Raw genomic sequence first — 138202 nt, forward strand, 5'->3', positions numbered from 1 at the left:
GGCCTAATGTTTCCGTGTCCCTCCATACTGCAGCAGCACCCCGACTTACCCCCTCCTGGCTGAGCAGCAGGACCGTGTCCCTCCGTTCTGACTGCAGCAGCACCTTGACTGTACCCGCTCCTGGCTGAGCAGCAGGGCCTCGTAGCTATGCACTGCTTTTGTTTCTCTCCCCTATGGATGGACACGGAGGCCAAGTTCTTCGTTCTTGAAGCCCGTCCAAGGTGGCTCCTCAGCATCTGCAGGGAAAGTTCGGGGTGTTAGCAGATGGCACTGTGGCTGCCCTTGGAAGGGGTTCCCAGGCTCTGGTTCTGGTGTCTCTGTTGGTACTGGTTACCCGGGTGTGCTGGTTTGTAAAACACCCCTGAGCTCACACTGATGCCCTTGACCAATGTTCACCTGGGACGACAGAGCAGCAGCCATGGGAGGATGGACAGGGAGGTGGGAGAGGCTTTGGGAGCCTTGGGAGCCTAGAGAAAACCTTATTAAGGGAATGACCTGGCCAGGTGATTGTGGGAAGGCAAGCGGTTCCTGGTCTTCAACTTGCAAAAGGATGAGCAACTGCAGGGTGACCGTGGCACGTGACCATGGCCTTTTGTGGCCCCAGGGAGTGAATCCAAGAGACTGGCCTGGTGGGGGTTGCGGGAGGGCGAGCCCAAAGCCAGCAGTGTCCAAGGAGGACTGGAGACCTTTCTGGAACTCCCAGTAGCAACAGAGCCCCTCTGAGACCCCTCCGAGTCAGCAGGGCCTGGCAGTCTCTCCTGGGCACAGGTGGGAGACGCCACACCTACTCATTTACAGGAATTGCAGGCCCTGGGGGAGGTCTTGTAGGGATGGCAGCTGGACGGGCTGTGGGACTTGGGTCTGGCCGAGGACAGGGATGGTGGTGGCTTGGCCTCGTCCCTCTCTCAGGAAGGCAGGGTGAAGGCAATTGGGACACTTCCAGGCAGGCCGCTTGGCTGAGGACAGATGGGGCCTAGGAGCAATGGTCAGGGTGGGGTTCCTAGTGCTTTCATGGGTGCTTAGGGAACCCAGCATGCTCTTTCTCCTTCTGGTAGGGAGGTGCTTCTGCCCCCCAACTGTGTGTGTACTCCTGCTGGAGCCCGGGGTGAAGCTCCACTTGGCCCCCAGGCCCCCTCCAGAGTTGGGTGGGATGTGCATGCCTCCTGAGAGGGAAACAAGCAAGAAGTGCATGACCCCAGAAAACCAGGGACCCGAAGCAAGCACGCCAGCTCTGCCCCAACTCCCAGAACCTCCATGATCCCCATGATGTTTCCCATCATGGGTGCAGGGGTTGATGGGGTAGGTGAGCCCTGGGCCTGAGGGCCCTGGGCCTCTAGAGCCGCTGGGGTCTGCAGCCTATTACAAGTTACCTTTGAATCTCACGAGAGACACCTTGGAGGGGTGTCAGCCCCACTTGGGAGAGGCCCTGGCGGGAAGGGTGCTACATGATTGTCCCAAGGATGGTATGCCAGGACATGACACAAATCCTGGGCCACAGACTCCTGGGGAGACTTGCACCTATCACAGCCTCTCGGCACCTCATCTTCTTCATCTGCAAAGTGGGATCAGGGAAGCAGACTCCCAAAGAGATGGAGAACTAACTCCAGGATGGAATGTGACCCCGGGCCTGTCCTGAGCCCTGGCTGGCACTGGGAGCACCACTGCCTGGCAGGGGCTTCTATCAGGGCCCAGGAGAATGGTGCTGGATGGGGCCTGCTGAGCCTCAATAGGGCATCTATGCCAGGAGGCCACGCCTCACAGTCCTGGGGCCCACGGGTGTCTTCCGGAAGAAAGCACCCACCACATGTCACTGCGGGAAGTCGTCCAGCGTGGATGCTGTGATTGTGGTTTTGCCAGAGAGGAAACAGATGCCCAGGGAGAAGTCGGCACCTCCCCGATGACCACACAGCTGTTTCCTGGCCATCACCAGCCTCTGCCGCCCAGATGGCACGGATCTTACTCACAGCACTGTAACCCCTTCATCCACCCTCAGTCAAGCTCATTGTCAGATCCACTGGCCAGGTGGACCAACGTTTGCTAAATGCCAGGTGACTGATTCGAACGGGAGAATGCAGGCAGAGCGAAGCCCTAGGAGACAAGGTTCCCAGCCCTCTCCCCAATTGGCATCCAACCCTAGAGCTTGGCCCAGCCCCCACTCTGCTCGAGGAGGCCCCAGCTCTGGGAGAACATGTTCTCTCTCTAGAGAGAGGACCTGGCTCCTTCCAGCACCGGTGTCCTTTGGTGGGCTTCATGTATGTAGGCATCAATCTTCCCCTGGTCTAGGAGTTTCTCTGCACAGGGATCTCCCAAGCCAAAGGATGAACTGTGGCCCGGCTCTTCTTTCTGGGTGGTGGTGGGTCCCCCCTCTCCACTTGCTTTTCCTTTTATCTCACTAGAGGCAGACTACATCTCAGGAAAGCTCCCCTTCCATAGGGAGGGTCCTCGCTAATCCCACCCTAATCCCCATACCGTGTTTCCTGTCCGATCCCATCTTATGTAACTTTGAAATCACATCATGCCATAACTGCCAAACCACTGAAAATCATGGCCCAGCCAAAGGAACACACTTTTATTTTTTTCCCAAAGCTATTTTTCATTTTTATTTATCTCAATATAGCAAGTATTTTTAAAAATCATTTTATTGGGGCCTCTTATCACAATCCATCCATTGTGTCAAGCACATCTGTACATATGTTGCCATCATCCTTTTCAAAACATTTTCTTTCTACTTGAGCCCTTGGTATCAGCTCACTTTCCTCCTACCCTCCCCCTTCCCTCATGAACCCTGATAATTTATAAAACTTTTTTTCATGTCTTACACTGACTGCTGTCTCCCTTCACCCACTTTTCTGTTGTCCATCCCCCTTGGAGGGGGTGATTTATAGATCCTTGTGATCATCGTGAACACACTTTTCTTGGGGACACATTCAACTCTTGACATCAGTTATTGTATCATAAAGAACTGCATGTCATTCTGACTCGTAGTAAATCAGAACACTGGAGCTTCTTTTTGTGAATCTGCGTGCTCCGGAACGTCTCTCAGCGGAAGCCAGCACCGTTGGTCAGATCTGGGATGTTGGGGCCGCAGACATGGAGCCACATGAATGCAGAACTGGGAAGGCGTTCCAGGTCCAAGCAACAGGAGCACTGAAGGAGGGAACGTGGAGTAAGGTCATAGGAAGCCAGCCGACTCCTGATGCGTACGTCATCCGCGGACCCTGAGTGCTCCTCTCGGTGGGAACTCCAACATGGAGCTTGTGCTGAAGGCAATCAATGAAACCAATCCACTGAGAGACACTTTAACTCTGACTTGAAAAAAAATCGATGGTGTCACGTGTATTATTCCTTCCCGATAGTTCTGAACGAGAAGACACACTCTCTACAACACGCTACCTGAAGATGCCGGCCTCTGATCTTATTTCATCTTTGCAGGATGGTTTCTACAAGGATGTGTTTTAAATCACGGAGGCAGCTTTGCATGGAGTATCTTCCTCACAGAGCAGCACCGCAGGAACATTTGGGGTTGAGAGAAGTGCCTGGAACCTATGTTCAGCAGCCTTTGCATCTGGAAGCGGAGGCAGACATGGGGACTGAGGGGCTGCATCATGCCTCATTAGCCCAGAAGCACTCTCCGAATCCATGCCCACACCCAGGGTCTGGCTGCTGGGCTCTTGTGGCAGAGAGCATGGCGAATGGGAGCACATCGCAGCTAGAGCCACATTTGAGAACTCTTTTCCAACTTCAGCCTTAGGACATTCTCAGTCCAGCCCCTTGGAGAATGTCCTTATTTCAAAATAAAGGAAAAGCTATTTCGTAAAGGAACAAACCCACTGCAGCCAGGCTAGGCTGTGGGTCGGAGACTTGCCAGCTCCCGAGTGGGCGAGCCTCTGGGTGGCTGATGGGTACGGTGGGGAGATAGACACTGAAGTGTGAGGTGGGTGCCTTCCTTCTTGTGCAGTGAACAACAGTTTGTGTGCTTTTCATAATTTTTTGGTTTTTTGGAGAACACTCGTACATTGGAAAAGAAGTCATTTAAAAGCAGGGCAAATCACATAGCACACGGTTTGGAAAAGCGCAATGGTTAACAGTGACACACACATTTTGGTCCATATTTCATATTGACATAGGCTACTGCCGTAGGGCTGGCCTCTGATTTTGCTAAGACGAACAAGATTTATCTTCTGTGGGTGGGTGCGTCAGGGAAGGAATTTAATGTAGGGCATTGGTTACGCAGACATTTAAAAGTCAAAAAGGCAAATCCTAGGCAAGCAGCCGGTCCCACAAAGCAGCTCACACAACTAGAGCTGGAGGAACCAGCAAAGAGGTGGGAATTCGCATCACTTTCCAGCAGGAGGGCTCTAGCTCATGGTGTCGCCTGCGGAGCCTGGAGGAGGGACCTCAAGGTGCCAGGGCCCAGGCCTCTGCTCCTCAGCCATTGCCAAGGCTCTACCTTCCTCAAAGTTCTCCACCTTCCTCACGCCGCGCCCCTTTCATACTGTGTCTCATGTGGTGGGGACACCCCCAACCAGAAAATTATTTCCGTTGCAACTTCATCACTGTTGTTTTGCTACTGTGACAAACTGGGCAACCCCTGTGAAGGAGTCGTTGGACACCCCCCCCCAAAGGGGTCGCGACCCACAGGTTGAGAACCTCTGATCCAGGGGTGCGGGGTGAGGCTGGTCCCAGGGTGTGGAGCAAGGTGCTGGCAGGGCACCAAGCCGGTCTCCCTCCTCCTGCCTTCCAGTCACTTTCTGGTACTTCCTGTTCTCAGAGCAAACAAGGCGATGGGCCGGCCAAAGAAAGCATGGTTTGCAAAAGAGAAGGGTGGGTCTGAGGGGAAAACAAGAGGGTCATAACTGGCAGCGCCCCCACCCCCCTCCTTAGCTACTGTTCACCATCCAGACACACCCAGCTGTACTCTGCCAGCCTCCATCTCACAGCAAGTTTCAGGCTTTGACTCAAGACATGCGCCCTTCCTGCTCCTGCCCTTCCTGCCCTTCAACGAGGGGAGAGAGAGAGAGAGAATGAAGTCCCCAGGTCGCGTGTTCCTCTCTGGATGAGATGACTCTTCAGACTCCACCACAATTCCATCACGACGTTCGTTCTGCCGTCTGAAACAAATGGACCAAATGGACGAGTTGGCCGTGAATGCTACATAACTGAGTGAATGTTCAGATGAGATATGAAGGGGGAAGAAGGATAGACCTATGTGATGAGCTGGTCGAATATTTTCATGGAAATGGACGTGACCCAGAGTTGTCCAGTCTCGATAAGGAAGAGGAAGGAAGACCCACACTTCCTGGTTTCAAGTGGCATGCTAGAGCTGCCACTTTCTTTAAGCGCGGGGACACTTCCCCGACTTTGAACAGCAGCAGGGTGACCTTGGGGGACTGAGATAGGGATCGTTGTGGGGAACCCGCCTCCACAACAGAATGGGTACAAGGGGCGGCTGTGTCCATGAGGCGTCACTTAAAGAGACATCAGACAAGATAAAGCATGCAGGAGGCCCCCTCAACCAGGTCCCAGCAGAGAGAGAGAGAAGCCCTCAATGTAATCTCAAGAGTTTGTATCATCTTGGGCATGCAAGCCCCGGTGAGGAATACGCACCAGGAGCCTGGTGCAGAAGGCACACCTGTAACGTGAGCTAGGGGTGTGCAGCCATAAGAAGGGGTTGGACTGGGGCAGCCGTGTGGCAGGAAGGCACATACATACCAGATGGGCGGGCTCTAGAGACAAGGTGACAGCCCACACTGGGTAGTCTGAGTTAGCTTAACCTGGGGTGTCTTTGAACTCTTCCCCAGGGGAGTCACCTATGATCCTAATCAGAAGGGAGTGGGCCCTCCTTAGGATGGGACAAACCATGGAGTCTCATTGTCTTTGATGGCCGATAACCTTAGGCGGGTAGTCTTCAAGCCGTTGACCTTCAAGTGTATACTAAGAGACTGTGTTGGCAAACAGCACCTTAAATTTGGCATTACTATGGGGGGACATTGAGGGGAATGACTTTGACTTAGGAGAAAGTCAGTGGGAGGCATCTCCAACCCACGAATGGGAAGGGTCCCTCCACGGGACGCCGTATGAAAGCTGAACATGCTTATACACTCTCTTCCCGGCTCTGTTTCCCACAGAGACACACAGGTCGACAGAAACAGAACTGAAAGTCCACGGCCTCAACTTTCTCCCAGGAAGAGGCGGGTGGGTTGGAACTGCCAACTTTGTGGTCCACAGTGCAGCCTCCTATGACACCAGGCTCTCGTTTCTCTCTTCTTAAACAATCAAGGGCAACAGAATAATTAGAGAGCGAGTAATTCTGAGCAGGTATCATCTAAGGCTTGATATTGGAAATGCAGAGGTAAAGACCTGATATGTGCCAATTTTCTGATTATTTATATTGGTTTGACTTAAGAGGTTTCTTGGCTATAAGCCATCGTTTGTGCTTCTATCACTGCAGTTTTAACATTTTTGAGTAAAAAACCAGCCTTTTATCATTAAGTTGGGTGAAGATTTAACAGAGAAGATCATCATCCAAGTTTCTGGACACATTTTGTTTCAGCTCGTTCGTCGTAATCCCTTCAGCATGACCTCATTCACCCCATTTCCATACTGGGTTTTTCCAGCTTTCTTTCCTTCTTTTCTTCGCTCTTTAAAGCTTCATCCTTAGGTCAACGCGGCCATTTTGATCTCAAATGATTGATCATTATAAGGAGTGCATATTTCCCCAGAACTAATATTCCCCTTACCTGTTGTTTGGCCAATAGGTGTGTGTGTGTGTGTGTGTGTGTGCCCTGAGGGTGGGTTCCATTCAGACTAAGGGTCCTATTCTTGGGGTTTCACGGGTCTCTACATGACGAGGAAGACTGGTCTTTTATTCTTTTTCATGATTGATTTTGATTTTTTCCCACATTTTCCTCCCACTCTATCCAGAACCTTCTAACGTGATCCCTTTCAGAGTGCAGGGTCCATTAGTCCATTGGACTAATTGCTTCCTAGAGTCTTTGACTTTCACCGTGTTCTCTCCTCACCAATGTTGGATCTCAGATGACAGCTCACAAGCTCTTTTTTTTTCTTCTATTTCCTTTTTTCTTTTCTTTCTTTTGTGTTTTGCTTCCCCTTGTTCTGTTGCCATCATCATTCTCAAAACACGTTCTTTCTCCTTGAGCCCTTGGCATCAGTTCCTCATTTTCCCCTCCCTCCCCCATGAACCCTTGATAATTTATATATATTTTTTCATGTCTCCTGTCACCCACTTTATGTTGTCTGTCCCCCTGGGAGGGGGCCATACATTGAGCATTGTGTTTAGCTCCGTTTACACCTCCCCTCCCCCCTTCCCTTACCCTCCTATTTTTGCTACTCCCATTATTGGTCCTGAGGGGCTTATCTGTCCTGGATTCCCTGTGTTGCTCGAGTCTAGCCAGATTTGTAAGGTGGAATTGGGGTCATGATAATGGTGGGGAGGAAGCATGAAAGAACTAGAGGAGTGTTGTGTGTTTCACCGGTGCTATACTGCACCCTGACTGGCTAGTCTCTTACATGTGACCCTTCTGACAGGAGATGTCCAACTGACCACTGATAGTCTTTGGGTCTCTACTCTTTACTCCCCCTCATTCACATCAATAAGATTTTGTTTTGCTTTGTTTTGAGTCTTTGATGTCTGATATCTGATCCCATCAACACCTCATGATCACACAGGCTGGAGTGCTTCTCCCATGTGGGCTTTGTTGTTTCTGAGCTAGATGGCCACTTGTTTATCTTTAAGCCTTTAAGACCCCAGACACTATATCTTTTGATAGCCGGGCACCATCAGCTTTCTTCCCCACATTTGCTTATGCACCCACTTTGTCTTTAACAATCACGTAAGGAAGGTGAGCATCATAAAATGCCAGGTTATTAGAACAAAAGGTTCGTGCATTGAGGGAGTACTTGAGTTGAGACTCAATGTCCATCTGCTACCTTAATACTAAGCCTATAAATATATGCACATAGATCTATTTCCCCATTGTCATATATAAATATATTTCCATATGTACATCCCTGTATTTAGACCTCTATAAATGTCCTTTACCTCCCAGTTCTTTCCTCTACTTCCTTTCACTTTCCTCTTGCCCCACTATCATTTTGGGCCTTTGTTCAGATTTCGGTAGTTCCTCTCGGCTTCATTGTCCTTGATCAAGCCCCCCAAGCATCCTATGCCCTCCTCGCCCTCAATTTTAGATCACTTATTCTTCCCTTGTCCCTGGGTTTGTTGGCACCCCTTACCTTTCCCCCACCTCCCCCTCTTTCGTGTCCCCCCAGAACCATCAGTCCCATTGTTCTCTCCTCCAAATTGTTCATCCCACCTATCTTGTGCAGATAGACATATAGAGACAATAATACATGCAAAAACAAAGCAAAGTGAGACTTAACAAGAGAAAACAAAACAACAACAACTGAAAAAAACAAAAAGAAAAGCCCTCAGACAGTTCCAGGTCCCTCTGTTGACCTTTGTAAGTGTTTTCTAGTCGAGTCCACTGGTGCCAGGCCCTGGCCCCAAAGGCCACCTTTGGCCTTCCTCCAGGACTTCAATGCTTTCCTCCCCCTGCTGCTTCGCTGCACGCCCTTGGTGTTTCACCCCTGTGAGGTGGAGTTGGATCAGGCACATAACCCGCACCGTGTCCCCAATGCTGTCCCCCTTAGTGCTATGGGTCAGTCAGGGATGTGGTCCTGTCTCGTGATGGGGCTGGCCCTCTGGTCCTCTCTGTGCATTGGCTGCTCTGAGCCGGAATATTGTCCTCAGGGCTTGGTGGGCCAGGATGTGTTTCACTGTCTCCCCTTCCCTCTTCTGCTCCTGTTCAGAAGTGACCCTCCTCCTGAGCTGCAGCTTCAGTGCTGTCCTCTGAGGTGCATTTGTCTGGGGAGGGGCAGCAGGCAGGGGTGTCCACATAGTTGGGATTGGGGACCAGCCACACAGGCCTCTATTTGCTTGCGTTCATGTCTTAGCGCATCAGGTTGAAGTCTGGTCCCTCTCTCCCGCTTCTGTGGAGATATAAACAATACCTCCCCTTGGGTGGGTTAGTGCCCTGTGCCCCTGCTACCTCTCTCTCTCTCTCTCTCTCTCTCTCTCTCTCTCACTCTTTTTTCTTTTCCCCTCCTTTTTAGCTGACTGCCATATGTATCCCAGGGCTGGGTTTGGCCCCTGCCATAGTGCCAGGAATGTATGTATACAGTAGCTTTCCCCCTATGCCCCTTTTGCATTTCTTTTTTAAGTTTACCTCAGCAGATTCATGTCGTACTTGTCCTTTTGTGCTTGGCTTACTTCGCTTAGCATGATTTCCTCCAGTTCTTCCCACGTGGCAATGTGCTTACAGGCTCTTGGATCCCAGTCACAACTCACAGAAGTACGATGTAGAGCAGTGGTTCTCAAACTGTGGGTCGCGACCCCTTTGGGGGTCGAATGACCCTTTCATAGGGGTTTCACGGTTCGTCACAGTGCAAAATGACAGTGATGAAGAAGTGACAAAAATAATGTTATGGGTGGGGGTCCCCACCGCCGGAGGAGCTGTGTGACAGGTCGCGGCGTGAGGGAGGTAGAGGACCAGTGCTGTAGGACAGCACCTCCGAGGACGACGCTGTGTACGGGGCGCCTTCGGTCCCGCAGGATGGCTGTCCACGACACACCCAACAAGGGTTGGCAAGGATGTGGAGAAACCGGGAGCCTCTGAACCGCTGTAGGGCGTGTGAGCGATGCCTCCACTTTGAAAAAGAAGCGTCAGTTCCTTGAAAAGGACACCGAGTTAACGTCGGATCCAGTAAGTTCACTCCCAGGCTTCTGCCCAGGAGGAAGGACACCACGGGTCCGCGCACAGACGCGCCCACGAATGTCCGTAGGGGCGACACTCATCATGCTCATCAGCTGGTGGTGGAGAAGCAAAGGGGTTGTTGTGGCTGCTGTCATGGTTGTTGTTGTTGTGTGGTGCCATGGAGTCAGTCCACAGGCAGGGCGACCCCCGTGCAGAACAGAACGTACCCCCCAGCCCTGCGCCGTCCTCACAATGGTTGTTCTGCTTGGTCCCGTTGCAGCAGCCTCTGTGTCCATCCACCTCCTTGGGGGCCTGCCTCTTGCTCACTGCCCCTCCGCTTCCCCAAGTGCGATGGGTGTCCTCCAGGGATGTTATGAAGCCGTGGGAAACGAGGCACCGCTACACGCTAGACCCGAAAACACGCCAGTGAGAAGCCAGGTGCAATAGCCCCATCGCGAATGACTCTGCTTCCATGAACTATGCACGGGCAGGTCCAGAGGCTGGCAGACATGAGTGGTGGTCAGGGAGAGGAAGAGTGGGGATGGACTGCTAATGGGTGTGGCTTATTGAGGGGGGGTGATGAAAATGTTCTAAAAGTAGTGGTGTGGGGTGTACAATTAGTGGTGCGTATACTAAAAACTGTTGGTGGATTCCATGCGCGTGAATGAAAGCCGTTATTCAGAAGAAGGCGTGGAACAAGGGTGTCATCGCCAAATGAATCGGCTGACAGCAGAGAAGGCCAGAGTGATGTTTACCTGTGTTTGACTTACGGCACCAAGGTGCGGGCTGGGAGGACCGTAACCAACTGTGAGCAGCCGTGAGAAGAAAGGGGATCCCAGGACACTTCACTGAGTTCATGCAGAACCTGCACACGGGCCGCGAGGCAGTTGTGTGCACAGAACAAGGGCATACCGCAACGTCCCAACTCAGGAGAGGTGTGTATGTGACGGGGTTGTATCCTCTCCCCGTCTTGTTCGATCTGTCTGCAAATCATCAGAGAAGCTGGATTCTAGGAAGAAGCATGAGACATCAAGATTGGAGGAAGGCTCGTTAATAACCTGAGGTCGGCGGATGGCACAACCTTGCTTGCTGAAAGCGAGCACTTGAAGCCCTTGCGGATGAAGATTCAGGACTGCAGCCCTCAGTAGGGATTATGACTCATCGTGAAGAAGACAGCAGCCCTCACCACTGACTGGACCAGTAAGTAGGTCACCTCATGATAGATGGAGAAAGGGCAGATGTTGTCAAGGGTTTTTGCCGTGTTTGGATTCACAAGCAATGCTCGTGGGAGCGGGGTCAAGCAATCAATGGGTGCACGGATCACGCCAACCTGCTGCCCCAGACTTCTTTGAAGTGTTGCCAGGCAAGGCTGGTACTTTGAGGACTAAGGTACACTTGACCCAAGCCAGGGTATTTTCAATTGCCTCATATGCATGTCAGAATTGGGCACTGAACAAGGATGTCCGGAGAAGGGATTCATCTGAATGACGGTGCTGGCCAAGAATCCTGAGAGTACCATGGATTGCCCACAGAACCAACAGATCCATCTTGGAAGAAGCGCGGCAGAACACTCGGTAGAGGCAAGGATGGTGTGTGAGTCCAGTGGACTAGAGAAACAAATTCAGAGACACTCCTATGTGTGTAAGAAACAGCTTTATATAAAAGAGTAATTGTATATTGAGAAAACCCCAGCCCAGTCCAGATCAAGTCCACAAGCCTGATATTAGCCCATTTGTTCGATATCCATCTATAAAGTCCTCTTCAGACTCACGCAACACATGCAATGACACCAAATGCAGGAAGATCACAGGCCAGTGGGTGGAAAGTCTTGTGGATCCAGTGGTGGTGGAAGCATCTCAACGTTGGCGTGGATCTCCACGTGGCTCCTCCAGCTCCAGGGCTCTAGTGTCACTCCAAGTGTCTTATCAGCAGAAAGACGAAGCAGAGAGTCTGTGTGTATCTGGCCACCAGTGAGCTATTTATCTCCGTGACACCTCCACATGAGGTCATCAAGCTGAGACCCGATTGACAGACTAGACTCCACCCCTTCGCAAGTTGACTTGTGAGATTATGTAACTACCACAGATGGCGAGACTTCTTCTCCTACTTTGGACCCGTTGTCAGGAGAGGCTAGTCCTTGGAGAGGGCCCGCATGCTCGGTAACGTGGACGGGCAGCAGACAAGAGGAAGGCCCTCAATGAGGTGGTTTGACACGGCGGCTGTGACAGTGGCTGGACCATAAGAACAACTTTGAGTGGTCCGATAGATGTCTTGCTCTGCTGTGCATAGGGTCGCTATGAGTCGGCACTGGCCCGAGGGCACTACCCACCACCACAAAGCAGCTATGACAAATTAACACAGGTGGCCATTAAGTGTGGGGGAGTCCCCTGTGACTCACAGCACCTCACAGGTCACAGAAGAAAGCACTGCTTGGTCCACCGTCACCTTCATGGTGTGGGCATATTTGCGTCCATTGTTGGGGCCATTGTGTCCGTCCAGCTCGTTGGGCCTCCCCTTGCTTTAGCTGACCCTCTAGTCTACCAACCCCGATGCCCTTTGCCGGCGGTTGGTCTTCCCTGAAGACATGGCTACAGCAAGCAAGCTGAAGTCCTCCCAGCCTCACTTCTAAGAAATATGTCGGTTGTATTTCTTCTGAGGCTGAATTGTTCATTCTGGCAGTCTATGTCTGCTCACTACTCCTCCCCAGCATCATAGTTCAAAAGCATCCGTTCTTTCTGTCTTCCTACGTCATCGTCCAGCCTCCCCTCGCATACAAGGGGACGGTCTGAGTCAGCCACACCCTAGTTTTCAAAGGCATATCCTTGCTTTTTGACACTGCAATAAGCTCTTTTGCAGCAGGTTGGCCTAATGCAATGCATCTGTGGATTTCTTGGCTGCTGCTCCCGGCAGGGCTGATTATTGATCCAGGTAGAAGGAATTTGTTGAGACTTTCCGTTTCTTCTCCATGGATCATTGTACCGTGTGTCAGCCAAGGTGTGAGAATGTCCGAACGGAAGACTTTAACCGGCATCAGTCAGAGCTTCGTTTTCCACAAGCAAAGTTATATCACCTGCATCACACTGGGGGCGTAGGCACCCTGTAATAGGAACACCCCATCCAAAAGCAGTCCTGGGACCCTGGGCATGAGAGCAGTGTCCACGGAACCCGCCACCTGGCTGCCCTGCTCTCACCTCTGTCCTGGACTGGTTCCGCCCTCTCTTCCTCTCCCCTTCCTCCCTCTACCTGAGCATCTCCATTATCGGGGCTCACAGCCCCCTCCCCACCCATCTCAGTTCTGCTTCTGTCTCCCCTCAGCCCCTGGGCCTCCCCACCCTGATCCCTGCCTCACGAAAGTCCACATCTGTCCAACAGGACCTTGCAGGTGCCAAAAAAAATTTTTTTTTAATCCTGGGTATTTCTTCTTCAGGAAACGTCACTCCCCAGCCACCAAATGATTCCACCACCCCACCCACCCCCACCCATGAAGCTAAAGGCATAGACAGTCTAGCCAAAGGACTTGGACCAGAAGTGATGATTGTGACAGTCCTCCTTCCTCTGTCATCTTTTTTTTCCCCCTCTTTCCATGAAAGTCAATTAAACCCGCAAATAACTGCAGACCGTATTTCACCAAATGGATTTTCTGTCCATTGCAAAATGGCCAGAGACAATCGCAAGCTCCCAGGGACTTGAGAGGCAAGTTCATTGCCAAACAGCTCCTGGCTATGCTTTTGAGTTTTAAGTGTAGCTCCCGCCCCTGCTTCCCTCACAGAAGGTCAGAACTGACGTGGAGGGCAAAGCGCTCCTTGGCAGAAGGGAAGGAGAGAAGAGGTCAGCAAAGCTAAGATGCTGCTAAGGGCCCTCAGCCCAGCCCCACCCGAACACCACCGGAGTTCAAGGCTGGACGGGATCACAGACCCACTGGTGCAGGCGTCACATAAGTTATGATGCACTTGCAGACGCAGAAAGACCCACAATGAAAGAGATGGATACATCATGTCTCCCTCGAGGAATAGCCCAGCCGTGAGTCCTTCGGTTCGAAGCCTGCCTTGCTCCTCCAAAGTTCTCCAGACTCCAAGCCCCTCCCACCCCGCTCTCTGCCACAGCCAGCAGCTGCCTCAGCCACTCCGCCAGCAGGCCCGCCAGCGCTGCTCTTACCCCATTGGCTAGAATCTCACTTTCACTTAGTCAAAAGAAAGGAGCCCCAGTGGAGTTTTAATTATGAATTGGCCTGCAATCCACAAGGTCGACAGTTCAAAGCCACCAGCAGCAGCATGGTGCTTTCTACTCCTGTAGACAGGTATAGCCTTGCAAACTCACAGGGGCAGTTCTACCCTGTAAGTCAACTACAAGTCAGTACTGACTTGATGGCAGTAAGTTTGTTTTGTTTTTGTTAGAAAGTAAACGGGGGGTGGGGAGGGGTGGAGGGCCATCATTCAGTGAGAGACCAGGTGCCCTGCTAAAAAGTTGATCAGTGTCTAAGACAGCAGAGTGGCTCTGGGAAAAAACCAGCTGCGTCTGCCACAGAAGGTCCCTAAGAGAGAGTGCACACAACTCCCAGAGTGCGCTCTGCTGAAGCATGAAAAAGGTCACACTGTGCATGCTGTGAACTGGCCAGCGTCTCCTCGTCAATGCCAAAGCCACATCCCAGGATGAAAAATGTCACAGTCTTTGGGGTTTGCTGCTGGTGCAGAAGGGGGGGGGCTCTGAACCTCGATGGATCAGGCTGGACTCTTGCTATAAACTTTGTGGTTATAGCAAATTACTCATTTGTGGGCTGATACTGTAAATTGTATGCTGATATGTAAATTGGGCAAAGGATTGCTTGTGTCTCCACAGGGTCGTTGGTGACTTGGCGGCCCACAGTGAGGCATTCAGTCTCCACGAAGGCCCAATAGTGGACAAAAGCTATTTTCTAAAAGACTAGTCTCTACAGCAGTGGTTCTCAACCTTCCTCATGTTGCGACCCTTTCATACAGTTCCCCATGTGGTGGGGACCACCCCCCAACCACAAAATTATTTTCGTTGCTACTTCATCACTGTCATTTTACTACTGTGGTGAATCAGGCGACCCCTGGGAAAGGGTCCTTCAGCCCCCAAAAGGGTCACGACCCACATGCTGAGAACCGTTGCTCTAGAGGATGGCAGCACTTTACTCCAAACCCCTAAGGGTCTGTGCTGTGGTGAGGCCTGCCAGGCCTGTCTCTAGCCACTAACACCTCAGGCACCGTTGGGTCAGCGGGATCATGGGGTCCCCAGGGAATCCTGAACCTGCTGCAGAGCCTTCTTGTACTCCGGGCCCCACTCAAAACTGTCAGCATTTTGAGTCACTCAACACATGGGCCAGAGCAGCCACGATATGAGAGGCAGGTTGCCTCCAAAATCCAAAGAGGCCCCTCAGGATTGTGTGCCTTTTTAGCTAAGTTATTTCAGATGCAAGAACTTATCTTCCACCCCAGTAGGGATATCTTAACATGCCCCACACCACTGGAGCCCTAGAAATTTCACTGAGGTGGAAAACGCTTGAAATTTTGTTAGATGAAGTTCACACCCACTAGTGTACAGGAGCCCTGGTGGCATAGTGGTGATGCATTGGGCTGCCCACCACGAGGGCAGCAGGTGGTGACCACCAGCGGTTCTTCGGGAGAAGGATGAGCCTTTCTACTCTCATAAAGATGAATAGTTCCCCCAAACCCACGGGGCTACTGCTACCCTGCCCCATGGGGCCCCTGTGAGTCAGAAACAATTCAATAGCAGTGAGCGAATGAGCATACAGCTATTTTACCAATAAGTCGAAAGTCATTGGTACTTCTTGTCTACCAGGTCTGATCAACGTAACATCATCAACGTCATGGACCAGTGTGACATTTTGTGGGAGGGAAAGGCAATCAAGGTCTAAATCATGGCACTATCCCAGAGAGTTGACATAACCCTGAGGAAGAGTTGTACGTGTGTACTGTTGCCCTGCCGGCTGAAGGCAAACTGTTGCTGGTGGTCCTTCTAGGCTAGAGCTGAGGATAAGGCATCGGCCACATCCATAGCTGTATACCAGGTTCCAGGAGAAGCAAAGAAACCACATCTGGAACAGCAGCTGCAATTGGAGTCACCACCCGGTAAAGTTTATGGTTTGCCAAGATCCGTGTGATGTTTGCACAGGCCAAATCGGGATGTGGTGGGAACCACCACACCTGTGTCCTCCAAGTCCTTGATGGTGGCACTAGTCTCTGCAATCCCTCCAGGAATGCGGTGGCGACTGGCTTGTCTCTTGTGGAACCCTTTTTAAGAGGCCCAGCCCCCCATTCATTCAAAGGGTGGTGGATCTGTAAACGGCCTCAAGTCTGGAACTTGAATGAGAGGGTGCAACTCTAATCAGGTGATCCAAGTTAGGCTCTTGTGAACCTGATCCAGAAAGTTTCCACTTGTATAGATACGTAAATATTTAGTAGCTCTCCAATCTATCTCACTCCTAAAGGCACCGTGCCTACATGGCCACCACCATAAGTCCATATAAATCAGGCTATTCCAGTTACTGCTCTGACTCTGCTGTCCATTATGGTAACCCCCCTTGTCTCCGTTGATTGAGTGCTGACACTTGGCTCCTGCCCTCACGGGGCCCCATGAGCCCCACTGCAGGCGAGCGTCTTCCTTTCATGCAGAAGTTCCCAAGGTCCAGCCTGGCTGACCTAAAAGAGTCATCACGGGAGTCTGCAGAGATCTTGGACCCTCCCTCCACAAATGTGTTTACTGTTTGGGTAAAAGGTGTGTCCTCAGAGCACTCCCTTTGTGGGACTCTGTGTTTAGCCTGATAAATCCAGTCTAACAGGCCCATTTCCCTAAGCTTCTGGATACCTTCTCTAGTATCCAAGGTAGACCTGGTATTTCAACTCTCCTTCGTGTAGGCCATCATCCCCAAACCCATGGTTCAGCGAGCCCACCAAATAAACTATTAGATCCTCTCCTAACCTCTCAAGCTGAGACATTGAATGAAGAATCTGAGCTTAGTGGGCCCATATCGATCAGCTCAGACTGCCCCAAGCTTATGATCCTCGCACCATCATCCCTCCCCCTGAATAACCATTCACACACATCTCCCAGGTTTCTGTCTGCAAATATAAGAACACTCTAGCAGTTCTACAGAAATATAGTGCACTTCGTCGAGTCTAGTTAGAGGTCTAGAGACAGTAACGGGTGGGGAGGGTTTCCTGGGAACATTTAGCAGTATCTTGTAAGATATCTGTCTCAGGCAGTGTCCCAGAGGGAGTCCCAGGTGCCAGGTCAGCATGCATACATAGTCGGGCAAATCTCAAGTGTGAGTCGGGCAGATTACAGTTTGATGGAGAGTGAGTTAATCTCTTTGATGGGAAGGTTGGTGTTGGTGGCTGGAGTGACTCGATGGAGTTCCAGCCATGGCAGTGGATCAATCACCCAGCCCAGTGGAGATGACAGCCCAGGGAGCACAGCCACCACCCTGCTGAGCCCTGCTGTCCAACTTGTGACATTCTGAGCAAAGATATGATTGGCGTCTGAAGGTACTGCATCTCAGAGTAGTTTGTCACTCGGTGATAGGTGAGCTGAGGACACTTTGGATGAAGTAGGATGCTGTCGAGACGGAATTCTAGGACACGTGGGACCAGCTTGTGGGACTCAGAAGCACCTCAAGGGAATGCTTTTTAATTTTAATAAATCAGTTTATTGGGGGCTCTCACAGCTCTTATAACAATCCATACATCCAGTTCAAGGGGATTCTTAAAGGACAGAGAGGAGATTGGCAGCTGGAGACAATGGGGCCCCAAGTTAGGGAACTGATGGGATACTTAGCAAGTCTGTTGCCTGGGCAGCGTGCAACGTACAAGACAAGTCTAGTGAACATGGGGGTCTGGCTAAAGTGACCCACAGGCAGGATGTCTGTGGTAGTCACATGATCTGGTGTCAATTTGGGACATGAGAGGATTAAGGATGGAGGGGTGGTGTCTAGTCTGTCAATCAAGTTATAGCCAATGAGGCCTCTGTGTGAGCATGGCTTTCCCCTGAGAATTCTGGGAATGCCTGAATTTTCCTCCTTGGAGGTGGGAGACACACTCTCTCTGCTCACTCCCTGGGAGACCGCTCTACTGACAACACACGTGGCTCTACGCCCTGGGAGCCGAAGAAGCCACAAGGACTTTCCCTGGTGGAGCCAGACCTCTGGAGCCGGAGAAACCACATGGAGACCCCTGCCAGTACTGAGATGTTTACAACCCCACTGGATCCACAAGACTTCCCACCCACTGGCCTGTGATCTTCCTGCATTTAGTGTCACTGCATGTGTTTCATGAGTCTGAAGAGGACTTTATAGCTTGATATCGGACATATGGGCTAATATTGGATTATGGACTGGGCTGGGATGTTTTCTCAATATTCAATTGCCCTTCCATATAACCCTTTTTTATATGCATGTTCATGAATTTGTTTCTCTAGTCTACCCAGACTAGCACTATGTCGATAATACCAGCTGTCTACTTTCAGCTGCCTGTGATACGATATGGGAGTAGAAAGGTCGGTGGTTCGAGCCCGCCCAGTGTTCCCCTAAAGATGACAGCTGAGACACCCCTGGGGTAGTCACATGAGGTCTCGAGGAGCTAAAACAGACTGGGCACCCGAGGGCAACCATCGTGAGGAGCCTAAAAGGAAGAGCTTGGCTTGTCAGTAGACTTCAGAGGAAACACCCGTCCGCCAGGACTTGCTGGGTTTAAACACAGAAACGATCTTGCTTTAAAAAAAAAAAAGAAGAAGTTACATATCTTTTATAATAAAATTAAGCTCACAATAATAAAAATCCCTAATACTCTTTCCATCTTAGTGTCCAGCACAGAGCCTGGCTCCGCGTGTATCCGCATCAGCATGTCATCGCGTGCCCTACAGGGCCTCTGCCCTTCCTCCCTCCAGCCTCAGTGTGGGCACTTCCTCTGACTGCAAACGGCCCAGACCGGCTGTCTCCACAAGGACATTAGTGGAGCCGAGCAAGGCCCCCAGCAGTGAGCAGGAGCTCTGAGGACAGAGAAGGGAGAGAGGCAGCACCGAGAGGGTGCTTTCTCGGCAGAGCTCATGGTTCCCGTTTTATCTTTTTCTTCCTGGTGCTGCCTCATTGGCCACCACATTGCTCCCCAGGGCAAACTGCCTGTGACGTCAGTGTATGATGGGCGCTCGGGGGGCTGGGGGCTGCGACGGCCGGCGAAGGTGCCAGTACACACACAGGAAACAAGACACCCCCCCATCACCCAACCCACAGCATCACATGGACCCTGTCTCATAGCAACAGCCTCACCTTTCTCTCCCAGAAGGGCTGGTGGGTTTGAACCACTGACCTTGTGGTGAGCTGCTCAGCGCTCCATCTGCTGTGCTGCCACAGCTCCTTCCCTAAGCTGCCATCAGCATTCCCATCTTAGAGATGAGGACATTGGGGCTCAAGGATACCATCGCACCATGAGGAAGTAACAGTACAACTGAGATTCGAACCCAGGCCTCTTGAAGGAGAAAACCAATGGTCTTTCTGTAGCATCACAGGATCCAAGGTTCTTCCCAGGAATCCTGCCTCTGCGACTACTCCAGGGCTTCCCAAAAGTCCTGGGATCCCAGGTGGGGGAGAGGCTCTGATGGTAAAGGCCGCCCGTGTAGATGACCGTGGGACAGACTGCCCCATGGGAGAAAGGTGGAGTGTGGACGCCCCCAGACCCTGGTCTGCTAAGCCAGGCAGGCCCCCAGCTCAACAGTGCACTACAGTTAACAACTGCATGTAACAGTCCCTGAGTTCTTGACCCTGCCCCAGCCCAGGCCGGGCACAATGGGCGAGGCAGCCTGTGGTACCGCATTCCTGACTCAGCTGTGTGGTGGTGACTGAGTCATGGCCTCCATTTCCTCGTCCGCGGAATGGGCGGAATGCCAAGTGCCACCACCACGTGGCTGGGAGGGATGGATGAGTTCAGGCCCAGCCGAGCTCAGGCATACAGCTGGTAGTCTCTGCTCTTGACCAACCTTCTATGATGAACATGGGAGGAGGCTATCCTTGCCAAACTAGTAAGTCGAGGGCAGGCCCTGATAAACTCCATTTTACAGGTGAGCAAAATGGGGGCCTCGGGCATCCAGAAAGTCACCGGAAGCCAAATAGGTATACATGTTCCTACTTCACAGAGGAGGAAACTGGGGTGGAGAAGTAAGCCGCTCAAGAGCCAAGTCAGTGTCAAAGTCAGGTCCCGGGCTTCTCTGGTCTTAGCTGCGGCTACCCTCAAGAGCAACCTTCCTTTGGGGAATGTTGCCCGAATGGGGACAGTTTCCCAGGGGTACAGGTGGCCTTGGTGACAGGAGAGGTATGGATCTGGCCACAGCTTGAATTCCCTGAGTTACAGCTGTCCAGCCATCACCTGCTCAAGGCTGGGCAGGCAAGCCCTCTGGGAAATGGCCGGACCACCCTCCCTGCCTCCATTTCCCACTTCCGGACTGAATGGGAAATGGGGGAGGATTGAGCCTGCAGACTTCTTGCTCGGCAACTCCCCAGTTCCATCTCCCTGGTTTGACTAGAGGGGCTGACCCTGAGCCTGGAAGCCCACCACTAGCTCCTCCTCGGGTGCGATGGGGAGAGCTTTCTCGCGTGGAGTTCCTGATAGTCAGGCAGGGGGCAGCAATGAGCGCTGGGTCTTAATTTTTCATAGAGGGCAGCCGAGTCTGGAAAGAAGAAAGGTAGTAAGAGACAGGAGAGCCCCATCCAGAGTGTGTGTGTTGGCGGGGGGGGGGGGGGGTGTTTAAGGATTGGAGGGAGAGTTAGTTGACACCTAAGAATAATCAGGGAAAGCTGCTGTTAAAGATGTGCCCCGCTCACCACCTCGGAGCGCCTGCGTGGGCCAGCCCCTCTGGCCAACACTGGCCGGCAGGAACAGCCAAACTCCACAAAGTGGGAGAGGCTTTTCACCCCAAGGAGGATGCCCACCCCACTTCCATCCCAGAGATTCATTCCAGCGGGAGCCCCTGGGGACGGGCAGTGACCTAGAGGACCAGGCCCTGGAGGCCAGAGCAGAGGCGGAGCGGTGGGTCCTGCTCCGCGGAGGATAACGGGCGGACTCGGAATCGCATCAGCTGCAGGAGGCTTGCGGCTGCCGCCTGGAGGCTGAACGAGGAACAGCACTCGGGCGTGCGCCCTGCCGGTCCTTTCTTGGCTCCTTCAGACCCCTCAGCCTGGGATCCTCCTCCTCGGGGAGTTCCTCGCCTGCCCGCCCAAGAGGGCAGCATCATCGCCTGCCCACCAGACAGGCCTCCAAGAACCCCTGGCGCAGTGCAGGGGACAGACCCCCGGCAGACAGACAGACACACCGGGGAGGCCATCACAGGGTTCGGGCTGGGCTGGGACGAGTGGAATCCTGTGCTCAACCGCAGGGTGGCTTGGGAAGCGTGGAGAAAGGACCTCAGACCGCGATCCTGGGGCAGGGAGCTTTGTCCTGGCTGGAGAGCACCCCTCTGGAAGCCAGAGCCTCTCACTGGTCTGCAGGCCTCTCCAACCCTGTCCCCCGCTGCTGCCACCATCCGCACACTCCGTGAGAAGGCATCAGGTGCCCCCTGCAGCCCCCCAACTTCCCAGCTTAGAGAGGATCCCTGCTTATCGGAGACCAAACATCCAGGTTTATTATGAGCCAAACCAAAACCAAGCTTACTGCCATCTAGTCGATGCCAACCGATAGGACAGGGTGGAACTGCCCCTGTGGGTTGCCAAGACTGTCAAGGTTAACGGGAGCGTCTTTCTCCCACAGAGTGGCTGGTGGTTTCAAACTGCTGACCTTGAGGATTGCAGCCCAGCGGGCGACCGCCTTTAAGCCACCTGTCTCCGTCTTCTCGGGCTGAGCTCCGCTGTCAGGGTGGACTAGAGAAACACATTCAGAGACACTCTTATGGGTGTAAGAAAGAGTTCTACATAAAATAGCAATAGTATATTGAGAAAAATCCCAGCCCAGTCCAGATCAAGTCCATAAGTCCGATACCATTCTATAAATTCCTCTTCAGACTCACACAACACATGCAATGATGCAGAATGCAGGAAGATCATAGGCCAGTGGGTGGAAAGTCCTGTGGCTCCAGTGGAAGCATCTCAGCACTGGCGTGGGTCTCCACGTGGCTCCTCCAGCTCCAGGGCTCTGGTTCCATTAGCGTAGCTCCATGTGGCTTGTCAACAGGAATGTCTCGCAGAGAGATTGTGTGTCTGGGCTTCAGCAAGCCAGTTGTCTCCATCAACCTCCAAGTGAGGTCATGAAGCTGATTGACAGGCTGATTGACAGGCTAACCTCCACCTGATTGACAGGCTACCTGATTGACAGGCTAACCTCCACCCCTTCACTCTTAATAGTCTCAAGCTGACACCAGATTATGAAACTACCACACCTGTCCTCCAGCAGCCTGCAGCCCGTGAGGAGACAGATAGCCAGGAAGGGCCAGAGGACAGGGACAGCCTCCTGAGTAGATGACACCTAAGTAGAGGCGGGTGAGTTTTTAGCATAACTGGCATTAAACGATCCTCCACCCAGACGTGGTTCTGGTCATTCCTGGCGCCCACGGGTTTCCAGGGGCTTCTCCATGTGTTTGGTCCTTTCTATTCCCCATCTCAGCCCCGAGGGGTCCCCCACTTACTGAGCCCCTCCTATCTGCCTGATGCCACACAGTGAGTCCTCAGATTGATCGATGTCCTCCTCAAAGATGTGCTGCCAATCCTTACCTCCAGGCCCAGGGTGAGAAGCCCACTGGGGGGTGGGCTGTCTCTGGGCAGTGATTAAGGCAGGACTAGGGGAGGGGTTCATGAGTGGGTTCCTTCAGAGCTAGAAAGGAGGTTCCATAAGGCAGCCGGGGAGGGGGAGGGGAATGGAGCTCAGAGAGAGACTGAGACACAAGGAGGTCTCCACGGAACCCAGATAGCTGAGAGAGAGAGGCTCTCCCCTGAGCTAGCCCCCTAAAGCATGGAGCCTCCCACCCTGAGAGGATGCTGTTCTGCCTGTTAGTCGCCCACGTGGGGTATCTCTGTGAAGACTGGCCTACCGAGGAGGACCGGCCACTCCCATCTCACAGGTGAGGACACGGAGGCTTGGAGAAGCTCCACAGGGGCTGGGCTGCCACTGACAGCAGGGTCTCCGATGGCTGTGGGCCAGCAAACTAGGACACCTCCCTGCTTGGAGGCGTGATGACTTTTCGCTTGTTTGTTTGAAACCTGCCTGTCACAAAAGAACTAAAATCTGTTTCGGTTTTACTTTTCCTCCCCCTGTTACCAGGCAGACAAGTGTTTGGATCAGGTAGGTCAGGAAACCAGGGCTTCTAAGGCCGTGGCTCTCTCAGGCGCGTTCTCTCACTTAAAATGGATGCATTTTTTTCTTTTGTGTTTGCCGAGTAAAACGCAAAGAAAAACATGCTCTGTGTATGTAGTTACACCGCTGGTCACTTCAGATCAGCGACCGTATCCCAATAAATCCTCCTACAGGTGGCTCTCCCATCTCCCCCCAACCCACCCTTTCTCCTTTTCTCCCTCCCCACCCTTGTCAGAGTCTTCAAAATCGTTTCCTTTGGTGTGAAAACCATTTTTTCCCTTTATAATAATAGTGTCGCGAAGTGTTTCTCTTAATGAGATTGACTGACTTTCTGGAGCACAGTGTCTCCCAGTTTTGTCCGCGGTGTGGCTCTCCGTTATTTTTGAGGGACGCATACTATTCCACTGTGTGCACACCACAGTCCATTCATCCACACACCCACAGAAGGGCGCGTCAGCGGTTTCCACCTCTTCTGCGATCACTGTGATCATTGAGTGTGATAGATCTGCGGGAGTTGTATTTCTTTGAGGCATATACGGAGCGGAGAGACTGTCAGATTATCTGGTGTTTCTGTTCATCCCATAGTAGCTATACAATTCTGCAGTCCCACCAGCAGTGTACGAGAGTTTCAATTATTCCAAATCCTCTTCCGCTTTGGGTATTTTCGGATTTTTAAAAATCTTGCTAAGGGTATCTGTGTCAGGTCGTGCTTTATCATCGTCGTAATTTGTATTTCCTTTATAGCTAATGAGCATGAGCATTTTGGCATCAACTTTAGTGTATTATCTATTGGTGTTGTATATCCATTTTCTGATTGAGCTATTTATGTTTATTTGTGCTGTAATTTTCTAGAGGTTTCTATAGATTTTTTTAATTAGCATTTATCTGATACACAGATGCCAACTGTCTTTTCTCAATCTGAAGGTTCTCTTTTTTACTTCTTTGATGAAGTTTTTTGATGTGCATAAATGTCCTATTTTTAGAAGGTTCCAGTCTTCTGTGTTGTGTGGATGTTTTTCATTAAGTTTGGTATTGTATTTATGCCATGTATCAGAGCCCTTAAATTTGTCCCAAGTTTTCATTTATAATCTTCATGGTTCTAAGGTTCATATTTAAGTCTCTTTTTATTTTAAAGAAAGATTTTATTGAGGCAGGGAAGGAACTCCTGGGAGGGAAGGGAGAGCAGAGAAAGGGACGGGGCACGAGCCCCCCGGGCAATTCCCAGACCCAACAAGTTAGGTGAGGGGACTTGCCCATATTTAAGTCTTAATCCATCTTAGGTTCATTTTTGTACATGGTGTGAGGTATAGTTCCTGTTTCATTCTTTTGCAGGTAGATACCTATTTTTTTCCAATATTATTTACTGAAAATATGATCTCTTTCTCATTAACTCAGTGTGTTTATTCTTTTATCAAATTTCGGGTTGTGTGATTATATTTCTGGATTTTTTAATTGATTGGTCTACATATCTATGGTACCAATATCAAGCTGTTTTGATTACCGTGGCTACGTCATGGGTTTTGAAATTGGGGTGGTCGGAGAGAGAAGGTCATGTTTTGTTTTCCTTTCCATAGGAAGTTGGGGATTATTTTTTCTATTTATTTGAACAACTGTGCTGGGATTTGGATCTGAACTTCATTGACTTTATAGAGTGCTTTCAGTCATAAGGACTTTTTCACTATGTTGTCTTCCTATCCATGATCATTGAACATTATTCCATTTATGTAAGTCTCTTTTGATTTCTGATAGAAAGTGTTTTATAGTTTCCTTTGCATAAGTCTTTTGCTTCTCTGGTTAGATTTATTCCTAAGTATTTTATCTTTCTTGTGGTTATTATAAATGTATCATTTTATTACCTTTTGAGCATCCTCTTCTTTAATATATAAGAATCCAAGTGATCTTTGTATTATGAGTTTATAGGCTGCTATATTTCACATTTTTATATTAGTTCCAACAATTTTTTAAAAGTTGGGTCTTTGACTTTTACAGAGCTACAACACAGGGAATCCAGGACAGATAAACCCCTCAGGACCAATAATGAGAGTAGCAACAGAAAAATGGGTGGAGGGAGACAGTGGTCTGTGTAAGACATGGGGAAAAAATTATCAAGAGTTCATGAGGGTGGGAGGGGGGAATGAGCTGATACCTAGGGCTCAAGTAGAAAGAAAATGTTTTTTAAATGATGATGTCAACATATATACAAATGTGCTTGACATAATGGATGGATTATGTTAAGAGCTGTATGAGCCCCCAATAAAATTACTTTTTAGTTGGGTTTTTGGTGTTTTCTATATATAGGACTATCCTATGCATATGAGTATCATAAAAGATATTCATCTATAACTTTCATATCATCTGAAAATAAAGAGAGTTTTACTTATTATTTGCCAATTCCAATGTTTTTAATGTCTTATGCGTGCCTTATAGCTCTGGCTAAGACTTCCTGGACATATTAAATACGAGATGTAGTCAAAGGCACACTATGATCAAGGGTTCATGAGGGAGTGGGAGGAATGAGCTGATACCAAGGGCTCAAGTAGAAAGAAAATGTTTTGAAAATGATGATGGCAACATATGTACACAGGTGCTTGACACAGTGGATGGACGGATGGATTGTGATAAGAGCTGTACGAGCCCCAGTAATATGATTTAATTTTTTTCTAGTTCTCTTCCCAGCAAGAGTTATGGCTTACATCTAAACTGTAGCTGCCATAACAGAAAATCAGACCCCAAAAACCCACAAATTAGCCCTTACCCAAAGTCTTTCCACATTTTAAAATACTATGACTTACTATCCTTTTATTTTAATCATTTTATTGGGGGCTTGTACAACTCTTATCACAATCCATACATACATCCATTGTGTCAAACACATTTGTACATTTGTTACTATCATCATTCTCAAAACATTTTCTTTCTACTTGAGCCCTTGGTATCAGCTCATTTTTTCTGCTCCCTCCCCCACTCTTCCTCCCTCGCAAACCCTTGATAATTTATAAATTATTATTATTTTGTTATGTCTTACACTGTCCAATGTCGCCCTTCACCCACTTGTCCATCCCCCAGGGAGGAGGTTATATGTAGATCCTTGTGATCGGTTCCCTCTTTCTCCCCCACCTTCCCCTTCCCCTCCTGGTATAGCTACTCTCATTATTGGTCCTGAGGGGTTTATCTGTCCTGGATTCCCTGTGTTTCCTGTACCGGTGTACATCCTCTGGTCTAGCAGGATTTGTAAGGTAGAATTGGGATCATCGTAGTGGGAGGAGGAAGCGTTAAAGAACTAGAGCAGAGTCGTAGGTTTCACCAGTGCTATGCTTCACCCTGACTGGCTTGTCTCCTCCCCAAACTCTTCTTGATGTGATTGACCTATTGAAGTGTATATTCTGTGGAAGAAGTGCCAATAAACTGTTTTCAAAATAATTGGGTTTTTTTAAAGGCACATTATGTTCTCTTCAGATGGGGAATGCTTTCCGTTCCTTGCCAGTAAGTGAGAGAGATGCTCCTTGTTGCTTCTGTTTATGTGCCCTTTGTTGTGTTGAGAAATTTTCCTTCAATTCCCATCACACTAAGTGTTTTTTATCAAAAATGGATGTTGAATTGTATCAAAAATGTCTGGAACCATTGATGGTTCTTTTGTTTTTTTTATATGGTGGATTGCATTGATTGATTTCATACTATTGAACCATCCTCACATACCTATTATAAATCTCATTTATATCTATATCGATATAGATATAGACAGAGATAGAGAGAGATTAGTTGACTTCTGTTAACTAGAATTTTGTTGGAATTTTGGGGGTCTATATTCATAAAGGATATTCATCTATAACTTTCTATATCTATTCCGATATCTTTCTCTGGCTTGTGTATCAGGGTTTGGAAAGAAGTAAGGCCAGAGGGCTCCTTAGCGGCAAAGATGACAAGACTTGGTCTCACATACTTTGGACATGTTGTCAGTAGCGACCAGCCCCTGGAGAAGGACAGCATGTTTGGTAAAATGGAGGGACAGTGAAAAGAAGGGAGGTCCTGGATGAGATGGGTGGACAGAGCGGCTGCATCAATGGGCTCAGGCACAGGAGTAATTGTGAAGCCGGCGCAGGACCCTGCGATGTTTCACTTTGTTGTGTACAGGGTCACTGGGGTCAAGAATGACTTCATGGCACATAATATACATTCGAGAAGACAACATCGAAGTTGCAGATGGCCTGTAGTATGGGCCCGGGTCACTAAGAGCTGAAAAGAAGCTCAGTTAAAATTGGACCATCAGGTACATAGGACGGGGCCATCTCCCTCCTAGGGGTCCATAAGGCAAGGTCAAGAGCTTCCCCAAGGGCAAACCTCCCTCCCTGACCCCTCTACCCATCAGCAGAAGTGAGATCATCTTCTCTTTTTATTAATAGATTATTTTATTGGGGGCTCTTACAGCTCTATGACAGTCCATACATCAGTTGTATGAAACACATTTGCACATATGTTGCCGCCATCATTTCAAAACATTTTCTGGCTGCTTGAGCCCTTGGTGCCAACTCCTCTTTTTCCCTCCCTCCCCCGCCCTCCGACCCTGGCAACCCCTTGATAAATTATAAATGATTGTTTTCAGATCTTACACCATCCACTGTCTACCTTCACCCACGTTTCTGTTGTTCTTCCCCCTTGGGGTGGGGGGTTACGAACATTGTAGTCAGTTCCCCATTTCTCCCCCTTCTCCCCCACCCTCACTACCCCCATTACTGTTCCTGAAGGGTTTATCTGTTCTGGATCCCGTGTGTTGAGAGCTCTTATCTGTACCAGTGTACATGCTAACCTGATTTGTAAGGTCAAACTGGGGTCATGATAGTGGGGGCGGGGTGGCGAGCAAGCATTGAAGAACTGGAGGGTAAACAAGCGGCCATCTAGCTCAGAAGCAACAAAGCCCACATGGAAGAAGCCCACCAGCCTGTGCCATCACGAGGTGTTGAAGGGATCAGGTATCAGGCATCATCAGAACGAAAAATCTTACCATAGTGAATGAGGCGGGGAGTGTGGAGTGGAGACCCAAAGCCCATTTGTAGGTCTCTGGAGATCCCCTTGCAGAGGGGTCTGGGGAGGAGAAGAGCCAGACAGGGTGCGATGTAGCAATGATGATACAACTTTCCTCTAGTTCCTAAATGCTTACACACACACACACACACACACACAATCATGATCCCAATTCTACCTTGCAAGTCTGGCTAGGCCAGAGGATGGACACTGGTGCAGATAGGAACCAGAAACACAGGGAATACAGGGCGGATGATCCCTTCAGGACCAGTGGTTTGAGTGGCAATACTGGGAGTGTAGAGGGTGAGTGGGTTGGAAAGGGGAACCAATTATAAGGATCTACATGTGACCTCCTCCCTGGGGGGCAGACAACAGAAGAATGGGTGAAGGGAGACGTCAGACAGGGCAAGATATGAAAAAATAATAATTTATAAATTATCAAGGGTTCATGGGGAAGGGGAGGGGGAGGGAGGGGGGAAAATGAGGAGCTGATGCCAGGGGCTTAAGTGGAGAGCAAATGTTTTGAGAATGATGAGGGCAATGGATGTACAAATGTGCTTTACACAATGGATGTAAGTATGGATTGTGATAAGAGTTGTATGAGCCTCTAATAAAATGATTTTTTTTTAAGACAGAAAGAAGAAACTGGAGGAAGGTGTGTTCCGTCAGGGCTAAGCTGCACCCTGGCTGACTCATTCCTTCCTTGTGACCCTTCTGTGAGAGAATATTCCAATTGTCTACAGATGGTCTTCGGGTCTCCACTCTTACCCCTCCTCATTGGGATCAATATATTTGTTTGTTTGGGGGCTTCTGATGCCTGATACCTGATCCCATTGACACCTCATGACCACACAGGCTCATGGGCTTCTTCCAGGTGGGCTTTGTTGCTTGAGATCACCTTCTTAGACATCTTCTTAGAAATGCATCCATCCCCTGCATTTCTGCATCATAAATCTCCACCTGAGTGGACTGAACTTAGCCCAGACAATTGCCGCCGTGTCGCCTCCAGAAGGCTCTATGAATGACTCATGCCTGCGCACCCGCCTCCTGACTGCTCTGGAGCGGGGTCCCATCAGGGCCACGGCAGACACCCCCCTATCGTGCACATCTGGAACCCTGGGCGCTCATTCTTTACAGTCCTGCGATATCTCATTGTTGTTCTGATTTGCGTCTCCCAGAGAGCTAGTGCTCATGAATATTTTTAAATAGGTTTGTCAGTCATTTGAATGCATTTTTTGGTGAATGGTGTGGTAGTTACATAATATGGCGTCAACTTGAGACTATTGAGAGTGAAAAAGAAATAAAAATAAAATTAAAAAAAAAGAGTGAAGGGGTGGAGTCTAGCCTGCCAATCAGGTCGCAGCTCGATGACCTCATTTAGAGGTGCGATGGAGATAAATAGCTCACTGGAGGTCAGACTCATACTCTCTCTCTGCTTCGTATTCCTGTTGACAAAACACATGGAGCTACACTGATGGAGCCAGAGCCCCGGAGCTGGAGGAGCCACGTAGAGACCTCTGCCAACATTGAGATGCTCCCACCTCCACTGGATCCACAAGACATTCTACCCACAGGCCTGTGGTTTTCCTGAATTCTGCATTATTGCATGTGTTGCCTGAGTCTAAAGAGGAACTGACAGACTGGTATCGGACTATGGGCTAATATCAGACTTACAGACTTGATCTGGACCAGGCTGGGGTGTTTTCTCAGTATACAATTGCTGCTTTATATAAAGCTCTTCCTTATACAGAGATGAGTGTCCATGAATTTTGTTTCTCTAGTCCACCCGGGCTCACACAAATGGTCCACGTCCTCTGCTCACGTTTTGATTGGACCCTTTCTCTTGTTTGAGGTATTTCAGTGTTCTACACATTTTAGTATTAATCCTTCGTCCATGTGTTGTTGCTGAAGATTCATTTCCCAGTCTGTGGGCTCTCCTTTCACTTTTGATGAAAGATTTTGAAGCACATAAGTGGCTTATTTTTAGTAGGTGCCAGTCATCTGCATATCACAGGTTGTTAATAAGCCTACCTCCACCCTGATGTCACATTCTTCTTCGTCTAATGCAACGTCTCTGATGATGTGCCCAGCATATCGAGTGATTAAGTAGAGAATACACAACCCTGAACCGCAGCTTTCCTGATTCTAAACCATGTAGCAGTCTGTGTTCTGTTTGTACAACTGCCTCTTGGCCCGTGGACAAGTTCCGCAGCAGCACAATGAAGTGTCCTCGGATTCCCATTCTTACCGAGGCTCTCCTTAGTTTATCATGGCTAACACAATGGCCAACAGTATTCTCTGTTTTGAGACAAGATCCGTCCGATGTCGTTCATGATATCTCTTGTTCCATGTCCTCTTCTGAATCCGGTCTGAAGCCAGGTAGCTCCCTATCGGTGCACTGCTGCACCTGCTGTTGGATGGCCCTCAGCAGCACTGCACTTGACTGTGACATCAGTGATTGTGTTCTCTACTCGAGCGTGCTGGTAGATCTCCTCCTTCAGCATGGGTGCAGATATGGATCTCTCCCAGTCAGTTGGCCAAGCAGCTGTCTTCCAAATTTCCTGGCCTAGACAGTTAAGTCTTCCACTACGTCATCAGCCTATTGAACGTTCCTATTGGTCTTCCATCCATTCCTGGAGCCTGGTTTTTGGCTAATGCTGTCAGGGCAGCTTGAACTCCTTCCGTATCCTTGGCTCTGGCTCATGTGGTGGACCGGTGACTCTGTATATTCCTTCCATCTTCGTTTGATGCTTCCCATATTATTCAATATTTGCCCTTAGAATCTTTCAATATCGAAAGTCAAGGCTTGGGAGTTTGCTTGTTTATTTGTTTGTTTGAGTTCGTTCCGTTTAAGATATGCTGAACATGTTCTTTGTGTTTTTTAACTCGAGGTCTTTGCACATCTCACGTTCATATTTTACTTTGTCTTCTCGAGTTACCCTTTGCAATTGTTGAAGCACAATGAGTGTCTCTAGGGGACACGCTGGGATCTTCTTCTCCAGGCTCTGGTTGCCGGGCCTGTCTGCTGAGTGTCTCCCTTCATCCACGTTTCTGCTGCTCACCCCACTGGAGGGGATGGTGTGTACACTGATCATTGCTATCGGTTTCCCTGTTCTTCCCTTCTCCCCAAGTCAGAATTTGGGGAGCCTCCGAATTGCACGGTTGATGCCCCCAACAGCCACTGAAGGGGGAGGTACCCTGGTCAGTCCCCAGCAGGCAGGAGCACTGAGAGGCCATGCCTCCAGGGCCAGCCCTCTTCCCCGGGGCACCACCTTTCAGGTGCATTCAACCAAGGCCGCCAGGGGGCGTCGGCGGTCTACTTTGCCGCTCCTCCATGCCATTTCCACCTGGGCTCACCTGGGGTTCACCGTTCCAGTGATTCTGGGAACTGATTTTCACCCACTTTGGGGAGCCGTGCAACTCTGAGACTTCCCTTTCTCCCCCTACCCTCACGGTCTGGCTACTCTCAATATTGTTCCTGACGGGTTCATCTGTCGTCCTGGATTCTGTGTGTCGAGAGCTCTTATCTGGTCCAGTGTACATGCTCCATCTAGCCAAGTCTGTAAGGTAGAACTGGGGTCATGACAGTGGCGGGGAGGAAGCATTAAAGGACTAGAGGAAGGTTGTGTGTTTCCTCGGGGCTATGCTGCACCCTGGCTGCCTCGTCCCTTCCTTGTGACCCTTCTGTGAGGGGATGCCCAATGGTCTACAGATGGGCTTTGGGTCTCCATTCCAACCCTGCTCATTCTCATGGGAAATGGTGCTTCTCAAAGGGGATCTTGAACTGCAGGGGGAGACAGGGTGTCAGGCAGGGAGGGCAGGGCCTGGTGGCTCCCCTTGACATCCACCCTAGGCCCCTTCCCCTCTGACCTCACCGTGACCTCTGACCCTGGGCAGCAGCAGTGAAGTTCTGTTGCAGGCCATGGGGGACTCCCGGGAAGCAAGCCAGGGTTGAAATGCAGGTTCAGTTTGTCCTCGCGTTGACCCCGATTGAGCTGGAAGCTGCAGGAGGAGGGACGGTCGGGGAGAGGGCAGTTAGGAGTCACACAGGTAAAACCACTTGGGGGAAGTGTTTGGGTGGATTACAGGCTGGCAGTGTTGCCAAAGAAACATCCGGGGGCTGGGCCTTAAGATCAGACAGCTGACAACTCAATCACACACGGCATCCTGCTCCATCGGGAGCACAGGGGACGGCTCCCAACAGGAGTGTCGGACAGTGACAGGTCTCAGCTCTGGGGCTGCCGCTCCTGGAGGTCAGAATGGTTTCCTTACACCTCAGAGGACGGTCCAGTCCCTGTGGCTATACACAGGGACCAACCCAAGGCAGTGCACTCCCTGTCACGAGAGGCACGCACTGTGTGGCCTCACGGCGGCACTGCCACAAGAGCCTGGGTTAAACCTTTGGGGCTCCGAAGAGCAGGGCATTCTGGGTCGTGGTGCCTCCAGTCAGAGGGACCCGGCTGCAGGGATCCCACGGTGCTGCCACCCCAGGGAACAAAGTAGGAGTGAAGGGTCATTTTCCTCCGTTCACCTGTCACGCGCCCCCTTCCCAACCCACAGTGGGTGAAAATCAGTTCCCAGAACCACTGGAACGGTGAGCCCCCCAGGAAAGCCCAGGTGGAAGTGGCACGGAGGAGCAGGGGGAAGTAGACACCGATGCCCCCTGGCAGCCTTGGTTGAATGCACCTGAAAGGTGGGCCTCTGGGCAGCCTGCCCCGGGAAGAGGGCTGTCCCTGGAGACACGGCCTCTCAGTGGTCCTGCCTGCTGGGGGCTGACCAGGGTGCCTCCCCCTTCAGTGGCTGATGGGGGCATCAGTCGTGCAATTCCAAACTCAACTCCCTAGTCACAGGGAGAAGGAGTAAGGGCGTCAGGGCCCCTGGGCCCATCATCACACAGCCACCCTGCCCTGCCTGCGCACCCCTTGTGTGCCTGCTCTGGCCTGGGGGCAGTGCCAGCCCCCACTCACTGATCAGCATCAGGGAGGAGCCTGGCCTTAACCTTCAGGGCTGTCCCCAAGTTCATCTCCATGTTTGTGGCCTCAGATTCTTTTCCGTATCGATAGCTGCTGCCCAGAAAGCCCTTCTCAGTCCACCCAGTGTCTCCCTCGGCTGAAACCCACTCAGGAGCTTCCTCCCATCTTGTCCTTCAGCCAAAGGTCTCCCAGGGCCACCCCTACCCCCAGATGAAGGCACTGTGCCCTGGAAGGCGCTCCAGGCACTGATGGGAAGAGTCCCATGTCACCACTTCCCAGAACTCCCTCTGCTGTGCTCTCCTCCTCCCAGCCCGGCCAGCAAGATCCGAAAGCTCAAGGCCCAGCTGGTGGAGCCTCAATTTGCCAGTCTGTGAAATAGGCTAAGTGGGTGCTGTTGACCTCGTAGAAGGCTCCTCCCGCCCTTCCCAAGCCTGTCTTAGCGAGGACAACACTGGCTCCCAGCCCCACGGCAGTGTGCCATGCCTGCTCCAAACCTAGGCTGACTTCGGGAGCAGGGAATGGAATCAGAGGACCGTCCACAACAAAGAGTCCATAAGCCTCCTTATGTCACATGTCAACCAAAGAGCCTGTCCTCTCTGTCCTCGTCTGTACAATGGGTTTGACTGACTCACTCCAGAGCAGTCTGCTTGCTGGCACACCCAGGTTAATGGCACCCACCTTCCAGCGGCCTGGGGAGGAGGATGCCAGATTGTGGCAGCAAAGCCCTCAGCAGCCAAGTCTCCCCAGTTAAGGGCCAGGTGAGGGCCCTCTTTGGGATTGCTTCTGGGGGCTCCCATCTGCCGCTAGTTCCCATGTTCCCTGGGTGGGGCCTTGGGGGGAGGGGGTGGTACAGCAACTGAGTGTAGCTGGGCTTTCCAAACACATTATCTGTGGTTTTAGATAATCTGTTGTCAATCTGAAAGTAAAAAGAGTGAAGGGGTGGAGTTTAGCTTATCAGTCTTGATGACCTCAATTGGAGGTGCTAAGGTGTAAAATAGCTTGCTGGAGACAGGACCCACACTCACTCCCCGTGAGACATTACTGATGATGATGAGCCTGATGGAGCTACCCTGATGCAGCCAGAGCTCTGAAGCCGGAGGAGCCATGTGGAGACCCCCGCCAGCCCTGAGATGCTTACACCGCCACTGGACCCACAAGACTTCCCACCCACTGACCTGTGATCTTCCTGCATTCGGCACCATTGCATGTGTGCATGAGTCTGAAAAGGAATTTATAGACTGATATCAGACATATGGGCTAATATCGGACTTATGGACTTGATCTGAACTAGGCTGGAATGTTTTCTCAATATACAATTGCTCTTGTATATAAAGCTCTTAATTATACACACATGAGTGTTTATGAATTTGTTCCTCTAGTCCACCAGGATTCACACATTACCCAAGACTAAGAAACGTCCAGTTGTCCTGCGTTGGGCCAAACCGGCACAGAGGGTCTCCAGCCACGTACAGAGAGCGCCCCACTCAATCATGGGCTTCTCTTCACTGACCTGGGCTTTCCCAGGTGACGCTGAACCTGAGAAGCCCTCATTGGACCCATCAGCTGGGTGCTTCACCCCAAGACAGGACAGGGAAGGTGACCAGCACCCCCTGCAAGCGCCTGCCTCATCTCTATAAGAGGACATGGCTACCGCCCTCCCACTGGGCCAGGGGCATATGATTCCCAGTTCTGCCACTTTGTGCACTTGGAGTCTCCCATCTGTCATGGGAGGATTGGGGCGAGGGGTCCCTGAAGGAGAAAGAAGCATGGAAAATGGGGGTGCAGTGGGGAGAAGAGAAGGTGGAAGGTCTCCAGCCTTCCCACAGCCGGCCTCCCTGGGAGACACGCGTGACCCTCTCCAGTCTGCATCCCCCCACCATCCTCACAGGGGGGCCGCTGTGATGCTCAGATTCAGGAGGCCGAGGCTCCAGGATGGACCGTGACTAGCGCAAGGCCACACAGCAGGCTCTGGCAGAGCCGGATTTGGAATCAGAGATCCAGCGGCTTCATCCAGGATGGTGGATGTGAACCAATGAAGGGCTCATTAGCTGCAGAGCGAGCGCTGAACCACTGCGCGGAGCCGATCGGAGTCACACAGGGTACACTGCCCCGGAAGGGTTCCCAGGCTGTACATCTCTGCAGAAACACCCCATATTTCTTCCCGAGTGGGCAAGTGGTGGGCTTCACCTGAAGACTTTGCGGCCAGCAGTCCAGCACTCAGCCCACTGCACTACCTGGGCCCCTTCCATCGGTGTTTGGAATTGCATTGACATCCACGGAGGAGACGAGGCCGCTCCAGCAAGGAGCCACGTGGACTCCGCCTCCCCCTGCTGGTCAGTGGCGGGCAGTGCACACTCTGGACTGAAGGGCAGCAGGCCAGTCTGCGCTACAGGCAGGGAACCAAGGGGCCCGCTCCCACCCAACAGCACGGAAGAGGGGTGGGAGGTGGGCAGTGGGCCCCCAGGCATCCTCACCAGTATGGCCACGGCTCCGTGACAGTTCCACTGGCAGCTCTGGGCTCCTCGAGGTCGGTTCCCGGGGCCTCGCCTCATTCGTTACATGTGAACCAACTCCCCGGAGACTTTTAACTACTGGGTTGAGGCACCAGCACCAACCAGATGGCAGAGTTTGGGCGGTTTGGTCCTGCCCAGGTGTGCCCTGTTGTGTTAGTGCGAGTAGATGAGAGAAACAAATTCATGGACACTCATGTGTATAAGAAAGAGCTTTATAGACAAGAGCAATTGAGTATTGAGAAAACATCCCAGCCCAGTCCAGTTCAAGTCCATAAATCCAGTATTACCCCATATGTCCGATACCAGTCTATAAATTCCTCGTCAGACTCACGCAATACAAGCAACGACACCAAATGCAGGAAGATCGCAGGACAGTGGGTACAAAGTCTTGCGGATCCAATGGCGGTAGGAGCATCTCAGCACTGGCAGGGGCTTCATGTGGCTCCTCCAGCTCCCAGAGCACAGTCTCTATCAGCGTAGTGCTATGTGTCTTGTCAGCAGAGCGTCTCTTGGGGAGTGAGAATCCAGTGTCTCCTGTCTCCAAGGAAAAATACAGTAGTTCCCAGAATCCTCAGGAGTTGGCCACGCCCACACAGGGGCCTCATTGGCTATGACCCGATTGACAGCCTAGACTCCACCCCTTCACTCTGAATCCTCTCAAATTGACGGATGATTATATCACTTCCACACCTGTCCCCCACCAGGCCCCACCCAGAACTGCCGAGGAAGGCCACTCCCTGCCGCAGCCCAGGTGCCTGGGACCGTGGATGCTGCCCGCCTCTGCCACCCAGCAGGCCACCCAGCTCCCTGAGCCCAGCTTGAAAGTAGAGAAGGAAGTGGGAGAGGGTGGGGTAGGAGGATTCGGGGGGTTATAGGTGTCCGAGGTATTTGCTCGTCACCTCTATTGCTTATTGACAGGCCTACCCGCTGCAGAAAATGTGAGAGGATGGACCAGAAGGAACGCAATCGCTCCTCCCACTCCCCCACCAGGAGGGCGCCTGAAGCCTCCTCCGTTGGCACGTTTCCTTCCAGGCAGTTGTCTACGGATTTCCAATGTTGTCCACGCCCCTGGTCTGTGCCATTTAGCCTGCTGCGTTCGGTAAACTTAAATCCAGAAATCTATTTTCAGAACTATCAGACAACAACCAAACATGTGTAAATGGATCCATAAGTAAGTATGCATGTGTGGGCATAGGGAGGCACAGATTAGTCAATGCACATGTGTGTGTAGCAGTCTCTGAAAGCCGATCCTCGTACATGTATGTGTGACCTGTTCTACCAGGAGGCTTCCCAAAGATGATGCAGAAATGCTCCTACCTTTCGTTCTACTTTTCCAAGAACTTGATCATGTCACCTTGCATATAAATCACACATTTCCCCCCAGAACTTGTACAATGTTAGCCCCCTTGTACATATAATCACACACCAGGGAGCTAGTCAGATGGAGCCTTGACGAGCGAGCGCGATTGGTTTGCTGAGGTCAGAGGTTGAGGACCTCGTCTCCTGGGAGAACTTGACCCTCTGGGCACGGCACTTCCTCGAGAGAAAGAAAAAGAGCTCTTCCCAAGTGTACCACGTGCCTCCTAAAGGAGAGTCCTCGTGGCTCAGTGGGCTATGCACTGGGCTGCGAACCACAAGATCAAGCCACTCAAACCCCCAGTCACTCCGGTGGGGGGGAAAAGAGGCTATCTGCCCCGGTAACAATGTAAAGTCCCCAGCATGCACAGGGGCAGAACTACAGAGTCCTCCGGATTCAGAGCCTGTTCAGTGGCAGCGAGCCGAGCTGGCCGCGCAGAGAGTAACCTAAATTCAGAAAAGAAGGATCTGCCTTTAAAAGCTGTGGAGGGCAAACTAACCAGGAGGCGTGTGTCCTCTGAAACGGGCCCATCTGGGACGGAAGGTCCTCGAGGCAGCACAGCCGGCCAAAGGCAGTGGTTCGGGGAGCAGGGACTGATGGAGGCCAGGTTAAGGCTAACTTTGGTGGGCCCGTTCCTGGGCCACCCCCACCCTCAGAGAGTCACACACACACACACACACACACACACACACACACACACACACACGGCGATTCTGACATAGGGATTCTCCACAGAGAAAACAGCAGCACAGACACCAAGCAGATCGCCTTGCAAATCACACAGGGCTTGTCCTGAGCCTCCGCTTCCTCCCGGGAAATGGGAAGAAAGGGCTGATCTGCCAGTGAGCCAGCGGAGACCCCATGGATCACCCTATAGATTGCTGGACGACAGCCTCCACCACCCCGCCCCGGGCTGGAAGACACTCCACACCCCAGCGGCTGCTAGTGAACTTGCACACAACAACGATGCGGAGGACGGCGCAGACCCAGGCGGCTTTTCCCTGCAGGTCTGGGTAGAGTGGCCCTGAGTTGGAGCTCACTTGACCGGCAAGACAGCAGCAAACGTGCGTCTCAGAGAACTGGCCTGAGGCTCCAACCAGGTGCCAAGGGCTTGGCACACAGCAGGCTGGTCAAGCAGGGGTCTCAAGTGATCTTTCTCATGAAATCAGAGCAAGGGCAGTGACACGATGGGAAAGCCCGGGGACCGTGTTCAACACGCTAGTGGCCACTTCCCTCTCTTCACACTCAAGAGCCAGCCCTGGCCTCCTTGAGCCATGTCACACTCTTGCTTTCTGCCTCATGATGCTGGGCAATGCGGACTCCCGAGGAATGGCAGACAACCAATTAGATCACTGTGTTAGGCTGGGTTCTCTAGAGAAACAAAACCAGGGCACTTATGATTGATGAGATAGATAGATAGATAGATAGATAGATAGATAGATAGATAGATAGATAGGAATAGGTTTATACAGCAAGAAGGAATACAACAGCTAATTAGTCCACACAGCCTTACAGAGGGCTCAGTTCAACTCACTTTCATGGATGGAATCTGTAACTCAAGTATGGCGACAGGACCCACCAGCCTCAAGCTCAAGCAATGTACACACCGGCAGCGTGCATGGTGAAGCAGGTCTCCCAGGAGCCTCAAGCTCTAGCAATGGGATCCAGGGCTTGGTCCACAGGTAGTGTACCTCACAGGATGAGGCAGAAAACTAGCAGATCTAGCAGCGTGCTGGTCTGATCACCAGGGAGCAAGAGAGACGGGAGTACACCTTACAGAGCCATTTATCTTGTTGCCCTTCAATTAAGCTTCAATGTTATTAAACCCCGCCCACACATTCCTATTGGCCTAGCTGGCCATTCTCTGTACCTGGTGCTTATATTCTCATGGGATTGGTGCCCTTCCACCTAACAGTGGTTCTCAACCTGTGGGTCTCAACCCCTTTGGGGGTCAAATGACTCTTTCACAGGGGTTGCCCGATTCATAACAGTAGCAATTACAGCTATGAAGTAGCAAGAAAAATAATTCTATAGTTGGGGTCACCACAACATGAGGACCTGTATTAAAGGGTGGTGGCATTAGGAAGGTTGAGAACCACTGACCTAAGAGGTCATTCTTTTCCATAAAAATAACAGGTGATTATATAAGGGGGTTGGATTTTAATAGTTAGCCATTTCAAAGGTATAAATTCACAAATTGGAGTAGTCATCTCCATTATACCTCCTGGCTCAGCCCTGAGTCAGAAAACAGGAGATTTTAGGCATGCACACACGTGACAGGTTGGAAAACACTGCCCAGGTATTCTAGCATCTTCTGTTACAAGCTCTCTCCTCAGCAGTGGTCCCTAGAATCATGTTGTTGGGTGCCATCAAGCCGTCTACGACCTATAAGGACCCTGTGCACAACAGAACAAAACACTGCCCGGTCCTGCACCACCCTCACGGTTGTTCCCGTGCCTAAGCCCACTGATGCAGCCACTGTGCCCGTCCACCTCATGGAGGGCCCTCCTCTCCCGCCAATACATCCAAACCATGAAGACAAAGTCTCACCACCCTTGCCTTCCAGGAGCACCAGGTTGGTGTGTCCTGTTAGCAGTCCATGGTACTTTCGATGTTCTTCTCCAGCACCACCAGCCAGCTGCATCGATTCTTCTCGGGGCTTCCTTATTCACAGTCCAACTTCCCCATCCATGCGATGTGACAGAGAACACCGTGGCTTGGATGAGCGCACCTTGGTATTCAAAGTAACGTCCTTGCTCTTTTAATACTCTGAAGAGGTCGTGTGCAGATTTATTTAGTGCAATGCATCTTTTGATCTCTTGACTGCTGCTTCCATGAGCATCGAAAGTGGATCCAAGCAAGACATCGTCTTCACAACTTCAACCTTGCCTCCTTTTACCATGATGTGACCAGGGGCGAGGGGTGTTTTTGGTCTTCCTCGCATTGAGTTATAATCCACACCGAAAGCTAGAATCATAGCTAGCCTGTAAAGATTCAAGCTTGAGATCAAATCCAGACTCTGTTCTTAGCTTTTATCGCAAGACTGTTGTGCTTCCTGGACCCCATTCCTATAGCTGGCTCCTTCTCAGGGCTCAACTTACATGTCACCTCCTCCACAGGCTTGGTCAGGCCATCCCCTGCATGGCCCCCCTCCATGCTTCGCAAAGCAGTGCGCTGGGGTGGCCAGTTTCTCTGGGCTCTGCCACCCTCTCCATGGGCCTTTCTTGCTTTGGTGTTTTTCCACTCTTTGGAACTAGGGACTTGGCCTTCTGTGGGTCCTTGGGATGGAGGCGGTGTGGGGGCCATGGCCAGCCACATCCTCATCTATGGACTCATCTGTCTCACTCGTGACACAGGAAGAGTACCACTCAACTCTGGGAGGAGCTACATGGAGGCTGGCAGGGACAATGACGGCTCTGGTCCTCTGTGACCCTTTCCCCAGAGATCTGCCTGGAGAAGGGATGGAAGACAGGGTCTTGCTGGAGCTTCAGGGGCTGCAGTAAAGTGCATGACTCAGCTTGTACCTTGGGCATTCTACAATACCCCCAATGAAAGGACGGGACATCCTCACAGGTTCTCCCCTTGTTCTCTAGGATGTCCATCTTTCCCATCTCCTCTCTCTTCCTCCCCGACCTCATCCTCATGAAAATTTCCTTAAGTGGAGAGGTTTTCCTGGAAGGGTCTGAGGTCAGCAAGGGCCAGTTGAGTATAGCTGCTTCCAGATCAATTCATCCCAAAGTCCCCATGTGGCTCGGGGCAAGGGCACGTTTGCAAATTTGACGGAAATAGGAGCCCCTGCCAAAGCTAAATTCCTGCTTCCTGGGTTCCTCCCTGCCCTCCAAGCAAGAGTTTATCCAACTCCTCACCAAATTCCTCCATCTATCCTGTTTACCCTAACTCCCAGGCTGGGCCAGGCCCCGCATGCACACAACAGCTCCTGAGGCTCATTTGCAAAGGGCTGCTCCCCAGGACTCCCAAGGAGCGGCCTGGAGCAAGGTTCTGAGCACAGCCTGGCCGACCTCACGCAGTGTGAGCCACTGCCTGGATCCTAGCACCCAAAGCAACTGTGAATGGTAGAGCTCATGCTTTCGTTGCCAAGACGTAGTTCATGAGACCTACTATGTGACCGATCCCCTTCTAGGCTGGGGGAGAGAGTCAGCCACCAACCAAATGCAGGGCCCGCCTTGCCCTCTTGCAGGAAGAGCTAAGGAGGTAGACCAGCACCACAGCTGCCACAGTGCCTTCAGGCACTAGGAAGATGGTGTAGTCCTAGCCACCTTGCATTTTGTGATGCCTGCGTTAGGTCGCCGGGACCCAGTGACAGCCCTCCTAAGCCCCCTGCCACACTACACACACACACACACACACACACACACACACACACAACACAACAACAACAACTTACTCCAGAACAAGGAGGAGCTTCCATTCCAGTGGGAGTGGGTTGCAAGCACACTCGGAAGAAAGGAAACCGCAGCAGTAAGTGGCAGAGGGAACCGCTCGGTAGGGGAGGCTGGGAGAGAGAGCGCTTAAGAGACCTGCCCAAAGCCATGCTGCTTAGAAAGCAATAAAGCCAGAGCTGGATCTGTGCTTGTCGTTCAGTAGTGACACCTGATGCGACGGGAGAGCGACCCTGAATCCGTGTGGTCGGCGTGGTTTGCGGCTGATTGCAGTGGTCGATCCTTCCAGCAGTAAGGGAAGCACCCCACTCCCTCCCCGCCCCCCCCCCAAGATCTAAGTGCATAATTGAGTGACCACTCTTACTAAGGAATGTCATCATCCACATCCGTTTCCTCTAGCACCTCAATAGCTGGCGAAGGAGAAAGCATCCCCGCGGGATAAAGGGTTGGGGTTGGGGGCCGTGGGGGGAAGGGCCAAAGAAGGCCACTGCATTTCTGCGAAGTGAATCCGGGTCACAAGCCCGTGGCGCTTCCGCCAGATCCCCCAGGCTCCCAAGCTGGGTCCGCTTTAACCCTCTGGGCGGCGGGAGGCTCCAGCGGATGCGCCGGACAGGCCGCCAGGGGGCGACGTGGGCGCGCAGCGGATCCGGGGGCGGGGCCGGGCGTGACGTCACCGGGAGGCCGCCGGCCGCCAGGGGACGACGTGAGCGCGCAACGGATCCGGGGGCGGGGCCTGGCGTGACGTCACCGGGAGGCCGCCGGCCGCCAGGGGGCGACGTGGGCGCGCAGCGGATCCGGGGGCGGGGCCGGGCGTGACGTCACCGGGAGGCCGCCAGCCGGGTGGCCGAGACGAGGTTTAGAGGACGCGTCATTCGATTTCTTTGCCCCCAATCACAGAAACCGTTTGCATTGACCTCCCGCCCGATATCCCAATTCGGCGTCTTCCAGTCTCGAAAGGCGCGGTGCGGGGCACCCATCTCTAGGGAGACGAGTCGGTGTGATGCGCACGTTGATTGAGCATCCTTGGCGGTCAACCGGTTTCCGTTCACGAGAGCCTTACTTCAGCCATAAATATAAACGAAGCCCAAAGCTCTTCGGAAGTTGCCATCAAACGGTGCAGCGGAGGTGGTACTGACCGACCCAAGCGACCCTTAGGTTCCGTGGGACTCAGGCGCTCACATGTATCGTGCCAAACAGGACACATTTTACATACATACACAGCATCACGTGGTCCCACGGATAAGCTAATCGTATAAATTTGTTGTTTTTAAATAAAAGAAGTTGGTTTTTTCTTTGTCCACCAGCCCTACATGGAAAACTCCTACTGGGTGCTAATATCAGCTCCTGTGACCCTTCCCCAACCGCCTGTTCCCAGGAGGGCAGCTTTAGGATGCAGGCCACACCAATGCTGCCCCTGTCTGTCCCCTAGGCTTCCCGTTACCGTGCACGGCTCTCTCTCCCGGCGCTGCGGATGCATGGGCAAGGAGGGCCTTACACGTTTTCAGACAGGCACTGTCTTACTGGTCATGAGTAAACGTGCATAAAAAGCGCTTAGAGATTAGGGCAAAGAATGTACAGATGTGCTTTATACAATTGATGTGTGTATATGTATGCACTGTGATAAGAGTTGTATGAGCCCCTAGTGAATTGTTTGAAAAAAAAATGAAAACTAAGGAAACTGACCAATGAACAAATCAATAAACAGACCAGAATGGCCAAAAAAAGCGCGCTTAGAACAATGTTTGGAACATTATAAAGACGCGTGAGCCTGGGCTTCACTTTTATCTCCATCAGCATTTTCACAGACGCCAACGTGCGTCGTTGCCCTTTTAAGAGACCGGCCCACTTTTTCCGTACTCCTCCGGGTACCGGAAGTCACCTACACGGCCCCTCAGAAAGATGGCCACTGAACGTTCTTCCGGAAGCTGTCACCGGAATCTCCGTGACGCACAACGAGCAGAAGCGTCCCGGGGGGGGGGGTTCTGTAGCGCCGCCCTCCGGCCCCCGTCGCTGCGCCTCCTCTCCCGCCTGAGCGCCGTGACCGCGAAGGCCGCCGGCGGGCCCCGCCCTCGGCCAGCCACGACTTGGGGGAGGGGCTGGCAGCAATGACACTCTAGGCACTCTCCCGTGCGTCTCTATGGTGCCGAGCCGGCCGGAGCGTCGCTCCCGCGCATCGGGACGGACGTTGCCCCTTTAATCGACGGAGGACGGGGACGAGGAGGTCCCGCGAGAGTTACGGACGGCGGGGGCGGTGTCGAGGCTGGGGGCCCGAGAAGGATGGAGCCCGAGATGGAGCCAGACACTCTGGAGGCGCGAATCAGTGAGTGTCCGGGCGGGGCGCGGGCCGGACCGGAACCGGAACCGGGGGCACTAGGCGGGCCCCTTCTCATTGGGGGCGGGGTACTCAGGGGGGCCTCTGAGCGCCCCCTCCTCAGGCCCCGCCCCTGCCCGGGACGGGCAGTACCCCGAATCGGTCCTCTGGACTTCGGGGAGGAGGACCCGCTCGGGCCGTAAGTGCAGGAGCGAGCTGCGCCTCGCCCAACCCTGGCCGCGACCCCCGGTGGAAGCTGTTAGCTGCGTGCACCCCAGTCTGCGCCGGGCTCTCGCCCATTGCCCCCGAAACGGAAGGAGCACCCGCCAGCCCTCGGGATGGACTTCTCCGCCGAGGGAAGGACCCCGTCCCGTCCTTCTCTCCGGCCCAGTGTGGCGTGATCTCCCATCCCCAAATCTGCAGCTGCCCCTGGAATGTGCTCCTTCCCAGCCCAGGAACCGAGGGCTCACTGCCCTTTCTGACCCCCACAAGCTCTAGGGACTCGGTGCGAACTCCCGGTCCTACCACGTTTAGGAGGGCCCCGTCTTAAACTGCACAGGCGTTCCCAGGGTCCCTGTCCTTGCCCTCGGCGTCTCACAGCCCTGGCGCACGAGCCCCCTGCCCCCTAGCGCTGATGGCTCACTTCCCTCAAACAGGGCGCGCATCGTGTCTCAGGTCGCAGCGAAGCGCCTGGGTCTGTCTTCAGCACGGACACAGGGATACGCACAGGGTGGTTTGGGGCCGTGGCCAGCCGCGGCTGAGCCGGTCACGTGCGGAAGTGAACCCTGGGGTTGGCCCCAGAACCACAGGTCCCCTGGGATCTTCCAGCGCCGTGGGAGGAGGGAAGAAGGGGAATGTTCAGGCGTGCCACAAGTGTGCCGGGCTCAGTCAGCAGGGGAGGGGAGGAGGCTGGCCCCCTGGTTCCAGACAGTCTGGAGTTTAGCAGCAAGGTGGGCTTCTGGAAGTGCAGAGGGAAGAGTTTGCTGGGTCCTGGGGCTGAGGACCCGACCTTGTCTTCCGGTCCTTTGTGCCCCAGCAAAATGAGCTCACACACCCCTCCGGCACACTCATGCTGCTGGAGGTAGGGTGGCCACTGGTGGTGCACAGGATGGCTTTGCCTGCCTCCCTGCCAGGGATTGGGTACCCAGGGAAGTCTCAGATCTCTTGGCACCCAGAGGCCCCTGCTCCGGGCCCCCCACCCCCAGCCAGATGAGGGGAGAGAGCTGATGTCCCATGATGCCACTGCCTCCTCCTCGCCGCCTCCCCAGCCCTCTGGACAGCAGCTTCTCCCGGTGAGCTCCTGTGGACTCACGTGCCATTGACACTTAAAGGAACTTCCTCATTGAGGGTCCCCAGCCTGGTGACAAATGAGCAAGAGCCAGCTCTATCTGCCGCTAGTCTGGCTGGCATCCCCGCCTGCCTGTGTTGGGGCCTAGTAGAAGGCCATCCTGGCACAACCTGGGCGTTGTCCAGCCGTCCTCAGGCAGCCAGCGCCACAGTCACTCCTGTAAGGGCCCTCAGTTCTTTGGGGAGCCTTGGCCAACTCCTTCCGCCTTTTCTCAGCTTAGTTTCTCCAAGGACAGATTGCATGTTTGTTTCTTCATCTACAGATTTGGCTGTGAGCTCCTGGGGGCGGGGCTTTCCCCAGCTCAGGGCTGCACCTTCAGTAACCCAGGAACCCTGAGTGGGAGAACTGACCCCTGTTGGGCCCCACTGCCTCCTGGGCCAGTGCTCCCTCCAGACCCCCTGGTGTGCTGCTCAGGTGGGCGTAGTTGGGGCCCCTGAGGGCAAAGCTAGGAGGCAGCCTGGGGAATGCGGGTGAAGACCCAGCCCTGGCTGCCCCATGGCTTTACAACCGAAACCCGAAACCAAACCCTCTGCCAGTGAGTTGAGTCCGCCTCACAGTCACCCCGATGTGGGGTTTCTGAGACTGTCAGTCTTTCCAGGAGCAGATAACCTCATCTTTCTCCCAAGGAGTGACTAGTGGGTATGAACCATCGACCCTGTGGTTAGCAACTAATACCAGGCAGAAGGAGTTTGCCCTCCAGTCCCCATATTGCACTCCCCTATGCGCCGTCCCTCTCCTGGGGGCCTAGCCACCCCTGCCCGCAGACAGTGAACTCCCCTCCGGACCTCTTCATGAGCTGCCTGCAGAGATGGGATGTCCTGGGCCCACAGTCAAGGGCAGGTCTGGGGAAAGAGAATGGAGAGGTGGCCCAGCTGGGCGACCCAGATGGGAGCTTGTTAGGGAAAGCCACCTGGAGGAGAGGGGTCCACCATGAACCCTCCCACTGCTCACCTAGGCCCTAGGTTCTGCTATCCCTCCCTCCCCCACCCAAACCTCGCTGGCATCCGCCGCCCCCAGGCAGCCCTCTGGGCTCGGGCTGAACGGGGCCCCTGCCTGGCTCCCCAGCTCCTTGCAGCTCTGTTGTCACTGTGTTGGGAACCCACTTCTGGGTTCTGGGCTCCCAGAGGCTGGAGCCTGGCATTTGCTTTCTCCCCTATGTCCATCTTCAGGAGTGGGTGATGAAGGCAGAGTCTCTAAAAGGGGTTTAGTGAGAAGCTGCTGGGGAGCACGGACTTGACCCGCTCTCTGAAGCAGCAGCCGCAGCCCCGGGCTTTCCAAGCCGGAAGGCTAAGGGGGAGGCTTTCCTGTGCTCAGCCACATCGCCTGCTGGCCAGGTGGGGCTGCTGGCAGGGGGTGGGATGGGCAGGGTGCCCTGGGAGCCACACTGATCCCTCCCTCCTGCAGACAGAGCCACCAACCCCCTGAACAAGGAGCTGCACTGGACCAGCATCCACGGCTTCTGCGAACAGCTCAACGAGGACTTGGAGGGGTAGGCTGCCCCCACCCCACTCTCCTGTTCACCCCAAACTGTCCTGGGCCAGCCCCGCCTCAGGCACAGCGTAGGGGGTACTGTCTGTTCGTGAGCCCACAGAGCAGTGAGCAGGGGGCTGTAGAGCCTACAGTGGGCCACTCTGTGAGGTGGACCCTGCTGGACCCTCCTGCAGGCCCGTCAGCTTGCCCTGGGAGCCCACAGAGGCCTGCCCTCACCAGGCCTGCCCAGCCCCGTGGAGATGACCCGCAGGCCTGTCAGAGTTGCCTGCAGGCTTGGAGCAGTATCTGTAGGGAGGGAAGCTGGGAGGCCCCCCCATCTCAGAAGGCTCCCCAGGTGCCTCTGAAGTTCAGGAGCACCAATCTGGGGCTTGCCCGGTCTGTTTCCTCCACTGAGACCCTTGGTTCCAATCCCATCCGCTGGGCTTTCCTGAGCAGTCCGGCTGCCTGTCATGGAGGGTCGCACTGCTCCTGGAAGGTTGGCAGGTAGACCTTTCCCAGAAGGGCCTCTAGCGAGAGGCCTGCTGATCTGCTTCGGAGAAGTCCCAGCGGAGACACCATGTGGCGTGCGGCTGCTCCACATACCCTGGGTGACCCGGAGCCCAGGTCGACTGCATGAATGTCATTGGACAAGTCATCGAAGCCTCTGAGCCTTTGTATGTTCAGGGTAGAGTGGGGTGGGGCTGCCGCTGCCTCAGAAACACCTGCACGGCCACAGTCAACTCCTAGGGCATTAGAGGCAGGTGGATACGGTCTCTGCCCCCTTAGACCCCGGGTCACTCTAGCTGCCCCCCTCTCTTGCACTGTTGTGTCTGGCTCTCCGACTGGCTCATGGCAGGTGTGACGGTCTCTGGACGGGTCCCTCTCTGGGCCGAGGGGGTGGCACGTCACGGTGGTGGAGGTGCTGGTGGGTCTCTTCCAACTCACTGGACTCCATGTACCGAGACGCACGCCCTGCCAGGCCCATGCCGTCCGTCCTCACGGTCACGGCTCTGTGGGAGCCCGCTGCTGCAGCCACACAGGTGGTCGGCCAGTTGACCTGTGCTTTACCTGGAATGGTGTCCTCTCCAGGGACTCTTCCCTCCTGGTACCTTGTCCAAAGTATCTAAGACGGCATCTTGCTGCCCTTGCTGCTAGAGACCATTCCGTGGTTCTCTCGGCAGTCCGGGAGTGCCATCAGCGCTCTTCGCCAGCACCGCCCTCCAAGGCGCGGAGCGGACCCTGCTCTCCGCACTCGTTCTTGAGCCTTGTCGTGTAGATGAGGCCCCTGAACACACCGTGCAGCGGGCAGGTGTGCCTTCATCCTCACTGTGGCATCTTTGTTTTCAATACTTTAAAAGAGGTCTCTGGCTGCACATTTGCCCAGCGTAGCGCATCGGGTGATTTCTTGATCCCTGTAAACTGGGATCCCCATTGTCTTCAATCCTTTCTGTGGTGGTCGGGGTGTGGCTCATCGGTCTGGTTGTGTGGACGTGGGTTTTCTCTGTGTGGGGTGGGATCCATTCTGAAGGCTGTCGGCTTCAATCCCCATCAGTAAGCCCTCCTCCCTGTCGGCGGGCATGGTGGTGTTGTTCCATCCCTCATCTTAGAGGCCAGTGTCTGGATGTGCCCTCTGCACGGCATGGTGCCCACCCTGCCAGGGCTGTACTGCCTCGCTCCTCATCACCCCCAACCCCGTCCCATCTGGGTTGAGTTCTTGGGTGGCTGGGTGCTACGGGGGTGCAGCCCAGGCTGCCTGGCGACTCTGGCTCTGTTACTCCTCCCACCCAGGCCGCCACTTGCCACCCGACTGCTGGCACACAAGATCCAGTCCCCGCAGGAGTGGGAGGCCCTCCAGGCCCTGACGGTGAGGGGACGGGGCCGTTGCTCTAGAGGGGCCTAGGCCGCGGTGGTTGGGGTGTCCTGGCCCTGATGCTGAGGGGGGATGGGGCTGCTGCCCCAGGGGGAGGCCCAGACCCAGGTAGTTGGGGGTGTCCAGACCCTGGTTTGGATCGCAGGGGCCTTATGCCAGGTGGATGGTGCCGATTCACATGTGGCCCAGGTCACGCCGGCCAAGGCAGTGCTGTGGCTTGGGCATTGCCAGGCACTGTAAATCTTCATGACCCCTGTGCTCCAGGCCTCTGTGGGCCCCAGCCTGGTGGGCGGTTCCCTCCGGGCCTCAGCAGGTCTGGCCTTTCCCCCCACCCACAGGTGCTGGAAACGTGCATGAAGAGCTGCGGCAAGAGGCTCCACGACGAGGTGGGCAAGTTCCGCTTCCTCAACGAGCTCATCAAGGTCGTGTCCCCCAAGGTGGGTCAGCAGCCCCTAGGCTGAGCACTGGCCCTCGGCAGGGAGGGCTGGGCAGGCGGCACAGGTTGCAGGGCCCAGCCTGGGCCACTGCTGAGAAGTCCACAGCTGCACCTGGCTCTCTGGCCCAGGGCCTCCCTGCCCCACTCCAGGAGAGCCTCCTCTTGTCCCTGGCCACTGAGGCCTCAGACCTGAACACTGAAGCAGGTGGCCCACGCCCTTCCTGGGGTCTTCCCATCTCAGCCCTGTCCCTGACACACAGAGGGCCCTGGTTCCTCCCGCCCAGTTGGTCGCGGGCCACTCTGAGCGGGGCCTAGGGTCAAGCCAGTCTGTGCTTGCCCCATCCCTGATTGACCTTGCCGCCACAGACCCCCTCCTCCCCAAGGTCACAATGTCCCCTTCCGAGAGTTGCCAGGAACCACCTGTTCCTCACCCCCCAGCATGGCCCCCTGAACATGGTCCCTCCGTGATCCCTGCAGGGCAAGGGTGCTCCAGCCTTTCCCAGGTCCCAGGCAACACAGGGCTGAGGGTTTCCGAAAGAGCGGAGAAGCGGCCGGGCTGGGGCTGGAGGGAATGGGGACAGTCATGTCACGGGCCTCCCGCTGCTTCCTTCCTGAAGTACCTGGGTTCTCGGACCTCTGAGAAGGTGAGGAACAAGGTGGTGGAGCTGCTGTATGGCTGGACGGTCAGCCTGCCCGAAGAGGTGAAGGTCGCAGAGGCCTATCAGATGCTGAAGAAGCAGGGTGAGGGGACCTCTCCAGGGACCACACCGCTGAGCCTCTCCCTGTCTGCCTGAGATGGCCTGGAGCGGGGTGGGGGGCGGGCTCCCCTCAGGAAGCGGCTGATGAGTAAGCTGTCTATCCACACAGCAGTCTGACCTGGCAGGTCAGGAGCAGGCGCTGGCACAAGGGTCCAGGGCCCTGTGGGTGGAGTGAGTCTGACCTCTCCCTTCCCCTTCCTACCTCCTACCCCGCTCCATGCTGTCTCCCCAGGGATCGTGAAGTCTGACCCCAAGCTGCCTGAGGATGCCACCTTCCCTGCTCCTGCTCCGAGGCCCAAGAATGTCATCTTTGAAGATGAGGAGAAGTCCAAGGTGAGGGCAAGAACTGGAACCGCCAGGGCCCCTGTGGGCACGTGAGCCCTGTGGGCAGAGGTGCCTGCTGAGCACAGCAGGGGTTGGTGGGCAGGACAGACACAGACACACGTGCAAGTACACGTAACACTGTTGGTCGAGCCTGCTCCGTCTCCTGCCCTCACGTGGCAGGACAGGGTTTCCTGGTGTTGGTTGGAGGGCTTCCGTGGGCTGACCGGATCCCGAGTCTCTGTGTGCGGAGTCCTGGTGGCACAAAAGTTCAAGCACTCTGCCGTGGCTGGCATCTTCTGGGAAACGCTCTGGGCAGGCTCGCCCCATCTGTCCACCGTCCTCAGGGCCGCTCGGGTGGGCTGTGCACCTGGCAGTGGGCCTGCTGTCTGTCTGAGCCTCACTCACAGCAGCCGTCTGAGTCGTTTGAATGGAAGCAGTGCATGCTGTGGGAAGGCAGGCCCTGGAGGGTGCAGAGAAGGGGGAGGCAACAGAGCCTCGCCCAGCCCGGGAGGGAGCTCGTCCCACCCTCCACCCTCTGTCCATCCTCCAGGAGGCACTCTGGCCAGGGAGGCCACGAGCCCCCAGGCACAGGCCTTAGTCGTCCTTCAGTCTGATCCACAGAAGACTTGGGAACTTGCACTGGCCCCACAGCCAGGAAGTAGGGGAGGAAAGTGACCCCTTCTTCCTGATCCCAGGCCCGCCCCCTGCCCTGACACTTCACTCATGGTGTGTCCCCCCCACTTCCCCCACTCCGCCTACTTCACTTCCCGCTGCCTCCTCAGATGCTCGCCCGCCTGCTGAAGAGCTCACACCCCGAGGATCTCCGAGCAGCCAATAAGCTCATCAAGGAGATGGTGCAAGAGGTAAGGGCTGAGCCACAGTGTGGGGAGGCGGAGGGGTGGGACCCCCAAGGGGTAGGGGGAATGTACAGAGAGCCCTGCAGTGACCCAGCTGAAGGCTGCTGCAGGGAGGAGGAGACCTTAGTGGGCAGGACCACGACACCCTTCCCTGTTGGGCTTCTGGCAGGCTGTAAGAATGGCCCCACTGCAAACCCCCTGAGGTTGGGCTGTGAGTTGGGGAGGGTCCACCTCTCCCTACTGCCCCCTGGTCAGAGCCCCCACCCCCAGGAACACTGTGCCCCGTCCTGACCCTCTGGGCTCGGTCACCAGAGTGCAGTTAACGACCTGCTTGGCAAAGTTGCCCTAAGTGCTGTCTTAGGTGTAGAAATGCTAGAACTCCATTAGGCCGTCCCAGACTTAGTCACAGAGAAGAATGTTCACTCTGTCATGGACTGCCAGAAACATGGACAGGCCTGTCTGGGGACAAGTGCTGCCTGAATGCTCCTCCGAGGCGAGGGTGGCAGACTGTCTCACGTGCTCTGGACGTGTCGTCAGGAGGGCCCAGTCTCTGGAGAAGGACACCATGCTTGATAACGGAGGGGCAGGGAACGAGAAAGGCCCTCACCGAGATGGGTGGCTACAGTGGCTGCCACCGTGAGCTCAAACCCAACAGCAATGGCGAGCGTGGTGCAGGACTGGACAGTGGTTTTGCTGAATGATAGGTAGACTCACTTCAACCAGAAGGCCGCCACCACCCGTATGAGCACGAGAGCCTCAGCTGCGAGCCAGACAGACATGGGAGCCTGAGAGTCACCCAGAGAGGAGGACAAAGAAGGGCCTGCCAATCCAATTCCCAACGATCCAGCCTGGAAAACCCCATGGAGCACCTTCTCCCTTGACATGGGAGGCTCCCTCCAGAAGATGAAGTTGACTTGAAGGCAACTCGACGGTTGTTTCTAGACATGTGTGTGTGTGCGCGCGTGTGTATAAGAGCCTCCAAGCTCGCTCCATCGAATCACTCGCTGCCACGGATCACAGCGCCCCGTGGGGTTCTGAGACGGTAGCTGTTTACAGGAGGAGAACATCCAGTCTCTCCTGCGAGGTGGCCAGTGGTTTCAAACTGCCTACCACGCAGATCACAGCCCAACTCATAACCACTGCACCACCAGGGCTCCTGTGTAGGTGCATATATGTATGAGGTGATATACTTAACAAAAAAATTAGACTCAACGTCATCAAGTCAATTCAGCCGCAGGTGACCCCTCTGAGAGAAAGTAGAACTGTCCCTGTGAGTTCCTGAGACCATGACTCTAGGAGCAGAAAGCCTCTTCATTCTCCAGCGGTGCTGCTAGTAGCTTAGAACTGCTGGCCTCGTGGTTAGCAGCACAATGCATAACCCACTCTTACCACCAGGGCCTCTGGAAAAGAAAAAAATGCATACCCCCCAAAAGCCCTGGGCTGCTAGCCCCAAGGTTAGCAGTTCAAACCTGCAGGACAGCAGGTGTCCTGTAAAGTGTCCAGCCAGAGACCCACAGGAGCACTTCTGATTCTGTCCTCGAGGCTCCCGACGAGCCGCAGTTGACTCGATGGCCGTGAGTTTGGTTTTCTATTACCAAAAAGACGTTCTCAACGACAGCCCACATGCAGTATGTAAACGCATCACATGGTGAGACAGGGCAGTGTCTGCTGGGCCCAAGAAAACAAGCTCAGGCTGGCAAAGAGAGGGCACCAAAAAGACTGCCAGTTTGCAGGGAGAGGGACGGCCACGAGTGAAAAGACAGAGCATGCAGATGTCCTGTTCCCAAGGGGACCCAGGACAAGGACATAGACTGGGGTCCTGGGCCAGGGAGCCTGGTTTCCAGGTACTTTTTCTGGGATTTTGCCTGAACTCGGGGCTCACAAATAGTGGCCGGCACTTGGTGCTTCCGGAGAATCCGCCGGTTCCTTATCCCAGAGCACCCAATGCTGGACTGCCGAGAGCCGAGGTGGTCCCCGGAACCCCCGTGGAACATCCCCCAGCAGATCGCTGGGCTCAGCACTGCTTCTCCCAAGGAAGCCTCCAGAGAGTCTGGTCCTGTGCCCCGCCCATGAGATCGAGTCACAGGGAGGGGCCAGCCGGGGAGGCGGGGGAGGAAGGCTGGTGGGAGAGCCACCTGGACAGGCAGGAAGTGGGTGAGCTCTGCAACCACCAGGGAGCAGGGAGAACAATGTCATGTGACCTCAAGGCTGGGCCCTGCTCTTTCTGAGCCCTCTGACCATGCTGGGGCCTGCAGCAGGCATGGCCCCAGTGAAGGTCTCAGATTGGAGATCCTGTGCCTGCGGGGTGCCTCCCCACCCCTGCCCCTCTGTTGGAGGCAGAGTGCTGAGGGCCCGGTGCCTGTGTGTCACAGGACCAGAAGCGGATGGAGAAGATCTCGCGGCGGGCGAACGCCATCGAGGAGGTGAACAACAACGTGCAGCTGCTGACGGAGATGGTGATGGGCCACAGCCAGGGCCACGCGGCCGCAGCCAGCAGCAAGGACCTCATGAAGGTGTGCCTGCCTCCCCCTCACACCCACCCCATGCCAGGACCCCGGGAAGCCCTGACCCGTCCACCCCACTGCCCCCAGGAGCTCTACCAGCGCTGTGAGCGGATGCGGCCCATGCTCTTCCGACTGGCCAGCGACACGGAGGACAATGATGAGGCCTTGGGTGAGTGCAGCCTTTCTCCTTGCCCACCTGCGGCGCCCGCAGTTAGAAGGAGCCACCACCAGGGGGCCCTCACCCTCTGCTCCGAGGCTAAGTCTGGGCTGTCTTGGGGGCAGGACAGGATGGAGAGTGACTTGCTGAGCTCACAGGGCACATGGGGGGTGGGGGCGGGTAGGGACAGAGGTAGGCAAGGCTGACTGGGTACCTCAGCGGCCTCCCTGGAAGGAGGGTCTCACAACCTCCCTCACAGCCATCGTCACCACGGCCCTGTCCCAGCTTCTCTCCTGTGCCCCTGGTCATCCAGGGTCCTCTTGGGCACGGTCTGGGCAGACACAGAAGTGTCGCAGGGGCTTGAAGGAGGGGCACAGGGTGGGTGAAGAACAGGGAAGGCCTCCCACTCCCTGTAGGCCAGAGGCCAGTCCCTGGTCCTGCCCTGAGCAGCTGACAGAGGGACACTGGTTTGTGGCAGGCGGTGCTCTGGACCATGGGCGTGCAGCGAAGGGAATAAGGCCCTGTCTGCATGGAGAGGAGGCAGATGATAAGCCAGAGGCCTTCTCCACAGCTGGAGGGAGGCGGGTCAGGGACCACACAGGAGGCAGCAGAGCCGGGGCCTGGGGGCCTGAGGGAGCAGATGGAGTGGGAGGCTCCTCCCTAGCCCCCTCACACCAGGCTGAGTGGGTACATACGGTCAGCTGGCAGCCCTTCAGGCTGGCCCCCTTCCTGTGCCTTCCAGCGGAGATCCTGCAGGCCAACGACAACCTGACGCGGGTCATCAACCTATACAAGCAGCTGGTGCAGGGCGAGGAGGTCAATGGTGATGCCGCTGCCGCTGGCCCAATCCCTGGTGAGGGGGTTGAGGGGCGTTCCCCCCAGAGCTGGAGGCCACAAGAGCAGGCAGAGTGACTGGCTCCTTAAGAAGGGAAGGCCCTGGGATGGGAGGGAGCTGGGGGATGGCAGTGCCAAGCCTATAGCTGTAAAGGAGCAGGGGATGACGGGGATGGTGTAGTATGTCTGCCGAAGGCAGGCTTTTCTGTCCCAGACAGATCAGATCCGGCTCCTGCTTAGTTTTCAGAGGACAGAGGGAGGGTTTTTGAGTCAGCCGTAGAGACTGGGCTCTCCTCAGACCCGGGGAGCTGGGGGTGGGGGGCGGAGGGGGTAACGACATGCTGCACAGACCAGTGTAGCAGGGACTTGAAGGAGTGAAGGAGGAGAGGTGGCCCGCAAAGGAGAGAGAAGGCTGGGCATTCCCTATAGGAAGGCAGGGGCGGCAAGCAGGAGCCTGGGGAGCGAAGGTACCCCCAGGACCTGCCCAACTCTCCCCTCACACCACCCCCCCCCAGGGAGTACCTCAGCCCTGCTGGACCTCTCAGGCCTGGATCTCCCTCCTGCTGGCACCACCTACCCAGCCGCGCCCACGGGCCCTGGCAGCCAGGCCAGCCCCGAGCAGCCCAGTGCCTCGCTCTCCCTGCTGGACGACGAGCTCATGTCTCTGGGTGAGGAGGCAGCCCCGCACCCAGCACCACTCTTGTCTGGGACTGTGGGGGTGGGGGGAGCTCCACAGAGAATGCCTATTGATTAGGCAGCTTAGAGGTCCAGCCCATTCCTACCCACTGAGAAGAGGGGGTCGTTGGGACAGTGGGCAAGTCCCCTGACCCCAGCCTGCTGATACTAGGGCAGGGCCTGGACTGGAGGCCAGCCAGACACCAAATATACCCTGGGGACACAGTAGGAGGTTCCAGGTAGCCCAGCCAAGCCTAGCTTTCAACTGTCAAGGCAGGAGGTCCCCCTCTTACTCTGAGGTGCTTCTGGAGCATGGAGCTGCAGGCCTGGCAGCCTGGGGCTGGGTGTTGCCAGGGTTTGAGCCCTCAGACTGCTCACCAGAAGGTTGGCACAGAAGCCCGACAGAAGGAAGGCCTGGTAGTCTGCCCTGACACACAGGGGCAGCACCTGGTGTGGCTGGGTTTTGTTATGGGCTGAACCAGACACTCCTGTTAAGTTGTCCCGAGTTACAGAGCTATTTAAAAGGGTGTGAGCAGCAGGGTATCAGCCTCTGATCTGGGAACCGCACCCTGAACCCTGCTGCTCCAACAGCTGGTGTCACAGCGAGGCACTCCATTGGAGAGTTCTGTGGATAAGGGTCTGACCTCAGGGTGTCCAGGGCCCTACCCACGACCCTGCCTACCTGCCCCCTCTCAGTCTGTGTCCAGGGCTGGCTTGGGCACACACGCACGCCTTTGACAGGCGGAGGGTAGCCCAGTGGCGGGCCAGTTTCCACGCTCTGAGTGAACTGAGGCCCCGAGCCCCAGCTTCCTCAGTTTCTTCTCAAAGGCACAGAGGGTGTGGGAACAGGAAGCGGTATGCCTGGGCAGCACCTGGCCCCCCCGCAGGGGAGGCCGCCCGGGGACCACAGAACTTGTCCTGACCCTCACAGCCCCTTGGCGGGGAGGCTGAGGGGAAACGGGACCTAAGACTGACCACACTGCCCAGCTGGGCCCCTGGCACATTGTTCCCACCCCTCCCTGGGCCCACTTCCTGGTCGTCAGAGAAGGTACCAGGAACTGCATCAGACTGACTCTCACTCAGATGACACTGTCACCGCCACTTTACACACGCGGGGACCACACCAAACCCACCGCACGGACTCTGACAGAGGAGAGCTGCCTCAGGGTTTCTTAGGCTCTTTTTTTCTTTCTTAAATCTTTATGGAAGCAACAGCCGTGTCCTCCCTTGGTGCAACTGCTGGTCCCCAGCCACTGTCCTTTGCAGTCAGCCGCTCAGTGTGCCACCCAGTGTGCCAGCCGAGCAAGCCAGAGCCACTGCCACCCAGTCCGTTCCAGCAGAGACGCCTCTAAGGGGCTCCCGAGGCTGTGACCCTGCACGGGACAGAAGGCCTGTCTCCCCCTGCAGGGGCTGGTGGGCCGAGCCGTGTTCAGGCTCCAGCAGTTTTGCCCTGTGCTGTTCAAGTCCAGGCTCTGCCACTTTCTGTGTGACCTTGGACAAGTGACTTCACCCCTCTGTCATCATCCTCCACCTCCTCTCTTTTCCCTTTTAATTCGGATGCTCTGTGCCTGCACACGGGAAGTTGGCATCCATCCATGCCCTTGCAACAAGATTGGTAGCACCTTCTGAGTAAGAAGACATTGGCCTTCTCCAGTCTGCCCGTGTCCGATGCATTCTGTTCCCGTCACCCGTCATAGCAGCCACGAATCCCCTGAACATCAGAACCCTCTTGCCCACCCTGGGACCACTGATTACCACTGGTCCCCTTGCACCCTCCTGCCCCACATGCTCCTTACCCCCACTCTTAGGGACCTGGGGTAGGGCCTGAGTGGGACCAAGCAGGCGGGACCGCAACCTCTCCTGAGTTGCCAAAGCTCAACCCTGGTGGTGGGATGGAGGTACAGCCAGCGGGCAGCTGTCACGCGCCATGAGCCCCCACCCGTTCTCCTCAGCCACTCCCAACGGTGGTCCCTGTTGGGGCACAGAGAGGGCATGGAGACTCAGCCAATGCAGCACCTTGCAGTGGGCCCATAGACTCCAGAACGCACCACGGCCCTGCCCCAATCCTGTGTCTGTGCAGAGTGGAGCTTGGGGGCAGGATGGGCTGGCAGCGGGCCTGCGTGCTGGCTCCCATGGGGAGTGTGGGCTTTGCACTCCAAACCAAGCCTCTTGGAGACAAGAAGTGAGAAGCTAGGAGCAGGGAGCCCCAGCCCAGAGCCCCCCAACTAAGTGTGGCTTCCTCATCTCTGTCTCCTTAGGCCTAAGCGACCCCACACCTCCTTCAGGCCCAGGCTCGGACAGCACCGGATGGCACAGCTTTCAGGTAGGTGGGGGCTGGCATCCTGGGTCCCACCCAAAGCCTGGAAGGGAACCAGGCCAGGCCTCTGCAGGAGGCCTGAGGGCAGTGGCACCCCCAGCCCCAACTGCATCTCTCCAGGCCAGCCTGGGGATTGAGATAAGGGTTTCTGTTGAAGGGGGCAGCACCTGGAGCAGAGCCACAGGCCAGGCCCAGTCCCCTGCTGACCTTGGGGTGGGTCCTAGGCCCAGCAGGCTTGCTGCCACCTCAGCCCAGCCCCAGGTGCCTGCCCCTTTGTGTACTCAACAGTCGTCGGAGGGTGCCGAGCCCCCCGCCCAGCCGCCTCCCCCGCCAGCCAGCAGTGCTCTAGATGACCTGGATCTCCTGGGGAAGACCCTCCTGCAGCAGTCGCTGCCCCCTGAATCCCAGCAAGTGCGGTGGTGAGGACCCCACTCAGACCCTCCAGGGAGGCACAGAGTCTCCCACGAGCATAGTTTATGTGAGAGAGACTGCAGGGCCCAAGGGGACAGAACGGGCCTACAAAGGGGAGTGGGGGGGTGATGGGGTTGCTGCTGAGCCCACAGCCAGGGACAGAGCTGGTGGCTGGCCTCTCCTGTACTGAGGGTCTCAGGCATGAAGATCCTGGACTCTGTCCCCCACCAAGGGAGAAGCAGCCGCCAGCCCCCCGGCTCACACTTCGAGACCTGCAGAGCAAGAGCAGCAGCAACTCCGGGCCCAGCACCCCCAGCCGCCCCCCCACTGTGTCCCCAGAGCCCCCCGGGCCTCCACAACCGCCCGCACTCCCCGAGGTGGCGCTGGCCAGCATCACGGTGCCTCTGGAGTCCATCAAGCCCAGTGAGTGTCTCCCAGAAGGAGGGGAAGCCGTGCCCAGCCCTGCCACGGGCTGACTCGGCAGGGTACGCTAAAGAGCCCCTTCCTGCCAGGACTCTCGGGGCGATGCAGCAGGCTTGCAGACACAAGGCCTTCCTGTGGGAAGGCAGGAGGCAGGACCCTCCCGATGAGCCAGGTCCACCTGTGACCTGGCTGGTCCCTGAGGTGTCACAGCCCCCATGTCCCCAGGAGGTGGGCAGTGTGCCCATTTGACCAGAGAAGTTGAGCGGCTGTGCGCAGACCACCCAGGGAGCAGTGGGCCCCCATGGGGCTGGGAAGGTCCTGCCCCTCCAGCAGACTGCAGCCTCACCCCCCTGCCCTCTAAGTGCCCCGGGTTGAGGCCCTGTCTGTGTGTGTCCCTCCTCCCCACACCCTGCAGGCAGCATCCTGCCTGTAACCGTGTACGACCGGCATGGCTTCCGCGTCCTCTTCCACTTCGCCCGTGACCCGCTGCCGGGCCGCTCGGACGTGCTGGTGGTGGTGGTGTCCATGCTGAGCACCGCCCCCCAGCCCATCCGCAACATTGTCTTCCAGTCGGCTGTCCCCAAGGTGACGAGGACAATGCGGGTGTGGTGGGGGTGGGGTGGAGGGCACTCTGAAGTGAAGCCACGCTAGCTGGCCCGCCGGCCCCCCGCTCACAGGTCATGAAAGTCCGGCTGCAGCCTCCCTCCGGCTCTGAGCTGCCAGCGTTCAACCCCTTGGTCCACCCGACGGCCCTCACCCAGGTTCTGCTCCTCGCCAACCCCCAGAAGGTGAGTCTTCTGGCCAGCGGCCGGGCTCTGCGGGGCCGGGCTGGGCTGCCCTGACACCCACTGCCCCCTCCCTCTGCATAGGAGAAGGTCCGCCTCCGATACAAGCTGCTCTTCACCATGGGCGAGCAGACCTACCACGAGATGGGGGATGTGGACCAGTTCCCCCCACCAGAGACCTGGGGCAGCCTCTAGAGCAGGCCCGCAAGCCTGGTACTTCTCCCTCCCCTGCCCTCCAGCCCTCCCCTGCGGAGCCAAACTCAGCAGCAGGAGGCTGGGCTGGGTTTGGGCTGCAGGGAGCACCACGCAGTGTGAGCCTGGGCACGGAGGGGCTGCCCAGCCCCGGAAGGACTCAGGGTCCCGGACAGGGAATGGGGCCGTTGGGGACGCCAGGACCGCAGGCCCTGCCCAACTACAGCCTGGGGCCCTCCCCGCCTGTCTCTAATGCCTTATGGGAAGGCCCAGCCATAACTTGGGAGGCCAGGCTGGAGCCACGGACAGCTCAGGCCTCCTCCGTGGGACCGGGTGAATGTGGGGGTCGCGTGTGCACCCCTAGCTGTTTGCACTTCTCTGCTGTGTGCTTTGACTCTGCTTTTGTATCCAAGTGGGCCCTGTGGCCAAGGTCTCAGGGGTGGTGGAGGCTGACTCACAACCCCACCTGCCCCTCCTCCTCCTAGGGGCTCCCCCCACCCCACCCCACCCTCCAAAGGGCCTGTGACTGTGGGCCATGGGGCCAGGGCTCCACCCTGGGTTCCTAGTGCCTGCCCCCTCCGCCCTGGCCCCTTCGGGGACCCCGAGGGCATCTCCTGTCTGTCCGTGGTCAGCAGTGAAAGCCGGAGTATTTATGTTAATAAAACGTCCTTTTCCTGAGACCTTTCTTCCCAGACCCCATCTCTTCCGTCCCCTGCCCCACACCAGGGAGGCCCGCTCTGGTGGGCCCAGCAGTCCCAGCTGGAAGGGAGCCCCAGCTGCTGGGAGCTGGGGGAGGCCCCTGCGCTGCAACTTCCTGCTGCTGAGCTCAGCCCTCCGTAGGACTGGGAGCTGCACCCACCCCGGGCCGCCTCAGCTTCTCCATTTCCCAGGAAGCAGATGCAGCTTGCTCCAGTAGGCGCCGGGACCCCGAGCTGGGCCCCTGGCCACTGTCAGCCCAGTCCACCAGCGCTTGTCCCGAGGGGGGGGCTGGGGCTAGCAGGGAGGCAGCAATGTAGAGGGAAGACTGTGCTCTGAGCCCCACCCACCCGCTGCTCTGCAGAACAGAAGGCAAGGCTGCCCACGTGTGAGGGGCCCTAGGAGGCCTGTGCTCTCCCTGAACCCCAGAGCCTAGGGCCCCCTCCCCCCTTCACACCCTACCCTGGGGCAGCAGGGGAGGCCAGATGGATACTGGGGCTCCTGACAGCAGCCTCCTGCATGGGGAGGGGGGTTGACTAGGCCAGCCTACTGTGAAATTCAGAGCAGGGTGCCTCCAGCTGTTTGGCTCCCAGTGCAGAGGGGCTTAGTGGCTTACCAGCCCCTCTGACCACTGCAGTGTGCCCCTTTACAAACATACACACACACACACAGCTCTGGGACTGGCGTCCATGGGCAGGCCAGGGATGCTCCGGGCTTCCTGTAATCCTGGGGCTTTCCACCCAAATATCTGTCCTGCAAGTCTGAGTAGCCTCATGCCAGGTGAGGGAGGCCCAGTGCTCAGTCACAGGCTGGAATCATGTGGGGGGGAGGGGCGTGGCCACCAGATCCCTGGAAGCTTGCCCTTGTTGGAGAGCTAAAAACTCCCGTCTTCGGGATGTAGGCCATTCTGACAGCCAGGCTCTGGTGTTCTCGGGTTCTAGGCAGGGGGGCTGTGTTTAGAAAGGCGCCCCCCCACCACCACGCTAAGAACAGTGGGACTTCCTGGGGTCACAGGAATGCATCTCCAGCCTGAGACGGGTTAATTTTATATTTGGGCAACCACACACGTCTTTCGTGAGCAGCTTCCCAGACACTTGGGGAGATGGCTGCTTGCCTGGGGGTGGCCCCTGGTCTGCTACAAGGAGGCTGAGGAGACCAGAGCATGGGGACTCTGCCCTGCCTGGCTCTGAGCAGCCGCCCTCTCATCCTTACAACTGCCCTGGGACTCTGGACACGGAGGCTCAGGTGTCTCAGGTGCGTGAGAGCACAGGGCTGTAGCCCTGCTGCCCTGCCCTGCCCTCCTCTCCATGGGTTGGGTGAGGGCTCCGGCAGGTTGGAACTAGAGGCCACACTTGGCCAGGCTGTCGGGACTGCGGTGGCAGCCTCTAGCCTCAGCCCCACCCACGGCTTCCTGGGAGGACCCTCGGGCTCAGGAAGGACAGGAACCCAGAAATCCCACCGCACGCCTAAGGTCCCTGACCACAGATAGACGTGTCAAAGTGGGCCCAGGGGAGCTTTTGTGCCCAGTCTCAGCCCCACTGCTGACCCCCAGGTGGGCGCCCTACCCACATCCTGTCTCAGCAGCCCCAAGCTACAGATAAGTGTACTCCCCAGGAAAGCAAGTCTGGGCTGTGACCACTGGACTGGCCAGGGGCCTCAGTCTGCACACCTGTGGGATGAGGGCATGTCAGCCTCACTGGAAGATGCCCTCCAGGACAATACAGATGACCCTGTGGCCAAGGCAGCTGAGCCACGGAGTCAAGGGCTGGGATACGGGCAGGGTCTTTCCATTCCCAACAGACCGGGCACGGGGCCCCACTTGCCACGCTAACTCAGTCCTCACCACAACCCACAGGTAAGCCTGGAGGTAGTGAGTCCCTCTAACACCCCCAGAACTCATGGGTGTTCAAGAGAACTGCCCCGCAGGGGCTGGGTTTTTTGCAAGTAGAACGCCGGTCCCGCAGGGACTTGAAGCCCCAGCCTTTTCAATCAGTGGCTGAGCACATAACCCTACCAGCAGAGACCCCACCCAGGGCCTGTTGCAGGTTTCCAAGGAGGAAGAGGAGGGGCTGGTCTTGCCCAGGGTTGCCCACCTGGGGAGCGGGGACAAGAGAGGCTGCTGGCTGCCTGGAGCCCTGACGCTTGCATCTTGCTGGCTTGGGGGTGGAGACAAATGAATTGGCTCTTCCCTGAGCCCCTCTGGCGATGGCCCTGCAGTGCTAGGACTCAATGAGGCCCTGCAGGCCCCTCCTAATCCTGCCATTCTAAGGAGTCCAAGTCTGATTACAACATCCTCCGAAGGAACAGCCCACCGCCCAACCTCGGTTTCCAAGCTATGATTCAATAGCCAAAGTGTGGCGAGGGAGGGCCTAACAGACCCACCACCCCACCCAGGACTGCCTCAGAAGAACCTTTCCTGCTCACTCGGGCGGGTGGGATGCTGGGAACAGGAGGGGGGCAACGGTGTGGCTCTGGTAGCTTCCACCCCTCCCCAGTCGGGAGTGGGGGGGTGGTAGCGTGACTCAGGCCTAAGCAAGTCTAGGAGGGGAACGGGTGCAAGCCAAGCCTTGCCCTCAGGGACCTTCAGAGTCAACAAGAGGAGGCTATGTGAAGTCCAGGCTGCAAAGGCATGAGACTGCCACAGGGTGGGGGCACCCACAGTGGAGAGACACCTGTGTTCCCAGGGCCTGGCTCGGGCCTGGCGTACTGTGGGCACACACTGCACCTGGCAACCCTGCTGCCGCCTAAGCAGAACCTCCCATCTGGGGGTCCACATGGCAGGGAGCGAGGTCCCAGGACCCAAGGCCCTGTCCTGGAGAAGTGCCCAGTGGGCCTGCCCGAGAACCAGGTGGGTGAGGACTCATTCTTCACTTAGTAGGTGCCCAAGAAATGGCTCTGCAACTGACCTGGCACCTCCACAAAACCACTGCACAGCCCGAAGCCCCTTCCTTGTCCCCTTCTTGGGATGCAGCGGGAGCTCATATCTGCTGGCATTCACAAGGCACCTTGGAGGACCAAAGAGCCCATGGTTTCGGAATCTTTGGGGGGGTCAGAGCAGACCCTTAACTGCCTTGAAGGATGGGCCAGGCCTGAAGGGCTTTTGGTCAGAGATAGGGAACCACTGGGGACCAGGGGTTGCTATGACTGTGTGGGGACTTGACTTCCCCCCCACCCCACCTGACCCCCTCCTTAAAGGGACAGTGTGAGCAGGCAGGGTCTCCTGGCCACTTCAGGATGGGCAGGGCAGGACAGCTAGCCTGCCAGGGCCCTAAAGATTGAGTGCAGACCTCCTCCAGGGACTCGTCCAGGCACATTGCGCCCACCGTGGCCCCAGGAAGCCAGAGTGTTCAGCCAATCGGAGAGGGCGAATCCCTTCCAGGGCGGGAATCTGGCCAGCATCCTCAGTCCCTCCGTGGGTCAGGGCAGGTCCGCTCCTTAGCAGTGAACCCTTTCTTTACTTCTGAGGGCGCGCACGGCAAGGGTTATTTGTGCCCGAGGCCTGCAGGCGGCGGGGCAGGGACCTGGGACCCCCGAGGCGCGGTGGCCGGAGCGGCTTACCTGCTTCGCGCCAGCCCCGGTGCGGGCCCGGCCACTGGACCTGCGGGCCGACAGCCCGCCGCCGGGGCGGCCACTCGCGGGGGAGGGAGGGGGGAGAGGGGCCCTTCGGGTTCTGGGGGGCCCGGAAGACGCTGCCGAGCGAGCGAGCAAACTTGGCGAAGGAGTGACCTGGGGGCCGGGGGCGGAGTCGCGGGCGGCGCGGGGAGGGGAGAGCGCGGCGGCGGCGGCCCAGGAAGCGCAGCGCGCCGCCCACCCAACCGGGCCGAGCGGCGCTGCGGGCACAGACAGGCTGGGCCGGGGGCCGCCGCGCCGCGACCCCCCCACCCCGACCCGCAGCCCCCAGCTCGGCCCCAAGATGATGAAGCGGCAGCTACATCGCATGCGGCAGCTGGCCCAGACGGGCACCCTGGGGCGGTGAGTGCCCGCGGGGGCCCCCACTCCGAGGGACCTGAGCGGGGTGGGGGTGGAGGGGCACGGGTGCGGGGAGCTGGCGACATCTGGACAGTCACCCTCTGGCCCACCAGAGTCCAGCTCTGGTCCGCCTCCCCCCACCCCTAGGCAGCGCAGGACTTCTGGGGAAAGAGCGCCCCCGCCCCTGATTGGAGGGGGTGCAAGGGGGGGGGATGGGGGTGGAAGGAAGCTTTCTAATCAAGGACGCTGGACCCGTCCGCAGCCGTGAGCCTCTCAGCAAACCTGGCCTCACTTGTCCCCTCTGGTCAATGGGGACAGTTAACCATCTCTGTTGGGGGGTGGGGGATGGGAAGGGGCGCTGAGAACCCGACCTTGGCGCAGGGCAAGAGGAGCTGCGGCGCCGCCCGCTGTGCGCCCTCCCCACGCCCCCCCCCAGCCCCTAGGCCCCCTGCTTCTGCATCTTGTTTCTGCTTTTCACAGACCCAGGTGGAACCGGCCCCGGGTTTCCCGGTTCCCACCGCGCAGCCCCAGATCCGGGGAGCCCAGGCCGGAAGTTTGGGGCGTCTCAGAGGGCCTGCCCAACCCCCTCCCGCACTGGAGTTCCCCTTCTCAAAGCTCAGGAGGGGACAGGAGCCCAGTTGTGTAGTCCCAGACCCTCGAGCCGCCTGGCTCTGGGCCTCCGGGCTCCCCATGTGTCTGTCACAGGCCGGGGCTAGGTGGGCCCCCGAGCCCGTGGGGCTGACCAGCCAGGAATGCAGCTCCGACACTTCCCGTTCTTGGGACGAGCTGGGCCTCCTCTCAGGGTGACAGAGGATTTGGGGGATGGGCAGAAGAGACAGGCTGCAGCCCTGTGGCCCCAAAGTGTGTGTTGAGGGGGCCTGTCCAGGATCCCGGGTGGCACCCCTGACTCCCCGTCATTTTCGACTGCCCTCTCTCTGGGCACAGCCCTGGGTGGAGGAGGAAAAAGTTCCAATCCGATTCCCGCCCCACAGAAGTGGAATGTGCTCCGACTGGGATGAGGTGCGACAGGCTACCCAGGGTGGGGCTCCACCTGGGAGAGTCACTGGAAGCAAGTGGGGGGCCTGTTGGGGAGGGGTGCACAGGGGCCCTTAGTCTGTGGCAGTCCCGCTAACGTTCTGTGTCGCCCCCCAGCACCCCGGAGACCGCGGAGTTCCTGGGTGAGGACCTTTTGCAGGTACAAGCCCAGGCGGGCCGGCAGGGCAGCGTGGGGGCAGGCCTGAGCGGGCCTGGAGGCTGGGCGGGCGCCGGGTGGAATTGTTCCCCAGGCTGTTGGCCCAGGTGGGAGGAGCCCTAGTGACGCTCAGCTGCCAATCAGATGGTGGGCTCCACGGGAGCCTACCCAGGGCTCCAAGGGAGAAAGACCTGGCTGTCTGCTCTCATGAAGACAAGAGCCCAGGATGTCCTCTCACCCGCCGCCACTGGGTCGGTGCCGCCACAGGGACACTGCCAGGCAGGCTTTTAATTTTAAGACTGCGACTCTTCACGGGAGTAGAAAGCCCCAAGCCCGGTACTCCTCCCCATGAGCTTCAAACTGCCAACCTCTGGGTCAGCAGCCTGAAGCATGGCCTCTGTGCCACCAGTAGAAAGCCCTCCGGCACAGTCCTATTCGGAAACCAGGGTCAGTGTGAGGCGAAACCCCTTCACCTTGAGGACCCCAGAGAGACTTGTTCCGGGCTGGGGGTGGGGGGAGGTACAGCACCTCTCAAGACTCATAGCCCTCTGCACCCCCTCCAGGTGGAGCAGCGGCTGGAGCCAGCCAAGCGAGCTGCCCACAATGTCCACAAGCGGCTGCAGGCCTGTCTGCAGGGCCAGAGCGGGGCTGACATGGACAAGCGGGTGGTGAGTGTGGGGTGGGGAGACGGAAGCACGTGTGCCCAGCAAAGCAAGCTGCGGGCTGCATCCTGACACTGAGGGTGGCGGCTGTGATACCCCAAGGCTCCTTGGGGACCTCCCTCCCAGGACCCCATCTCTTCTCTCAGTGCCTTCTTGACCCTGTCCCCCCCCCCAAAAAAAAGCCAGGCCTCGCACAGCACCTGACTGGCACTCTCCGTTGGGGCGGCTGGGAGGGCTTCTTGGAGGAAGTGCCCTTGGCTGGGAGGGCTTCTTGGAGGACGTGCCCTTGGAGCTGGATTTTTAGTGATAGCTACTAATATCAAACCAACCAAACCGAACTTGCCGCCATCGAGCCGACGCTGAGATTCCTAGCTACCCTGTAGAACTCCCCGGGCAGGTTTCTGAGCCCAACTCTGTGAAGGGAATAGGAAGCCCCGTCTTTCTCCTTCTGAGCCACTGGTGGCTTCCAACTGCTGACCTTGCAGTTAGCCGTCCCACGCATGACCACCGTGCCACTGGGATGCCCTGCACGAACCAACAACCGCCACTTACCGGCCCATTCCTGCTAGACTGTTGCTAGCACAAGGTCCTGCACTGTCTCCATCCTACAACAGCCCTCCCACACCCCTCTGCGGGAACTCCCTGCCTTCATCGGCCAGCCCTGCGTCACAGATGAGGGCACATGGAGGCTTCGAGGGTTCTGGTTATTTACCCTGGGAAGCAACGCTGGGATTTGAACCCTGGGCTCTCTGATCCCAAAGCTAGAGGTAACTCTAGGTGGGACAGGTTCACCTTGACCAGAGCACTGGGGATGGGGAGGGAGCACCCAGGGAAGGTTGTGAGCTCAGCCACACAGACCAGGGGAGCTCCTCACGGCCACCAAGTGGATTCCAACCCCCAGGGACCCTGTAGGACAGGGTAGAACTGTCCCTATGAATTCCCAAGACTGACTCGGGGGAGTAGAAAGCCCTGTTTTCGCCCACGGAGCAGCTGGGTGTTTCCACCTGCAGGTCCTGTGGACCACAGCCCAAAGCACAACCACTGGGCCACCAGGCTCTTTGGTGTCCCTGGGTGGTGCACATGGGCAGCATGCTTGGCTGCTAACATAAAGGCTGGCGGGCTGAGACCACCCAGAGGTTGCTTGGAAGCAAGGCCTGGTGATCTACATCCAAAGAAGCTGGCACAGAACCCAAGTGGCTCAGACCTACCCCCTTAGGACTGTGGCCATGACAGCAGTTGGTTTTGTTTTTCAAGGGAAAGGGGCTCCCCACTCCCAGGGTCGGTGGGGAGTCATCCCCGCCACACCTTGCCCACTTCTTCCTTTCTCCCCCACCCAGGCCTCCAATGGGGGCTCTGTCTCTAAGGGGGTGTCCTGGCAGGTGGGGGGAGCCAAACAGGTGTGTGCATACCCTGCCCTCACGCCAGCCCTGCCACCCCCCCCCCCTCCCCACAGAAGAAGCTTCCCCTCATGGCTCTGTCCTCCGCTATGGCTGAGAGCTTCAAGGAGCTGGACCCGGACTCCAGCATGGGGTAAGCATGGCGGGAGGATGGGGGGGCTGGCCTCTGTTGAGAAGCCCAAGACAGCAGGGCACCCAGGCTGGGGACACACGGGAGGATGGGGGGCTGGCCTCTGTCGAGAAGCCCAGGACAGCAAGGCACCCAGGCTGGGGACACATGTCCAGGTCAGAGAGGGTGACTCGGTGAAGAGAGCACACAGACAGCAGGGACAGGCGGCAGGTGGTCCCGGTGGGACAGGGGCTCACGGGTGCTGTGTCCCCCAGGAAGGCCTTGGAGATGAGCTGTGTCATCCAGAACCAGCTGGCTTGCATCGTGGCCGAGTTCGAGATGACCCTGGAGCGGGATGTCCTGCAGCCCCTCAACAGACTGAGTGAGGTAACCCACCTGCCCTGCCACCCCACCCCCTGCCCTAGCACCCACCTCCCTGGCCCACTGAACCCTCCCCTGTGCACCCCCCCCCCGCCAGGAGGAGCTGCCTGCCATCCTCAAGCACAAGAAGAGCCTGCAGAAGCTGGTGTCCGACTGGAATACGCTCAAGAGCAGGTGGGAGCTCAGCCTCGGGGTGCAGCCTCTCCTCGTCCCCACAGCGGGTGACGCTCAGGCTGGACACAGGCTGGGGGGCCTCCGTCTACACGTGTATGCACCTGCCATGCCAGACGGTGCCAGAGTAGCCCTGAGACCTCGAACAGCCCTGCACCTTCTAACCCCTAGTGGCATAGTGGTTACACACTGGGCTGTTACCCCCCAAGGGCAGCAGTTCAAACCACCAGGTGCTCCCAAGGGGGAAAGACGAGGCATTCAACTCCCACCAAGAGTTACAGTCTCAGACACTCACAGGGGCAGGTCTACCCCTCCCCATGAGGTCGCTGCAAGTTGGGTTATCTGACTCCTGCCCCTAGTGGTGGGAGGGCCCCATCCTCCACTCTGGGGCTGGGTGGCTGTGGTCACCAATCCCCTCCCACCTGGGGGCACCCCAGAATTCACGGCCCAGACTGGAGCCTGGCCAGTGGGCATGTGTGTCTACAAATCCCCCAATCTGTATGCTTGGACATATGGGGGGGTAGGCGGGGAGGCGTGCAGTGGGGCCATTGACCACCCTGCCTCGGGACTGTCCCCAGGCTCAGCCAGGCAGCCAAGAACTCCGGCGGGGGTCAAGGTCTAGGTGGAGTGTCAGGCAGTTACAGCCACATCAGCACAGGCAACAAGATGGAGACGCTGAAGGAGGAGGAGGAGGAGCTGAAGAGGAAGGTGGAGCAGTGCAAGGTGAGGAACCCCCTCACACACACACACACACAGATGGAAGCTCAGAGGCGCCGTGACCTAACCAAGGTCACAAGGGCCAAGGGCAGCAGTCCAGCATGAGCCTGGGGCTCCAGGGTCCCTGCACTTACCCTGTTACCCGCACCTAGCCTTGCCCACTCTGAAGGCATAGCTGACCTGGAGGGGGTGCGGGCAGCCCACCAGCACCAGAGTGTTAGCCAGGCGAATGAATGAATGAATGAATGCATGATGTTAGTGGCGGGAGTGCCTGCAGACTGGGGGGGAGGCGGGGCATAAAGCCAAGGCTGTGGGCGTGGAGAATGCGGACAGGAAGTCCTAAAAACTCTCTGGGAAGGTCGAGGGGGTGGGGGGGTGACTATGAGCACTCGTGTGCAGGATCGTGTGACCTTGCCCATAAGCCACCCCTCCCCCCGGCCTCCAGGCCCCCTGCCTCCCCACCACAAGCCCTTTCCTCTCTGCTCCCAGGACGAGTACTTGGCCGACCTGTATCACTTTGCCACCAAGGAGGACACCTATGCCAACTACTTCATCCAGGTGAGTCCAAGACGGGGCCATTGCAGCAGGGGGGCCGGGGGCCTGGGAGAAGCCAGAGCTCAGCACCCCGGGGAGCCACTGGGAGTTGCGGGCCAGGAGGTGGGGTGGCAGGGCCCCGGGAGGAGGCTGAGTTTCTCTTGCCTTCCCTGGGGTCCCCCCCCCACCCCCCACCAGATCCTAGAGATCCAGGCCGATTACCATCGCAAGTCTCTGAACTCCCTGGACACGGCGCTGGCCGAGCTGAGGGAGAACCAGCGCCAAACAGGTATGGGCACCACCCCTGCTCTGCCTGCTCAGGCACAGGGCGCCCTGGGAGGGCTGGCCTAGGTTGGTGGTGGAGAGGTCAGAGGTCCCTCGGGCTGCCGCGGGGTGAGGAAGTGAGCCTTGAGCACAAGCTGGAGCTGGGGCTGTGGGAGGACTCACAGGGTGCATGATTTTCTGGGTGCGAGGCAGGAATGATTGTGGGCGGACATGGTGGTATCTTCTGCCAAAGCAGTGCCCCCCATCGCCCCCGAACCTTAGGGGTGCTGCTATCTGGCCTGGCTTGGCCTGGCTGCCCAGGGGTGGGAGGGGCCTGGGCCGCTGATCTGTCTCGTCCCTGCAGACCCCTCCCCCTCGATGACGGCCGCCCCCTTCTCCAGGGTGTATGGGGTGTCGCTGGGGACCCACCTTCAGGAGCTGGGCCGGGACATCGCCCTGCCCATCGAGGCCTGCGTCATGATGCTGCTCTCTGAGGGCATGAAGGAAGAGGTGGGCCCCCCAACACACACACACACAGACACCTCCCTGGGGCCTACACTCCCACCCCTGAGAGAAGGGCTGGCCTCTGGCTGCTGCCAGGGGTTGAACACATAGCTGGTAGCCCAGCACGCTTGGTGGTGGTGACTCCCAGGGGGCCCTTGGAAGAAAGAGCTGGCGTTCTGCTTCCCAAAGGTCACAGCCATGGAAGAGCCCCTGCCCTGGAGCATATTTCTGCTCTGACACAGGTGGGGTCCCGGGACTCGGAACCCAGGGGAAAACACCTCCTCTCCCTCTTGGTGGTGCTCCCAGGGGCCAGGCACGGTGCTCCATGCCCCTGTACCACTGGCTCTTGGTCATGGGCCAGGGCCCTTAGAGAGCCCTCGGCTCTGTCTCATAAGGGCCAGGCAGAGGCCAAGAGCAAATGTGTCCAGAGTGATAGGAGAAGGGAGGGTTGGAATCAGAGGGCACTCACTGCACCCCCTCACTCCCAGGTCCTTCACTTCTTGGTTTTGGTTAGCCTCCTGCCCCGCTCCCCAGTGCTGCCAGAATAGAAAGGCCACAAGGGGGTGACTTTAATAAACAGAAATGTAATTTCTCACAGTTTAGGAGGCTGGAAGTCCCAAGTCAGGACCCCTCTTGCTGTTGCCTTTGGGGAGGGAGGGCCTGCCTGTGCAGCTTCTGTTCCCTGGCTCCTGGTTGATCTTCCCCCAGCTCTGCTCAATTGCTTGCTTGCTTCTTTGTCTCCTTATCTATCAGAGGAGGTTGGCTGAAGACTCACGCATCCCTGATATGGTCCCAATGACATAAATACATAGACAGCTGTGGGATCCTGTGCTCACCAGGCTCAGGATTTCTAACACATCCCTTTGGAGAAGAACAGACCTTAAACCCACGACCAGGCTCACTGCCACCCTGTGGGTCCTGGGTCACAGGGATCCCCATGAATAGAATGGAGCTCCACGGGGCTTTCCAATGGCTGGCTGGTCAGAAGTAGATCACCAGGCCTTTCTTCTGAAGGCCTTTTGCTGCTCACAGCCAGCGCATAAGCCGCTCCCCCGAGGGTGGGCCCCTAAACTCACCCGTACCTTCAAATCCATTCTGACTCATAGCAACCCATGGACAGACAGGAACCGCCCCACCCCCGAGGTTTCCTGAGGCTGTTAATCTTTATAGGAACAGACGGCCTCATCTTTCTCCTGTGGAGTGACTAAGGGGTTCAAACCACCAACCTTGCAGTGAGCAGCCCCAACCAAGCAAGGGTACCAAGCAAGGGTCCCTCACAGACAGACTCACTCACAGAGGCCTGTAGCGCAGGGTAGAGCCGCCCCTGTGGGTTTCTGAGACCAGAACTCTTCATGGGAGTAGAAGGCCTCTTCTTTCTCCTAAGTTGAGGCTGGTGGTTTCAAACTGCTGACCTTGCGGTTAGCAACCCAAGGTGTAACCACCACGCTACCAGGGCTGGACCTCAGGAAGCAGACCGTGTTCGGAGGCAGAGTTGGGCTTCTCTGGAATCTGCTGCCTCTAAACCAGCGGTTCTCAACCTGTGGGTCACGACCCTTTGGGAGTCCAACGACCCTTTCACAGGGGCCGCCTAAGACCATCGGAAGACACATAAGTATTTCATGAGATTTAATTACATATTGTTTTGTGATGAGTCACTACGCATTAATTATGTTTAATGATGTTCAATTTGTAACAATAAAAATACATCCTGCATATCAGATATTTACATGGTGATTCATAACTAACAAAATAACAGTGATGAAGTAGCAACAAAAATAATTTTATGGTTGGAGGTAACCACCGCATGAGGGACTACATTAAGGGCGCAGGGTGAGGGAGGTGGAGAACCACTGGTCTAAACCAAATTCACAACCGTGGGGTCTGTTCTGCCCCAGATCAACTCCTGCCACGAGGGATCCCAAGACTGTCTTTCTGGGAGCAGACGGCCTCACCTGTCTCCCAAGGAGCTTCCCTCGGGATTTCAGACCTTAGGAGCCCCTGGCTACACATCGATGGCCACTCTGTCCAGCAGACCAGGGGGGGACAGTGAGGCCCAGAGAGAGTCAGCAATGTGACCCCAGCCTCCCCGTCTGCCCCCAGGGCCTCTTCCGGCTGGCCCCCGGGGCGTCCGTGCTGAAGAAACTCAAGCAGACAATGGCCTTGGACCCCAGCAGCCTGGAGGAATTCTGCTCCGACCACCACGCCGTGGCAGGTGCCTGCCCAGAGGGGCCCTGGTGGGCATGGGGGGCCCCCCCCCCAGTGTGACTCAGGGTCGGCTGTGAGTTCTCGCGTAGTGTGGGGTCCTTGAGGAACCCTGTAACTTTTTCAAAGCTGTGTGTGACATTTTGGGGAGAGGGGGCAATCTTTGACTCAGAAGGCTGTGGCCTGAGGATGTGGTCAGGCTGAAACCCTGCAGTGTGACCCAGGGCTCGCAGGTGGAAATCGCTGGGGCCCAGGCCTGGGTTAGAAGGCTTGGGGGGCAGGGAGGGGGGTCGTCTGACCTGCTCCTCCTCCCCTTCAGGGGCCCTCAAGTCCTATCTGCGGGAGCTTCCTGAGCCCCTGATGACCTTTGCCCTCTATGACGACTGGATGAGGGCAGCCAGGTGAGGGTGTGGGGAACAGGGGAGACTGCAGGGGTGTGGCTGTGGGCCCCGCTCACCCGTTCTCAAATCTCCCCCTCTCAACTGCCCGCCCCATCCTCAGCCTGAAGGAGCCTGGTGCCCGGTTGGAGGCCCTGCGAGAGGCTTGCAGCCGCCTGCCCTGTGAGAACTTCAGCAACCTCAGGTGAGCCTCACCTGGCCCCCACCCCCACCCCCCGGGCCCCTCTGCCCAGACCTGCCACTGCCGTCCCGTGCTGTGGCGTGCCCGTGTACCCATAGCTGCCTATCTGTAAGGGCCTGTCCAAAAACCACGACTCGCTGCCCTGGAGGGAGGTGCTGCCCAGCCCTCTTTCACTGGCGATGCCCCAGACTCCCGATTCCCGTGGACGCACTCTGTTCTCCCAGAGACCCCTGTCACTCACCCTCCGTGCTGGTTCTGAAGGCACGCCGCTGACAGATGAGGCAGGGTCCGCTTGCCCCTAGGCTTTAAAACAAATGCCTACCTCGAGCGGGAAAGCCAGGCTGCCCGACGTGGAGCCTTCCCTCTGCCCGTGTGACCTGGGCAGGTGACTTTGCGTCTCCGGGCCGCGCCATCCACCTATGAACCGCCCCTGGAGGCGCCACCGGCACCCAGGGGTTTGTTCGTGGCCCTTGATGCTGCGAAGAAGCTGGCCCAGTGTGGTCTCTGTCCCTGCCCTGCTCCTGTCCAGGTACCTGATGAAGTTCCTGGCCCAGCTGGCCGAGCTGCAGGAGGTTAACAAGATGAGCCCCAGCAATATCGCCATTGTCCTGGGACCCAACCTGCTGTGGCCACCGGAGAAGGAAGGGTGAGAGGCCGCAGGCTGCTCTGACCCTTGGGCCTCAGTTTCCCCCACAGTTCCTCTTCTCAGGAACCAACGGGCTTCAGAGAAAGGCATGGTGGGTCAGGGTGTCACGGGGCGCCAGTCAGGCCTCCTTGTTCCCCTCTGTCAAGTAGGGCGCTCTGGAGGCGTTGGCGTGGATGCTTCGATGGGGCGGGGAAAGGGCGGGGAAGCCTTACACACAGGAAGGGGTTGTACCCTATGGAGGGTCATTCATGACTATTCATCTGGCCCACAGAGGGCAGGGACCTTTCATCTCATGAGCTGAGTGAGATCGATTGGTAGGGGCTGGCCTAGAACCTAAGAGGAGAGGGTCAGGGTTGACTAGTGATGTCTGTCATGGGTGGAGGAAGGGGCGGATGGGGCGTGGGAGCTGCCCTTTGCCATTGAGCTATGTGAAAGCAGGGACTCTTGTCGTGTTCATCCTTGGGTCCCAGTGTGCAGGATGAGGCGTCAGGGGTCACTACGAGGGTGCTGCGTGTGTAGGTGGCTCACATCCTTGGCCTTTTCCTCCAGGGACCAGGCTCAGCTGGACACGGCCTCCGTGTCCTCTATCCAGGTGGTAGGCGTGGTAGAGGCACTGATCCAGAATGCCGATACCCTCTTCCCTGAAGGTAAAGCTCCTCCCTCTGCCCACTGGGGTACCCTCCAGTCTAGAGTTGAGTTCCTAAGACCTGAGCTCAGGGCATTGCTTCTACACGAGGAGCCTCAGTGACTCATCTTTAAAATAGGGGTGCTACCAACACTTGGGGGTGTGTTGAAGGCTCCCGGCGTTTTCTGAATCCCCTTGCGAAGGGAAAGTGACTCCAGGGAGGGAGGCGGAGGGCAAAGGCTCTGGAAGGTAAGGCACCCTCCCTTCTGTCTAGACATCAACTTCAACATGTCCGGCCTGTTCTCAAGCCTCGCTGCCCACGACAAGGTCAGCAACAGGCCGGCCTCAGAGGAGATTCCACACACAGCCGTGCTGACCCCGGCCACCACCCCGGGTGCCATCCCAGCTACCACCCCAGGTGCCACCCTGGCCACCACCCCCGCCGCTCAGCTTCCAGCCTCAACCGCTCACAAGGAAAGGTAGGAACCAAGGGCTCTGCTAGGCTTGGGGCCCAGCCCCATACACCCCCAGCCTGAGCCCATAGACCCAGGCACCAGCACACCATCTGCACCTAACGAGATGTAAGGACTGGTCTTTTTATCCCAAAGACTAGTCTCCCACTGCCACAGAGACCCCGAGGCCCTGTCCCTCCCAGCCTCTGACAGGTGCTCTCCGTGGGTGAGCGGCTGTCGGCTGAGCACCTGCGATGGGCCAGGCGTGGTTGGAGACCCTGGAACTTCGGGATAAAAGGAGACTTCCATTTCAGAGTATGAAAAGGCCAGGAAGGTGTTCATGTTGCTGTAGACTGCAGGGGCCCCAAACGACACCCCTGCTCAGACAGGCCTGACTGACCAGTGCCCCTGCCTTCTGGGGGCACTGGAGAGAGAGAGAGAAGAAACCAAGACACTGGTGAACTTAAACTGTGAAGTCTCAGAGCAAAGAGGGCTGTAACTGACAGTGAAGCTGGAGCAGGGGACAGACTAGAACCCAGGGAATCACACCTGAGCAGAGACCAGCAGGGCATGCGGCAGGAATGGCCACGTGGACCACCCCCCACTCCCCACCCTGCTCTGGTGTCCAGCTCACTCGGTGGCCGAGTGGAGACAGGGGCAGCGGGGGAGGCTTGCCAGGCAGCGTGCCCTCTTGGCCCCAGGAGTGTCATGGGTGCTGCCACAGCGTGAAACCCTGGCATTTCCACCAGGGCCAGTCTGGGGGCAGATCCCACACACCCTGGCATTTCCACCAGGGCCAGTCTGGGGGCAGATCCCACACATGGCCGCAGTGGGGAACAAGCCCTGAGAGACCCCAGATTCCACCTGAAGACCCCTAAGAGAAGGCCAAGCCTGGCCTAACCCTCCCCTTCTCTGAGCAGGACAGAGTCTGAAGCACCCCCTAGACCGGCTTCCCCAAAAGTCATCCGGAACGCCCCTGAGGCAGCTTCCCCAGCAGAGGACGGGACTCGGAAGGGTGAGCTGGCGTGGGAGGGACAGGGCAGGCGGGGGGAGGGGGGAGGGCGGTCCCAGGTCACCTCCCATTTCTAGCCCCAGCCCAAGAATCAAGGTGTTTAAGGACCCTGGTGCTGTGGGCTCAGGGACAGTAGTCCTTCTGGTCATGTGACCTTGACCTCAGTGGGATGGGAACAGAGGGGGAGGGGGTCAGAGAAGGGCACAGTCCTGCACAGAGAGCTTGGCCTAAGAAAGGCTAACCGTGATGGATGCCAGGGGCTCTGGAGTGGGGCCCTCAAGGACCCCAGGGGTCCCACGGTGAGAAGAAAGGGTGGTCTCTTCAGAGGACAACACAGGTGGCCAGGTGGAGGTGACCGGAAGCCTGACACCTTCTCAGCCCCTCCGGCGCATTCCCCCTACCCACTTGGTCCACAGCCAGACAGGTGAGGTCAAGGATTCAGGTGGGCGAGTCGCCACCTGTTGTGGGCCCAGCCTTAGAGGCTTTGGCATCTCCAGCCAAGGCGTGGCGACAGCGTAGACTCCGAGGAGATGGAGCAGCGAGCTGCTGGGCAGCGGGCAGGGCAGGCCGCAGGGGGCACGCTTTTTGAAAAAGGAAGGTTGGGAGCCGTCCACTCAGCTGAGCACAGACGCTCAGGACCCACAGGGCTGTCGCTGCCCACTGGACTGGCCTCTCGTCCGTCCTGGGAAGTCAAGGCACAGAACCTGAGGCCCCAAGGGACATGTAATTCATCCCACAGTGGATGGAGGCAGAACTGGGACCAGAGTGCAGGCACCCAGCCCCACCCCGTCCCTCTCCACCTTACACAATGGTGCTGGGAGGTAGGAGCGGGGAGCTCAGCGAGGGCTGAGTCAGGGTATCCTGGTGGGCTTTGGAGGACTGTGTGACACCGCCCCCACCCAAGTGTCACAGGCCAGGAGTGGACAAGCAGCGTTCAGTAAGTGGTGTGCACTTGCCTGGCCTGCCCCCTGGCAGCACTCAGGCAGACAGCTGCCCTCGGCTGGCCAGGGAGGTGGGCACTCATGGAGAAGGATGGGGCTAGGGGGACACATGACCCAGAAGCTGGCTCTGTGAAGTGGCTACTTGACGGGGTGGTCCCAGGGAAGCCTCTGAGGAGTGAAGGGATGTGGGGAGAAAGCGGAGGAAGGGGGCGGCAGCCGGGCAACAGGGTGCGCCACAGGGGTTATGGTGGGACAGAGGCCCCCGAGGGGGTGTGAGCTGGGGGGCTGGAGTTGCAGAGGCAGCATGGGTGCTGAGCCCTCCCCTCTCCTTGCTCCACAGTCAAGCGCCCAGCACCTGCCCGGCCCACCGCGCTGCCCCCCCAGGTCTCCAGCACCCGCTCCTCCCCTCCAGCCCCACCCCTGCCTCCTGGCTCTGGCAGCCCTGGGACCCCCCGGGCTCTTCCCCGCCGAGTGGTTGGCAACACCCTGCGGGCCCCCACAGTACCACCCCCGTTGCCCCCCGTGCCTCCCCAGCCTGCCCGGCGCCAGAGCCGGCTTCCATCGGCCTCCCTTGGCCAGAGTGGTCTGAGCATTCCTGGGCAGGGGGACCTGGGGGTGGCCACAGAGGAGGGAGGGGGCCCTGAGGTGGTCAGTCAGGTCCCCAGCTCCCCAGCCGGCGCCCCCCAGCCCAGGCCCAGGAGCCTTGCCTCAGAAACTGATTGAGCAGGCTCCCCGACCAGTCCCTGGACCCTCCTCCTTCCCCACCCTGCCCTTCTAGGAGACACACAGCCCTTGCCATGCCCACAAGTGCCTCAGCGCCCCCGCTGGGCCGGTCCCCAAGGCGAGGACACTCAGGACAGCCCCCCCACCTCCAGATATGTTTCCTCTTCCACCCGGGCCTAGACAGCCCCCACCCCCAACTCCCCACTCGCTGGTAGGGTCGCAGGGGAGCATGAGAAGGGAGAAGGGAAGAAAGGCTTGCCTGCTCCCGCGGGACGTTTATTTTTCTCTTGCCAATGTATTTTTTATGTAAGGCTGGTAAATAAATTATTTTGGACAAAACTGGAGCAGTGGCCCAAAGGCTAATTTTATTTCCTGCCCTTGAAATAAAAGAAGGCGCTTTTGTCAAAGGAAAGCAATTACCCTTGGTCGCCTGTTCTTTCTTTCTGCCGCAAGTCACAGCAGCCAGCAAAACCCCTGGGCCAAAGCGACGAGCTCAAACCCCAAGAACAGTGGTGAGGACGCCTCCCGACCGGCCGTGTTTCCTACCGGACTCGCTGTGAGCCGGACCTACCAACAAAGCTGTTCCTTAGCATCCGGCGTGTGCCGCAGGGAGCCCTGGTGGTGTAGTAGTTAGGTGCTGGGCTGCTAACCACACAGCCAGCAGTTCCAACCCACCAGCCACTCAGAGAGAGAAGGATGAGGCTGGCCATGTCTAGCAAGATCTACAGCCTGGGAGGAGACTCCAGAGGCAGTTCTGCTCTGCCTTATAGGGTCCCTAACCCACCCCACGCCCAGGGCCATTGAGTCGATGCCCTCTCACAGCGACCCTGTAGGCAGAGCAGTTCTACTCCATGGCCTCTCCAGGCTATAAGTCTTCACCAAAGCAGACTGCCTCATCTTTCTCCCGAGGGTGGCCCGCGGGGCTCGAACCACTGACCTGTCGGTTGGTGACTCGATGCTTACCTAGATCGACATCTCCAGTCTGGACTTATTCCTGGCCAGTTGGTGCCCGTTTTCTCCTCTCTGGGGGTGATACTGTTGGATTGGGGAAGGGAACGCGAGCTCACCTTGGGCGCATGGAAGAATTACGACCAGTTGAGATGCAAACACGGCAAAACGAGTTTTATTTTTGGACTAGCTCGAGCTAGGGCTTTTTTTCCCAGCACTGCCCAGCGCAGCGGGACCCCGCATCCAGAAGGGAATCAGCCCCGAGTTCTTTGTTCCCTGGGTTTTTATGGGGTTAGGGACCAGGGGCAGTCCAGTGCTGCTGTTCTTAAACTTATTGGAGAAAACTTCTGGCATCAACGTTGTCCAGTGGTGGTTGGCGAGTAGTTCCATGCGTATTCTCTTGACTGGTCAATTGGGGGATGGTGGTCGCTGCTCCCTACTGGTCAGTCTGGGACAGGTGATGCCTTCTTTGACAGAATTACCTCAGTGTCCAGGAATCTGAAATTAGAGCTTAAGCCTGCCCCAGATTTTGGTTCTATATAGCCTGTCATGGTGCTGGTGCTGGCAGTTGTAAACCAGGACCCCACAATACCACAGTTTCCACCTCAGAGTGTTGCTCTTGAAGCCCCAGGATGGTGCAAGTGACCACTTAGGTGTTCAGTGGACAGTTCAAGGCCACGCAGAGGGGCCTCAGGAAGCTGCCCGGGGCCATCTGCTTCCCCAGGTCACGGCCTTGGGAACCCTGTGGGACAGGACTGCTCTACACACCGGGCCTGAGCGGGGACCAGTTGGACCTCGCGAAATCCGAGGCTTATGTGCGCCTGGTCCCCTCCCGAGGAGAAGGGACTAAAGCCCCGCCCTAGGCACACAGGTTCCCCCCCCCCCCACACCGTGTACCTGCAGAAAGTGCAGCCCAATCTGTTCCCAAACCCTCCGTGGGGACAGCTGCTCTGGCCCCGAACCTGGACTAGGTCCCTGACTCCGCCCCTACCCCCAAGAAGCTCCTGATGGAATGTCCTGACCCTGGGGGCTGGTGCAGGACTCTAACATCTGGTATGTGGACAGTCAGAGGGTAGCTAACAAAGACTTCGCTTCCTACAGAGTGTCTTTCAGGAGAGCACCTACCCCAGGGCCGGAGTGTCAAACGCTGGGAGATGGGGTGGGCAGTGTGGGCCTTCTCCCCAGTATTTGATCTTTTTGTTGTTTCTGGGGCTCAGGCAGAGGACCTTCAGCACCCTCCCTGAGGTTGACACAATACCCCAACTGGAAACCACGGAGCCCCAGTTCTCTCTACAGCCACACATTTCACCCCTGGCTCAAAAGGCCCGAGACACGCGATTCCCCTCAGATCAACAACTCACCTCCCCAGTGAAAGACTGGGTCAACTTCCCTGGCCCTGGGCAGCCAGCCTCTGCTTCTCTACCTCCTTCCCTCCCCTGGTGACAGGCAGCCTGTAGCCCAGGACACTGGTAGGATCCCTGGGTAATTAAGAAACGGGCATGCCCTGACTCCACCCGAAACCACCATTTTTTTTCACATGTGTCTTCCCGAAATAACTTGTATTTTTTTCACACCTATGCATATCACAGGCCCAAGAAACTCAGGAGGTGGGCGCAAAAAAAATGCATGCGTTACTTGCATAAAAATATGGCGAACCAGAATCTCTAGGCTTCATCCTCAGCATTTTAAAAAAGTCGCTGGGCTGAAGCTGTGTGCTTCAGGTCTAGCAGCTGACTGTATGTAAATTACGCCCCTTTTTTATAAAAATAGATGTTCCCCAGGGGATTCTACTGCGCAGCCGGGATGAAGAGCCACTGGCCTCGTCCCCGGGCTCTAGCGCCCGAGCTGGCACCAGGAGCATCTCTCCCCATCACACCCACCGGCTTCGCGGGCTGGAAGACCCCGGCTCAAAAGGCAAAGATGTTTGACTCAGAGACGACATCTCCCCTTAGCACCGGCTTCCCCTTAGCAACCAGCTCCCCTGCGCTTCTGATTGGCTGGGGAGTGCGGAGCGAGCGGCTGTGCATTTTCTGTCCCCAGCTCCGCATTGGTTAGGAAGACACCCTGCCTGCCACCCTTACAAGAGGTTAGACTAGATGCTCCACCGCCATCCGGTTTCTAGAGGGTCGCTTTGTACTCGACGGCGATTGGCCCAGCCGGGCTAAGGGGCGGGGCTAAGGAGCAGGGCTAGCTATTCATTGGTCGCTCTCCCTGCCAGCCGTGACTCCGCCCCTTTCTCCGCGCTTCGCTAGCTGCCTTGCCTCGTTCCTCGGCCAGGCGCTCGCGCCATTGGCCGCGGGCCAAGCTTGGACCCCGCCCCCCGGGCCGTGCAGCGCTCCAATTGGCCGCGGCGCGGGGGGCAGGCCCGCTGCGGGTGAGCGCGCCGTGCCCGCCGCGGGAGAGCCAGCAGGCTGCATGGCGCGCTGCGAGCGGCTGCGCGGCGCGGCCCTGCGCGACGTGTTGGGCCGGGCGCAGGGGGTCCTGTTCGACTGCGACGGGGTGCTGTGGAACGGCGAGAGCGCCGTGCCGGGCGCCCCGGAGCTGCTGGAGCGGCTAGCGCGGGCCGGGAAGGCGGCGCTTTTCGTGAGCAACAACAGCCGGCGCGCGCGCCCCGAGCTGGCCCTCCGTTTCGCGCGCCTGGGCTTCGGGGGGCTGCGCCCCGAGCAGCTCTTCAGCTCCGCGCTGTGCGCCGCGCGCCTGCTGAGCCAGCGCCTGCCCGGGCCGCCCGAGGCGCCGGGCGCCGTGTTCGTGCTAGGCGGCGAGGGGCTGCGCGCCGAGGTGCGCGCCGCGGGGCTGCGCCTGGCGGGGAACCCCGGCGAGGACCCGCGCGTGCGCGCCGTGCTCGTGGGCTACGACGAGCACTTCTCCTTCGCCAGGCTGAGCGAGGCGTGCGCACACCTGCGCGACCCCGACTGCCTTCTCGTGGCCACCGACCGCGACCCCTGGCACCCGCTCAGTGACGGCAGCCGAACCCCGGGTGAGCGCGGGGTCTCCGTGTAGGGGGAGGGCGTTAAGAGCGTCTCCAGGTGAAGGAGCTGGGATTCGAGGGGGGCTGCCCACCCAACAAGCCCCCCCCCCAAGGATCTTGGTATTTCTTTCCGGCCATTCTTGCAGGAAACGGAGGCCCACTGTGGCTTAGGGAGCCATGAGTCTCCCCAGTCCTGGCCTTTCTGAACTGGCTCCAAGGACCCCTGTCGTTTTGCCTCACCGCCGGAAGAATGGCCCCGCGTGAGGGTGGGAACGCTGGATGTGTCAGACGCTGGGGCGCCCTCCTTGGGGTCAGGCAGGCCTGGGTTGGGGAGTAGGGGCAGGTAAGGCGTGTGGAGAACATGGCACGTAGCATTTGACCTGAGTGCAAATTCCAGTTTCACCCTGCCAGCCTTGTTACGTAACCTCTCCACGCGCATCGCTGTCCAGTCACGCTGGGAGGAAAATCAGGCTTTCTGCTTACTCCCTGATGGCGCTACAGCCTCGCCTGCCCACCTTGGCCCATAGTAGGTGCTCAGGTGGAAGTTGGATATGAGCAGATGGCCGCAGAGGCTGCCTGGCAAAAGTGGGGTGTGGGGGGCAGTCAGTAGGCTGGGCACAGAGACAGGTCTTGACACCCCCCTGCCGGACACTGCCCCAGATAATCATCAGTGCCAGGTACTGAGGGGCAGGGTGGTGGTGAGCACCCAGGACTGGGCATGATGCCATGATGGGTTTGTTGGGAGGGCCAGGCACGTAGAGTCTTCTTGCAAGGCAGGGGTCTAAGATGCAGATGCAGACCCGGGACAGGGATGAGGATGGACCTGTAATTATAGGCCTGGCCCGGCTCCACAGCACTGCACGCCTCAGCCCCAAACCAGAAAGCCCACGTGGTTTCCATGGAGTCATCCAGCAGTGGTTCTCCACCTGGGGGTCGGGAACGACCCTTTCACGCGGGGTCACATGATTCGTCACAGTAGCAAAATGACAGTGTTGAAGTAGCAACGAAAATAATTTTATGGTTGGGGTGTCACCACCACATGAGGAACTGTATGAAGGGGCCGCAGTATGAGGAAGGTGGAGAACCCCTGATGTTGGGGTTTTCAGGGGCCGTGGATTGCTAGGTCTCTCTTCCAAGGTGAGATGCCTCCATGGATGCCAGCCACTCACCTTTCAGTTACTAGACAACTTTAGCCATTCACACCACCCAAGGCCTCCCAAGCCCAGAGCCTGCTGCCATGGAGGTGAGCAAGTCCCAGCTGCAGTGACCCCATGTCGAGTTTCCGGGCTGTCATCTTTCCCAGAGCAGCTGATGGCTGCTTCGGGTGGTCCATTGAGTCCTAGCTGGGCCTGTTGGTCAGGGCTCCCAGCCTCAGCAGCTCAGCAGGGTGGTGCTGGAGGCCTGGCCTGCCTCCTTGTGGCCTTCTGCAGGAACCCAGGCCCTGGAGTCTCAGCAGTCACTTGGCTAGGCCCGCCCAGCACCCTGCAGGTCGCTCTCACGACAGGCGGAGGCAGAGGCTTAAATGACACAGCCTTGCAGGTGGTTAAAAAATTAAGTCAACATTATGCATAAAATGTGAGATAAGGCGAATCTTAGTGCAGTGTATGTACCACACACACACTGAACTCCGAACTGTACGGGTTGTTTTGATCTGGCTGCCGCGTTCATAGCCGCCTGAGCTGGCCAGTAGAAATGTCCTCTGCCTTTGAGGAATTTGTCACCAGCATCGGGGTTAGGGATGTGAGGGGGGGGGGGGTTAAGTTCTGAGATTCCCATTGCCAGGGTGCTTGCTCCCCTGGGCACGGGCAGTGTTGCTTTGCCCCAAGCCTGGTGCAGGGCCTGGCCTGCGGTTGGAGCTCAGTAAATATTAGCTAAGTGGCTGAAGTGGGTCGGCTCTGGGAGCTGAGGAAACACGGTGACTCAGCCCAGCCCCTGGTGGCACCCTGGAGGGATCTCAAACCCGAGGGGCAAACAGGCTGCTCTCCCCTATCAGGTTCCTGTGGGAACAGTGCTTCTGCATTTGTCAGAACTTTCGGGAGCCCGCCTGAATTCTGGCCTGGCTCTGCCCTGATCCTGTGAGACCAGGGAAGCGCGCACACCCCTCCCCCGTTGTCAGGGGCCATCAGGGCTGAGGGGCCTCACCCTCTGCGGACCTTCCCCTTCTGTTTGGGTCTGGCCCAGTGAAGCACTGTCTGCTGGAGCCGGTAGGGGGCAGGGGTGCGCTAGTAAGTCAAGGTTCCGGCCCACTGGAGGAAGAAAGAGCCCTGATTTGATTCCCGTGGTGCAAATACTCCCACGGTGGCCACGCAACCTGGCACTGGGAGAGGTTCAGTGCTTCCTGGAGAGAACCGGCCGCCCCGCGAGCTTGGGTGACGCGCAGTACAGTGTGCGTGTACTGCCTGTGTCCAGTGTCCAGCAGGGCTTTGTATACATTCATTCGTTCGTGGTGCCTGCTTGACAACAGCTTGCAAAATCCCCCCGGGAGAGAAAAGATCGGCTCCTCCCTGAGCGTGGAGGCTTTTCCTGAGCCAAGTCTTTAACCTCCCTGTGCCTTAGCTCAAGAGGAGCCAGCCCCAGGGTGTCGTCCTGGGTCAGCAGTTCAAAGCCACCAGCCATTCCACAGGAGAAAGGGGGCTCTGTGTTCACCACCACTAGTTCCCATTACATTAGGAGCAGCACAGTTCCTGACAGGAAGACCGCAAATTGCAGATCGCTCCACAGCACATGCCCCGCACAACAGGCAAGCGTTGGTCTTAATGGAAAGAGTGGTCATTTTACAATATCACCTTGGACGTGGCCAACCAGCAGTGCGAGGTCAGCTCACCCAAACGATGGAGAACTTCTGGGTCATGCTGCATAATCCCCCCCCCCAAGGAAAAAGGCACCCGTACTAAAAGTGCATGTGCCTGTCACACTGGTACCAAATTCCTTCCGACACATTCCAGGCAGACCTGTTACATTCAGTCGGAAATTCACACTCAAAGGGGGGAAGGGAGCAAAAGTATTTTCAACATGAAAATACAAGAGACGTTGGAATTGGACAAATTTGGGTAAAACCTTTGACCTGTGTAGCTCTGTGAAGGGGGCAGGGCAGGTTTTTCCTTAGCTCACCTAAGTTGCCTGTTACACCAAACAGGCACTTAAAACTCTGAGGCTGGCACCGGGGTTGGCAAAAGATCCAATGCTGGAACCTTATTCCAGAGCCTATGCCAGGTTGTCAGGCGCTGGGACACCCGCCTTGGTCCTCCTGGTTACGGGCATTCTCACCCTGTGGCTTTCTGTCTCCTCACTCTCCCCGAGGATGCCCACTGGGTCAGGAGTGGGCGTTTCTGTACCCTGCTGTGTCTTCAAGGGGTGGTGCTAGCGTCCCATGCCAGGAGTGAGCACACTTATTACAGTAACCACACCCCAGGGCATGGCTCGGACCCCACCCCTGCTGCTGGTCCCCCCAGGAAAGAGGGTGGAATGGTTACCCCAAAGCCAGGCAGCTGCCCGGGGAACATAGCAACCACTGAGCAGGACCCCACTGTGCTCGGATCCGAGATGAGAGTCCTTAGTATCCCCCAAGGGTTACCAGTTCAAACCCTTCCCCCACCCCCCACCCCCCGCGCTACAAAGCAAGGCCTGGTGAGATGCTGCCATGCTACTCTGTTTACACAAGTCGAATTCTAGCCCCCAGCAATGGTTTTGGCACCCCTGAATCGGAGATGGGGAAACAGGCACGATGTTTGGCAGCCCCTCCCCTGCCCTAGAGGGGTGGCAATGAGGTCTAGCCTCAGGCATCTGGTTCCAGTGCCTGTACTTGGGACCAGCCTGGTCCATCCTTCGGGAGCCCACCCCCGCTGACTGAATCTCCCCTCTGCCCGCAGGCACTGGGAGCCTGGCCGCTGCAGTGGAGACGGCCTCGGGGCGCCAGGCCCTGGTGGTAGGGAAGCCCAGCCCTTACATGTTCGAGTGCATCGCGGAGAGCTTCAGCGTGGACCCCGCGCGCATGCTCATGGTGGGCGACCGCCTCGAGACCGACATCCTCTTCGGCCACCGCTGTGGCATGACCACCGTACTGACGCTCACGGGGGTCTCCCGCCTGGAGGAAGCCCAGGCCTACCTGGCGGCCGGCCAGCACGACCTGGTGCCCCACTACTACGTGGAGAGCATCGCGGACCTGATGGAGGGGCTGGAGGACTGAGCCCCTGCCCCCGCAGCCCCTCCCCTCCCCCAGGCCCCGTTCCCCCCGGGCTGGAGGTTTGGATCTGGAGCTACATCCTGTACCACCAGCCCCACCTGTACCCTGGTGGTGGGGTGTGGCTGGGGTGGGGGGCTCGTCCCTCCTCCCAGCTATGCTAGACACTCTGGTGTCCCAGAAGCCGCCCCTCCCTCACCGGTTCACCCCGGCCTGACCAGGGTGACATCCTTGTCACCTTCCCTGCCACCAACAGATGACGCCCCCACCCTGAACACTTGAACGCCCTCCCCAGGCACTCTGCCTCCGTCCTGACCCTTGGGTTCCCTCCGTAACCATACAGTTCTTCCTTGAGCCTTGAATGAACCAACCAGAAGGCTACGTGATGGCATTCATTGATGCTGGACCTGGAGTGGTCCAGCTGAAGGCTTAGTGATGTTGGGTCACTCAAGGAGTGACTTGGCTTAACTAACAGGTTCCGGTTTGAACCTCAGAGAAATGGCCTGGCATCCGCTCCCATGAAAGTGGCTTCTTAGGAAGCCTTGGGGCTAGTTGTATGCTGTCTCAGGGGGCCATCCTAAGCGGGCATCAACTCGGGACATAACAGTTGTCCCCTGGGAGCCTAAGTAGATCAGTCAGGAAGCTAAGCGACAGGATCCTTAATCTGCCCTAGGTCCAGAGTGGCTCAGCCACTGCTGACCCACTGGGCTCTCAGACCCTGAGGGACAGCATCCTCTTGACAATCGGTGGGACTGGCCCAGCCAGGGTCCAGATTCCAGATGACAAATAAGGGTCCAGATTCCAAAGACACCCCACCCCCCAAAAGTGATGTCGTGGCTCTGGCGGCCTCTGGGCAGCTGAGCCCTCCCCTCCCCTGACGATGGTAGCCCACCCAGTGGGGTTGGTCACAGCTTGGCAGAAGGCACTCTTGGGCCCCTCCCTGTGCTGTCAGAATTTGTTATGTCACCTCTCCCGGGGCCCACCCCCAAGTATTTATTTATTTATTATGTGCCACTGCTACATGTTGGGGGAGTGGGTTCTTTCCCGCCGCTGCCACCATGGCTGTGTCAGTCCTGGACTTAATAAAAGCGTGCGCGTGAGTGGTCCTGCGTCCAGTCTCTGGTCGAGTGGGAGGCCTTCCCAGAACCTTCCCTGTAGGGAACCGCCCACCCTGGCTTCTGGAATGTTCTTTGTGCTACACTGAGGGCTCTTTATAAACCTGTTTTTCTTAAGGTCTCTCTGGCAACCCACCACTTGTAGTTCCTGGCCCATTTCACACCTGAGGAAACTGGTCACAGCTAGAAGGTGTGGTCACCTTGCGGTGGGTTATGATGAGGGGTGAGGCTGGGGGGCGGGCAGGCGGGGGGCCAGGTCCTTGAACTCAAGTGGGATGCTGTCACATGGCCACCCTGGAGGTAGGTGCCAAGCGGGGAGATGGAAGACTCAGCCCGTCTCCAACTAAACTTGCACAAGCCCCTCCTTCCTGCTCGGTTTCCTCGTTTGTACAAAGGGAGAGATGTTAACGGGCGGGATTTCTGCGGAATCTCGAAGCTGGAGCAAATTTAAGTTCCTGAGTGGAGACAGGAAAACCAACTGGTCCCAGGCACTAGGGGATGTATTGGTTGGGCCATGAGGTGTTCTAGCACCCTCTAGGCACAACCTCCTCAGCTCTGATCCTTGGACTACAGCTGCCTCAACTAACCAATGTCCCAGGACAGTCGCTGGCTGGGGTCACATGCCCCCCCCCCCTCAGTGCCTGTGCCAAGGGAATGGAACACAGCCAGTCTGGGTCAAGTTCACCCACCACTACACGGGAGGGGAAAGTACTGGTCTCTAGGACCCCATTCTGTAACAGTAGTCCCTCCCCCTTCCATCCCTGCTGACAGAATGCTGACATAGCAGGTGGTGGCTTGAGTCTGGAGAGGGAGAAACCCCAGTCTCAAAGACTGACTCCTGATTGGTTGAAAGCTTGAGTCTAAACCAATCTCCGGTCCCTTGACCCTTGATTGGCTTACTCCCAGACCTGAGCATGGCCAATGAGGCTTGGGACGTGGATGAGCTGGGGCTGTCCTGGAATATATGATTCTCTAGGAATAGTATGAGATTTATGCACAAGACGTTCTGTATCCTGCTCACATGACTGGTGGTTGGTGTAGGACTCAGCTATCCTCTGCACAACAGCAAGGAGCTGCCCAGTCCTGTGCGGTCCTCAGTCCTGCCTTGTTCCAGGCACTGTCAACCCATCTTCCTGGGGGTCTTCCTCTTCCTCCTCGCCCTTATAAGGACGCTGACCTTGTCTAAGGAGCCCTGGTGGGGCTGCAGGGTAAGCCTTGGGCTGCTCCACAGGGACATTAAGACCTAGTGTCAGGATCCCTCCGCAGGGCCCATACCGGTTGGAGCCTAACAGTGCACAGCTCGGAGAAGACGGGGGATCCGGAACACAATGATTGTGCTCGTTCGGAACTTGCACTTGGACCAAGAGGCGGTTGTGGGAGCGGAGCACGGGAAAGCTGCCTGGCTGAAAACCAACCAAGGTGTCCATCATCGCTGTAGCCTCTCGCCACACTGCCTCAGTCTGCAAGCCGAGCATGTTGGAGAAGCTGGGCTATGTGAAGAACTTGACACCAGGTTGAACCCTCTGCCGTAGGTGGATGGCACAACCTTGTTTGCTGAAGGTGAGGTCTTGAAGCACTTGCTGCTAAGCTCAAGCCTTGTAGCCTTCGGGATGGATTAGGACTCGGTGGAAGGAAGACCCAAATCCTTACCAGTGGACCAAGAGATCACATCATGAGAAATGAAGAAGAGACTGAAGTTACCAAGGAGTTTGCCTCGCTTGGCTCCACAGTCAGTGCTCAGGGCAGCAGCAGCCGAGAGATCAGATGACAAATAGCATCGGATGGCTCTGCTGAGCCAGACCTTTGTAAAGTGGGCAGAAAGCAAGGGTGTTACTTTGAGGACTGACGTACATCTTTTCAATCCCCTCACGCAAACATAAAAAGCTGAGCCTTAAGCAAGGAGGCCGAAGAAAAATCAATGCGTTTGGACTACAGTTCTGGAAAAGACTATTCAGAGTACCCAGGAATGCCAAAAGAAGAAACCGGTCTGTCTTGGAAGAAGTAACCAGAAAGTAGCAAGGCTGGCGAGACTTCGTCTCAGGAACCTTGTCTCCTGTGGTCAAGAGAGAGCAGTCCCGGGAGAAGGACATTGTGCTCGGTGAAGTCGAGGGGCAGTGAAAACGAGGAAGACCCTTGACGACCTTGGCTGCAGCGAGAGGTGCACACATGGTGAGCAAAGGGCTGGGCAGGCAGGGTTTGGCTCTGCTGTACACGGTTACTGTGGGTCAAACAGACTGGACCTCATCTGCCAACAACATGGGTTGGCATCCGCTTACTGGCAGTGGAGTTTTCTACACGTGGGTGGGTGGCAAACGCAGGGTGCAGGCTGCCTCTGTGTGGCGAGAAATCTGCTTATTGGAGTTATTTTTAAAAACAATTGGTTATGCATAGGTTTGAGTTAGGCAGGGGGGTGGGGAGAGTTGATTTGTGATAACAGATCTGCTTTAAATAAATGTGTAGGCTGAAGCCCATACAAGAAGCCATTTTGGTTCATTCTATAAGAAAGACACAAGACCCCGGGCTCCGCCCTGCACACTGCGCCCGCGTTGGAACCCACTCGGGCGCTCTGTCCGCTCCGCTGCCCGCTTCGCAGCCGCTCCCCGGGGCCAGCCGCAGACGTCCTCCGCCGGCCGCAGCCATGGCCTCCGCCGCCGCCACAGCCGTGAAGATTGGAATAATTGGTGGAACCGGCCTGGATGACCCAGAGATTTTAGAAGGAAGAACTGAAAAATATGTGGATACACCGTTTGGCAAGCCATCCGATGCCTTAATTTTGGGGAAGATTAAAAACGTTGATTGTGTGCTTCTTGCAAGGCACGGGAGGCAGCACAGCATCGTGCCTTCCAAAGTCAACTACCAGGCAAACATCTGGGCTCTGAAGGAGGAGGGCTGTACCCATGTCATCGTGACCACAGCCTGTGGCTCCCTGAGAGAGGAGATCCAGCCCGGTGACATCGTCGTCATCGATCAATTCATCGACAGGACCACCACGAGGCCTCAGACCTTCTATGATGGGAGCCATTCCTGTGCCCGAGGAGTGTGCCATATTCCCATGGCAGAGCCATTCTGCCCCAAGACCAGAGAGGTCCTCATAGAAACTGCCAAGAAGCTAGGACTCCGATGTCACTCGAAGGGGACAATGGTCACAATCACAATCGAGGGTCCCCGGTTTAGCTCCCGTGCTGAAAGCTTCATGTTGCGTGCCTGGGGGGCAGATGTGATCAACATGACCACAGTTCCAGAGGTGGTTCTTGCAAAAGGCTGGGATTTGCTATGCCAGTATCGCCATGGCAACCGATTACGATTGCTGGAAGGAACAAGAGGAAGCGGTCTCCGTGGACAGAGTCTTAAAGACCTTGAAAGAAAATGCCAACAAAGCCAAAAGCCTGCTCCTCACCGTCATACCGCAGCTCGGGCCCATGGAGTGGTCGGAGACGCTCCGTGACCTGAAGAATACGGCCCAGTTCTCCGTTTTATTGCCAAGACACTGAAATGGTGCTGCCCAGAAGAAAAGATGTCTCTCTCTTTCCAATCACTCTGGCAGTTCCTGCTGAACTTAAAAGAAAATGGAAAAGACGTGCCATTTCCATGGCCTTCCTGGTTAGAAAACGTGAGAAGAAAGAGAAGAAATCACACATTTAGAGATTTCTCATACGAGACTTAGGCTGCTTCTTAAAACAAGAAAAATAAACGACATGCAGAAAAAAGAATCTGACATTTTAGGGAAAAAGACCAAGAGGTGCCCCTGTTAGATCAACAACAAAGGAGGGGAGTGGGTTTGAAGGGTAACTCCATGCTCCCAGCATGGAAAGAAGCAGATGGACTCTTGGGCTATTTATTGATGTAGCTCTAAATTGGTACAATCTTTCTGGAGAGAGAGCAGTTTGATAAAACATACCAAAATGCTTTAAGAAGTATACTCTTTGAGGTGATAATTTGTAAGAATTTATCTTTTCCAAATTGTCAGTGATGCATAAGAGGAGTTTGTTTTGTTTGTTGTTTTTTTGGGGGGGGTGGGTGGAGTATAATAGTCCAAAAGCTGCACGATCGGAATATTCACCAGTTGAAGGTGGGGTAACTTTAATGAAGTTTTGAAGCAGCAAGGAGCGATCACATTTCCACGTAATATTTAATGTTCTGAAGAAATCATTCTGTTAATAGGAAGTTTTAAAGAAAGGATACATAGCATTTACATTGCTAATTTTGCTTTTAAAATCTCTAACCATCCCAAATGACTAAAAAGAAATATAGATACTCTTATCCTGTTGAGAGGAGGCCTGTTGAATAATCTTTGTTTTCTTTATATTTTCCTCTATCTTCCTCTGTTTCTTCAATGAATATAATCAAATAGTAAAGCTGTTTTAGAAATCAGAATGCACTGGGAAAGATCCTGTTCTGTAGAACACGGTGTCTGATAATGATGGACGATTTAGGGGATTGTACCAAGAAGGGCTCTCTTTGAGGAAGCGACTTCCGTATTCCATTGTAAAAGAGGCTTACTAGCGGATACACAGACCGGTACTACAAAGAGTGCTCTTTAAAGAAGTGACTCCTTTATTCCACTGAAAAAAAGATGCATGTTACTGAATGCATAGAACCATACTTTGATTTACCATGACTTCCTGAGAAAGGTTGGGTGTTCAATACTCAGTCTAAAAGGTAACTACTTGAGAAACTGTAGACACACATTATAATGTGTCACGTTTTTTGGTTTTATTTTTAAAGTATTTGACTTTTTGTTTCTACTTCTGAGTTGGTGGGTTAAATTACATGAGTTGGAGAGTTTGTTTTAATGAAAAAACAGATGTTTCTTTTTCTACTATGTGTGCTATCAACTTTATGACTGTTGGTTGTTGTTCTTCTGGAAAGCTCTCTATTAAGAGAGATTTCTCCCCCCTTTGGGAGTATTATATGTCTGTTCAGTGGTCTATCCTTTTGTCTATCTAAGGAGTCTATCAAAACAGTGTCTTTGTGTCTGAGAGATTGCCTTGAAGACAAGCTGCTGCTCATTGTTGATAATAAAATCAGCGTCAACCAAAAAAAAAAAAAAAGAAAGACACAAGAATCCAAACCTTGGGTGATTTCTTTGAGCCCCTGAACCAACCGGGCATAGTAACACCCTCGCTCCAGGCTTCTGGTTACAGGAAAGAAGTGATCCTTCATTTCAGAAGGGTCTCCCTGGGGTTTTCCGCCCCTTGCAGCTCCGAGCCCTCCTAATACGCAGGCATTGGAGAGATGGAAATGCCTCACAGCCCGTACACTAGGGCAAGTCAGAGCATACCGCTACCAAATCTCGAAACCACTCAGCGAGAGGCTGCGAAGGGGAAGCTCTTGTCTCTCAACACATCCTCCATCTAGGCCTCTCCCCCGCAGAAGGTACTATTGCCAGTCCTCCAACCGCCGATGAGTTCCACCTTCGAGGTATACCACGTCAAGAACGGCTGTTTGGGGATCCTTTAGGAACGGGACCACGTTCCTTTTCAATGTTAACTTTGAGTCTGGAGAACAGAAGGAAGTGTGAAGGGGCAAGATCTGCTGTGTCGGGAAGCCAAGTGGTCTAAGGCGGCAGGTGCAAGCTTTCGCTCCATTGAAGGGGCAAGGTCAGGGCTGTAGGGTAGGTGGGGTGAGCTGTCGGCACGAAACCCTCTGAGGACAGCCTCTTCGTCCCCTCAAAGATCGAGCAAGACTGGGGTGAGGATGAAAATGTAAAAGTCCTCGCCATGACTTCCTGGCTTTTTTTTCTCAACTGTGCAGTTTTCCATTTTCTTAAAGCGTCACAGTACTGTTGTTGTGGACCTTGGGCTCCGACCCATAGCGGCCCTGAGCACAACAGAACGAAACGCCGCCCGGGCCTGCACCATCCTCACCAGTGTTCCTGCGTCTGAGCCCATCGATGCAGCCACTGTGTCCGTCCATCTGTTGATGGCCCTCCTCCGCTGCCCCTCCACTTGACCAAACAGGATGCCCTTCTCCAGGGACTGGACAACCTGTCCAAGGATTTATAAAAAAAAAAGTGTCACCCTCCTTGCCTCTAAGGAGCACGCTGGCCTTGTTCTTGCAATGCAAATCCAATGCTTTGGGCAGCCCGTGGGACTCTGGAATCAGAGTTCAAATACAGCGGTTCTTCGTTAAGTCCAACTTTCACCTGCATGTGAGGCCATGGAGAATACCGTGGCTTGGAGCAGGTAGGTCGCCATGGTCTTCATACTGAGCTCCTGGCATCGTGTCCTTCAAGGAAAGCTATCAAGATGACCTCTGTGGAAGCCCCCCCCCCCCCCAAGACAGTTGCCGTAACCTGAGCTGACCTTGCAGCCTTGAACTTCACTGGCCCAGCAAGTCCTCTCAGTCATTGCTTCAATTGAACCTGGTCTTGAAGGTACCCTCCTGAGACTTAAGACAAGGATGCTCCCAGGAGACCAGGTCCACAGCCACCTATTGACCACAGCAATGTGTCCAAACACGTATCTGGAACCGACCCAGGCACGTACATACTGGGACTTGAGGACCAATACTTCACAACTTAACTCACGGATATATTTCCTGGGCATCGTTTTCAAAAGGTTTGTGTATTTTTGCTTTATTATTTTACGTGTGTGTGCGTGCGCTTTAGACAGCATGGGCTCCCGGGCTCAGATTCGGGAACATGTCTAAAGCAAGAAAAGCCAGCTGTTATATTGTGTCCCAACCTAGTGACCATTATCACTATCATCACTGCCCACACTAACAGTCACTAAACACGAACCCGAGAGGCGTTTCCGGACTTCAGGTTAGCGGGTTGAGGATTTCAGAACCAACGTACTCCATTTTCCTTCCAAAACCCTCAAACTCTGTGCCAGCGATCGATGCCGCTCCTAGTGACCCTGTTGGACAAACAGGGTGGAACTGTCCTGTGGGTGTCCAAGCTGCCTTCAGAAAGCCCCTGAGAGGCCCCGTGGGTCTCAGCTCAACTCATAACCACTGCGCCTTCAGGGCCTTAATTCTTTTTGCTTCCTGGGAGTCTGTAAGTTATTTCTGAAAAAATAGCAAAACAAGACCAAAAGACTCGTGTTGGGAGCCCTAGAGGGCTCAAGTCCATAAAGGAAAGGGGCAGGATCCAATCCCAATCCCACTCGGACTGAGGATGGGGGACAGGGCTGGCACTGAGGAAGGGGCTAGTTTCCTGGTGACTGGGGAATGGGGAGGGATCTGGCCTATAGGCAGCTGAAACAAATAAGAGGCCTGCTCATGGCTTGAATTGTGTCTCCTGACAGCACGTGTGGGAATCCTCACCCCCGCGCCTGTGGTCATCAGCCCACTGGCCAATGGGGTGTGTGTGCTCTGCCCGTGGACAGGCGGGGTGTAGCATGCATGTGTTTACTCGGTTTCTTTGGAATCTCTTTTTTTTATCCTTCCCCACCATCATTTTATTGGGGGCTCTTATAGCCTGATCACATTCCATACATCAATTGGATCAAGCATATTTGTACATGTTGCCATTGTCATTTCCAAGACATTTTCTGCTTCAACCCTTGATATAAGCTTCTTTTTCTTACCCTCCCACCCTCCTGCTTTCTTGATCAATTATATAGTGTTATTGTTATTTCATGTTACACTGTCTTTTGTCTCCCTTCCCCGACATTTCCATTATTTGTCCTGTACAATGTCGTGATGGGTTCCCCTTTTCTCACCCTGACCATCCCCATACCTTCATGATATCGCTCTTCCCATTACTGTCCCTGAGGGGTTTATCTTTCCTGAATTCCCTGTGTGGAGAGCTCTTATTGCACCAGTGTGTGTTCTCCGGTCTAGCCAGTTTTACGGCAGAACTGGGTCACAGTAGTGGGAAGGAGGGAGTATTCAGGAACTAGAGGAATGTGTGATTCCTCAGTGCTAGTCTGCCCCTTGGTGGGTCATCTCTTCCTCATACCACATCTATGGGGGGGGGGGGGGATATACCCCTTGGTGGGTCATCCCTTCCTCATACCACATCTATGGGGGCGGGGATATACCCCTTGGTGGGTCATCCCTTCCTCATACCACATCTATGGGGGGGGGATAGACCCCTTGGTGGGTCATCCCTTCCTCATACCACATCTATGGGGGGGGCGGGATATCAAATTATTTGCAGATGGGCTTTGGGTCTCCACTCCAATTCCCCTCTTTCGCATTGATAGAGTTGTTTGTTTGGGATCTTTTGACACCCCTTGCCTAATCCCATGATACCGCATGAACACACAGGCTGGAAAGACCCGCCTCTCTCCCCAGGTTATACCTTCAGTGTTGTCCTCTCTATTGCCTTCTTCTGGGGAGGGGCTTAAGGTAGCTCCGCTGGGGCCCGGCCCCATCCCCCTGTTAGTTCACTGTGCCATGCCAGTGTATTGCCCGCAAGGTTTGGCACTCTGAGATGGGGTCTGGTCCCTCCCCCCCTTTCCTGTGGGAATCCCGTCTTTTGAGATGATGTTGTTGTCCTGTGCCTGTGATCTGTCCTGCCTCACAGTGACCCTGAGTCACAGCACAACCAAACACTGCCTGGTCCTGCCCCGTCCTCACAATCCCTCCGGCGTTGGATCCTGTTCCTGTGGCTCTGAGTCAGTTCCTCTCATGGAGGACCTAACTCTTTTTGTCCAGCCCCTCTACTGTAGCAAGCATGATGTCCTCCAGAACTCCTCCCTCCCGATCACGCGTCCAAAGCACATGACACCAAGTCTCCTCATCCTTGCTTCCAAAGAGCATTCTGGGTGTCTTAACCCCAAGACAGAAGTATTAGTCCTTCTGGCAGTCTAAGCTTGTCCATATTCTTCACCAGGATCACAGTTCAAATACATCGATCCTTCAGTCTTCCTTGTTCATCACCCAATTTTCACACACTTATGCGGAGAATGACAAGTAACTTGGGTCAGGCTGACCTTAGTCAGAGACAGTTGTGCCTGAGGCTGCTGGCCTTCTTTAACATGAACAGGAGCGAAGGATGATCATTATCCGGAGCTGTAGCCTGAGGCTGATTCCTCTAAGATCAGATAGGCTTCCTCTTTCCCAGAGCACTCTCCTTCCCTGCGGGGTAGGCCTGGTCCTTTGTTACAATGGTCAGGATGAGCTCACAGCCCCGACTCACCACTGTGGGGCTGATGGAGAAGGAGCAGGTTACAGTTCAGGGTCAGAAATGACCAAGGGCACAGTTCCCCCGTGGTCTGGAGAACCTCCCCTAGCCTTCAGCCTGGTTTCTGCCCCGCTCCCGGGAGGATAACAGTCCTGCAGCTGTCATTCAGTGCCCAGGGACACCTCGCTCATTGGAAAGTGTCCGGAAGCCTCTTGCTCCAAAGCACTCAGCTTTCTCCTTCTGGGCCCAGCCCACCTTGCCACTTCCTGTTGTTCTCTGTGTGAGTCCTGGTACTTTAGAGACACAAATCCACAGAGACTCGTGTAGAAGAGAGTTTTATATAAAGGTTAAGTGCACATCAAGGAAACGTCCCAACCCAGTGCTGCCCAAGCCCACAAGTCCAACATTAACCCATATGTCCGACACCAATCCACAAAGTCCTCCTCCATCTCACAAAACACACTATGATGCCGACTGCAGGAGGAAAGCTGAGTCAGTGAATGTGTACATCTCAGCGCTGGCAGGGGTCTCCACACGGCTGCTCCAGCACCCAGGGCTGCATCGGGGTAGGTCCATGTGGCTTCTCCTTGGGGATATCTTGCAGGAAGTGAGCCTTGCCAGCTGAAGCAGGGAACCGGCTGAGGCAGGCACACCCTGGTCCGACCATCACAAAGCAAGAGACCCAAGAACTAAAAAGGCGAGGCTTACTGAGCCATTTATCTCTCCGCCCCTCAATTAACCCCACATGTGTTTATCGGCCAGGTTGGCACAATCAACTTTAACTCCGTCTCCAGGTTCTGCGCCTTCTGCTGCGCCCACTTCTCTGCCGCTGACTCTTACAACCTCCCACATCTCTGGTTTAGTTACTGGGTCCCCGAGCATGGCTCCTCTGTGGCCCCAAAGGGCATGCCCCACTCCCATCCTTTTTGGAATGCTGATGCTCCTTCCTCACCCCTGGGTGACGCTTTGAGACCTATCTGGAAGGAAGGTTGTCCAGTCCCCTTGGTGGGGTCCCCTACTCCTTAGTGACGTGGTCCCACCTAGCCTTTTCACAGGAGTTACAAAGCCGGTGACTAGCAAAGTCATCTAGAAGGATCCACTGCACCTCAAGCCTCAAAGTGAGGGCTGTACTTTTCAACACTTTACCTGGATGAAGCGAAATACCTGGACCGAAGATCTCAGGGGAGAGAAGATCACAACACACAAAGCCTCGGATCCAGCACCCTCCAAGAGAAGCGCCTGTTCTGCACGTGTCCAGCTGAGGGAGCTGAAGGGAAATCTCAGCCAGGTCCTCTCGGGAAGGATTGCCCGGGACAACATCAGCCTGGAAACACGAAGCAGCGGAAAGAAGGAATACACAGAGTGACGGGGCCAAAAGGAACCGGTCGGCCTCCAGCCCATCCGGGAGGTCGCTGTGACCGAGAACTGATGGCATTGAAGGAAGAAGCTCAAACTGCACTGAAGACAGGGGCGGAAGAACAATGCTCCCGGAATTGGACGGGACACCAACGGAGCCGGGTGGACAAACAGATGGAGTGCCGGAAGGGCTCCCTCATCTGCGACAGGCCATTTGGAAGACACGCGCCGACCAGCCGACCGGAAGAGGTGCCTCTTTGTGGATCCCACAGGCAGGTGAACCCGCAGAATGCCGAGATCATCAAAGACTATCATTTTGCGGGAGCTCGTGAGAGAGCGACGGTAACTGTCCAGTTTCGGGGAACCGCCCGGAATCCGCTGGACTCCGAAGCGAGTGTGGGGTGAGGGCCATTCCTGCTGCTTCACAGAGATGCTGGGTGGGAACCCCGGAGCCACAAAGGCAGCGACTTGGGTTTGACTGAGGACTTGAAGGCCTTCCGCTGTGTGGATCCTCACACACCAGGAATAACACGGCGAAGAATGGGCATTCCCGAACGCTGCCCTGTGCTCCGTGAGCCTCAACACCCGGGAGACAGCCAGTCGACCCGAGCGAGGTGATCCCGCGTGGCCTGAGGTCAGGAAAGGTGTGCATCCTGCGCGGTCCTTTTTCCACCCATTTTTATTGTGAAGAGGATTTACAGGATAAACGAGTTTCCTGTTCGTCAACTGGCCCACGTTCTATGTCATTGATTGGGACCCCCACTGAGAAAACAGCGTGGGGTGGCGGGAGACCGCCTCCAGCTACACAAGGGGTCTCGCTCGCCTCCCTGCCATTGAGTCCATGCCCGTTGATGGTGCCCGCTCATCGCGACCCTGCAGGACGGGTGGAACTGCCTCTGGGAGTTTCCTTGGAGATGAAATCGATGGAAGAAGAAAGCCCCATCGTCTGCCCTCTGAGCAGCCGGTGGTTTTGAAATGCTGAGCTGGCAGTAAGCAGCCCGATAGGTAACCACTGGCCACCAGAGCTCCTCACAAGGTCTGGGATGAGCTCAATTGCCATTCGCAGCAGCCACGGCCCAGAGCCAGTTCCTAGGAGGCCAAAGTTAGACACCACCCCCCCTCCAATCTTCCTTACCACCTCTGATACCACTGGCCCCTCCCACGGCATGCTTACGTCTCAGTTGGGCTCTGTCCTTCATTGCCGTGGTGCAGTAGTTATATAGTCTCATGTCTGTGTCAACCTGAGAGTATTAAGAGTGAAGGGGCGGAGTCTGGCCTGTCAATCAGGTCACAGCCTGATGATGCCTCCTTGTGGGCGTGGCCTTCTCAGGAGGATGCTGGGAACTTCCCTTCTCTCTCTGCCTTCACCTTCCTGTTGAAGAGACAAACTCACAGAGCTGGAGCAGCCACGTGGAGACCTGTGCCAGCGCTGAGCTGCTTCCACCCCCACTGGATCCACAAGACTTCCCGCCCACTGGCCTGTGATCGCCCTGCATTCGGCGTCATTGCATGTGCTGCACGAGTCTGGAGAAGCACTTATGGACTAGTATTGGACTTATGGACTTGGTCTGGACTGGGCTGCGATGTTTTCTTAATAAACCATTACCCTTTGCTATAAAGCTCTTTCTTTTACATATCAGTGTCCCTGGATTTGTGTCTCTAGTCCACCCGGCCTAACACAAGTGGCCACACAATAATGCTTGACTCATTCAGGGGTCCCTCCCTTTCCATATAAAAGCTGTAGTTAGTTTTTCCATTTCGTTAATGGATGGTGCTGGAGTTTGGCGCAGGACTGCTTTGTAGATACAAAGTAAATCACTTTGGGTAGCACTGACATTTTCTTGAAGTCTTCCTATCCACGACTATCGTGTCTCCATTTATGGTGTGTGTGTCCGTGTGCATGTGTGTGGTCACTCTTCCGTGTATAATATACAGTCTTTTACATCCTAGTTAGCTTTATTCCTAAGGATTCTATCTTTTGGTGGGGGTGGTTGTTATGAATAGCATTGTTCTCTTGATTTCTCTTCGTTGGTGGGGAGGACTCTGACGGTTTTTTGTGGCTTGATCACGTACCTTGCCACTTTGCTGTCACCACTGCATCCGAGGGATCAAGGGCACCCCCGTCTTGTTCCGGGACTCTGGGACTTTCTCTGTATGGAACGATATCTCCTGCACATAGGGATACTTTCACTTCTTCCTCACCAATTCGGATAGCCCTTGTTTCCCAATCTTGTCTTATTGCTCTAGGTAGATGTGTCAGTCTGGGTACTTTAGAGAAAGAAATCCATGGAAACTCATGTATAAGAGAGAGTTTTAAATAAAGAGTAAGTGCACATCAAGAAAACATCCCAACCCAGTGCTGCCCAAGCCCACAAGTCCAATATTAGCCCATTTGTCCAACACCAATCCACAAAGTTCTCCTCCATCTCACAAAACACACACTATGATGCCGACTGCAGGAGGAAAGCTGAGTCAGTGAACATGTAAGCATCTCAGCGCTGGCAGGGGTCTCCACACGACTGCTCCAGCACCCAGGGCTGCATCGGGGTAGGTCCATGCGGCTTCTCCTCAGGGATGTCTTGCAGGACCTGAGCCTTGCCAGCTGAAGCAGGAACTGGTTAAGGCAGCTGCAGCCTGGTCAGCTGAAAGCAAGAGACCAAAGAACTCAAAAGGCGAGGCTGAATGAGCCAATTATCCCTCCACCCTTCAATTAACCTCACATGTGTTTATCGGCCAGGTTGGCACAATAAACTAACTCGTAGGATTCCCAATACGCCATTGTGTCAGAGGGATAAAGGGCATCCTGTCTTGTTCTCATTCTCAGGAGCATGCTCTCAGTCTCTCCCACTGACAATCATGTTGGCTCTTAGACCTGTATACACCTCCTTAATTATGTTGAGGGATTTCCCTTCTGCTCCGTATTTGGCAAGCATTTTTATCAGGAATGGGCTTCATCAGATCCCCTTTCTGCCTACGTGCTGGTGATCAGGGGATTCGTTTCCTTTGCTTTATTTACATGGTGGATTGTGTTGATTACTTTTCTGTTGAACCATCCTTGCACACCTGGTAAGGGTCCCCCCTTGATCATGACATATGATCTTTAGCGATACGTTGCTGGATTCCATTGGCTAGAATACTGTTGAGAACTCTGGCATCTATATTGATAAGGGAAGTAGGGTCGATCCTTGTGAGTCAGAATCGGCTCATGGCGGTGAGTATGGTCTGCAGTCTTTTCCCGTGGCATCTGTGCCTGTCTGTTTGATATCTGGGTGTGCGGGCTTCACAGAATGGACTAGGAGTGCCCTATGCTCCTCTGTGGTCTAGAGATGCCCGAGTCAGAGTGGTGGCAGCTGGTCTCTGCATGTTTGGTAGAGATCTCCGGTGAAACCCATATTAGATTTGTAAAAGCAAAGCATAGGAAGAAGTGATTCTAAGAGTAACATGCTGGAGATGAAAAATGAAGTCGATTCATTAAAGAAAGAAGACGGAAGGAATGCAGGGTCACTGTACCAAAAAGAATGCGTTGGATGTTCAGCCCCTCAGGAGGTGGCATGCGATCCAGAACCAATGGTGCTGCAGAAAGAATTCCCAGATTTTGAGATATAAAAGAAGTTAAGCAAGCAAAGGAAGCAGAGGTGGGGAGTGATGGATCCCGAGGCACCAGGAGATGGCCAAGGAACCAGGAAGCAGAAGAGACAAGGACCTTCCACCAGAGCCAACAGAGAGACCTTCCGGAGAGCCAGACCATGAATTCGGGTTTCTGGATCTGTGCTATTTCTGTTAGAACAGCACTAGAGAACTAAGGGAGAGCCCTGGGTTACCTATTGGGCTGCTAACTAACGGCGAGGTCAGTAGTTCAAAACCACCAGTGGCTCCATTGAAGAAAGAGGAGGCTCTCTGCTCCCGTAAAGTTTAACAGGCTCGGAAACCCCCAGCGGCAGTTCCACTCTGTCCTACAGGTCATTACGAGTCAGCATCGACTCTATGGCGGTGGGGTGGGGGTTGCACCCCCCCATCTGGCCTCTGCACCTCCCTCCTTCATTGCCATGGAGCAGGTGCCCGGTTGTTGTTTTCATGTTGTGTGAAGATGCAGACAGCAAAGACTCAAACTCACGGCCGTGGTGCTGATTCCAACTCACAGTGACCCTATGGGACAGGGCAGAACTGCCCCCCACCCCACCCTTGAGTTTCTGAGACTGTCACTCTTTATTTCATGCTCTCGGCTCATTCCCTGAGACACTCTGCTGACAAGACACATGGCACGATGCTCATTGACCCCGTGTCCTGGGAGCTGGAAGAGCCACATGGAGACCCCCACCAGCACTGAAATGCTTACAACGCCACTGAATCTACAAGACTTTGCACCCACTGGCCTGTGATCTTCCTGCATTCAGCATCATTGCATGTGTTTAATAGTCTGAAGAGGACTATATAGATTGGTATCGGACATATGGGCTAATATCAGGCTTATGGGCTTGATACGGACTTGGGCTGGGATGTTTTCTCAATATTCAACTGCTCTTGTATATAAAGCTCTTTCCCCATACACATATGAGTGTCTATTGATTTGTTTCTGTAGTCCACCCAGACTAACACATTATGGTACCTTGGGAGCAGGATATTAGAGAAACAAATCATAAAGATGGACAGTGGATGTTTGACTTCTGCCTCGTGGTAGTGTTTCCTCGTTGTCTAGCCAGAAGTCTTTACTGGGTTGTTTTCTGGAAAGACTGTGGTAAGTTAAAGTTTTGATTCTTTTATTTGGTTGTCGTCTTTGGTTATTCCTGTGTGAATGAATGTTGTTCATGTATATTTTGAGCTCAGAGGAAGACTCACCCCTTGAATTTCCCAAGGGGCTGCCGTTGGTTTCAAACTGCTGACCTAGTGGTGAGTGCACGGGACCGCACTGCCTACAGAGCTCCTGATGGACAGCAAAACCGACATATCCAGTGACACTGTTAGATCCATCCAGTTGGGCGACCTTTCTCGAAAGACTGAGAAAAGGTGGTTCTGGAAGTCAAGGCCGGCGCCAGGGCCGCAGTGGTCTTTCCTGGGCTCAGCAGCAAAAGGATTTTGACTGGAACTCCTGTGTGACCTTGTGGGGTCACCCTCTCTGGGCCTGTTTGGTATCCGGTGAAGTAGCAAGTCAATCAAGTAAGACGTCTCTGGCTCCAACTCCAGGGACTTCTTTGACCCCCTCACCTTCCCTGGCTGGGCAGCGGGGTTGGCCGTGGGGCATGGATGGCGCCCCATGAGTCTCCCAGCCTTGGCCTGTCTCCTGCCAGCTAAAGGCGGGAGAGGCAGCCTCGTGGTGCCTGGCAGGAGCCTGCGGGCCAGGAAGGGGCTGGGCTATCTGGGATCACCGAGATCATTTCTCACGGAGGCAGCCAAGGTTCTGCATGTGCTAAAGAATTCCAGAGAACTTGAGGCCCAGGCTGTAAGCGGGTGGGAAACATCTCATGGGGAGAGGGCCTTGACCTTGAGGGTGCAGCTGGAGAACTAAGGTGAGCCCCCCCCTTCAATATCTGCCATTTCCCACCAACTGGTGAAGTGGGGCCACTCCATCTGCCCCCTTCCAGGTCTGGAGACAGGTTCAGAGACTGAGGGACAGCTCTTGTCGCTGGACCGATCCTAACTGCAGCCTCCTTTCTGGGCCCCGGCCAGTTGGCAGACACCAAATAGGGGGGTGAGATAAAGTCGGAAAGCCAGCCAGGCGCCGGGCACAGGGCCTGGCAGATAAGGGGCACCATCGCCGGAGCCCGGGGAAGGGTCTTTGGGGGAATGCCATGCCATTGTCCTGGCCTCCCTCCCTAGAAAAGCCACTGTCCTGATGACCGGGGACATGGGGACCTGGAAACACCCTCTTCGGCTTTGGCAGGAGGGGACAGATGTGTTAGGGATGAGGTGAGTGTGAGGAGCCCTCCACCACGACACCCCCCCCCAGAGATGCTGACCCAGCCTGGGGAAGGGATGGGGGGTGGGTGTTGGAACCTTCTGGGACTCCATGAAAAGGAGAGCATTGTCTTGGGGGATCTTACGGCTCTTATCACAAGCCATACATCAGTTCTAGCGATCCTCTTTGGACATAGGTTGCCATCATCCTAAGCATCTACTTTCTTTCTTTGTTCACAATTTATTTTTAAAACCATTTTATTGGGGGCTTGTATAACCCTTTTTTAAAAAATTCCATTCTCTTTTCATTTATTTCTTTCTATTTGAGCTCTTGGGAACCATGTGTTTAGTGTGTGACCGCCCTGAGTTCCAGACTGCACGACCTTGTGCAGGGCCAGCAGGGCTGCTGAACACCCCCATTTGCAGACAGGTGACCGAGGCAAGCAGGAAGCAGCAATTGGCCAAGAGGCCAGGAGGTGGGTGTGGCCAATGCAGTGATTCACTGTGTCACAATTCCTCCCCAGGAGCTGGGCTGGCCAAGGGCTGCACGGCATGATGGGAAATTTGCAGCAGAGAGAAGCCCCCTGTGGGGAATCTGGAGAGTCTGCTTCTGCTCCTCAGTGGGCCACACCCACCAAACGACTGTGGGGGGGCATGTAAATGAGGTGCATGTGGCACACACCCCCCCATGGAATTGGATAGTTTGCTAATGTAATAAAGTTCACAGCACCCTTGCAGACCATGCAAACAACAATAAAGAACCCTAACAGAGGGATTGTTCCTTTTCATCACCCCATAGGCTTGAAATGAGCCGTCCCAGGGGCAGGAAGGGAGACCTCAAGACCACTGAGATAGCGAGACTAGAACCAATCCATCCTGTGGTCCGGGCTCCCTGTGCTGAGAACCTCCCAGACCCAGGAGACGCAGAGAGTGCCATTCACCTGAGACGGTGAGGGAGGGCAGGAAGCCCTCAATGACCGAGCCAATGTGAACTGCGACTTAGACTTACCGAAGAGAAGTGCATCGTTTGCTTGGTCTGGAAGAAAAGTTCCCTGCAAGGAGACTCGTCTTCTTTTTCAAATAAATGAAACTTCCCCGATTTAAAGAAAGCAGCGGCTGCAGCAGCAAGAACAGAAACCCAGTGGCCACAGAAGGAGGCCAGCAGGAAGGAGGTAGCATGGTGGGCTTCCAGCTCTCAGAGCAAGACGGTGTGCGGGCAGGCCAGGGCACCTCCCGGCCCTTGTTGAAGCCAAGTCACAAGTGCACAATCCACAGAGAGGGAACCAAGTGCCTTTGGGGAGAGGCTTCCTGGCAGAGAGGGGTGCCTCTGAGCTTTTACTAACCAGCATTGTGACAGGAGCCCACGCACAGGAAAGCCTCAGCTGGAGAGGCTTACCCATGGGCAAGGCTGAGATGATCAGAGAACTGTATCCTGAGCATTCCTGAACTAGAATTGTAGCCTGCTATTTCCCTAATAACCCCCACAACATTGAGTGGGAGTTCTGTGCGGCCGTGGCCGTGAAGTGTGGAGCCCAGCAGGGAAAGTAGCAAGGGCTGTGGGAAGACCAGTTGGTGTCGGAATTGGGAAAAAGGTTGGGCAGAGGAGGCTTGCCTGCCCTCTGCCCTCTCAAGAAACGGCCTAGGGCTGTGATGTGCTTCTGATTCTCCCCCTCGGGAGGTCGGGGAGGCCAGAGGCCACTGACAAGCCACCACTGGGGAAAGAAGTAACATCCCCCCTACCCCCAGCCCTCCACCCCATGAGGCCTCAGACACCCGTGGGCACCTCTGGTGGTGGGCTGAGTTTCCAGGCTGGAGGGGGAATGCACGAGGAGGTGGGGAGCTCTGCAGGGTGGGGACACTGGAAGGGCAGTGGCCCTGGCCCCCTGCTGGGCTCCACCAGCCCCTTCCTGGAGGAAAGCCTGAAGTCACTGTGGTTGGTTCGGAGACAGTCAGCTTGGTCTGTGAGGGAGGTACAGGGCCCTGGGCTGCGTGTGGCCCTGCCTGCTGCCAGACCTGCCCAGCCCCCCCCCCCCATCCTGTGCCAGGGCCACTTTAGTCTTCTGGAGGAAGATGGTCCCCACAGTGGAGGGGGACCCAAGGGGTGGAGCTGTGCCACAGGGTGAGGCAGTGCGGTTTGCTGGCCTGGCTTCCAGAGATGAATCACCCAGCCCCGCTCCCTCTGTGATGCAGGCAGTTTCAGGAGTGGGGAGATGGAGAGGGGGGTTCCCCAACAGCCCCCAAGCAAGACCCCTCCTTGACTAGTGCTCCCCACGCCCCTCCCTCCATTGAATTCCCGGGAGTGGGGTGAGCGCTCCTTGCCCCCACTCCCCGCTCTCTGAGGCGGGGATCTTTCCAACAGCCCAAATCTGGCGCCAGCTCTCCTCTCCCTATAACCTGTGGCTCCCCAGCACCTTGAGAAAGGACAGTGTCCAAGCTCTTTGTCTGGCTCTTGAGGCCTTTCCAGATGACCCAACTCTAGTTGGCTGTCCAGCCTCCACCCTCCCCCTGGCCCCCAGCCAGGCTCGCTCTGGGGCCTTGCCAGGCCTCCTCACCTCCCAGCCTTTGCCCCAGCTGCTTCGTCTTCCCCTCCATCTTCAGCCAATTTTCCAGACCGACCAGCTACAGCCTCAACCCCCACCCACCCCTGTCTCTCACACCCATCTCCACACTCTCCCCGCCGCACACATCAACCACAGTGATAACCTGCAAGTTGTCCAATCAAGGTCATCCTCCTTTTCCCAATCCACTGACACTGCAGAGGTCACCTCAGTGACCCCTGTCTAACTCAAGCTGTGCTTAATCACCTGCTGAGTAGTTGTTAGGAAGGGGTCATCTGGAACCTTCTGAGATCTGCCCAGGGCCGGCTCACAGGGGCTGCCGGATGGATGGATGGATGGAGATGGAGGGAGGGCCTTGAGGGGAGACCTGGGGGATTGCAGGAGAGTGAGTGCATGGCTGGGGCCCCTCCCAGGCAGGCAGGCTTGATTGAGCGATTGAGCTCCAACTGGCTTCTCCCCAGGGCCCGCTGCCTCAGGCCTGGCCCAGGGCCCAGCCTTTCTTTAGCCGCAGAAGGGACACAGCCTGTTTCCTGGGAGGGGGTTGGCCGGGGCAGGGCCTGGGCCTTGTGATTCTGAAGTTCTCCTCACAGCCTCCAGAGGCCCGCAGAACGGGCCACCCCTGAGCTCTCCCGGAGAACCAGCCCTGGGCCTCTCCTACCAAGTTCCAATTCCTGAAGCCCCCACACCCAGACATCTTCTCTGGGCCCCTCAAGCCCAGCCCGCTGGCCCCAGGCCCCCTTCCCGCCAACACTTGGGCCTAACTCATCCTCAAAGTATTTTCCACTGGCTTCCTCCAATCCCTGCCACCGCACAATTTCTTCGGGTGGGGGGGGGGAGGGGAGGAGGAGGATGGAGGGTGGCGTTTGGACTGTGACTCTGGGCCAAAAGCCATTGGGGGGGGGGGAACCAATATGATTGGTCATCTCCGCTTCAGAACTGGCTTCAAAATTCCCTTGGCCCCGCCTCTGGTGGCCCCCACCCCTGTTCTGACTTCCAATAGGCTGAATTTTCCATGAGGGGGCGGGACCCATCAGGGTCTGGTCCAGTTAAAAGGGTGGGAGCGGCTTGGGGACCCATCTCTCCTCTCGGTGGAGTCTTGGGACAGCTGGTAGATCGCCTGCCCAGATCACCTTGCACATAGCCATGGCCTGCGTGAGTGTGGGGCTCCCCCTCAAGACCCAGGGGATGGATTGGGGGCAGAAAAGCAAGGGAAAGCCGGGGACAGGTCAGCGGCTGGGTGCTAGGTCCAAAAAAGGGATTTCCCTGTTTGGGGGCCACTGAGGCCGGATCTGTAAAATGGGAGTGGTCGCCATGGTCCTTGCCTGAGAATAACCTGGATTCCGGGGTCTGACGGTGGTTCTTTCTGCCTGGGGCTGACTTGCTGCATCCCCGTGTCCCTGTCCCCGCAGCAGTTCGTGGGGAATCGAGAGTGGAAGGGTGTGGCCACTCGGGTGGGGGGGGACACACGGCACTTATGCCACAAAACCCCGGCCACTGCTCCTGCCCCCTCCCCCGCTGCAGCTGTCCCCAGTCAATCAGGCCCATGCAGGCTGGCCTCTGCTCCAGAGTGCTGCAGAGACAGGCCGGGGCTGGGCCAGGCAGCCTGCGCTGGGGGGCTGGGGGTGGTTCTGCTCCCTCTCCCCCAAAGCTGGGAAGGAGTTGAGGGGGCAGGGGGAGGTTTAGAGAAGAGAGAAAGTTCTTAGGCAGGCCGCTAGGCAAAGTTCTCCTTTCCAGGCTGGCAGCCCCACCCACCCTCCGGTGCGGCTCAGTACCCTTAACCCTGGGGTCTGGGGCTCTGCCCTGGGGTCCTGACGGGGCTCCTGGGAGGGGGGCTCCCACAGGGGCCGGAGGGGCGTGTGGGGGATCCCCACCCCTCAGGGAGGTCCTCGTCGGCCTTCCTCTGGGCCAGGAGCCAAAAACCCTGCTGACCACGCGCTGGTGGCCCCGGACGGGGCACTGCCCCCTCCTCCACTCCGAACCCCACTGGAGGCAAACCGCGAAGTTTCTAGAAACTCGGGCAGATTACAGATAGCAGGCCAGCAGCCGCGGACCCGGGAGGCGGGCGGGGACGCGAGCTCCGCGGTCGCTCACCGGCTGGGCGGGGTCTTTATCTGCGCAGGGTCTGGTGGCCAGCAACCTGAACCTCAAGCCCGGGACCTGCCTCCGGGTGCGGGGCCAGGTGGCCCCCGACGCCAAATGGTGAGGGGCAACAGCGGGGCAGGAGGGGGAGAGGGTCGGGTCCGGGGGAGGGTCCAGCCGGGTATCCTTAGGGGCGTGGTCGCCGCGGTCCCGGCGGGGAGGGGGTTAACTGGGCCACACGCCCCCTTCCCCCCCCACCCCAGCCCCCGCAGCAGTTTCTGGGTGAGTCACTTCCTCCGCGGGGGAGTCTGAGCGCCCCTACCATTGCCCCCTCCCCCCGCACTTAATTTAAACCAGCTGTATCCTCTGTAGTCTGCCTGGAGGCCTTGGAAGGGCGGGCGGGGCGGGCGGGGGAGGGGCGTCTCCCCTATCTCCCCTATCTCCCCTATCTCCCCTTCTCTCTTCCAGGACCCCTTCCCCAGTTTAGCCATTCATTCAGTCTTCCCTGCCTTCATCCATTCATTCGCCCAGCGGGCCTGCTACCTCCTAGGCAGGCTGTGGCCAAGGCCTGCCCACTACCTCCTTGACTGAATCTGCCCTCAGTAACACAGGGTCGCAGGCCACCAAAGGGCCACTGACCAACCTCGGTGGGCAACTGACCACTTACTTGTTCTGACCACACCCTCCCCCAGGGCCGCTGCCCATGTCACCAAGAACAGAGCTGCCCTGGGGAGTTGCCCAGCCTCCACCTTTGCAGCAGAGATCAATAAGGCAGACAGGACACGCGTCCCCTCACCCAGAGGTGGCCCTCAGGAGGGGGCTCCTTGCCCTGGAACAAAAGCCCCAGGACACAGACCGGGTGTATGGACATAGGGGCCATCTGCATAGAGCTCCTCCCTGGCTGCTCCCCTTTGACCCTGGAGAAAACTGAGCCCCAGAGAGGGACAGAGGCTTGTCCCAGGTCACACAGCAAGGAGGGGGCAGAGCTTGACGGGAGTCCAGGTTCCCCGCCCTCGGGGCAGAGAGTGTTCCCACTTGGGGGTGGGTGCCCGAGTGGTCCAGCCACAGGGTCCTCAGCATCCCCCCCTCTCCCCCAGCTTCGTGCTGAACTTGGGCAAAGACAACAACAACCTGTGTCTGCACTTCAACCCTCGCTTCGACGCCCACGGTGACACCAACACCATCGTGTGTAACAGCAAGGACGCCGGGGCCTGGGGCGCCGAGCACCGGGAGACCAACTTCCCCTTCCAGGCGGGCAGTGTCGCTGAGGTGGGTGTCCTGACCTGGCTTCCTGGGTGGAGGGGGCAGTGTCAACCCCAGCAGCCCCAACTGCCAAGTGGGGCGTTGGCCACAGGCCCTGGCCGAGGCCCAGATCACAGCTACTCCCCCGCCCCACCCCACCCCCAGGTGTGCTTCTCCTTTGACCAAGCCGACCTGAGCATCAAGCTGCCAGACGGACACACATTCAAGTTCCCCAACCGCCTCAACCTGGAGACGATCAACTTCCTGGAGGCCGATGGCAACTTCCAGATCAAGTGTGTAGCCCTTGAGTGAAGCAGCTGTGTCCCTGGACCACAGTCCCCAATAAAGGCAGCTGCCTCGCATCGCCCTGAGCTGGCTTCGGGTGTGCCCGTTTCTTACCTCTGATCACTTCTTTCTTGGACACCTCCTAATGGGAGCTGCGGACACACACACACACACACACACACACACTTCCCTTGGTTCAGAGAGCCCAACACACAATGAGACACGGTGACTTCTGATAAGACCCAGTCCCCACCCTCCAACTCCCCCAGAGGGCCCTAACACACAGTAGGTGCTCAAAAGAGGTGGAATAAATGAGACCAGGGGACAGGTGGCCACCAGACCCTGTGCAGAGCTTGTGTCCCCTCTTGCCTTCCAGGTCCAGGGCGGCTGAGCCTGCTATCTGTAATCTGCCTGAGTTTCTAGAAACCCGGAGCTGAAAACTTCGCGGTTTTCCTCTAGTGGGGTTCAGAGTGGAGGAGGGGGCAGTGCCCATGGCATCTCACAGGGAGAGAACCTGGCCAGTGTGGGTGGCCAGAGTGCCCAGGGGGTGGAGGAGGGGGGTGGCGGCGCAGGGAGAGCGAGCTGGAGCCAGATGATACAGGCTTCCACCTGTGTGGTGGTGCGTCAGCTGGTCTCTGAGCCTCGGTTTATCACACAAAACTCAGAACCCAAACCTTGCTGCCATGGAGTCGATGCCTCCGACACAGCAACCCTATAGGAAGGACGTGGTGGAACTGCAGCCTGTGAGGTTCTGAGACTAATTCGTTCCTGGTCTAGGAAGGCCCGTCTTTCTTTCGAGGAGCAAATGATGGCTTCAAACTGCTGACCTTGCGGTTAGCAGCCCCACGCGTAACCACTGCTCCACCAGCACGCCTTACTTATACCAGGGGGATAATCGGACAGAGCTCGGATGATTACTGTAAAATTGAAATGAGATGTTGTGGGATCAGAGCCAGGCCCACCGCCTGGCACACAGGAGCCCTGCAGGGTCAGATGCTTTGCGCTTTTGAGATGTGCAGGCCTAAATATGAAGGGAAGAAATGGGTCCCCCAGCTTCTATAAAGCCTAGCTGAGACTTGGGGGTCAAGGGGGGCATGTCTCTCAACCCACACTCTCTCCTTGACTGTTCTTACAGCTGTTAGTGTGGAAACTGCCGGCTCTGTGGCCATGGGCAGGCCCCCTGACCCCTGCAGGTCCGTTTCCCCACTGTAGCAATTGGGAGACAGGCTTGTGGGAAGGCCCTGGCACTCCACTGCTGGCCTCCGTATCTAAGAGGACCTGGGGTGGAGGGCTCTGTCGGCCCCCGCAGAGAAGCAAGTAGAACCTGGCCAACATGATACCCAGCCTCCTGGCTCCCAGAGGCCTTTGCTGCACCTAGCCTCTTCATTGGCGAGCAAAGGAGTGTGGGAAACTCACCTGGTCTGAGATGGAGTCCTCGACCAACCTGTCCTCTTCCAGGTTTCCGGCCCAGGGCTCCGTTATCCTGGAGGGATAGACACAGCCCTGTCTAATCGCCCATGACAAGTGCTGGCAGCTGGGAGGGTGGCCGGGAACCTCTGCATACACCCTGTGTCCTTCTTGTTCCTGGCTGCAGCGGGCTCCTTCCAGGGCCCCTGCCTCCCTGGGAGACTGAGGCACAGGAACTGAGTCAGTATTGTGCAAGACTTAGAACCTGGTTGGGTGCCCTGAAAACTCCGGGGTGAGGGGGGGGCACTATCTCTTGAAGGGTGGTGGAGGCTTAGCACATAGCGCCTCTAGGGGCAGCAGCCCCAGCTGAGGGCCTCCCTACCCCCACCCCACCCACCCCACTCCCACACGTCTCAGCTTCTTCACGTGAAACACGGGAGTCATGATTTGCACGTGGGTCTATGTGGGTGAACGGTTCCCATTTCATTGGGAGGGGGCAGGCCTCTAAGAGGAGGCCAACAACTGGCTGAGCGCCCCACCCCTCACTAGCCACACCCAATTTCCAGACTCTCCCAGGAATCCCAAGTACCCACCCAGCAAGAAGCCGCTTTGGAGGCTGATGAAGCCTCGCCCTCTGCTGGACACAGGCGGAAGTGCATGCTCCGCCTTTCTTTTCCCTCTGGGGTCCCCAGAGCTCGCTCCACGGCTGTGTGTCCTTGGACCAGTTACTCAACCTCTCTGCACGTGTTTTCACATCGATCAAATTGGGTGAAGACCAACACCGACCCCATAGGATTGTTATGAAGGCTGAGACTTTCGTGTAGGCCTGTGTGGTGTCTGGCATATAGTGGGGGCCTCTGTAAGCACTGTTTCCTTCATGGGTTTTTCCCCAATCATTTTATTGGGAGCTCTTACAGATGTAACAATTTGTAATTCAGTTAGGTCAAGCATACTTATACAATTGTTGCTACCATCAGTTTAAAAACATTTTCATTCTTCTTGAACTCCTTGGTATCAGCTCCCTTTATCCCCAGAGCCCTTATTGTTATGTTAGATATGGTATAAATTATTATTATTATCCATGTCTTACACCATCCAATATGTCCGTTCACCTACAATTGTGTAATTCGTTCCCCTTGAGTGGGATTATAGTCTTCATTGCTGTCTGCTCCGATTCCCTCCTTCCCCTTCCCCCTCTCTTCCCTTGCCCTCAGGGAATCATTACTCCCATTACTGTTTCTGAAGGGTTAGCTGTCTTGGCTTTCAGGCATTCGCACAATCTTAATTATGCACATGAGCAGACTCAGGTCTAACTAGGTTAATGATCTAAGACAAAACCCATAATCGTGAGGGGAGGGAATATTAAAGGACCAGAGGTTGGTTTTTAATACGTGTGTGTGTTAAGATATGTATATCCCATGGTGAGATCTCTGAACCTGGCACAGAGGGACCATGTGCAGCCTGCCCTCAGTCTGCCTGAGTTCCTTACTCACCACCTGGTCTTGCCTGTGGGGGGCATGTGGTGAATGACTGCACCCTCGGTAGATAAAATGGGGCTCGGAGCTCAGAAAGAGATGATTCTGTAAAGAGCTAAATAATTGGGAACTGCTATTTTTATTCTTTCTACTCAGTGTCTTCATTCCCAGTGCTACTAAAATGAAATATCACAAGGGGGTGACTTTGACCAGGAGAGATTTATCTTCTCACGGTTTTTTGGTTTTTCTCTCCCTCACGGTTTAGGAGCCTCGAGGTTTGGCTTCATGGCTCTTTATGCGTGGGTGGGCTCTGGGGGAAGGTGCCTGTCTCTTCTCCTGCTGGCTTCTGTTCCCTTGGCGAGCTCTGTGGGGTGCGTACCTTCCCTGTCTCTCTCCTTTTGCTGCTTGCGAATCTCCTTTTATACCTCCCTAAGAGTAATTTAAGACACTGAATGTGTCTCGTTGACCTATCAAGGAAAACCCATCCCCTAATTGTGACTAGAGCCACAGGTACCAATATCAAGGCACCATGGCCCTACGCCATGGCCCTACAGGCCAGGATAGGTCTGCCCTACAGAATTTCCAAGACTGAAATCTTTACAGAAGCTTCACCTTCCCGCCAAAGGTTCAAAGGGCCGAGCTCGCAGTGAACAGCCAAGAACTTAACCAGGAGGGCAGCGGGGCCCCGCCCACAGGGGAGAAGGCTCAGGATTGACCACCCGCATCCTGGCAGACACAGCTCATGCCAGCATACTCATCGTCTTCATCGCGATTCTTACCAGGAGACCACATGCTCTCAGGGAAGCAGTCGTGGAGAGATGAAGGCGTGCCGGGCACCGGGTGGAAGGGTTGCCCGCGGCCTCTTCAGAGAGCTGGACAGCAAGGACGTCCATGCTTGGTCGCTTTGAGGACCAAGGCGCGGGGCCGGAGCCACAGTGTTTCCAGTCGGCTCACATGCACGGGAAGGTTGGGCTCTGAAGAAGGAAGACCGAGGCAGAACCGGAGGCGTTTGAATGATGGCGTGGGAGAAGCATCTTGGAAGTCCCATGGACTGCCCAAAAAACCAAAACACCAACCGGGTCTGTCTTGGAAGAAGGACAGGCCGGATGCTCCTTAGAAGCGAAGATGCGGAGACTTGGTCCCACGTGCTTGCTTTGGACATGCTGGCAAGAGAGACCAGTCCCTGGAGAAGGACGTCATGTGCTGGTAGGTTTGGGGGTGGGGGCGGCCTCCACTCTCTGGGGGAAGAGCTGGGAGCAACCCCCGAGGGGGGTGACTTCCTTCGGAGCAGGGAGCCTTCTCAGGAAGAAGCCCCCTACACCACCACTAGGGATAGCCAAGCAGCTGTCTCCTGGCGCATGTCCGATCTCCTGGCATGTTCTGTCTCCAGGCCAGACTGGGAGCTTTGAATGAGCAGGGTCATTCCACACCCAGGGCTCTGAGACCAAGTGTGACTACCGGGTCACTTTAATCCGCCGAGGCCCTTCTCTGAGCCTCCTTCCCTCAGCCCTAAAATGGGTGCTTTAAAGTAGCACCCACCCCAGAGGGGTTAACATCCATGACTTGGGAGAGACCCCCAGAATAGGCGGCAAGAGGGGACCCAGATGGGGCTGGTCCCGAATCCTCCTTTTCAATCACTTTCCAATCTGGCAGGGCGAGGGGGTAAACAGGAAAGGTGGTGGCATTGAGGCCAGGGCCCGAGACCCTCTGCAGCGCTCGGAGGTTCAATGGGTGCCCAACTCAGTGGAGAGGCAGCCCAGTGCCAGGCCAGGCCAGCCAGGGGGATGCCTTTGTGACCTTCACACAGAGGGGACGAAGGGCAGTGTTAGGACTCAGCCACTGGAGGGCAGTGGCCCTGCCCCACTGCAGCCCCACCTTCACCTGGCTCCTCCTATGCTGGGGGGCTGGGATGGGAGGGTTGATCACCTCTCAGCTGCAAAGGGCCTTGGGGAATGAAGTCAGTACTCACCGGAGCAGCATCCCCTGCCTGGCCAGCAGCAACCTCTTCCAAGCTGCAAGTCAGTTCATCCTCACTCTGGCCATGGCAGAGTGCATCCTCGCTCCCAGGGGGATGTGAGCCACAGGAGGAGAGATCTCTCAGGCCAGAGGCCCCAGGGCAAGAGGTGTCCGTCTGCTTGTTTAAAAAGAAAAGAAAGATTGCAGCCTTGTTAACCCACCGGCAGCTCTACTCTGTCCTATGAGTCTCAAGGGTCTCCGAGGCAGTTTTTGTTTGTCTGGGCCAGTTCTGGGGTCACCATCCTGGAGGAGTTGGTCCTGGACTCTGTGTTAGAGTTTAGCTTCTAAGCACTCCGTTTGCAGAAGGTCAAGGAGGATGGGGACAGCCCGAAATCAGTCTCTGTTGAATTGTCCCTGATCATGAACCAGGGATATGAGCTAAGGGCATTGGAAAGTGGATCACCTTCCATCCGATCCCCTAGCAAGCCCAGGGCGGGCTGTCTCCCTTCGGGGCTTGCCTGGGCGTGTCCCTGATGGGCATCACTTACTGGGTATCTGTATCATCGTGAGTCACGGTCACGAGTCATGACTGCCTTGGTCAGGAGGTCCGGTCTGGACCTATTTTGTGAGCTCTTCTAGCACAACGGAGTGTCCCAATCATGCTTGTGTCCTCCCACCTGGACCTGGGATGTAGTGGTCAGCGACTAGTCGTGTCTGTGACCGCTTCCTTTAGTCCCCAGGTCCCATGGAAGTGGCTGGGTGGCCCTGGAGGCTTGGAGTCCATGAGGAACTCTTGCTGATGGTTCCCCTTAAATCACGTGCGAAATGCGGGGTCTCTTTCAAACCCGAAAATAACTCCTATAGCTTCCCGTGCTCCCCACGGTCAGCGGTGTCCACCCACCCCGCCGGACTGGAATGACACTGACCCTGCTGGGTATTGAGGGACAGTGTGGCGGTTAGATTTTATGCCAACTGGATGGTACTTGTGTGCAGTAGGAGTGGACTGCAGCCTGTCAATCGGGGGTAGCCGGGAATGGCCCTTTTAGAAGAGACCACGAGAATTCCTTCTGGGCTAGCCCTTCATCTTGTTCACGTGCTGGGACTCTGTATCTGCCCCCTGGGGTGGCTCCATGAGGGCTGCCCCACCCTGGAGCTGATGGCGCCCAGCTATGTTCCCACCAACTTTGGATCCATGTGACCCTGCAGCCACCATCCAGTGATCACCTTCCTTTTTGCTCCTCCTCCTGCGCCATCGGCCCGCAGCTACGAGAGTCTGAAGAGGGCTCCAGCCAGCATCAAACCCGTGAACTTGAACTGGGCTGCGCTGCCTTCTTTTTAAATTAAAAAAAATATTTAAACAGGGTGGTCTTCTTTGTATTTAATTCGCATGCCCTACAATTCAGTCGCTCGGTCAGATTTTAAAAGTGTACAATCGCCACCATAATCGGTTGTAGAAGATTGTCTTCTTTCTTGTACTCAGTGTTATTAGCTGTCCACCCCCCACCCCCACCCCCACCGTCCCTGAAAATTAATCCAGTTACTGATTTACTTGGTCTGGATTTCATGTGCAGGAAACACACAAAACCAACAACAAAGGAACACAGAGGAAACTTCCAGTAGAAAAGAAAGCAGAAAATGAGGCATCAACTAAATCCACGCGGAGAAAGCTACCAGCCTGTGTGATCCGAGGGTTGGAAATAACAGAATCGAAATCTGAAGGAGGGAATGGCACCAGAGCTGAAATCGTGGAACTCCTGGTTTTCAGAGTGGAAGCCCCCTACCCATCTGCAGGCCCCACACCTGGAGCTCGCCCCGGGGGACCCCTCCAGTCACGGTGGAGGGGCGTGAATGTAGCCCTGCGGGACAGAGAGCAGTGTGGGGGCTGTGACGGCCAAACTGCAACATCTTGTCATTTGATTTCCCTTTCGATCCATTTTAAAGCTGCTTCTGTTAAAAAAAAAAAAGTGAAGGGAAAACACGTGTGGATGAAGCCCCTGGAGAATCCCCTCTGACCAAGGCCAGGCACGGGGCCAGCCTGGCTGTCGTGCAGAATGCAGCGGGAAGTGGATCAGGGCAGGTGCAGTCAAGTTCAAATGTAGCACCCTCTCATGTCATCTTCCTTACGATCCATGTAAATTTGCTCAAGATGGTAACATTTGATGCTTTCCTTTCTATTGGCGCTTTTATCTGTTTTGTTTTTCCCGTTAGTTTTTGTGGGTTGTTAATTTTTAAAAATCATTTTATTGGGGGCTCGTACAACTCTTATCACAACCCATCCATCCATCCATTGTGTCAAGCACATTTGTACATTTGTTGCCATCATCATTCTCAAAACATTTTCTTTCTACTAGTGGGTTTTTAATTTTTTTCTGTTTATGAAATCTCTATAGATTTAGCTATTCTGTCTATGAAATCCAGGATCGGTAAACCTACAGAGACAGAAACTGGATTAATGGTTCCTTGGGGGCCTGGTGGGGGAGGCTGGGGGGGGGTAGGGGACCTGATCAGGACAAGCACAAGAATGAAGAAAATGTTCTAAATCTGGGGTGACGATTGTATAACTCTTCCTGATATTGTTGTATTGACTTGTATGATGCGTGACTTCGATGCCAATAAAACTGTTGGGGGTGTGGGGAAGAAAAGAAAGCAGAAACTATTAAAAACGAGAAGAAATTTCAATGGGGTCAGCAGGGGCATCGAAGGACAAGGTGTTGGATTTAACCTGAGTGCACCTGCAGTCACCCACTTCCCAGTGCGCGCTGCGTGAGAGCGAGGCTATCCCCATCCTGGTCCACGGTCAGACGGAATCCACATGTATTTCCCCATCACGGTTGGTTGTTTGTTTTTTTTTCTTCTGCTTTCAGGTTATTCAATAGAGAGGTCAGATGATCAGGTATTACATTTTAACCTAACTACGCCTGCCGTGATTGACTGTACAGTGCTGGCTCTCTCTCTGTCTGATCGCAAGGCTGTTCGTTTCCGTTGACGTTGACTTTGGTCCGAGGAGTTTCACCAGGCGGTTAATCCACATGTAGATCCTACACATGGCTGTTAGGCTTCACCTGTCGCCCGGAGCCTTCTGCAAGCCAGGAGTTCACACTTTAAGCTCTGATCCCATTCCCTTCTTCGGATTAGGATTCTATTATTTATGATCCTTGGGTCATACCGGCTGGGGTGCTTCTTCCAGGCGGACTTCGTTGACGCCTCACTTAGAAGACTGTGGGGTGCCTTACTGATATAAAATTCATCCTTGATATGAAGGTCTTTCTTATCCGTACATGACCACTGCTGGGTTTGTCTCTGGACAAGCCGGCCTACCCCAGGAAGGCGGCCAGCAGCAGCTCTGCAGCACTTCCGGCCCAGCCTGGCAGGAAACCGCGTCTCCAGCGTTGAGCACAGAACGGGAACTCAGGCATCCAGCCCAGGGACCACCTATCCCTTCCGGTGCTCTTGCACAGAATGCTCTAATGTGCCCTTACACCCTCATTCCATACTCGGGGAAACTGAGGCACGGGGGGAAGGGGCTTGCCTAAAAGACGTGTGCAGCATCTCCCATGTCCTCCACACTCGGAACACGTCACAGAACTCGGGGGCTCCTGCTCGTCGAGGGTCTGTCTGCTCTGGGGGCCAGCGGCATCGGCAGCTCCTTGTTAAAAGTGCAGATTCTCAGGCCCACATGAGACCCGCTGAATCCCTTCCCGTGTAACAGGAAGGCCCAGGGGACTCTTTTGTGGGTGTGTTTTGACTGATGTGTGGTTTAAGTCAGTGGTTCTGAACCTTCCTCATGCCGCGCGACCCTTTCATACCGCATGTGGTGGGGACCCCCCAGCCATAAAATTATTTTCGTCGCTACTTCATCATTGTGATTTTGCTACTGTGATGAATTGGGTGACCCCTGTGAAAGGGTTGTTCGACCCCCAAAGGGGTCACGACCCACAGGCTGAGAAGCGCTGGTTTACGTGCTAATGAACCACACAAATGTCTCCCATGCCACGGTTTGCCCATGTGTTGTCCCCCAACTGTGGCTGCAGTCTCCTCAGATGTCTCAGCTCTCTCCCCCACTTCCTTCCACTCCAGCCCCCCACCGCTCCTTCCTGCCTCCTTCTGAACTCTGCTTTTAGGGGTGAGTGCTGCCCTCTAGGTCTGCCCACCTCCTGAGTCTGAGGGTTCACTGGAGAGGCCTGCGGTTTGGCTGTCAGCTGATCTCCCCGTGGGGGTTCACTTCCTGCACAGTTTGCTCTCAGAGGCGCCACCAGTAAATCCAGGATTTTTAAAAAAGATCATTTTATTGGGGGCTCTTAGAACAGTCCGTACATCAAGAGCATCAAGCACATTTGTCCACAGGTTTCCACCATCGTTTTTATACATAAACTTTCTGTTTGAGCCCTTGGGATCAGCTCCTCCTTCCTCCTCCTCTTCTCCCCCGCCCTCCCACCCTCGGGCGCCCTTGATGAGTCATTCTTTCCCTACTTACACTGCCAACTCCTTCACCCTGTTCTTCCCTTCCTGGGGGACGAGTGGTCATAGGTCACGTCCATCGATGCGACAGGTCCCCCTTCCTCTCTCGCCTTCCCCTATCCTGGTATCGCTATTCCCATTTCTGCTCCTGGGGTGTTTATCTGTCCTGAATTCCGTGTGTTGCATGTATGAGCTCTTATCTGAACCACTGTAAGGGCCCCAATCTGGCCCGCAGTGAAAGGCAGTGGGTGGGTGGGGGGGAGCCTCGGAGAACCAGAGGGAGAGTGTGTGTTCAGTCAGGGCTGTACTGCGCCCCGGCTGAGGAAGCCTGGTCTTTGGGATGAACTCACATGTGCATCTCCTTTCTTCTCTCATCCTCTGGGATCTTCTGCTCCCACCGTGATCCCCGTGATCAGAAGGGGTAACCAGGCAGCATCTAGTCCACTTCTCCCGGGCCGGGCTGGGGGTGGGGATGGGAGTCCGGGTGGCTCCTGTGGTTCCCGAGTGCTTCGGACTGATTCCTCCAGTCTTAATTTTATTTTATTATTTTTTTAATTTTATTTTTATCCTCAAGTCTTTTGACTTTCTCTCTCTCTTTTTTTTTTGGCCGCAGCCAAGAAGAGGCCAGTAATTCTAATGGAAAAAGAGGCCAGTCGTTCTGAGCTGGCTGATCATGAGCTTTGAGACCAGCCACGACTCACCATAGCCAGATGTAAGACACTGTCTTTAGGAACGATGTCCACTGAGCTAGAGGCCGCCCAGGCCTATGGTCCCTAGCCATCCAGCCCATAGCTCAGTCCCATGAGGTGTCTGCTGATGGCTGCGTTTCCCTCGCTGTGTCCCGTTTGTTCTATGAAGTGCATGCATGTATCTCACAGCTACAAATAGGTATGTAGAAATCTCTACCTGCCAAACCTAGCTGTTCATGTGCTTCTACTCCCATGCGCCACCCACATCTGCTCGGTTCACCGAGTTGTGTGTCTACTCACAAATTACTACAACTCAATGCGAGGAAGAAACCAAACATCTCACAACGAGACCAAGGGACATCACGATAAATGGACAGGATGAACCCCAAGCTGGCAAGGATTTCATTGTGCTCGGATCTGCAATAAGTGCTCAGGGAAGCAGCAGTCGTGAAGACAAAGAATGGATTGCACCGGGTAAATCTGCTGCACAAGACCTCCTTCAAGTCTGGAAGCACAAGGATGTCACATCAAAGACTAAGGTGTGCCTCATCTAAGCCATGGTTCCCCCACCCCCACCCCCACGGCCTCCTGTGCATGTGGTGGCAGTTGGACCTTGGCCAAGGAAGAGCAAAGAATTGGTGCATTTGAATCACGATGCTGGTGAAGAATACTGAAAGCCCTGTGGGGTGCCAGAGACCAAAGAAGGCCGGCTTGGACGAAGTCCAGCCAGAATGCTCCTTGGAAGGGAGGATGGCCAGACTTCATCTCACATACTTTGGACATGTTGTCTGGAGAGACCAGTTCCTGGAGACGGACATCAAGCTTGGTCCAGGGTGTGCAAAATAAATCCCAAACGGGCCCATCTGCAGCAATTAAGGGGGTAAAAAGGCCAATAAGTTACTGAGTCGGCAGAGCACAAGCTGACAGCTGGGGCAACCATCACTAGAACCCGGGGGACGGACGGATGAGGCGGGGGTGCAGGTGGGGAGGATGGTGTGTGGATCAGATTGATCTTGGGAGGGTGGAGAAAGGGACTCTGCCCCAGAGCGAGAAATTTTAAATTAAGGAAGCAGGTGATCTCCGGGAAAGATGGTGAACCCATAGTACGCAGCCAGAGAGGAGCTGAGGAAGGGACTCTTGAACTACAGGATATAACGCTCCTGAAACCATTGTTGGGCGCAGCCCGTTTTGTCTTCTGGGACTTGGGTGCTAAATTTAGCAGCAGCAATTCATAAGGCCTTGCCCTCGCTCATGTTGGTACATATCGGATGGCCTGATGAACACTCATGACTGTATGTCAGCATCCCCACGTGGGATAACACGATACACCCCAGTTCTCCCCCAAGATCCATCAAGGGTCCAAGTGGCCAGTTTATATGCACCTGCCAGTCATCGAGGGGAACGCGAGGGTATGATAGGTCCACAGAGTTTCCCCCAAGTGGAGGAACAAAGCGGCTTGACACCATGGGTGTGACAAGGGGCTCCAACATACTGCGGTGAGGACGGAGCGGGACTGGGTGGGGCGTTCGCTCTGCTGTGTATCAGGTTGCTAAGAGGGAGAGCCCATGTGGCACCTGCTGAAGCACCCCTGGGATGGTGTTGGCCGTGACTCCTTTCATCTTGTGCTCTCTCTCGGGGCCTGGCTTTGCCTCGGCTCTGTTGTGTCGCCTAACTCCATTGTGGGTAGCGTTTCCATCTGATGAACACAAAACAATCACCTCGAGATGCTGTTGCACTGTGGATTCTGACTCTGGGCTGGATGCAGGCTCTCGGGTTGGAAAAGCAAAGCTGCAGCAGGCGGTGAACCGGTTCCTCCGTGCTGGTCACTCTTCTCATCACATGGTGCCAATGCAACCATGCAGGCACAGGGAAGGCGACCGGTGCCGGGGACACAGCTCCACGTGAAGGACCCCAAACCAAACTCCCTGCCATTGAGTGGATGCCAACTCTCTATGGCCGGGTAGAACTGCCCCTGTGGGTTTCCAAGGCTGTCAACTCTTTACAGGGGTGGAAAGCCTCATGTGTCTCCTGCTGAGTGGCCGGTGGTTTCAAACCACCGACTTTGTGGTAAGCAGCCCAACGCATAACCACCACCCACACGAGGACTCTGACTCCTTGGCACCACCAGTAAGCTGACATCTGACCCCAAAAGTGGGGTCAGCTTGCTCTGGTTTTCACCAGTCTACACTGAGCACCTACTTCCAGAAGCTAGCTCGTCTGGGGCCCACGAAGGGGAAAGGACGAGCTGCGCGGCCCCTTTAAGGGGTGGGGCCTGGCGGCGGAACTCTAGATCACGCTAGGCGGTGCGCGCCGGAAGTTTAACGCGGGGCACCCGGAAGCGGTTTGGGCAAGCTGCGCCGCCGGGGGCTTCACCGCCATGGGCCGCAAGAAGAAGCAGCGAGGTGGCCACGACCGGCGGCCGCGGCTTGTTCTCAGCTTCGACGAAGACAAGAGGCGGTGAGTGGTAGCGGCCGGGCCGGCTCCTCCCGGGCTGCCCGCCGAGGCCAAGGCCACGTCCGGGCCGCGCACGGCCACGCGGAGACCCTTTCCGGCCCCGCCCCCGGGCCCGCCAGGGACGCCATTGCAACTTCCGTCCCCCGCGAAAGGGAGGCGTCGCTGGCACCCCCGCCCCGTGTTGAATGGAGTCGCGCGCCCCGCCTTCGCGCCACTCTCCTTGGCATCCCCCCCGTGCGCGGCCCCGGCTCCGCGGCGCTGGGTATTCGGGTTGGCGTCCGTCCTCCCGGCCCGGCCCGCCCGGGGTCCCCAGCGCTGTAGGCTTGTGGCCGCAAGAGACGATTGCAGGCCTGAAACGGGCGTGGCTTCAGTTCATTCATTCAAACCACCAGATGCTCGGTGTGCTTCTGCAGTGTGGCAGGCCTCGGCCAGGGCGCCCTGGCCGCTTGTTCCCGGAAAACCCTTCCGCGGGAACCGAGGAGAACTGACAGCCTGGGGAGCTGAGGGATCTAATAGCAGATGCTCCCAGCGGGGGCCAGGCCCCTCCCGCTCCTGGAACCCCGTTTGTGCCAGAAGAACTGCGCCCCACAACGTTCTTCTTCGTTTCTCCTGAAGGGAAAGCAAAGAGGCGCATTGACCTATGTATATTTACGAGTTGGGGTAACCAGGCAGTTACAAAGCGCTCTGGGAAACAAGGACGCAGAATGCCTGTCACTGGTTCAGCCAGAGACCCACACCAGACCAGGTGGATTTGAGAAACTCTTCTAAGTTTATTCTGAAACTCGTGAGGGAAGGACACGGGTTTGCTACCAGCAAAGCCATGCAAGTTCTGTATCTTAGACTAAGTGACAGAGGCAGGTTTTTATTAATGATCACAGGAAGCAATTAGCAGGGTTTGCAATGCCACAGGCAGTTAGTTGGTACTCTTAAGAAGGCAGGCTTTCCAATAATCATAGGCAATTACACCTGCATTTCTCCAGGGGCATTAGCCCACAGTGAAGCTTCCTTTGCCTTTGTCAGTCGAAATTGAGGGATGCTTCCTGTGCCTGGCCTTACTGGACCTCAAATCCTGAGGCCTCCGAATGAGGTCTGCTTCCCGCCAGGCTACTTACCTTAATGGCCTTGCTTGCCATTAGAACATTCCCCACTGGTTGAGCTTGAGTGGATTGTTGCTGCAAGGGAGGGGGGCTGTTCCATTCTGGATTTTCCACGAACCACATCTTAACCTGTGTTTGATTTCTCATATTTGGAGTAAACAGCAGGCTAGTTCTTCCCACTCCTGAATCAAGAGGGCTTTCAAGGACTGATTTGGGGGAAGTAGATCACCAGGCTTTCCTTCCGAGGTCCCTCTGAGTGGACCCGAGCCTCCAGCCTGTCAGCCGGCAGTGACCCAGGGACTCCAGCAGGTTTCAGGAGATAAGCAAAAGCCCCTTTGCTGCAGAGTCAATTCCAGCTCATCACAACTCTAGGACGTGAACTGCCCCATGGGGTCCCGGAGGCAGTAAGTCTGTATAGAAGCAGACTGCCCTGTCTTCTCTCAGAGCGGGTGGTGGGTTCAAACCTTTTGTTTAGCAGCTGAAGACTTAACCACTGTGCCACCAAGACCCGTTAAAATCGCAGACCCCTCCCCACTAGCCCCCCCCCCCTGCCATTTAATTTATTTCCAGTGCCTGGCAGCTCTGTCTAGGGCTCTGAAGCTCAATCATTACAGGAGCTGGCAGCTTCATCTTTCTCCAGTGGAGTGTCTTGAGGGTTTGAACCGCCCATTTTCAGTTAGCAGCCCAATACTTACCCCACATCACAACAGGGCTCCTTAAGATATCAGGTGACCCAAGGCCATCAAGTCTTTCCTGACCCATAGCAACCCTACAGGGCAGATTAGAACGGCTCCTTGGGATGGCCAAGGCTGTAAGTCTTTGCAGGAGCAGACACGGCCTCATCTTGCTCCCAAAGAGCAGCTGGTGGGTTTGAACCCAGGGCCTTCCTCTTTCTCGCTGCCTTTGTGTTTTCCCAAGGACTGGTCTCTCCTGTGTGTTTGAATTGCGGTGCTGGAGAAGCTTATGGAAAGCACCCTGGACCACTCAAAGGACGACTGATCCGTATCTGTATTAGAACAAGAACTGCCAGTGTGGCGAGACTTCGTCTGTCTTACTCTGAACATGCTTTCAGGAGAGACCAGTCCCTGGAGAGGGACATCATGCTCGGTCAAGGGGGAGAGGAAGGCCCTCAGTAAGAAGGATGGACACAGTGGCTGCATCCATGGGCTTGGGCATCGGGACAGCTGTGAGGACGCTGCAGGACTGCACGGGGTCGCTATGGGGCGGAACCGACTCGATGGTACCTCATGACAACAGGTCCAAAGGGCACGGCCAAGTCTCGCCGTCCTCGCTTCTAAGGAGCATGCTGGCAGCTCGTCTTCCATGGCAGCTTTTTCTGTCTGTTCTTTGGCAGCCCGTGGTACTTTCACCACGACTCCGGCCTGGTGAACCCTCAGGGCCTGTTTTTCTGTGGCTGGTAAGCTTGCTGAGAGTTGGGATCAGCTGGTGAGCCTCCTGAGGGCCAGTTGACCGTGAGGATAAGTGTTCATCTGCCGGGGGGTGCCTGGGTCCCCACTTCCCCTTCCTGCCTGGCTGGCCTGCTGACTGGGTCCCTCCCACAGGGAGTACCTGACGGGCTTCCACAAGCGGAAGGTGGAGCGCAAAAAGGCAGCCATTGAGGAGCTCAAGCAGCGGCTGAAGGAGGAGCAGAAGAAGCTTCGGGAGGAGGTGGGGGCCCGAGGGGCGGGCTCTGTGTGCATGAGAGGCAGGGGGCAGTTGGTTCAAGTGGCAGTGGGTGGGGGCTGGGGGTGTGTGCACATAAACTGGATCTCCTGCCCTGTTCCGGCAGTGGCGCCTCTGAGGGAAAGGCTGAGGGACCCAGCCTCATGGAGCCCTCCCCACCCCCCACCCTTGGTTTCAGCGCCACCAGGAATACTTAAAGATGCTGGCCGAGCGAGAGGAGGCTCTGGGTAAGTCTCACCCTGGTGAAGATTGTACCACCGGGCGTCCTGATGGGGAGCTGGGGCTGGGCAGAATCCGACACTAGACGGGGCCCTAGTCCCCATCTTCACCGGCCTGGAGCAGAGAGTGCAGAGGCTGAGGCTTGGGGAGACAGAGGGCGACAGGAGCAGGGTGGGGGGCATCCAGGCTCCCTTGGAGCAGGAGGGGTAAGTGGCTTCTTCACGTTCCGCTGTAGGCCAGGCTCTGAATCCGTGACTTCCCTAGCGCGGGGCCATACATGGGGAGCAGGGTGGGGCTGGACGCAGCTGCTTATGCCCTGGGCCGACACTTGGGTCTGTAACCACCCTACGCAGACGAGGCTGATGAGCTGGACCGGCTGGTGACGGCAAAAACCGAGTCGGTGCTATACGACCACCCCAACCACACGGTCACCGTGACCACCATCAGCGACCTGGACCTCTCGGGGGCCCGACTGCTCGGGCTGCCCCCCACAGAGGTAGGTCCCAGCTTGGGGCGGTGGCTGGGGGTGGGGTGGTGCTGAGGTGCCACAGGGCCTAGGCACGCTTCTTGCCAGCCGGTACTCCGTTCTTGGAAGGTCCTGGGCAGAGTGCGAGAGCAGTGTGGGCCAGAGGTCAAGATCATCACCGAGCTTGGCATACTGTGTGAATAGAGACAGGTGGGACCCCGAGATGAGGACCCTCAGTCACCGTTCAGGGCTGGCGCTGACCTCACCCAGAGTGAGACTTTCTGTCACCCACCTGAGATTTGAAGAGCGGCACTGACCCACAGACAGAGGCCAGGGACGCAGGAGCAACGGCAGACAAGCAAAGGCTGCAGCTGAGAGCCTCACGGGCTGGCCCTGCTCTGTCCATCAGAATTCAGTCTCTGGGCACAGAGGGAGGGGCTTCAACAAGCAAGCATGCAGGAAGGTGGAACGGAAAGATCACGGAACTCCCGTGACCTTCTCAAGGCCCTGTGTGCACACTTAGCGTGTCAGGCGCCTCCTCCAGGGACTCTGCTTCCAGAGTCGCCCCATTTCTGCGAGTGCTGTTCCCCAAGCTCGGCCAGAGGCTGGGACGAGGCGTGTGTCTGCTGTCCACACTCTCCTGGGGGCGGAAGCGCCTGCTGGAGAATTTCAACTCCAGCTCTGCCCTGGGTCCTCTGGCTCTCGGCGCACCCAGTGCCTTTCTGACCTCTGAGCCCTGGCCCAGCCAGCGAGGTGACAGGCAGGACTGGTTCAGGGCCCTTGTCCACTCTGTAATGGGCTTCTCCTGTGCTGCTCTAGCTTGGGGCCGGGGCCGGGGCGGAGGAGACGGTGTCATCCACGGAAAAGCCTGCCAAAGCCTTGCCCAGGAAGTCCAAAGACCCCCTGCTGTCCCAGCGGTGAGCTGCCCATACTCTCCTGGGCCCAGGCCCACAATGGTCCTTCCCCCAGCCCCAGAGGGTAGTGTGGGGCCCAGAGCAGCCCTGGGTCGCCCCTCACCGTCGCTTCTGTGTCCTGGCGCATGGGTGGAAGACCTCCGCGTCGGGAGCTGGCTAGCGGGCAGGCCGACTGGGGATCCCATCATGGCTCCCTCCCCTAGTCTGCTTTCAGTCAGTCCCAGCCCAGCCTCCCACCTCTGCCCTGCTCCCCAGGCAGGTGAGCTCAGGCTCCAGCCTAATGGGTGCACCTCCTGCAGGATCTCCTCCCTCACGGCGACACTGCATGCGCACAGCCGCAGAAAAGTCAAGAGGAAGCTGCCGCGGCGGACCCAGGACTCAGCTAAGAAACCCCCTAGTGCTACGCGTACCAGCAAGAGCCAGAGGCGCCGGCTGACTGGCAAGGCCCCGCAGGGCAGGGAGTGAGCCCAGCTGGAGCCAGGTGCTGATGCCAGTCTCAGGCTAGGGCCCCGGACCACAGTGCCTGCCCCTTCCCTGGCTTTGCTCATCCCCAACCTGGATGCTGTAAGCTGGGACAGGGTGCAAGGGGTGGGCATGGTGAGGTTATTCCCCTGAAATGCCCCTGTGAGCCCACCTGCTGATCTGAGACATGGGCGCTGGGCTAAGCTGGGTGACTGTGGGCAGTGCTGCCTGAGACCTTGGGCTGTCCCTTCTCTTGCTGGTCTGTCTCCTTGGCTGAATTAAAAGGGCAGACATCAGGTAAGCCCTGGAACCTTCCCCTGCTCCAGACTTCCAGAAGCTTCTAGCAGAGCCAGACAAAGAAGGAATGGTTCGTCAAAGGAGACCAGGGGTCTTCCGGCCAGGGCCACTGGCCAATCCTCTCAGATCCCCAAGTATGGCTCCCAGGCCCTTGGAAGCTGGCCTGGCCCTTCCTTGTCCCAGTGTGTGAGTGACCGAGAGGACATTGGGTGGCTCCAGGCCCACCCCCACAGGCAGTCTTGGTGCCTGGGGCTGTCTCCTTTGTGGTCTTGGGGTGGGAGCCGCAGGAACTAATTGCTTTAGGGAGCTGGGTTGGACTGTAAGCCTTAGGGTTGTAAACGGCTAGGCCGCGAGCTGGGGCCTGGGTGAGGAAAGACAGGGTGACAGGACTGATAGTGTGATGGGGCAGGAGACCAGGTTCAGGGCACCCCGCGTGGGGAGGTGGGGGGTGCACAGGGCTGGTTGTTCTCTATGAAGGGCCACTGGGCAGGCTTAGAAGGGCAGCTGAAGGCCATACTCAGGCATGGGGGCTGCCAGGCCCTGCCACCTGGACTGGCCCCTCATTTCCCTCCACTGCTCTTCCTACCACTCTGCCAGCTGTGGGGTGCCTCACTTCTCTGCCTGGCAGGACCTGGAGCTCATCCTGAAGCATTGAGTAGGGGCTTTGCCTGCCCGAATGCCAGGGGCCAGGAGCAGAGCCAGCTGGGGAGTGGGCACAGCAGGCCTTGAACCTGCACCCTGCCACCTAGCCCATTGCGTTAGCTCCACCCAGCAGGCCTCCAGGCCTGACTCCTCACCAGTAAGACAGCGTGTGAGACCGGCCTTGTAGGGTGCCCATCACTGCCACCAGGGCCATACTTCTGACCAGGTCCTCAGGCACCTCCAATGTCAGGGTCATTTACAGCTGCATGCTCTGTAATGTTTGCACAGATTAAATTCCAGCCCCTCCCCGTGTGTGTGCGCGCTGTTGGCTCTTCAGCAGGTCTGGGGAATTGTGCAGGCCCATTTGGCCAGCCTGAGGGTGGGGAGTGGTGGGCTCAGAACCCCCTGGGAAACCTGCAGTGAAGGCTTCGTCTCAAGGCCAGAACACGGCTCCCAGAACTGGGGGAGGTGACGAAGGGTTCCCTGGAGGTAGAGTGTTCCACAGTGCCATCTGTCCAGGTCTGGGGGCCGGGCAGGGCAGAAGGGTTCCCCAGCTCAGGTGAAGGTAGATGGCCAACCCACCTGACATCCAGACAGGCCTGAGAGCAAGGTAACGACATGAGCCCTGCAGACTTCTGGGTCAATATGCCCAAGAAGGGCCAGGCTCCAGGATCGGGTGTGGTCTCCTGAGAGGACAGCACCCCAGCAGATGGGCACGTCCTGTACTGCACAAGGTGCCCGTGAGAGCCGGGACTTCAAGCAGGCAAGGCCCTTGGTCTTCCTGGTGTAGCCGAGCTGGCCGGCCGAGAGGTGTGCCCCCTGGAGGCGAGAAGGCCTGAAGATGAGTTTGGCTACATTCAAACAGCGATTAGAAATAAAGGGACTTTGTTGCAATGTTCAAAAATCTCAGCAGTTTCCTGTCAGAGTTCAGGGTTGTGACTTTCCAGTAGAAAGGCATGTGGCATTGCAGCCAGCCAGCCACCACCTCTGCTGCTCGCCACAGGCCAGCTCGGTGACTTGTGTACAGCATGGCCTGGGCAGTGGGGTGTACTGGGACCCCATATCTGAGGAGGGGCTACAAGCCAGGGGGAGGAAGGAGGGCGAGCACGGACTGTCCAGGGCCTGAAGGGTGAGGAGAGGCTGAGTCTAAAGGTGACAAGTGACAGCTTTGCCACCCTTATGCGCACAGCCCTGGGGTTGTGGTTTGGGACCAGACACGCAAGTCACCAGGGCCTTGGGACAGCTTGCTCTGTCTCCCTAAACGGGATCATGCCAGGCGCCCTTGCTGATGTCACGGGGATGGTGAGGTGTGTGTGAGTCCTGCAGGGGAAGGGGACTTAGCTGTCCCTCGGTGACAGAGCCCTGGTGACAGAGTGCTTCAGCGACGGGCTGCTAATTGCAAGATGGGGTTTCCTACTCCGTGAACAGAGCAGCCTCAGACTCACAGGGTCAGTTCCCTGTCCTGTAGGGTCACTGTGAATCTTCATCGGCCTGATGGCAGGGAGTGAATTGGCTACAAAGAGTCCCTTACTGACCTCAACCTACTGTCATTCCCCCAGGACAGCGCAGGGGCTGCACCCACCAGTCACCTCTGCTGCTCCCTGACACCCCTGGCTCCCTTTGACATGAGAAAACTGAGTCTCAGATGCCACTGTAACCCATCCCACCCACAGCGACTCAGCGACAGGAGGACTGCTCTCCGAGGCAGACCTCTGGAAGACGGTGGCAGGTCTGTTTCCTCAGCAGGAGCTGGGGATTTGAACTGCTGACCTTCCAGCCTGCAGCCAAGTGCTTCAGCCACAGTGGCACCAAGGGCGCTTTCAAAAACAGCACAAGAGAGGTCAGGGGTTGACAGCCACTCCGCTCTGGTGGTGGTGGGTGTCATGGAGTCAGTTGCGACCCACAGTGACCATACAGCGCACCGTCCTGGGCCATCCTCACAACTGTGCATCTGCCCAAGCCCCTCGGCAACCACTGTTACCTCTGTCCCCTCCTCCAGTTCCAGGTTGCTGCCTGCTACCCACAGACCCACTGTTTTCCTGCATGCCCGAGGGCATCGCAGCGCCAGACGGAGGGAGCATTCAGCACCCTCCCCAACCTGGCCATTCACACTTTCCCTTGCCCCCACTCACCCCAGTCACCTGGCCTCCACGCTTCCCAAACAGGCAGGCCCTGCGTCCGCTCCCTCTGCACACAACTCTCTCCTTGAGACCTGTGGGCTCCCTCCCAGGTCTCCTTCAGGCTGTGTCAACCATCCCATCACAGCGACGCTCTCCCCACCGTGTTCAAAATGCAACACCTCCTGCCCCCTTCCCAGGGTCCCCACCGGCCTGGAGTTAAACTGCAAGGTCAGTGGTCTGAACCCACCAGCGCTCCGGGAGAACGAGGAGACTGCACCTGTGAGCCCAAAGGGACAGTTCCACTCTGTCCTACAGGGTCATCGAGTCAGGGACTTGACAGCAGGGGGCATCCCCACTCCGGTCCCGCTTCATTCATCCCCTCAGCACCTGCCAGCACATCGCCACCTCCGTTGGCTTGGTGGCCATTTCTCCACTTGCACGAATACACCTCCAGGAAAGTTTTTGTTCCCTGATGGCCTCGCAGACAGATTGACAGGGAGGGCCCACAGATAGCTGGTGCATTCGGTTTTCAGGTGTGTCCCCTGGGGCCTGCGGCAGGTTTCACTGACTGCTGAGGGACAGACTGGTGGGGCCACCCACTGGCCCAAAGGCAAGCCGAGCTCCCACCCCAGCCCGGCCTCCGCGCCCCGCTCTGGAAACACGTGGGTCGTCTCAGCCGAGCTTCGTAATTCTCCTTCGCCTGCACGCCTGGTGGTGTCACGGGCCACACACCAAGTTCTCCGAAGGAGGACGCTGAGGCTGTCTGCTCGCGTGGAGCAGAGCGCTGTCTCAGACCCACAGGCCGTTGTACTGTCGGAATGGACCGGCTGGCAGGGAGTTGGGTTTTTGGGTTGTGCCCTGTACTGGTAACACCAGACCGTCCAACTTCAGGGAGTCCAGTGAGAATCAGCACGTGGAAATGCATGGAAGCTAGGCTAGGGTTTTCAGGGGCTTCTTCCAGAGTGTTCTTCATCAGGAAGCTCTCTGAAACCTGTTCACTGAGGGTGACCCTGCTGGCATTCGAAGTACCAGGGACACCACTGCCAACATCATAGCAGCACACAAGCCACCACAGTAGGACAGACAGACAAGTGCAGGTCCGGGCAGGGTTTCCTTCTGTTGTACGCAGGGTCGCCATGGGCCGGAGCCGCCTCCACGGTACCTAACAGCAACAATCATGAGAATCAAGAACAGACTCAAAGCCAAAAGAACCCTCTAACTCCATCAAGTTGACTGATTCACAGCAACTCTGCAGGGCCTGGAGGACCCCCTGGGACTCTGAGACTATAAATCTTTATGGGAGTAGGAAGCTTGGTCTTTCTCCCAAAGAGCAGCCGGTGGCTTCCAACTGCTGGCTTTGCACTTAGCCGCCCACGGAGTCATCCACTATGTCTAAGGGGCGGTCAGAGGTAGCTCCCCTCTAGAAGGCTGGGCCAGTTCTGCCACCAGCCTTCCCTCCTACAACACGCCCTGGATCTCTTCTGGATTTGAGAGTCCCTTGCAGTGACCACAGGGAACTCAGGATCAGGAAGCGCAGAGGAAATGTCAGGAAGTGGCCCCTGAAGTGGTATTGAGCACGTCCCCCCACCCGCCTTCAGGGCAGGACGGCTCCTCTCAGCTGTCTCGTCAGCCCTGGACAGGTTGCTCACGTCCCTGCCTTCCAGAGACGCGGGCTCTGCCTCAGGACCCCTTCCAGGCCTGTCACCACTCACTTCCTCATGGCCTCTTGCTGGCCGGTTCCCATCTTCAGGTTAAATCCACTGACCTGAGTCACAGCTCTCTCCAAGGCTCCTATCCTCGTTTCTCTCTGCCTCTCTCTCTTCTGCTTCTGGTTTGAACAACCTCTCTGGAGTGGCTGCATAGCTACACAGACTCCTCAGCAGGTTTCCAGGCATGGCCCCCACCAAGGACTGGACCTGACCTCTCTAGGTCACAGGCGCTACTTTGGCATAGGATATTAGGTGCCATGAAGTTCCTTCCAACCCACAATGACCGTATGCACCAGCCAGCCTCCCAATTATTCCTCTGCCTGAGCCACAGTGCCAGTCCCTCTCCTGGAGGGCCTTCCTGTCTTTCAACGCCCCTCCCCTTCACCAAGCAGGACGTCCTTCTCCAGGACTGGTCTCTCCCGACAACATGTCCCAAGTACCTGAGACGAAGTCTCACCATCCTCGCCTCTAAGGAGCGCTCCAGCTGTGCTGCTTCCGAGACAGATGCCCTTGTCCTTTGGCAGTCCCTGGCGCTTTCGATATTCTTCTCCAGCACCACGTTCAAATGTACCGGTTCTTCTTCGGTCTTCCTTATTCACCGTCCAACTTTCACCTGCACATGGAGAATGCCCTGGCCTGGATCAGGCTCACCTCAGTCCTCAAAGGAACATCCTTACTTTTCAATGCTCTGAAGAGGCCGTGTGCCGCAAATGCGCCCATGGTATACTGACCCACATCTGCAAGGCGCATGCATGCCAATCACAGGGCAGGCTGCAGCCCAAGGTCATCAAGAAGCATCGGACCCTACTCGGCCTTTGCAGCAGGCCCAGGGACTGTCAGCCAAACTGCACCAAAGCAACCCCCCCACTCACCCCCACCCCCACCAAACAAGGGCAACGGTGACTTCCAGTCTCCGGAGGGAAATCCTTCAAGCTGTTTTTCCAAAGAACCAAGGAAAGGGACTCGTCCCACCACCTTTACAAACTGTGGACGAGGTGTGTGTGCCCCAGGGTGGAATCCTTTCACCACATGGCCTCACGCTGTGTGCTGGACCTTTCATGGGAGGAGCTGGGCACGTGAAGACGCTGGTGGCATCAGGATGGGAGGGAGGCTTATTGGCAACCCGTTACCCTGCTTGCTGAAAGTGAAGAGGACTTGAGCAGCGTCTTTATGAAGCTCAAGGGCACAGCCTTCTGGATGGATGACACATGGATGTAAAGAAAACAAAAAACGGTGGGGAGAAGGGTGTGGCGCGCAGACGGTGTCATGGACAGGGGAACAACTAGGGAAGTGGAACCAGCATCTAGGAAAAGGTAGAGATCCTGTGAGTATTAGAGCAACACCAAGCTAGTGGAGAGGAAGCACTAAGAGGTGGAAGAAGGGGGAAAGTGATGGCGGGCCAGGAAGAGGCAAAAGGAAGCAGGCAAGCTCTAGGAAGCAAAGGCACAGATAGGAGATTAACAGAGGAGTGCACTTATGCAAATACATTAATCCATAACAACAGTGGTATTGGTCTGTGTACATATATTTATGAGGCAATACACTGAAGCTGTAGACTGGCCTTGGACCTCGGCTCATACCTCCCCTCAATACAAGAACACTGTGTTCTAACAAACTGGCATTCTGTGATGTCCCCCCCACCCCCAGCCTCCATAATCGCTGAAGACAAAACGGGTGCATAAGCAGACATGGTGAAGACAGAGGATGGTGCTTGGCTATTAAAATATATAGTGTCTGGGGTCTTAAAGGCTTAAAGTTAAACAAGTGGCCATCCAACAGTGAAGCAACAAGCCCACATGGAAGAAGCACACTAGCCGGTGCGATTGTGAGGTGTTAAGACCAGGCAACGGGCATCAGAAGATTCACAACAAACAGTAAACAAACAAACAAAAATGCATTGGTGAGGATGGAGGGGGGTTGGAGCAGAGACCCAAAGCCCATTTATGGACAATGGAACATCCCCCTACAGAAGGGTCGCAGGGAGGGGGTGACTCAATCAGTAGAGCACTAACAGGTCTTGCAATATATCTCTGTTCCCTGGAGGCCTCCCCTCCCTCACCCCACCCCACTATCACAACCTCAGTGCCACCTCCCAATTAGACTAGACGGGAGCATGTACATAGGTATAGGCTAGAGAAAAAACTCACAATACATGGAACTCAGGAACAGGAATGGGAATTGTAAGGTGGCCACATTTTAACATTGGTAAAGTGGGACACCATTGATAAAACTCATATCCTGGCGAAATAGCCACATGGCAGCCGAAAACCGTATACCCTAGCTTGTCGTGCATTCTTTCCAAAAATCGGGACTTTTAAAAAATGCCATGGGACATGGGAAAATTTGTTAAAAATCAGAACTGTGTCGCCAAAAGCAAGATGTCTGGTCACCTAGGGAGGCACTGTTCACAATGAATGGCACATAACCACACCCCCATCCAGGCAGAAGAACAACAGAAACCAGAGGGGAAGGGAGACAGCAGTCAGAGTGAGATTTAAAAATAATGAACAATCTACAATCTATCAGGGCCACTAGGGTTGGGGGAGGTGGGGGGAGGGAGGCATAAAAGAGGAGCTGATACCAAGGGTTCAAGTAGAAAGCAAATGTTTTGAGAATGATGATGGCAACAAATGTGTTTGACACAATGGATGTATGTATGGATTGTGATCAGTCTTGTATGAGCCCCCAATAAAATGATTTATTTTTTAAAAATGGGACAGAAACAGCGGTCCCTGGAGCCTCATCTACAGTAATAATCCCCGCCAGGGGAGAATTACTGAATAAGCAAGGTAAGCATGGGCTGATCTGTGCATACTCGCTAAATGCTAGTGAACCACCTCACCATCTCAGAGATGTGTGGAATGCATGTGGACAGTTGACCACTCATCAGTAAGCACAAGTCAGGCCCTGCGTACCCTGCAGCCTGGGAACACTGTCCCTGTCGGGCTGTAACTTTGAAGAAAGGATTTGATTCTGTAGGAAGGTATGTTGAACCGAGGAGACAGTCAGATGCCAGCTCATCTTTGATGGGATGAAAAACTATAAACTTGTTCACTTCAGATTCGCAAGTAAGCATAAATCAGCCCGTGCCTACCTGGCAGCAGCCCTTAGATACAGCTACCATACGGTGGAATAGACACATCAATCTGAGAAGACATAATGTGTCCTAGAATCGAGGGTGGTCAGTCGCCAGGAAAAGGACATCATTAAATAGAGGGCCACAGAAAGAGGGAAACCCCCCTCCCCCAGGACAGACTGCCATGAGGGATTCAAACCTCCCCATGCTGATGACGATGACGTAGAACCTGGCAATTTGCCAGGAGTCAGCACCAACTTGAGTAGACGTTGTCGATGAAGACACCGCCGTCTCGTTTTCACAGAAGGGCTCTGTGGTTCAGATGGTTGGGTCCCTAGGGGACCGCCGTGTCTGGAACCGGAAAGCGGAGGGACCACGGGGCGGGGGGGAGGGGGAGATCAGAAGGGAATTTGATCACCATGTGAGGCGGGATCCACCAGTGCCAGTCCCCTCGCCCTGGCCAGGGAGGGACCGAAGCTGCCAGGCTAAACGTGCAGCTAGTCCCGCGCTTGCAAGGCATCTGGGCGCAGCCAGCCTCGGCTCCACCCCTTATCCTCAAATCGCCCAATCATACAGCCTCCATGCAAATGAGGCACCTACAGCGAGCCTATGCAAGCGCACCAGGGGTGTGGTCTCCCGTTCACCTCCCGGGCAACGTTCTGATTCATTGTTAAAATACCGGGCCGTGACCCCCGCCCCCGCCGGCACCCCGCGTGGAAACCCGAGCCGAGGTGGGTTCGCGCGGGCGGAACGTGCAGGGCGGAGCGCCGGGGCGCGGCGGGGCCCGCGGGCGGGACTGGCCGGCGCGCTGGCTGGAGAGGTCTGGGGGGGTCCTTTCTCTGGGTGGGGCCCGTAGATCGGCCGAGGGCTTGCTGACTCCGCCCACATCTCAAGTGCACTTTCGGGAATGATCTGCACCTGCCTGGGGCTTTGGGGGTTCCTCCCTCCCGGCGCTCAGGTCCCTCTGGGGTGATGCGCTTTTTTGAGTGCCGCTTAGGAGAGAGCCGCCTAGACTGGGCGGGACCCTAAGGCACCTCCGCCGCCGCGGGGAGTCGGCCCCCCAGGAGGGTCCGCGAGCCTTGGAGGGGCCATTGGGTGCCCCGCCCCACACGGAATCCTTGCCCACCCTGGTCCAGTACTCCAGGACTCATGGCAGAGGGGCCTTCCTCCTGGCTGCCCCAAGGGAGGATGTGAAATTGCCTTGCTCTCAGCAGAGATTGGCAACAAAAGCCCGATCCTCTGGGAACCAGTGGAGGAAGCCCACCAGGTGAGGACAGAATAGGTTGTGTGTTTGGAGAAGTTGGGTCTCGTCATCTTCCTCCAGGCTGCCCCCCACTGCCCTCTTGGGGCTCTGTGCCAGTTGGGAGGGACAGGGTATCTCCAGTTGTTCTTCCAAAGCTTGGGCGAGGCCCCTGGGGCACCCAGAGATAGAGCCCTGGGCTCACGACAGGATCCTGGGGTTGCTCTCTGGTTCTGCTCGGCCACAAATGTGCTGTGTGACCTTAGCCCTGTCATCTTCTCAGCAGTGGGGGGATTCAGTCGGTTGGCACCGACTGAACCCATACCTAATTTTTTGTTGAGTTGTCTGAACCTGTTGCTAAAATGGCACTTGTAATTAGGGTTCCCTCTAAAGTGTGGAGCTGGCCGGCTATGTGGGACTCACAAATTTCCTTTTTTTTACATTCATCCTCATGACATGATCTAGTTTTGTGTACTTCTTTCATCGTTCTTATTTAAATACTAACTGTATAAAATTGCAAACTGCCTTTCGGTATATATATATATATATATATGTGTGTGTGTGTGTGTGTGTGTGTGTGTGTTACGTTTAACTGGTCATCAGGGCTGTGAACCAGTTGTTAAAGTATTTCAATTCCATCACTGCTTCTCAGCGTCCCCTGAGGTTCCTGCCCACACCTTGTTTCAGAGGGACACACAGACCTGGGTTTGAGTCCGGCTCAAACTCAGCCCCCTTGCGCCCATGAGGGAACCTCTGTGCCTTAGTTTCAGAGAGACAATATTGATAATGAAATGTGATCTACAATCTTAGTTCATAACACAGGTAAGACAAGGGAGCTCACTGGAATACCCGTGGGGGGGGGGTTGTCCTCGTTCACCGTGCCCATCCAGATCCCATTCTGAGAGGCTCTACCTGAGCAGGTCTGGGAGGGACCCAGGGGTCTGGCGGTGAGAAAGCAGGCCCAGAGAGGCTTCTCCGAACGCAGTGAACAACACCACAGTGGGGATTCAGCTCCCTGCCATCAAGTGGATTCTGACTCACCGTGACCCTGTTGTCATTGTGAAGTGCCATTGAATGGGCTCTGGCCCACACCGACCCTACGTGCCACAGAACAAAGCAATGCTCTATCCTGGGCCAACCTCACAATTGTTCCTCTGCCTGAGCCCATTGACGTAGCCACCGTGTCCATCACCTCGGTGAGGGCCCTCCTCTTTGGGCTGCCATCTCATTTTCCTAAACAGGTCATCTCTCTCCAGGGACTGGTCTTTCCTGAGGACATGTCCAAAGTATGTAAGACGAAGAAGTCTTGGCCGTCCTGGCCTCTAAGGAGCACTCTGGCCACACCTCTTCCAAGACAGATCACTTTGTCCTGTTAGCAGTCCACGGAACGTTCCACGTTCTTCTCCAGCCCCACATTCAAATGCATCCATTCTTCTTTGGTTTTCCTTAGTCAGCGTCCAACTTTCCCAGGCATATGACGCCATGGGGAATACCGTGGCTTGGGTCAGGCGTCCTTGAGTCCTCAAAGTCACATTCTTGCTCTTCAACACTAAAGAGGTCTTGTGCGACAGGTTTACCTAATGCAATGGTTTTTTTATAATCTCTCGACTGCCACTTCCATGAGCTCTGATTGTGTATCCAAGCCAGACACAATCCTTGGCACCCTCAACCTTGTCGCCGTGTATCATGCTGTCACCTATTGGTCCAGGTGTGAGGATTGGGGCCTTCTTACATTGAGCTGTCCCATCCAGTCTGAAGGCGACAACCCTTCTCCTTCTTCAGCGCGTGCTTCAATCCCTGCTCACTCTAAGCAAGGTTGTGTCGTCCGCATGCTGCAGGTGGTTAATAAGCCTTCCTCCCAACCTGATGCCACTCTTCTTCATATAAGCCAGCTTCATGGTGGACCAGGCTGGTGAGAGGCTGCAACCCAGATATTAAACCAGGACCCACCACCTGTCTGTGAGTTTGTCGTACTGTGGTGGCTTGTGTGTTGCCGTGATGCTGGATGCTATGTCGCTGGCATTTCAAATGCCAGCAGGGTCACCCGAAGCGAATGGGGTTCAGAGGGGCTTCCAGACTAAGAGCAGACATCGAAGGAGGACTTGGCTCCCCACTTTGGAGGAAGAAGCCGCTGAAGACCTCATGCACAGCAACACCACAGGACAGGGTAAAACTGCCCCTGTGGGTTTCTGAGACTGCAACTCTTCAAGGGGGCGGTGGTTTTGAACTGCTGACCTCACAGTTAGCAGCCCAACGTGTTACCAATGGGTTGGCAGGGCGCCTCAGCAGGCATCAAATGCAGGGCAGAGTCTGGTGCTTAGTGCGCATTTGTTGAGTGAATCCATGAGCCAGTGAGTGGATGGATGGATAGCATTAGTCCTTGGTCCTTGTCCTGACTGGGGCAAGCTGGGGCTGGGGTCCCGATGGGGGCCCAGTCGGCCATTCTGATCCTTGCCTCCCTCTCATCTTTCCAGGTCCCACCCAGAGGGTCCACTGGAACCCAGGTGCTTCCCGACGGGACTCTAGCCATGGAGCCGGAGGCTGGGAATGCTTCCTGCGAACGTTTAGAGACAGACATGCTCACTCAGCGCCTCCATCAAAACTGTCCGTGCCCCAAGGAACCCCACGGAGCCGGGCACCAGGTGGGCTGGATTCCTGAGAAGGTGGGTAGGGTGGGGAGCTGGCAGTGTGGCCAGGGCTGGCCCGTAGCTTGCCGTGTGAGCGCTGATGGTGCCCTCGCTGCGGGCAGGGCCTCGGTTTGTCTGCACCAGGAGCCAGCTGGGCCACATTCGGATTTCTTAGACCTTGGTTGTTCTGCTTTTAACCCTGTCGGCCTCATCTTGTCTATTTATTTACTGTCTGGCCCTTGCTATCCACTTGGGACTTACCCCGAATCAGACCTCTATGTCACTACCGCACGTGGAAAACCAGGATCATGTCCAGAATATGCAAGGTTATGAAGGCAAGGGGGAGCCCTAGTGGCGTTGTGGTTACACATTGGGCCGCTACCCACAAGATCAGCAGTTCAAAACCACCAGCCTCTCCGAGAGAGAAAGACAGGGCTTTCCACTCCTGGGAAGGTTACAGTCTTGGAAACCCACGGGGGCAGTTCTACCCGTCCTGTAGGGTCGCCGAGAGTCAGCAGAATGACTTGATGGGCAGGGAGAGAGAGTGACATGAAGGAAAGAGTCGAAACACCTGCATAGAAACAGGAATGTTCAGGAGGGTGGACTTGGCTCTGCACTTGCTGCCTCTTTGTTAAAGGGGGAGTCAGGGGTTCGAGAGGGGTTACAGAGAGCCAGCCCCATGAGAGGACCCGAAGGGGTGGAAACGTTGGAAGGGGAGT

General features: G+C 55.9%; 6 protein-coding genes and 1 long non-coding RNA gene across 10 annotated transcripts; 6 read left to right on the forward strand and 1 right to left on the reverse strand.

Annotated features, from left to right (window-relative positions):
- Positions 1–43334: 43334 nt before the first annotated feature.
- On the forward strand, positions 43335–59697 carry GGA1 (golgi associated, gamma adaptin ear containing, ARF binding protein 1). 2 transcript variants are annotated; one of them, XM_075553535.1, is made up of 17 exons: positions 43335–43665; positions 46409–46493; positions 48263–48338; positions 48683–48781; positions 49398–49521; positions 49771–49871; positions 50645–50725; positions 53092–53232; positions 53311–53392; positions 54123–54233; positions 54730–54882; positions 57148–57212; positions 57495–57625; positions 57850–58040; positions 58456–58625; positions 58718–58828; positions 58910–59697. In XM_075553535.1, the coding sequence occupies exons 1-17, from the start codon at positions 43623–43625 to the stop codon at positions 59018–59020; spliced, it is 1875 nt and encodes a 624-aa protein (XP_075409650.1). In that variant the 5' UTR covers positions 43335–43622; the 3' UTR covers positions 59021–59697. The 2 variants fall into 2 exon arrangements, with proteins under 2 accessions (XP_075409650.1, XP_075409652.1); XM_075553537.1 differs by lacking the exon at positions 43335–43665 and adding an exon at positions 46293–46338.
- A 3835-nt stretch (positions 59698–63532) lies between these two features.
- SH3BP1 (SH3 domain binding protein 1) lies at positions 63533–77175 on the forward strand. The gene is made up of 18 exons (XM_075553538.1): positions 63533–63685; positions 64835–64877; positions 65438–65542; positions 66990–67066; positions 67318–67429; positions 67521–67597; positions 68173–68317; positions 68801–68869; positions 69044–69134; positions 69474–69619; positions 71714–71825; positions 72135–72216; positions 72317–72397; positions 72924–73040; positions 73590–73687; positions 73940–74144; positions 75038–75132; positions 76411–77175. The coding sequence occupies exons 1-18, from the start codon at positions 63627–63629 to the stop codon at positions 76791–76793; spliced, it is 2097 nt and encodes a 698-aa protein (XP_075409653.1). The 5' UTR covers positions 63533–63626; the 3' UTR covers positions 76794–77175.
- A 2970-nt stretch (positions 77176–80145) lies between these two features.
- PDXP (pyridoxal phosphatase) lies at positions 80146–86000 on the forward strand. Its single transcript, XM_075552663.1, has 2 exons — positions 80146–80718; positions 84579–86000. Exons 1-2 carry the CDS (start codon positions 80157–80159, stop codon positions 84893–84895), a joined length of 879 nt encoding a protein of 292 aa, XP_075408778.1. The 5' UTR covers positions 80146–80156; the 3' UTR covers positions 84896–86000.
- Positions 86001–88594: 2594 nt separating this feature from the next.
- LOC142451812 (S-methyl-5'-thioadenosine phosphorylase-like) lies at positions 88595–89982 on the forward strand. Its single transcript, XM_075553540.1, is given in 2 exon segments — positions 88595–89262; positions 89264–89982. Coding segments are annotated over 2 exon segments (852 nt in total). The 5' UTR covers positions 88595–88642; the 3' UTR covers positions 89496–89982.
- A 3622-nt stretch (positions 89983–93604) lies between these two features.
- Positions 93605–113842, reverse strand: LOC142451813 (uncharacterized). 3 transcript variants are annotated; one of them, XR_012785000.1, is made up of 5 exons: positions 113344–113842; positions 112451–112537; positions 112154–112348; positions 109909–109975; positions 93605–99078 (listed from the first exon to the last, which is right to left on the reverse strand). It is a non-coding gene; the product is annotated as an uncharacterized LOC142451813 (long non-coding RNA). The 3 variants fall into 3 exon arrangements; XR_012784999.1 differs by having other exon boundaries at positions 112451–112557; XR_012784998.1 differs by lacking the exon at positions 112451–112537.
- Positions 105910–108605, forward strand: LGALS1 (galectin 1). The gene is made up of 4 exons (XM_075553539.1): positions 105910–106038; positions 107006–107085; positions 108063–108234; positions 108373–108605. Exons 1-4 carry the CDS (start codon positions 106030–106032, stop codon positions 108517–108519), a joined length of 408 nt encoding a protein of 135 aa, XP_075409654.1. The 5' UTR covers positions 105910–106029; the 3' UTR covers positions 108520–108605.
- Positions 113843–120794: 6952 nt separating the features above from the next.
- On the forward strand, positions 120795–127596 carry NOL12 (nucleolar protein 12). The gene is made up of 6 exons (XM_075553541.1): positions 120795–120934; positions 123591–123696; positions 123890–123938; positions 124284–124426; positions 125216–125313; positions 125610–127596. Exons 1-6 carry the CDS (start codon positions 120855–120857, stop codon positions 125773–125775), a joined length of 642 nt encoding a protein of 213 aa, XP_075409656.1. The 5' UTR covers positions 120795–120854; the 3' UTR covers positions 125776–127596.
- Positions 127597–138202: the final 10606 nt, after the last annotated feature.

This window comes from Tenrec ecaudatus, chromosome 6 (genome assembly GCF_050624435.1).
Source record: "Tenrec ecaudatus isolate mTenEca1 chromosome 6, mTenEca1.hap1, whole genome shotgun sequence".
In the NCBI taxonomy this organism is placed as follows: Eukaryota; Metazoa; Chordata; class Mammalia; order Afrosoricida; family Tenrecidae; genus Tenrec; species Tenrec ecaudatus.

What these genes read in the sequence shown, in the direction of transcription:
- GGA1 (XM_075553535.1), top strand. Translation starts at nt 43,623, where the DNA reads ATGGAGCCCGAGATGGAGCCAGACACTCTGGAGGCGCGAATCA. An exon ending in GGACAATGATGAGGCCTTGG is followed by an intron (nt 53,393 to 54,122) that starts GTGAGTGCAGCC and finishes TGTGCCTTCCAG; the next exon opens with CGGAGATCCTGCAGGCCAAC. An exon ending in CGACGAGCTCATGTCTCTGG is followed by an intron (nt 54,883 to 57,147) that starts GTGAGGAGGCAG and finishes CTGTCTCCTTAG; the next exon opens with GCCTAAGCGACCCCACACCT.
- SH3BP1 (XM_075553538.1), top strand. Translation starts at nt 63,627, where the DNA reads ATGATGAAGCGGCAGCTACATCGCATGCGGCAGCTGGCCCAGACGGGC. An exon ending in CCCTCAACAGACTGAGTGAG is followed by an intron (nt 67,430 to 67,520) that starts GTAACCCACCTG and finishes CCCCCCCGCCAG; the next exon opens with GAGGAGCTGCCTGCCATCCT. An exon ending in CGACCACCACGCCGTGGCAG is followed by an intron (nt 71,826 to 72,134) that starts GTGCCTGCCCAG and finishes CCTCCCCTTCAG; the next exon opens with GGGCCCTCAAGTCCTATCTG.
- PDXP (XM_075552663.1), top strand. Translation starts at nt 80,157, where the DNA reads ATGGCGCGCTGCGAGCGGCTGCGCGGCGCGGCCCTGCGCGACGTGTTG. An exon ending in TGACGGCAGCCGAACCCCGG is followed by an intron (nt 80,719 to 84,578) that starts GTGAGCGCGGGG and finishes CTCTGCCCGCAG; the next exon opens with GCACTGGGAGCCTGGCCGCT.
- LGALS1 (XM_075553539.1), top strand. An exon ending in GTGGCCCCCGACGCCAAATG is followed by an intron (nt 107,086 to 108,062) that starts GTGAGGGGCAAC and finishes CCTCTCCCCCAG; the next exon opens with CTTCGTGCTGAACTTGGGCA. An exon ending in AGGCGGGCAGTGTCGCTGAG is followed by an intron (nt 108,235 to 108,372) that starts GTGGGTGTCCTG and finishes CCCCACCCCCAG; the next exon opens with GTGTGCTTCTCCTTTGACCA.
- NOL12 (XM_075553541.1), top strand. Translation starts at nt 120,855, where the DNA reads ATGGGCCGCAAGAAGAAGCAGCGAGGTGGCCACGACCGGCGGCCGCGG. An exon ending in AGAAGAAGCTTCGGGAGGAG is followed by an intron (nt 123,697 to 123,889) that starts GTGGGGGCCCGA and finishes CCTTGGTTTCAG; the next exon opens with CGCCACCAGGAATACTTAAA. An exon ending in GACCCCCTGCTGTCCCAGCG is followed by an intron (nt 125,314 to 125,609) that starts GTGAGCTGCCCA and finishes CACCTCCTGCAG; the next exon opens with GATCTCCTCCCTCACGGCGA.